Genomic DNA, 142,704 nt, shown 5'->3' on the forward strand with positions numbered 1-142,704 from the left:
CACATACACTCACAGTGCTGACAGTACAATTGAGGAGTGATGAGATTAAGCGTGTGGGACAGTTGATTTGCACATTGTACTAGCAAAGATGTAACAGACTGTGACTGAGTGATGTAATATAAACATGACTCATAACCGCTAGGACCGCTCCTATGCACTGCCTTCATCACCTGATGATCTGAGGTCCAGACTCAGTGAAGCCTTGGCTAAGGTGGAGAGTCTGGAAAGAGAGAGGAGGAATGCAATGGATAGAGAAAGGAGGGCAAAGAATGCTGTGTGTGGTCCTCTGGAGGATCTAAGAGTGAAGAAACTCACAAATGAAGAGCTGAAAGAGAGGCTCGATTTATACTCGGGTACAGCACAGGATGGCAGCACAGGATGAGACCGTGTCCCTGTCTGCAGAAGAAACTGAAGAGCTTTCATCCCCTTTTGCCAACATTCCTGCGATTGTGTGTGACCATAGCTATCTACCAAATCGAGGGCTGATGATTCCTTCTGAGGGTACAGTGAAGGTGGTCAGATCAGCTGAGCCTTTTATTGGCCGGTCAGATGTCCTGGATCAGTGAGTTTGTCCGGGCTGAGATTGGTTCAGAGGATGTGTTTTTTCTCAGGAAACACAGTTTGGAATTGACAACCACTTGTTGTGTCTGAGACTGAGACTGCACCACATTGTCTAACTGAACACTCTTATCCATATTCACATATAGTATCTACAAAAAACATGCCTCATTAGCAGTATTGGTGCAGAAATAGTGTGTTCATGATGTTGGGCATTGTTTATTTATAATAACATTACAATGCACTTCATGTTGCTTTCATAAATAGTTAAAAACACATGCTATTTACATTATTTACAGCAGTGGTACTCAAACCTTTTATATTGTGTACCACATGAGAAAATACTGCGTTCTCTAAGTACCATTATTATGACCAATGTTAAAATCAAAGCACATTCATCTACGTAGGCATAACACATTTACCCACAGGTCCAAATTCATCCAAATTTGAATTAACTCAAGTCATTTCAATCTTCACTTCAAAGTATACTTTCATTAACTGAAAAGTGAAGATAGAAATATTTAATTAGTATCCTTAAGTGTACTTACAGTATAGTTGCAGTACAAAGTAAAAGTTAGATGTGAACTATTTTTGTACTTAAAGTCTACTACTCCTATATTTACAGTATAGTATACTTCAAAGGTTTCTATTATGTGCTGAAAAGTGGGCCAATTTAGTCCATATAGGTATATCACTATTACACTGATATTAGTTTACTTACTTTATAAAGTAAACTTGGGAATTATACTTCAATTGTCCATAACTTGATGAAATTAACTTAAAGTATGCTTTTTTGTTAAGGGTTATTTAGATAATATTACATGTGTTCACTCAATCCATTTATTTCATTTTAAAAGAAATATTTCTGACAGTAACACTAGAGCAAAGTGGTGTACCACTGGTGCTATCTGTACCACAGTTTAAGAATGATGGATTACAGTATTGACAGTGACACATGTTGTGTATGTCTCTTTATGTCTGCTTCACAGAGACAAATAAAGTAATCCTCTTTCTTTCTACTGCAAGTTAACTTTTTTTTTTTTTTTTAGTACACAATAAAACAAGGGTCTATAATATTATGTCATGGAGTATATCATTTCACTGCCAAAAGAAAATGAAGCAGATCATTGCCAATTTCAGTGTCTCATTTTGATTTGCAGACTTGGTTCATTTTTTTGTCTCAATGGTAAATTAATATAAATCACTGAATATAAAACGATTCATTAAAATCTGTTAAATGTAAATGTTAGTGCCTTTTATTCAGAAAACCCACAGATGTCACATCTACATGTCAGGATCTGGTTATTATAGACACACATTCAATATTTAACTGTCATTTATCATCACAGTAATGTTACATACATTCGTAGCTATAAACACTCAAAACATGAACAAAACATGTATTTTGGTTTGATGCCTACCTGTATCCTAAACATATAAGAAGTAGTTAACATTTATAATTATTATGAGTGATGTAGTATGCAGTATTACAGTTAAAGTACTGCAATATTATGAGTGATGTAGTATGCAGTATTACAGTAAAAGTACTGCAATATTATGAGTGATGTAGTATGCAGTATTACAGTAAAAGTACTGCAGTATTATGAGTGATGTAGTATGCAGTATTACAGTAAAAGTACTGCAGTATTATGAGCGATGTAGTATGCAGTATTACAGTAAAAGTACTGCAGTATTATGAGTGATGTAGTATGCAGTATTACAGTAAAAGTACTGCAGTATTATGAGTGATGTAGTATGCAGTATTACAGTAAAAGTACTGCAGTATTATAGTGATGTAGTATGCAGTATTACAGTAAAAGTACTGCAGTATTATGAGTGATGTAGTATGCAGTATTACAGTAAAAGTACTGCAGTATTATAGTGATGTAGTATGCAGTATTACAGTAAAAGTACATAAGTATTATGAGTGATGTAGTATGCAGTATTACAGTAAAAGTACATAAGTATTATGAGTGATGTAGTATGCAGTATTACAGTAAAAGTACATAAGTATTACAGTAAAAGTACTGCAGTATTATGAGTGATGTAGTATGCAGTATTACGGTAAAAGTACATAAGTATTACAGTAAAAGTACTGCAGTATTATGAGCGATGTAGTATGCAGTATTACAGTAAAAGTACTGCAGTATTATGAGCGATGTAGTATGCAGTATTACAGTAAAAGTACATAAGTATTATGAGTGATGTAGTATGCAGTATTACAGTAAAAGTACATAAGTATTACAGTAAAAGTACTGCAGTATTATGAGTGATGTAGTATGCAGTATTACAGTAAAAGTACTGCAGTATTATGAGTGATGTAGTATGCAGTAATACAGTAATAGTTATGGGCATTGATCCATTGGATGTTTACATTTTGCAAAACAGGACCAAATTTTCTACCTTTCTATTTTTTTCTTCAGTACTGAAAACTACTACTACCTTTATATGTTAATAATAACATAGTTAACAGTCCTATTTTAGGATTATACATTGATATTTCAAACTGTTGTGCTATGAAAATGCTGTTTATGAAACACTACAGAGTGGAGTGATGTGGTCAAATTGTGCTCAAGGCCCAAAAAGGCTTGGCCTGGCCCTGATGTTGTGATTTGTTCTTCTGACAGTGAGGCATGGGATTACATGCCGCTTGTAAGCAGTGTAATCCCAGCTAATCTGGGATTCAGATTCATTCTGCACTGTGGACACAGCCTCACACTGAACAGGACCAGAAATATGGAGATACTAAGGGTCTGTGTGAGTACGGGACTGGTCTGAAGGATGTATCTTCTGCTCCTTCTTCACATCTTGCAGTCCTCTCTGTGGGCGGTCCACTCCTGTCCAGCTTTATGTGCCTGTGCCTATGGGAACAATGGAATAGCAGAACCCAGGTTGAGTGAGACTGACTTCATACACTTTGGCTCCCCCTCTTTCTCTCAGTCTCTCTCTCTCTGTCTGTCTCTCTCTCTCTCTCACTCTCTCTCTCTCTCTCTCTCTCTCTCTCTCTCTCTCTCTCTCTCTCTCTCTCTCTCTCTCTCTCTCTCTCTCTCTCTCTCTCAGTCTCTCTCTCTCTCTGTCTCTCTCTCTCTCTCTCTCTCTGTTTGTCTATCTCTCTCTCTCTCTCTCTCTCTCTCTCTCTCTCTCTCTCTCTCTCTCCCTGTGTGTGTGTGTGTGTGTGTGTGTGCAAGCAATTCATTTTTATGCTTGAACAAAACTCATATTTTAAGAATGATCAAATCATATAAGCAACACAACACAGTAGTGCTAATGCAATGGATGTTGTAATCAAATCTAAATATATTCTGTCAGTAGAAAAGCACATGTTGTAAATTAAAGGTGTAATAGACACACTATATACTGTGGAGGAGGAGATGTAAGAATCTAGAATCAGTAACATTCTATGAATGATTGCACATTTTAGTTTACATATTGTAGAGAATCTTCCTCTGTGTAGCTTACAGGGGTGCTGTCAAAAAAAAAGAGAAATCATCTTTAGTAAAATGTATTTGATGTGTACTTTGATTTTTGGTTTGGTTCATGTCCTATCTGCTAACATGAATGGGGCAGGATTTATGACCTATATCGCAGCCAGCCACAAGGGGGTGATCCAGATGATTTGGCTTCACTTTTGGAGATCTGTCATGACTTCCATCTTTATAAACAGTCAGTGGTATTTATCTGTCCAGACTTTAGCCCTTACAGGTTTGTGTTTAACATGTCAGGTTGGTGCAGTGCAGTGATCCTGGAATCTCAGCTGTTCCCATTAATGTCCCAGCTGACACGGTCAAGCTTCGTCTGGAGAAGACCCTGATCTCCAGGGTGCCCCGAGCAGCCTTCTACAACCTGTCAGAGCTGCGCTTCTTGTGGCTGACCTACAACTCCATTACATCCATCCACCCCAGCAGCTTTGTGAACCTGAAGGCCCTGCGAGAGCTGCGTCTGGATGGAAACCTCCTGACGGCCTTCCCCTGGGAGGGGCTGAGAGACATGCCCCGCCTGCAGACTCTGGGCCTCCACAACAACCGTTTGTCCAGCCTTCCTGCTCACGCTGCACTATTTCTCCCCAATATCACCTACCTGGACCTATCCAGCAACAGGTGTGTCCATCTGCTGAAGAACCGTGTAACCTCAGTGCTATTCAACACACATGTTCAGCCTATCTCCTTTCCTCTTTTAATGTCTCCTCACCACCCCTCTCTTCTTGTCTCCCCTCCCCCTCTCTCCTCTCTTCAGACTGACTATACTACCTGCTGAGCTGTTGGACCTTTGGTTTCCTTTCCCAAGTCAACAGGGAGGACCAGTACGAAGAAGAATTTTGGGTACAGTGTGTTTTTGGATAAAAAGAGACATTTCATGTTACTCCTAAAAATCTCTCTCTACTAATCATATACATATTCATCATTTTCATTAGATCATGAATGTTTAGATAGCATTCATGATGTTAAGGAGTTGTCACACAATTAGCTGGTTTATAGTAATGTTTATAATTTTACAGCATATACAGATCACTAAATGAAACTTGTGAGTCTGACTGTCTGGGAGGTATTAACACAACTTCCTTTCCTCCATTTCAATGTCATTTCATTTTGAGGAAAAAAAAAAGAATGACCTCACACAACAGAGTTACCTCTGTGTTGCATTCTTTCCTCACTCCTCTGGATTGTTCTGAAATGAAATGCAGAATAAGTTCAATCATTTACAGTTTTTGAAATGACAACGTTAGGTGTATATACAGTATTTGTCATCACCTGTGTGGAGAAGGTGCTGTCAGCAGTGTTAAATGGGACTTTCATATGAGAAAAACACTCACATAACTTCTGTTTGAAAGCAGACATAAGAACATTTTAAGGAGTGGGACTTTCATATTTTCCTTTAAGCTCTCATATATCCATATTGGTGTTAAATACTCAGTGATCAACAGACATTACTCACTGTTACCATCACTGTTATTTTACACTGTGAAAATAGACCTATTTTCCTGGTTACCCAGGTCTCCATGACAACCCCTGGTTGTGTGACTGCCAGATCTCCATGCTGGTGTCACTCTCCATGTTCTTGGGGAGTCCTGTGGTTCTCATGGACGAGCTGGTGATGTGCAGCAGGTCTCTGGGTCATTCAGGGATGCTGCTGACCGAGGCCCAGCTGTCCCGTTGTATGAGGCCGTCTGTCCAGCCTGCAGCCACCAGAGTCATCTCTCCACTGGGCAGCAACGTCATCCTCCGCTGTGACGCCACTGGTTACCCAACACCAACTCTGACCTGGATCAAAACCTCAGCCAGTGCTGGTGAGGATTCCAGGGTCCCTCTCAGGTAATTAATTGACGTTACGAACATTTTGAGTCTCAGTTGAGTCATATTGTTGTGATCTGGTCCTTTGTACAGATTGCTGCCAACAGAACATCATTGACAACACTGAACAGCTACCCAGGAATTTGGAAAGTTGTAAGTTGTACTTCTTTGTCTTATTTATATATTACAGAAAGTGTATGACCAACCCATGACCAAAGTAGTCATACATTCTGTCATTGTTTTATGTACGGATGGAGTTATAGTGAAAATAAATGAATCCCCTTTTTGCCGGGGACTCCCTGAAACACCCCCACAGACCCCCCTATTTTGAGAACCACTGTTTTAAGCAGAACAGTACAGTCAGTCAGTCAACGTAATGTGCCAAGAGAAAACAAAACGAGTACAAAAGACAAGGTAAGAGTCAGTCAGTGCAAAAAACATTGTAAACGATTAACTGCATCAATAAGCATTGACTATTGAGGTATCGTGGTTGTGGCAAAGTATGTGTGTGTATTAGGAATGGGGTAAGTGGGTAGTGTAGGGGTTGGGGTAGGGGTGGGTAATATTGGGGAGCAGTGGCAGTCCTGATGTTCTGCTACCTTCTGATGAAGGATGAACTATCCATGAGAGGGTTGGGAGGAGTCAAGCAAGCAGAATGGTGGTGCTGTATTTGTTGAAGATGTCCATAATTGATGGGAGAGAGCCCCCTATTATCTTCTTGGCTGTCGTCAGCAGTGTTGGGGCACGTTATTTTAAAAAGTAACTAATTACATTACAAAATTACTTCCATTAAAAAGTAACTAGTTACATTACAGCATTACCCTCTGAGAACAGTAAGTGGTTAGAGTACTTTAGTGTTACTTTGTGATTCCTCATGTAGTTTTAGTCCAGACCTCCTTTAAATATAATGACTGTACCATCATCACACAGCCAAGTCTGGATCATCATCTGTAAATCTTTACACTAATAGCAGGAATGACACACACAATGTTCCATTTTACAGTCTTTATTGTACATAAGAAAACTGTAAAAGTGTCTAGGCTTAAACTACACATAGGCTTTTCAAATCACATACCTGAATACAAGTTATAAACTACATACAGGCTTTTCAAACACATCCCTACATCATTTGCAAGAGGGCAACAGGCTCTTGTGACCCAGGCACAACTTGCATTTTACTGAAATGTTCTTGCTCTTATTTCTTCCCACAAATTCAGAATAGTGTGAATATTTCCACAAAGTAAACGCTGTCCCTTCTGCCATCTTGCCTGCCAAGCTGCCGTACACGTGCACAGTGATATAACCGTGGCACGTAGACAGGTGCCTGCCCCAAAACGGTGCAAATTAATTGTGGATTTCATTTTCTTGTGGTAAAAAGGTAGCTACAGGAATAGTTGGTTAATAAATAATAACAGATTACCTTTTTGAAAATGTAACTAAACAACTAAGTACATAAATTGCGGACCTAACGCGTTAGGTTACTCGTTACATCAAAAAAGTCAACCAAGTACTCTAAAGCGTTACTTAGTAATGCGTTACCCCCAACACTGGTCGTCAGTATCCACTGCATGGACCTAAAGTCAGTGACGCAACTGCAGAGGATGCAGCATATAATGTCCTTTCTATCCAGACGGGATAACTCTGATGACATACATGATACCATGAAGGTTATTTTTATTGACTTCAGGAGACACAGCATTTTCACAGGCTGAGTAGCACGAACTATGAAAAGTAAACTGAACTTGTGAACAAGTGTCACTACTCAATCATTTTTGCGAGGAAAGGGGGTCCTAACAGCCGACCATGTAGTTGTCTGATTTTATTGCTTATTTATAAATATCTGACGGTGTTGACAAAAAATTGGGACACATTTTTGGCAACCACAAAATTTAAGTAAATATTGTTGAAAATTAACTGATTTTAGTTTTTAATGCTTTTTTCAATTAGCTATTTCATCTGATATACAGTACCACTTATAAGTTTGGACACACTTTCCCATTCACATCAATGAGAAAGTGTGTCCAAACTTTTGACTGGTACTGTATATATTTTACATTTAAAATATTTTTTTCACAGTTTCATATTAAATTGAAGTGATAAGATCTTGTCTGAGGACACATGCTTCTGTGGGTACTGGCTTTGCATATAATCAAATCATTTATAAAATTAAAAACAAACATGAAAAAAGTTACATTTGTGCAAAACATCCTCAGATGATCAACCCTGATGATTTTAAATAAGAAAATATGATTAATTTTCAAAGAAATTGGCACTATTCTTAGTGGGACATGTTTTTGCCAAAGTCTCAAGAATCAGTGAGTTGTAAGTTACAAATGCTTGTGTGCCCAGGTGCCTGTGGTGATTTTATTGCAGGTCACTGTGCTGGAACACATGAGGGGAAACACTGTGTGTTCAGAGCTGACATTGTGCAACGTCTTCTGTTCTAGTCATGCAGGAATCTCCTCGAGTCGGAGTTCGCTGGTCAGTAATCAGCCTGAACGGGTTATCCTACAAGGACGCTGGTGAATATCGCTGCCAGGCACGCAACATGGCAGGAATAGCTGAAGCTCCAATTAAGCTGAAAGTGGTGGGAATCACAAGAATATCCCGACTCCCAAAGAAGAAGTCCAAAAAGACTTCACCCAAGTCATCATCAAAATACAGCAAGCCAAATCAGACTCTAGCTGCCACCCCCACCCTCTCAATAAAGGAGAGCCAGATACTCCAAAACAACACTCAGACAGTTTTCCCCATTGACAAGTACACTAAAAGAAGCAAAATGAACCAGACAGATCAAAACACATCAAGACTCACCTGAGTAGTCAGAAATGATGATGTCAGAAACCCAGTGAAGCTGGTCAGTGTCAGTGACTTCAACAAGGAAAAATGACTGTTCTAGTTTGAATCTTTGTTGGGTTCATTCTGCACCTCAAAATAACACAGTATGTTGACGAGACATTCACCTTGTTTGTAAAAATAAAAATGTGTGACACATAGAAAAGTGGATGTGTCATGTGTCTGTGGTGTGACCTGAAAGTTCTCTAAAAGGGTTTTTTGGAAACTTGGGGTTGACAACCGGAGTCACAAATCCAGCCTGAAGCACAATTTCATAATGTTTCACATGTTTAGTACTTAGTTATACATGTGAGCTGCAAATGTTTTCTTCTATTTGAGGGGAGAACGTGGTTGGTAGTTACACTTTTTACTTTTCTGTGAATTCCTCATAAACTGTGTCCTGTATAGATTCCCTTTAAATGTGTAATTGAAGCCTAAAGTGTCAGATAGGAATGTACAAGTCTTCAGATGATTCTGTTGAAAAGATATGGACCGTCAAATATGTCTTGTACACTTGTGACAACCATATCCATCATGGAGTTGGTAGTCACATACTATGGGGTTGGTTGTCCCTGTGTTATTTTAATGGGGGGGGGGGGAATCAAAAATGTAGGCAATTGTAGAAATGAATTTAAATTGTTTACTTTCAGTGAAATACAACAACCTAACCTAACCTAACCTAACCTGACCTAACCTAACCTAACCTAACCTAACCTCACCTAACCTAACCTAACCTAACCTCACCTAACCTAACCTGACCTAACCTAACCTCACCTCACCTCACCTCACCTAACCTAACCTGACCTGACCTAACCTAACCTAACCTAACCTAACCTCACCTAACCTAACCTAACCTAACCTAACCTAACCTAACCTGACCTAACCTAACCTAACCTAACCTAACCTAACCTAACCTAACCTAATCTAACCTGACCTGACCTAACCTAACCTAACCTAACCTAACCTAACCTAACCTAACCTAACCTAACCTAACCTAACCTAACCTAACACTCTTGTATCAAGAGAACATAAACAGGAAAAAATGATCTTTTATCCATAACAATATAGTGCAGTTTACCCTATCTGACTGCCCTGAGCTTTACATCTGTAGGAGTCTGGCTCTTGTTTGTTCCTCCTTACAAACTTCCTGCTCATTTTACTCTCTAAAAAGAAAGAAAGGACAAGATATATCACACCATGTATATATACCAACATGACAATCAACCCTGAAGAGAATGTGACAAAGATCCCCAACTGGGATTTTTTGCTGCCAGCAAAGCTAACAACCACATGTTGTAGCGTAGTTAACCCTTACATACTGTTCGGGTCAAATTTGACCCATTTTGACATTTTAAAGGCCGTCAAAACATCCCAAATGTCTTTTACTCTGAAATTTGATTTCCTAAAGTGGCCGAAAATGAACAAATATGAAAACATTTTAAAATATTATACTTCTGGGTCAAATTTGACCCGTATCTATTGCCATGTGTTTTAGTGAAATGAATAGTTCATAGTTTTAATAAGATAGTAGTTATGAGGATTTCTTTTTATGATGTAGCAGTGACGACTGATGGCTCTAATGGTTATACAATAAACCCCACACTTCCATAAAGTTCTGCTCATTTTCACTTTGCATAAAATACATTTACATCATTATTGCTAGATAGATAGATAGATAGATAGATAGATAGATAGATAGATAGATGGATGGATGGATGGATGGATGGATGGATGGATGGATGGATGGATGGATGGATGGATGGATGGATGGATGGATGGATGGATGGATGGATGGATGGATAGATAGATAGATAGATAGATAGATAGATAGATAGATAGATAGATAGATAGATAGATAGATAGGTAGGTAGGTAGGTAGGTAGGTAGATAGATAGATAGATAGATAGATAGGGTATAGGGATAGAACATGCTCCTCTGTCCAGTTAAAGTGCTGTGTAGTGGGTGGCGGTCACAGTCCCTTACTGACAGCAGCTTACTCAGGGTCCTCTTTTCCGCCACTGATGTCAGGGACTCCAGCTCAATGCCAACAACAGAGCCAGCCGTCCTCACCAGCGTCCCTCTTCCTAGTGCTGCCTCCCCAGCACACCACAACATACAAGAGGACACAGGCCCTGACAGACTGGTAGAACATCAGGAGGAGTTTGCTGCAGATGTTAAAGGACCACCGCCTCCTGAGGAAATAGAACCGTTTCGGCCCTTTCCTGTAGAAATATGGTCATGTTTTTGGTAAAATAGGACATGATTCAAACTCATTGTGTAAAAACCTAGAAGAGAAACATCAGAGAACTGGATATTTACATTTTCACATGACAATCACTGAACATGGTCTCACCTCAATGTCAGGTGGTTTACTCCGAATGACCTCGAAAATAACATCTCACCCAAATTCTGAAAATGTCAGTACCATCACTTTTTAACAGCACTCTCTAGAGACTGACATCTATATGACAACCAACCTCGTTCTCAGCCTCCTTCTCACTTCATTTTCTTTCAAATGTGCTCATTGCTCCACATTTAATATTGAAAGAATAAACATAAACACAATAAAAAATAACACTTTTGTGCACCAAGAGTGTGCAGAACAGAGAGGTGCAACAACAGATATACAACTCAAACAGATTATAAGAGATGAAGAGCAAAAGATGAAGACACAGCCCGTTACGATAAACACTGGAAATCCTCTTTGACAGTGTGACATGCCCAGTAGATGGCACCAGTCGATACTCTCTAGGGTTTGAAAGAACAGCCCTTCCGTCACATGAGATGATTTGCCTTTACCATCATGTGTATCAGTGGCCATCAGCTGGCTGTTGTCTAGTGGTTCTATTTTATTTACTAGTTGTACTGTTGACTAGTTTTGGCAGTTCATTAAAGCATCAAAATACAAACACCACATAACAACAACACTCCAAATGATAAAATACAATACGCACAATTTAAGAAAAGCACCGTGAGAAAAAAAAAACACTGATCAGTCTAACATCTGTATTTCGGAGACCACAAATACAGATGTTAGTCCTGCGTGTTCACAAGCTCCATGTATATATGTTTTTCACATAATGCTTGTGTTCCTCTTTTCAAGACTAAAAATACATTATGTATGAGGGAAACTAGTTCCAGCTGTTCAGGATCTGTCCTACATACCCTCATACTTACACAATGGAAAACTATGTGGTTGGAATCTTTTTTGTGGATCACACAGGCCCATCTCTCCAAAAGTGCAAAGTAGGACTGAGGTCAAATACGACTAGTGATATCACTTACACATACAGGTGCCAGTTATCCATAACACAGTAGCAGAAATAACTGGAGAAATAAAGTGTTGGGCTGCATTAAACAGAGAACTATATGTTTTCTGAAATGAACACATGACAAATGAATCAATGAATGAATAGTCTTTATTGTAATTAAACGACGTATAACACATTTTTCAAAGGCATCATTGCAGTACACTCGATAAAATAAAGTTGTAAGCTGTGAAGGAGGCCACAGCGCAGATAAAGAAACTGTTCCTCAGTCTGTTGCTGTGGGATTTTAAACATCTTGACATGGACATGAACCTAACCTGGATATGGAGGGGACAATTAGCTGAGTTCCATGGCCTCAGACTATTTACTTCTTGCTTAGCTACAAAAGTTTCCACATATTGAAGCCAGCAGAGGTCTGTCAAGAAAATCCAGAGGTGCAAACCTGTCCATCAAACTGCTAAACTTAGTGCAGAGACTGCAGTCATGGCTATCAAGAACCAGGTGGTTTGGTGCAATGTCCTCAGAACCTCATTAATCTGCTTTACACCTGGACACCTACAGGGACAATAATAAACCATTTCCCTTATTCAATTTGTAAATTTAAAGCACAGATGTAACATCACGGCCTTCCTCAGTCAGACCATTTTCAGAGAAAAGCCGGACGTCTGTCTGCTGCCGCTGAACCTCTGAGGGGAGTTCACCCTTTAAAGAAATAGATCATCAATTTTTGAAATTGCTTATTCACTTTCTTTCTGAGAGATATCAATTTCATATCAGTGTGTTAAGCAGAGAACAGGCTGGGATTAGCCTAGCTTAGCCTGGCTCTGCCTGAAGTTAAAAAATAGACCTACCAACACCTTTAAATCAATGAATCAATATATTGTATCTCATTGTTTAATCCAAATGAAAGACAGAGATGTAACAATGTCAGTGTGTGGTTGTGACATGCTGGAACTACCTCTTGATGGACAGCAGTATATCTATTCGACCGACAGTAATCAACAGACAAGAAGTTGAAGTTATGTTGTTGGATTTAGGTTGAATATTATTATTAAAGGATAGCTACGCAATTTTTGTAGTCCATCTTACAACAACAGTCAGGAGCCTAAATGAACATATAAACTTGTAATGATTCCTCCTGTTCATACTGACCATTAGAACATCTCTTCATAATGTTTACTGTAATGATTCCTCCTGTTCATACTGACCATTAGAAGATCTCTTCATAATACACTTACAATGGAAGTGATGGAGGACTAAACCCACAGTCCTCCTTCTGTGTAAACATGTATTTAAAAGTTGATCTGAAGCTAATATGAAGCTTCAGTCATCCAAATGAGTCAAATCTTCATCTTCTATGTTTCAACGTTACAGTGTTTTTAGTACCAAAGTCTTTGTGTTACTATACTTCCACCACAGCTCAACAGGGAAACACTAAGAGGGAATCTGATGCTAAAAAGACTGTAAATGTGTCAGATATCACTTGATATGACTAACTCACACTGATGAAGCTCAATAGAAGCTGATCATCTACTTTTAAATGACTGTGTGGACACACTGTGGATTTTATCCTCCATCACTTTACATTGAAAGCACATTTCAAGGAGATCTTTAAATAGTCAGTATGAACAGGAGGAATGATTCCAGAGAGGAAAACTTCTGTCACTGTTCATATGGACACCTGACTGACGGTTTAAGAATTGTCAGAATTGTATCCTTTAATATCCACATAGAACAAAGAATAGTACAAATGATTCATTATATAATACTGTTTTTCTTCTTGATGGGGCTGATAAAAGTAATCTTGCATAGTAAACACTGTCATGATCAATATTAAATATCATATCCATGATCAAAGATGTTGATAAATATGTTCCATTCTAATAAAATCTTATCAGACAGAAACCTTTCAAAAATAATATTTTGTTATGTCTCTTTTATGTTCGGTGAGTCTATCTAACTCTATTTAATTGTTTTATCCTTTCACCTGAACTGACTGTAATACTGTAGTGGTTGATCCACTCCTGATTCAATAAATCAACTGAGTTCGACTGTTCCATTTACTGTACAGTGTTTGTATTTGTGATGAGATAAATAAAATGTTCTATAGCTTCACTAACAGACAGAGGCTGTACCTCTGTGCCTTTCTGTGCCTTTGAAAGATACATGAATATTTATTTGAACCTTCTTGGATATATGGGTCAATGACGTATAAGGATTTAGAACAACTCAATTGTAGAATAATAAAAAACAAGCATATCTAATGCAGTAGTTCAAACATTCAGAATGTTGTGTACCTGAAGATTCATATTATACATTTGAAATTAAGTGATTTTAGTGGGTTTTTCAAGATTAATTGGCACTGGCCTTTAAAAAGAGTCATGTGGTGCGACCACGATTCATCTTGAAATAAATTAATTTAGTTAACATGCTTCACATCTTTTTTTACAAGTTTTCAGTAATATAAAGTGTTTGGAAACAAAGTATTTGCATTTTTTTTTTTTAAATCTTTGTAAATGATGATCTTTTATTTATATAAGATATTTCAAGATGAATCATGGTCGCACCACATGACTTTTTTTTCAGGCCAGTGCCAATTAATCTTGAAAAACCCACTAAAATCACTTTCAAATTGTAATATGAATTTTCAGGTACACAACATTCTGAATGTTTGAACTACTGCATTAGATATGCTTGTTTTTATTATTTAAAATTGAGTTGTTGAAAATCCTTATACGTCATTGACCCATATACTGACAAAATATACATGATGTAAGGAAATACTTCAGCCTGCCATCACGTGGTTGTGGAACAATGAGCACCGATAGCAGGTGTACTGACAAGACCATCACTGTGTACTGAGACATGAGAACAGATTCATCTGGTTTTATATGTGTTTTACACAGTCAACAGTCCTGAGAAGATCCAAGTAACAATTTTAAATATTACATGATGTTACATTTAGATCCTCTCCAAACCTACCAGGAACTTGTACATGTTTATTGTTGGTTATCAATGTTTTGGAAGTTACTGATAATGTGCTGATCTTTATGACTCCTGATAAATTAAGGATAATAAAACATCAAACTACACAATACCGCCACTGATTCAACCCCGTCAAGGGCTGAATCACGCCCCTTGTACTTCTCCTCATGATGCCTTTTGTGACAAATTTAAGCAAACTGCTTTGTTTCACCATATAAAGCAGTTCCATTAAACTACTATATGAAGCAGCTAGCTGGTGGAGAGCAGGCTTCTCTGTGTGTAATGTGCAGGCTGTACAAAGTGAAAGAGATGGAGCTGCTTGTTGCTTTCAATCTGGCATTTAAATACCGCCCGTCCAAACATCATTCCATCATAATATAGTAAACATGAAGAAAGAAACAAGACTTGCTTTATTTTTGTTGGTCATGTAGTCACATGAGAAATTGAAACAGGATTCATTGACTGCTATTCACTGGATGATCCAGCAAAAAAAGGAAGCCTTCTGGTTGGGTACGCCCAGGTTTCACTCAGCTAGGTGCCAGACGGTCACATGAGGGAGAGTCAATGAGTTTATGAATAACATTTCTCTCTGAAGGAACTTTGATAACATAGCCACGGTTTATTCTTGATGATTAAATTAATAAGTTACCCTCTTTTGGATTCTTTGAAACAAGTGTCATAAATTATTGATGAATAAATAAATTAGTCATTACGCCATTAATCATTTCAGCTAGTCAGCATTTGAAATATTACTATTTATATTTCTGCCACCATACCTGTTCATGACTCATATGACTCATAAGTTCTGTTTGTACCTGGTTAAAAATGCATGTACCAGAAAATTGGTGAATGCCACACATTTCCTGAAATGACTAATATTAGTTACATAAAAAGCTGTCAATATGATGCCCATTGAAGTTGAAGACCCTTTTATTTCCTCTCTCAAGCAGTCCTGAGAGAAAAGTGAAAAAAAGTTCTGGTGAACTATTTAGATCAAGTCTGATCCAGACGGTTTTCTCTCCTGTGTTTATGACTTAAGAACAGGGGAAAAAGGTTTTGCCAGGAAACATTTTTTCTGGTACTGTGTGTGTGTGTGTGCGTGCGTGTGTGTGTATTTGTTGTTATAATACTTACTTCATCACTACCCCATGTTTTAATAGAACTAAAAGCATTTATGTTTTCTTTCAGTTGAGTTTTAATTTCTACATGCACTCACAACACAAGTTGTGTGTTAGCAAGTTATGTAACATGACTGTCATGTCTTTTTTTGGTTAGAAATGCATGTTAAGTGGCATTTATCTGATCTGGATATCAATAGAATCAAACCATTGCAGATATTCAATCTGCTTGAAAAGATTCATGCATAATCTATTCAGATTACCCTGATTGGTCCGTCATCTATTCATCACCTGCTTGCACAGATTGGCCAATGTTAATCTGCCATAGAAACTGATCACACTGGTCCCATGAATTTGTGTACATTTGAGGGCTTCATGTATTACAATCATAGACTGTATATAAAATGGACGTAACATCCGTGACGTCACCCATTGGTTTGTGGACTGCTGCTTGGAAGCGAATAGTTTCGGATCTGAGCAGCGCCATCTTGAAAATTTCCGGTGCATGCCGGGTAAAAAATAAAACACGGATTCTACTTATATGGGCATCAGGAGGAGCAAGAGGCGTCCTCCTGAACCTGTGAACCAATCAACCTGTCAATCACGACATAACCACGCCCTAATGCATACCCTGCTTTATCGTCAAATATAAAATCAGGGAACCGGGAATAAGGGGGACCGGAGGGTCTGTTCCAACTATAGGGGGATCACACTCCTCAGCCTCCCTGGTAAGGTCTATTCGGGGGTACTGGAGAGGAGGGTCCGTCGGATAGTCAAACCTTGGATTCAGGAGGAGCAATGTGGTTTTCGCCCGGGCCGTGGAACTGTGGACCAGTTCTACACCCTCTGCGGGATCCTTGAGGGTGCATGGGAGTTTGCCCAACCAGTCCACATGTGCTTTGTGGACTTGGAAAAGGCATTCGACCGTGTCCCTCGGGGGGTCCTGTGGGGGGTTCTCCGGGAGTACGGGGTATCGGACCCGCTGATACGGGCCGCCTGTTCCCTGTACGACCGGTGTCAGAGCTTGGTCCGCATAGCTGGTAGTAAGTCGGACTCGTTTCCGGTGGGGGTTGGACTCCGCCAGGGCTGCCCTTTGTCACCGATCCTGTTCCTAATTTTTATGGACAGGATTTCTAGGCGCAGCCAGGGCGTTGAGGGGTTCCGGTTTGGTGACCTCAGGATTGGGTCACTGCTTTTTGCAGATGATGTGGTCCTGTTGGCTTCATCAGACCGTGACCTCCAACTCTCACTGGATCGGTTCGCCGCCGAGTGTGAAGCGGCCGGGATGAGAATCAGCACCTCCAAATCCGAGTCCATGGTCCTCAGCCGGAAAAGGGTGGAGTGCACTCTCCGGGTCAGGGATGAGATCCTGCCCCAAGTGGAGGAGTTTAAAGTACCTCGGGATCTTGTTCACGAGTGAGGGAAGGATGGAGCGGGAGATCGACAGGCGGATCGGTGCGGCATCTGCAGTAATGTGGACTCTGCACGGATCCGTCGTGGTGAAGAGGGAGCAGAGCCAAAAGGCAAAGCTCTCAATTTACCAGTCGATCTTCGTTCCTACCCTCACCTATGGTCATGAGCTTTGGGTAGTGACCGAAAGAACGAGATCGCTGGTACAAGCGGCCGAAATGAGCTTCCTCCGTAGGGTGGCTGGGCTCTCCCTTAGAGATAGGGTGAGAAGCTCGGTCATCTGGGAGGAGCTCGGAGTAGACCCGCTGCTCCTCCGCGTTGAGAGGAGCCAGTTGAGGCATCTAGTAAGGATGCCTCCCGGACGCCTCCCGGGTGAGGTGTTCAGGGCACGTCCCACCGGTAGGAGACCCCAGGGAAGACCCAGGACACGCTGGAGAGACTATGTCTCTCGGCTGGCCTGGGAACGCCTCGGGATCCCCCGGGAAGAGCTGGACGAAGTGGCTGGGGAGAGGGAAGTCTGGGTTTCCCTGCTTAGGCTGCTGCCCCCGCGACCCCGGATAAGCGGAAGAAGATGGATGATGGAAAATCAGGGAGGACTGCATTGAAGAAGGCTTTAAACTAGCGATTGAGACCATAAACACATTTTGAAAAAATGTTTATGAAAAGAACAAACATTAGAGAACACACTCTCAAACTCACACACACTCACAAACACTCACTCACTCACAAACAAACTCACTCACAAACACACTCACACACATTCACTCACTAACTCACAAACACACTCACTCACTCACTCACACACACTCACTCACTCACTAACTCACAAACACACTCACTCACACACCAACACACACACACTCTCAAACTCCCTCACACACACACTCTCAAACTCACCCACTCTCAAACTCACTCACACACTCTCAAACTCACTCACACACTCTCAAACTCACTCACACACACACACTCTCAAACTCACTCACACACTCTCAAACTCACAAACACACTCACACATACACTCACCCACAAACACACTCACTCACACAATCACTCACAATACACTTACTCACACAATCACTCACTCACAAACACACTCATACACACATACTGTAAACTCACTCACTCACTCACATATACAACTCAGTATTTACACACAGTCCCCAGGTTTCAAGGGAGTGAGACATAAATGCTGATTAGACTCCAATTGGTACATTTTATGTTCCTATGCCAGTTTTTCTGTGTATAGTTAACTTTAATCATCCACCTGTAAATATTACAATAATATACAATGATATTGTAATTTTGTACTAAGAGTATTCACTAATATATTTAATCCAATTGGTACATTGTATGTTCCTTTGACACCGTTTTTCTTTGTATATAGTTATTTTTAATAACCTCAAGAACTTGAATTTTGTATTAAGATTATTCACTAATATAAATCTCATATCATTGTCATTATCTAAAGGGCAATTAAATAATTATTGTTTATCCCTAAAACAATGGTATCTTTTGGTTTGGGTTCTTTTATTGGGATAGTTAACGAAAGCTTCTGGCACTTACAGCCCCACATAGAATATTTTTCACCAGCCGCCACTGATACTGAGAGATAGCTGTGCTCAGAGAGGGTGCACTCTTACATTTATAACATTTATATATATATATATATATATCTAAAGCACAAATCTGTGGTGCATGTGAATGTTTCAGGCAGAAATCTGGGATTCATTCATATATTCTTACCTGAATTTGTATTAACTCTGTGAACATTAATAGCAAATACATTGTAATCCATAAATCATAAATGTAATAAAGCTGTTAATATATTAAACTGTCCTGTTATCACTCGATGACATCAGCTTGGGAATTTCATATTGGAATGTGACAGCAATTAGTTTCCCCCCCATCAGATTTGGCCGTGATATATGCAGGTCAGTAGTGTCACAGGGAGGAGCTCTGCTTTCAATACATCACAGCCTGTCGTGGACAGTGATGAAACACGATGCACACTTGCAACAGCAGACATTTATTTAAATCAATTTCACAGATTTACACATTTAACAACTTTTTATTTTGTTACAGACACACTGTGAGGTATTAGTGTAACAGGTATGCAGGCTGTATACAACATTTACAGCTGCGCTCCAGTCGAATCTGACTTTTCCATCTTCTACTTCTGAAACTATTGTTTGTGTTTTAATAGTATTAAAGTCCTACATTTTGGTGGTAGTGTGCTACTTCGTGATTCAATTCAATTCAGTTTTATTCATATAACACCAAATCTCAATAAAAGTTATCTGAAGGCACTTTTCACACAGAGCAGATATAGACCGTTCTCTTTAATTTAGTGGACACTTGCTTTTCAACTTTCCGACTCATGACAGTAATTTTGTGTGCACACTTATTTAACATTTTTAAGTACATATTAGTGAATAAGGCCCATTGTTTTTTCATGTATTAGCATTCGAAGCATGTCCCATTTCAGCTAAATTGTGACACTTATTGAAGTGTTAATATTTGCTTGTTATTATTATGTTGACCTTTTGACATGTTGACACATTTTGCCTCACACAAATACACAAAATGCTACATTAATGTACATTAGCCTAAGCTGAATTTATTTGTTCATGCTAGCTCTCTTCACTTGTTAGCTCGGAACATTTTAGTAGCCTAAATCAAGAAGAGTTTGTAGAACTATTTATTAGAAACATAGCAGAGACACAGGGAGGAAAAGACAGGGAGTTAATGTCAAAGTAAAATACAATCAGTGGAGGGAGGACAGGGCAGAGGGTGCCATTAGGAGGCGGTGGAGGTAGGGCAGAATCCCAAACTAAGATTCTTGGCAAGGGCATGGAAAGTCTACTTTGGAAAGAAGGATCAATAGGAAGATAAGTGACTTCAAATATGCCTCTGGCAGGAAATCCTTCTTGTCAGAGGCAGTGGAAAAGGAACTCCCTGGTGTAGTGAAAATGCTATCTCAGCGTGGTTTCCACTTAAGCATGAAAGATATTCAACAGCTTGCCTTTAGCTTTGCCAAAGCTTATGATGTTAATTATTTTTGTATTCATACAACACCTGATTCCCTATTTTACTCTGTTCAGTCATTCTATTACTATGTTCAATTGTTGTGTTATATGTCCGAATAAAAAATAAATTGAACAAAAAATGAATATCCAAATGTACCTTACCAGCTGTCCCATTTTACCTGAACATGCCATCAAAGTGACAGAAGGGGTCTTGGTGTGTTTGATGCGTGTTGTCTCCTCTTGTATAACATGAACATACATCAGCCACTCTTTTTACACCCAGAATGAAATGCAATATTTGTTGTTCGGATAGTTTGTCATATTTCTTTCTTTTTTTATATTCCTCTTCTTTACACCAGTTTGATTGTGAATTTCATGTCCAATCAAATTTGCCACTCTGATTGATCGAGTTCCTTGTTTGTAGAATAATGAACCAATAGGCTAATTCCATTTCAATCAGGAGAGACCAGAGATGATGCAATATCTGTGAGAGCTTGCAGACTATCCACAGAGGACAGTGGTGGCATCATGTATCAGACATGTGTATTAATAATACTTTGGTTCTCCCTGGCCAAGCTTCAATAAACACTTTCAACGTGACATCCAAGGCTTCTGAGCACTTTCTCCACTGTTGAGTTAACCATTGACAAACATATTCTCCATAACAACCAGTCACTTAATAAATTCACCAGCATTTGGTCAGTGTGGATGAAATATATATGGAGAAATAAAAACTCACTTGGAAGAAAACATGAATGCTTTTAGTCCTGTTTAGAACATGGTCAGTGGTTCATCTTAGCCTCCTTTGACTGAAATGAGTTTTATGACAACAAACACTGACCAAAAACAAAAAAAAAGAAAATAAAAAGTCACCTGGTAAAACTTTTTTCTCCACCTGTTTCACATGAGAGTTTGAGTGTTGTTCCTTTACTGCGGATGTTCTAGTTCAGGTCAAGGAAGAGCATGTCATAACATTTATCAGTGCCTTATCTTTCTTGCTAACCTGCTATAATAAAGACAATAAAGATACAATATGAGAAGATAGCTCAGGGTCAGACTAGTTGTATAAGTCTATCTGCTGCTTTGTCCCTTTAGCTTCTTTAGAAACAAAACTAAATATCTAAAGCGATGGTATGACCCTGTATAGAGGCTACAATGGTCACGTTTTGCACATACCCAACAACATTTTGACACATATGTTATTATAAAAGCCTTAACATCATGGTTGGGTTCAAATGTAAAGTTTGTCATGGAAAAAAAGATCATAGGCTCATTAAAGTCAGAAGGGATTATCTTCTTGACAGTAAATTCATGACCATGGTCTTATTAGACTATGAAATATGGATGGGTAAAAACTTTGAATAAATGAGTCAAATACAAATGCTTCTAGACAGGTCACAGGACTCACTCAATGGTTTGTAAAGGATGGAAATCATGTGAGTCATGCTCTATGGTCTTCACTATGACCAGATCTCAACCCAGCTGAACATATGTGGGTGATTTTTGTTGGACAGTGCATCTTCATCATTGAAGCACTAAATGAGGGAATATGTTTTGGTAGAGTGGTGTTCATCCTTCCAGCAGAGTTCCACACACTTGGAGAATCTATGACAAGAAGAACACAAGCTGCTCTTGAAGCTCATTGTAGAACAACACTATAAACCTGGTTTAGTCTGATATTAGAGTTCCATGAAAACATCAGCTCTGTATCCTGAGAATTAAGTCCATATCCATAAAATACCACATCTCACATTTGACATCAAGTTCTTTACTTTTGCAACAGTGACCAAGATCTTTCCCTGAACAAAGCCAAATACAACATTACTTTAAGCTTAGTTTGTATGTGCTATAACCATGATCTTGTCTTACTGTAAGTTTTCTATTCATAGGTTTTGCAGAAAACTTTGGCACTGGTCAGAAATGATTGCCTTGTCATTGAACTTAATCCAGCATTTTGCAGGCTATTTACTTTCTTACCTGGCAATAGGGTTAGAAGAAAGGTATTCCCATCATGAATTCCAATGAGTTTGGATGTCCACTGTGTCAATGTGGGCTCTGTAAAATACATGCAAGTATATATTCCTGGTAAATTACATTGGTTTTTGACACTTTGAAGCAATTGACCTATTACTAACTGGAAATATTCATTTAGATGATGATATATATCTATATCTATATCTATATCTATATCTATATCTATTTATATATATATGTGTGTGTGTGTGTGTGTGTGTGTGTGTGTGTGTGTGTGTGTGTGTGTGTGTGTGTGTGTGTGTGTGTGTGTGGATGGATGGATGTCTCATCATCATGCAAATGTCCGGTTTCTATTGCGAGTTACCAGTTATGTCTAACTACAAACTAATTAAGTGTTTTAGGGACCTCATCAAGTTGTAAGTTGGGGGGACCTGCTTGTTCAACAATAGTTTCCCCTCATTTTGTATTCCCATTTCATTTTTATTTCTTGTAATGATACCCACAATATCACATGGAGTGTATAATTAATACAGTCCAATAGGTAAGTCTCAATTATTTCAACTTTGTGTGTCAATCAGTTTCTCATGGTGGATGACTCTAAATACTAATACCCACCCTTACATTTAAAGAAGCCAATCAGGAGGAGTGAATTTAAAATATCTCTCGGACCCAGATTTTGAAAATGATAATATATAAACTGAAGTTTTCTCAGTGCAATCTTCGATATTTATTGCTGAAACGGATGATGAAATGGGTGTTGTAGTTAATGTAACTTAATGTAAAGTTTGACTATTTAAAAAAAAAATCCAATATCCAGACATTTTCTAGTATTTTTTGCTTATCTTTAAGACAGATTTTTACTGGTTTTAACCAATAAACTGTATATAAAGATTAGGTGTGAGGTGAGATGTGAGGTGTGGGGTGTGATGTCAGCTGTTGGTTTTATTGGAGCGCGTCTGAATCCCAAAGTTGCAGTTTCTAGTCGGCACCATATTTTCTGTTTGGAGCAAAGGAGCTTCCAAATAAGGAGTGTTGGGTGTTTCCTTTCATGTTCAAGCTAACGGTAACATACTGGGAACACAGAGTGCTGCACACTTGTGCTGACATCAGCTACTTTAACTAAATGATGATAACAGGGCAGGTGTCATAATCAAGTAAGATTAAACTTGTTGAAATATTGGAACAATAGTCCAACTCAGTGTGAGTCCCAGAACCCTTTAGAGGAGCAGGTGAGAAAACTGTCAATCACAGCTGTCAATCAACACCCACACAACAATGTGTCCTGCACTCACATTACCTCAAACCCAAGTGTACTCAAGCACGGTTACCTCCCACACATTGCGCAAAAAACATATAGACAGTTTACTCTCATAAAACATGCACAGGTGTGTGTTGGCGTGCTGTGCGCCGGTAAAACACAACACAGCCGATCAATTAACACAACACACTATGATTAAAAAGTGCCAGCTTGTTCTTCTGAGTCATGCCTGTGTAGTATGCAGTACTACATACTTGTATAAAAAGACTCTAGTAAAAGCAGACGTCCTGATTCAACTCTTTACTCCAGTAAAAGTAAGACTGAGTTTAATGACTTAGAAGTCGCCAAATGACTTTAATGAATTTCGTTAGTTTATATAATGATTAGTAAAATATTACTTTTATGAAGGTCACAGTCACAGACAATAAACTTAGCATTTCATAATTGTGGTAGCAGCGGTGCAGCAGATGTAATGAAGTCCACGCAGCACGCTGGATGCAAACTAATATTAAGCCTTTAGCCTATTCATTATAATGTCGATGGACATAAATTGAGTTCTTTTGCCTTATTAATGATAAAATAATACACAAAAAATGGTTGGATTGGGAACCCATACATACATAATGTATCCGCGTTGCATTGAGTGTTGCTTGAAATGACCAGGGCTCAGCTAGTGTTGCCTTTTAAAAATCGTCGATTTCCCAGGATTCCCTGGAAAATTGGCTTCTTTTCCAGGGATTTAAAATGTTTTATTTTCGGGAAAAATATGAATCCCTAGTGCGCATGCGTGACCAAGTGTACCGTGCCTAAGCACACCTCTTCCAAGCATACTGGGCCAGGGAAGTGTACCGTACTCAAGCACGGTACACTTGCACTCACACTAGCCAAATAATCCGGATTTTAGGGGGCAAACGTGCTTGGGCACGGTACGATTGCCTAGTGTGAGTACGCCTTTAGTCTGCAAATCTTATTAATGGAGCAATAACTTCCAAAATGATAACCAGCACACTTATAAGAGGGCCTGAATTTAGAGATTGAGACTACAGTGACCATAAATCATTTTTCACACAGTATTTCTAGAGAGAAGTTTACCCTTTTATGAATGGGAGTCAATTACTACCAGGGAGTCTTTGGAGCTAACATTTAGTGGCTGTCAATGGAACTGCACTTCAACGTATTTCTGCATTAGCTTCAGCGTCTGTGGTAGTTCCTGCTTGTTTTAATGAGGACAGTTTACTGTCCTCATTAAAATTTTATATTTTATATTTTATATTTTTGTCAAAGTTCAGTGGGTCAGCAAAGTCTGGGATCCTCCTCTGTGGATCACAAATATCCACAACAAGTTTCATGGTAATCTTGCCAATAGGTGTTGAATTATCTTGCTCTGGACTGATGTGTTGGACAAACAATCGACCACCTGAGTAGATGACCAACATCATCATCCCTCTGCTACTGGAACAGGAAGGAAAAAAGAATATTTCTGAATAGTTAATCCAGCTACTGTGGCGCAACACAGTACAACCATTGTTTTATTTTTTCTTCACACAACTCTGTTGCAATCACTGTTATGTTGACCAAAGAGCAAATGCAATAGCAGGCAAAGTCATGTCCAAACAATAGACCTTTCCCCCTGTGTATCTACTGTCAGCAGGACAGATTCCACAGGATCCAACTGACTTTGTTTCAAATTCAAATGGCCGTGACAGAGACTCAAACCAAATACACACACACATGTGCGCACACAGTGTTGCACTTATTTCAATGTTTTATGTACTTTGTATTTTTGCAACACAACGCATAAAGTTGAGCTGTTGATTGACAGGCAGATTGTAGATGTTTAACAGGAGGAGGCGTGTTAGCAGCATTTAGGACAGAATAAATCTCTCGCTCAATGTGAGATTCTCTCCACTGTCTGACAGATTCTCACTCCTCACCTCCTCCTCTTTCTTCTCTCCACCCCTCAGCCCCACAGAGGCAAGCTTTGGATCAGCTCGCACAGCTAATCTAAATACTGCAGGAGCCAAAGCCTGCAGCTCTGACTTCAGGTCAACATTAGAGGCTTTTACCTGGAGACAGCCATAATTTAGTCCAGAGAAGTGTGTAGACATAGAAGTCGCCATGGTTGACAGCATGGACTATGAGAAGCAGCAGAAGCGCTACTGCATCCGCGGCAAACATGTAATCATCATCTGTGTGACGGTGGTGGTGTGCTCTTTGGCAGTGGGCCTTGGGGTGGGCCTCTCTGGGTCTGACACCACCACCCCTACCTCCCCTACTACAGCTCCCACAGCAGAGCCTACACAGCCCCCTCCATCTGGCAGAGGCCCCTGTAAGCCTTCCTCTGACTCCAGCGGGGACTGGAAGAATTTCCGTCTGCCCAACTACGTGATCCCGACCCACTATGACCTGCACCTGGAGCCGGATCTGGTCGATGACACCTACACGGGCACTGTGGACATCCATCTTAAGGTCACCAAGCCCACTCGCCATCTGTGGCTCCACATCAGGGAGACGTTTGTCAGTGCCATGCCCAGGCTGAAGAGCCAAGGGGGACAGGAGCTATCTGTAAAAAGCTGCTTTGAGTACAAACCTCAGGAGTATGTGGTGGTGGAGGCCACAGAGGTGCTGCCTGTCACCAGCCCAGAAGAGGTGTACATTCTTAGTCTGGATTTCCAGGGGTGGCTCAATGGCTCTGTGGTGGGATTCTACAGGGTCATCTACACTGAGGGTGGAGTCACCAAGTAAGTTGTTTAATGGGATTTGAATCTGTCATAACCAACATGCAAATAACTCATATGCTTGTTATTAAAAGAAAGCAAAGTGGTATGTAGACAGAACACAGCTTTAGTCTAAGACTTTATTACACCTCAGAATATTTGAACTCACTCTAAGCAGCATATGAAAATGAATTGGTTTTGAAACAAAGGATATATTTAATTGTTCATGAATGTATCTGTCGATCTATAATTAGTATATAAACACACACAGTGGATGAAGACATAATCATATTCATATACATTACAATAATGTAACTAGTGTAGACAATCTAAACTTAAAAGGGAGAAAATAACAAACAGAAAGAAAACAAAAATGACTCTAATTTGACAAAAAGTTTCTTTTACTGTCTACCTGCAAGTTGCAGAGATGTGGTTGAAAGCTCTGGAGAAGCTTGAGTCGAGATTTTTTTTTTTTGTCAAACTGTTGTTTCTGCTCAACTAAAATAATATTTTATTTCTAGAGCAATCTACTGATGCACTGGGTGAATATATATTGATTGGATAATCACTTAGCATCTTCTGGCTACGTCATGAAATAATGATATGATTTCAGATTCAGTTTTTTGTCCCAAAATTCAGCCATCAGATTTATTGGCATCTTCACCAGCATTTGAAATAATGTTTTGGGGGATCAAACTATGCTTGACTGTACATCGCTGAGAGAGATTGTCCTATGAAAACCACATTCAAGAACAATTTAAAAAAAAAAAAATGACAATGCACTTTTACAAATAATTGAATGTGTTTTGATTTTGTTTATCATTTTCCTTATATCCTAAGTATGAATTTCATCTTATACAGGTGTAAATGATTAGTGAAAGGTATCCCGTGATTGTCACCTGACAGTCACAATCGTGGATCAGCTGGTGGGGACATTAAAATACCAGCCACCATTCAGGGTTCAGTATGCCTCAATTAAAACAGTTTGTATAAAGTGTGTACCCCAACACACACCTGCTTTTACCTCCACATATCACAGTCATATCCAGCTTTAATGTAAGTAACAAACAATGCAAATAGCCTACTGTGGTTTACTGGAGGTCATGCCTATGTTTTCTATAGTCCTATGTTCCCTCATTTCTAAGAAATGTTCCTCCTATAAAAATAAGGCCCTATGTTCCCACAGCCTTATGTTCCCTCAATGGTTTTCCACCATATTAGGCCCTATGTTTCCTCTGGCCTACATTCCCACAGCACAGGTATGGCCATTCCCTAATGCACATAATGTGTTGTTGCCCCCCCTTAACCCCTTAATCTTGAGATATCACGCTAACAAGAATGGGCGGGATGGACATAGTGTACAGTACATACATAGGGACAACCTGAAAACTGCCATGACTATCGCTGGCAGAGAAGGATCATTTCTCTACGCTATTTTTTTTTTCCATCTATGAAAATGCTTGAAAGACAGGTGAAATTCTTTATTTTATTATTAAACTGAGGGAATATAGTCTGATCATGTAAATGACAGGATGCAGCTCTGAAGATTGAAAAAACAGCAGCACAGTTTTTCATTATCATAATATAAAAGTCATGAGAATTTGTTCTTGGCCTTTTCGAGAAAACAATCCTGATCCATGACAACTGAACAAGAATCATCTACTGATGAAGTGTGAAACATTTGGAAGCTCCAGGAAGAGTTAGTGTTGGGACTGTTTTGTCAAACTATAAAATTCTACTTTCATCAAGAACAAATAGCTTCTGGTCCTGTTTCATTAAATCTTTGCTCACTTCCTTTGAGTTAATAAGTTATAGCCTATTGTTTAAAGTGATGCACTGTCCAGAATTAAGTAGGAGTAACAAACACTCATCTGCTCTGTACTTGTTGTGTGCGCCTTCACTGAGAGCAGCTGTGTCCTGTCAATTACAATGGATTCCAATGGTGACACATGTTTAAACTGCAAGAAATAAATGATCACAACATACTTAGAAACCTCTCAAACCACTCCAGAGACACAATCCACTTCTGTCCTGCTGTGCTGGGCTCTATGTACGTATTCAAACATTCATTGGCTAAATACATAACCTCATATACACTCAGCATGGGAACGGTCAGCAGAGATTACTTTGCAGGAGTGGGTTGAGAAGTTTTTGGCATCATCTTGCGGACATTAAAACTTAAAGTCTCCCCCGACTCAAAAATGTGTTTTTCTTGTACCTTCACTCGGATGTTGTTTTCTCCTCTCCTCCTCTCTCCTATGTATCTACTGAAAGAGGAATATTTCTCAGAGTTGATCTTAAATATTACTTTAATGCAAGCATGATTGTGACATCTCTAAAATGTATGGCCCAGAATGTAATTTACAATTGTGATGTGGAAGCTTGAAGTGTCCAGCGCACATAAAGTGAGAATGGACTTTTCCATGAAGCTGCCGTGGTTGAGTCCACTGGCTCCACAGAGTTTGGAACCTGACTCAAAGATGCTTTAATTTAAAGTAGGTAAGACGTTCCTCTGGGAAAAGGCTCAGTCAGGAGACCTAACTGTGATGGCAAACTGATACGATTTTCTTTTGTACGTTTTTAAAATGAAGTTTCTGGTTTCATACTCTATCTGCAATAATCTGTCTTTTATTTAATCACCAGAAAGATTGCTGCGACTGATCATGAGCCAACAGATGCCCGCAAGTCATTTCCCTGCTTCGATGAACCCAACAAGAAGGCTACTTACAAAGTCTCCATCACCCATGATGATCTTTACGGCGCTCTGTCTAACATGCCTGTTGAGGTAGGAATCAAGTCAGAAACACAAGTTCATCCACTCCTTTTTCTCCCAAATACTTTCTCTTGTAAAAGTGAAGGGTACTGTTTGAAAGGACAAACAATAAAGCATAAATCTAACCTATGTGTTGCTTGACCAAACATGTTTTTCAAATATTGTTATGTTAACATTTGAATTACATATTAGGCTATTTATTACACTATTTATTACAATAGCTAACAGCTAACACTACACTGACATACAAGACACTACATAGGTTATCTCCTTTCTTCTACATGGATCAGCTGGTGAGTTTTCTCACTTTTGCCCCGAGACATGTAGCTTTAGCCAAAGTCTTTTAGAATTATACAATCATGCGGAGCCTACATTTAAGGCCATTTGACAGGCTTCTATTAATCAGGTGGAAATATTAAAAAGTCAGTTAGATAAAGAGTTTCCAACCAAGTTTCCAGTGAGTTTGTGTAAATCAGATAGCTACCTACAGCAGTGGCAGTTGTCATTATTGCTACTTAAAAAAAAAAAGATCTATCAGAGCTCAATAACTGTGTGTTTTTAGTTCAGTTTTCTGCCCTTTTAAATCCTATTTTTATTAAGTTTATTCTGGTTTCTGAATTTTTCATTTTTTTGCCCCTATACTACATTTACAATAGAAGTGTTTTTTTTTGTTTCACAGCTATCACAATTACTGCTATGAATTCCTTATATGTACTGATATTTTGCCAATAAAACTGTTTATAATCCTATTGGACTCAGTATAGTTGCTGTAAGTGGAAAAAGCATAATTTCTCAAACTTTCCCATGGTTGAAGGAAAAAAGCAAAACAAAGAGAGGGGAACTGGGTTGGAGTGAACGCTCTGAATACTAAAAGCAGAGGAATCAATCTTGTGCCTCTGTTTTTGGGCCAGGGGATCCACCCAACTCTACAGACAGAGTGACATCCACATTAACCCATTATCCTTTTCCTCTCTCTAGGGAACACCTCAACAACTAGTTGGCAATAAAATGAGGACCTCCTTCGAGAAGTCGGTTCCAATGAGTACCTATTTGGTATGTTTTGCTGTGCACCAGTTCAGCTTTGTGGAAAGAACATCCGCCCGAGGAGTTCCTGTGAGTTTACCATCATGTGTAACTAGCAATACTATAACTTTACAATGAGAACTGTTGAAAAGATTTAAAATAGACGTAAGATTTATACTGTCAGACGAACACACACACACACACACACACACACACACACACACACATACACACACACACACACACACACACACACACACACACACACACACACACACACTTTTGAATTGACTTCCTTTGTCTTTGTAGTTGAGAATCTACACCCAGCCAAGTCAAAATAAAACAGCAGAGTATGCAGCTAACACGACCAAGGTCATCTTTGACTACTTTGAGGAGTACTTCAACATGACATACTCCATCACCAAACTGGGTATGTTCAGACAAACTCTTCAGTAATCTTTATCGACATCTTATCACTCTATGTTTATCAGGGAAGTGATTGAATCCCTCACCAAACTCTGTGATTTACATACTGCTATACTATTACTATACTATATTAATCCTTTCTGGTTACAGTACATATAATTGATCTTTTTTATTTGTTCCACCTTTGTGATCACGGTGAGACCTACTTTGTTTTTGGGATCACACTTAGAAGAACCATTCTAAAAGTTCCTGCTAGAGTATGTATGTTCTCAAATACACTCCCAGGATTTCCACACTGTTGCCTCAAGGTGCAACTGCCAACACAGCCACAGATCAGAATACTACCCCAGAAACAGTATCACTCATCCTTGGACTCAGCTGTCTAATGGTATTTACAGTAACACTTAACCCTGACATACTGTTCATATTATTACTCATAATTACTCTTTACACCGTCATCAGTCATTAATAAATGTTTGATTAATCCTTCTGTGAAGAAATACATTTACAATCACTGTTTTATGGTCCAGGAGAACTTTTATAGAATAGGATGAATACAACAACATGTTTCGATGCAAATTTATTATACAGGTCCAAATTTGTACATTTTCGTATATAAAAATGTGTATCAGCTGCACAAAAACTAAAAATGATAGCAACAACAATATAGGTATCCTAATATATATTTGGATATATATTTGTATATATCAATATTTGAGATTGACATATCAACAAATCCCTCCAAAAGTTGACAGAAGTTGATCATTCACATGTATTAAACACAGTTTAAATCACTGTATCACTGCTGCACAGTTAAAATATAAACCAGTGCATTCCTGCTGTTGTAGATTAACACGTCTAGATGGATGTTTTTCAGTGTAACTGGCAGAGTTTCATTGAGTCAATTACCTTTTGAAAAACAACACACATGCTTGTCTCTGGCTGATGGTCCTTATCACTGTGTGTGTTGTGTGTGTTCAACATGTAGCTACTACTCAAAGAGTTATAATAGAAATACAGAATACTTGGTGTTTAATCATTGTTACAAAACAAGCGTGTACACAGGCTTTATGCCAGGTGTATCTGCATTTCAATCAATCAATGTTTATTTGTATAGCGCCAAATCTCAACAAAGTTATCTCAAGGCACTTTACACATAGAGGAGGTCTAAACTGAACTCTTCAGGTTTTAATTTTAAAGAGACCCAACATTCCCACATGAGCAGCACTTAGCGACAATGGCAAGAAAAAACTCCCTTTTAACAGGAAGAAACCTCAGAACCAGGCTCAAAGTGGGAGAACATCTGCCTCGACCGGTTGGGGTAGAGAGGAGAGAGAGGAGGAATAGGAGAGAGAGAGAAGCACATAGAAAATAAACATTGAAGCTAGAAGGTCCAGGACTGGAATCTGTCATCCGGACGTCTACAGGCCCAGATTACTTGTGAGACGAGAAAGCACAGACAACTCCGGGGAAGAAGATTTAGATACATATAGGAGGCTGATTGACTGGTGAGGTAACAGGTTACTAACAGATTGTGTCAGGTTGTCTACATAAGGAGCAGAGCCACTTGCTCATGCCAGTTCAGCCTCATGTCCCAGATCAGTAACACTGACCCTTTAATTTGCTGACAACAGTTTCAGATTTCACTCTCGTCTTGTAATGTGCAGGGACTGAAATCTTATATCTATATGTAATGAATCACATGTACCTGTATGTGGACCAAAATAGATATTAAACAAGTTAAAATTGGGGGAAACAGTGAGCAAATTCACAATAAATTAGAGACACGGGTACACAACAAAATTTATTTAAAAGGAAATACATTCTGGAATCCTTGGGGAACATAGATTTTTTTTTATTTTAAAAATAAAAGTAGATCTATAAAGTAGAGAGCTTACAGTAAAATTGATTTTTTTCAGGCATTGACTCCTTTATTTGATAGTTGCCAGACAGGAAATAATGGGAGAGGGGGGGGGGGGGGGGGGGGGGGGGGGGGGGGTGACATGCAGCACAGGCTCTCTGGCCGGGACTCGAACCAGGGTTCACTGCGTACGCGGCATGCGCTCCAACCACTCGACCACCTGCGCGCGCAAAAAAAAAAAAAAGCTAATTTATCCTTCCAAATAAATCCATACATGGACAGTGTTGCAACTGGGACAATTAGATTCTATGGAGAGAGATTAGAATGAACAGTAGAGTTATCTACAAGGTCATTAGAGTTAATAGGGAAGTTATTCAATCCCTGCTTACTTACATGAAATCTGTGAGGAAGCAGACAGCCTAACGTATCAAGTTGCTGAGACTGCTACAGCAGTGTCATGTAAGTGCTCATCGTGTCTTTCCCAGAACAACCTCCCAAACAGATAAACATACACTAAAGTGCTACGTAAAAATTGTGGTTATCTGTCTTGTAAATTTTCGAATTCCTTCTAATTAGAATAAATTGTATCATCTTACAAAAATTGAAGTATGTTAGGGTGAATTTAGGGTGTGGAGTATTTGATCTTATTTATAATTAAAAACCAACAGGTTAAAAAGATTATAATAAAAATACAGGCCTCAATGTACAAGCTCAGTGCAACAAAATAGAGTACACCTGTGACTAATTTGAACCAATTTGAAGAACATGTGAACGCCCCAAATCACAGCAAAAGTATTTTCAAGGCACTTTACACATAGAGCAGGTCTAGACTGTGCTCTTTAATTTAATTTAAAGAGACCCAACATTTCCACATGACTGCCTGAACAATGAAGAAATCAGATTGAGAGACTTCATAGCTGTCAATAGACTGCTGAACAGAGACCATAACACAGTTGCAGCAGTGGTTAAGAGGTAAGGTACAGGAGGACCTATCCTGCCAATAAAGAAGGTGCAGTGGCCGTCGTTGAAAAGTGGCAGCATGCACAATTCACTATTTACGCATCCTTGTATTGACATCCTTGGCAGGCAAGTGGTCCTGATTTCTCACAAGGATTATCTGTGGAAATTTGGTGTTTCAGTGACAGTGTGAAGCTCAGATGGTGTGAAAGATAATGCATGAACGCAGCATCTATGGACAATGTTCAAGAAGTAAACCATCACTCACAAAATGGCACAAAACTGCAAGATTAAACTTTACCAAAGAATACGAAAATCATATTTGGAGTGGGTTTGGCCAGGACTACAACAGTGACTGCATAGTGCTGATTTTGAAACATGGAGGTGGGATGGTGCTGATATGAAGCTGCTGTAGTGGAGATGACATTTATAGATGTGAACACTGTGAATGCAAGTTCAAATACCCAAATACTAGAATGAAATGATGATCCCAGTCTCACGATGGTTGAAAAGAGAGGAATTTTCCCAACACATTGCATAAATCACATAAGAGTTTTTAGAGAAGAAAAAAGTTAAAACTATGACCTGGCCAAGTATTTCCCCTGACCTGAATCCAATAGAACACCTTTAGTCTATTTTAAAGAGGAAGGTAGTGGAACACAATCAGTCCAGCAAAGAGCAGCTGAATATAATAATCTGTTAGGAAGATTTGAGCAAGACTGGTCTCCATGCCCAGGAGAATAAATCAACAGAGACAGAGGTAGACATACCTAATATTGAAAAAATAAAACAACAGAGTTTCATTAATGAAGGGTGTGCAGTCCCTGGTTTTGTTATATATTTAACACATTTTCAAGGAACCATAAATATTCCTTTCATGGTCAGTATTCTGTATGATACAATCTAACAGTTCGTCACTATCTCCCGGTCTAAATGAGTAAAGTCATGCAATAAAACATATGATAAGCTGTTACTTAAAAGCACTCTCTGTTATGTTTTGATCCAGATAAGATAGCCATCCCTGACTTTGGTACTGGTGCAATGGAAAACTGGGGCCTCATCACCTACAGGGAGACCAACCTGCTATACGATGAGAACCAGTCATCCTCTTACAACAAGCAGCGAGTGGCCAGTGTTATCGCCCACGAGCTGGTTCACCAGGTACCACACAACCCACAAAAAAGTTTTATGTATATCAAATGAGCTTCATAAATATGCTGTATATATGTTAGTAATAAGTAAGAGATGAAGATCTGAAGAAGGGGCAGTCAACAGTCAGTAGCAAACATACATTACATTGTCATCAGCATACAGAGACACCTGATAATCAGTACTGTAGTAGTAACTGAAGGATCCAGCTCAGATAAAGTGATTGCCTGGGCCAGTTTTCATCTTCAAACAATGAAGATCTTCAAACAATGAAGATGAAAACTGCGTAAACTGTGGTAAACAGTCACATTTAGGATCACTAGGGGTAGTGAAAACATGAACAGTAAAAACGACCATGGCATTGGGATTAGAGTAAAGACAAGTTATATATAGGGCGGTAGTGGTGGCAACAGTGGAGCCCATGATGATCAAGAGTCAAGCATCCATTCTTCATCTTTGAGCTAGTACAGGAAGGATAATCTAAGATTTTCAAAGTCAGGCAGCTGTTGTAACCAGATGTTGAGGTGAGTGGAGGCATGACTTATAGGGTCCAGCGGAAGTCGCTGTGGAAATAGAAACAGCTGTGGCCAGTGAAAGGAGTCATTGTCTTTGGTATAGTAATGTCAGAGCAAGAAAGTAGACTTGTACACAGGAGGTTCTACTGGGAAACAAGACTTAACAGCACAGGCCAGCTGTGATAGATCAGCCTGAGGTAAACAGGTTAGAAAGCTGTGGTTTCTGATATTGGTGGCAGCAGCTTAAAACAGTTAAAATATTTTAATATGTTAAAACATATAGATTAAACATAAAGATAAAATAACCAGGGTCTAAAAGTATATCAATTAAAAATGTGGCAGATCAGAAAGTGCTTTCATGTTACATTCTGGAATGTGTCAACTTTATGTATCTTGTTGTTTAATTTGGAGGACAGCCATTTATATAAGGATAGCTTACTGGGTTTTTTTTGGCAATGGTATGATGCTTATCTTTATTTCACACAGGGATGGAATGACGTGTTATAGACAATTAAATGTTAACAGAAAGAGTACAGAGTTCACTATTGTAAATCCCCTCTGTGCTATTATTCAAGCTTTAATGATGCATGATCCAGAATCTGGGAACATTTCTCTGCAGGATATCAGCTGTTTTATTGTGATGGGAGATAAGAGACCTTGAGGCAGTCAATAAAGTTTTATGAACTTTTCAAAGTTACGGGAATGAGGCATCATTGAATATGATGTATGAACAACTGCAAGCTTCTCACAACAACTGAACATTAACTTTTATAGGATGAATGAAATATTGTATGCATGTATAGTATGCTAGATAGGATTACCAAAGAGGGCCCCTGCTGAGTCAGGGCCTGACTCAAACTTAAAGGCCCTGATGCAGGCCCCAAGTTTATTGTCTAGTTGTGGTAATGATTAATTTCAGTATTTTACTGTAGTAGATCACATAATGATTGTAACTGAATGTCCATTTCCACAGCATTAATTCCATCAGTACGACTACAGTTATGTCATACTCACCACTCTACTGCTTTCGCTCACTCCTTTTTCCCCCCAAAATGCTGTTTTCATTCACTAATTCATTTATATAATTTCTCGTCTCATGTTTGAGTGCTATGAAGTTGCCATCAATGAAATTCATCAATCATCACATGAATGTAGTTGCTAGTCCTTTACAACTTGTCTGTGTACTCCTTTTCCTTTGTTTGGGTCCTAGAAACTCATAGTAAATGTCTCTTCACAGTGGTTTGGGAACATTGTGACTATGGATTGGTGGGATGACCTCTGGCTTAATGAGGGTTTTGCCAGTTTCTTTGAGTACATTGGTGTGGAGAAAGCTGAGCCCAGTTGGGGCATGGTGAGTTCCCAAATCTGCATTACACTATCACAATGAAGACGTGTCACTTTGAGGACTATTCTGAAACTCTGTATTGCCTCTTCGGTGTACAGCGAGACATCATGATCATTAGTGATGTGCTTCCTGTCATGGTGGATGACGCTCTGCTCTCCTCTCACCCGATCATTGTGAATGTGTCGACCCCAGCAGAGATCACCTCCGTGTTTGATGCCATATCATATAGCAAGGTATGACCACCAATTGTATCATTGCTAATGAATACATGCTACATTTTTGCTTCCATGGAGACAATAACATATACATTTCATTACCCACATAAAACAGACCAAATGTATCAAGTATCATGCAGCAGAAAAACAATAAACATACTTCTACATTTTCCAGGGAGCGTCTATCCTCAGAATGCTGGAGAGCTGGATGGGTAAAGACATGTTCAGAGATGGCTGTAGAGTAAGTCAGAGTCAGTCCTCTCTTATCCAACATAGTAAGCGATCTAAGTGAAGTATGAATTGTTTTAGGATTTTGGGTCAGAAAGTGAATCATGTTCCTCAATGTTCTATCAATAAAGCTTCAATGTTTCCAGCAACTAATTAATAAAAGCCTGTCTTTCTTTTTCCAACAGAAATATTTAAAAGACTACTACTTTCAGAATGCCAAAACAGCCAACTTCTGGGCATCTATGGCCGAGGTATGTTTCAGCTTACATCCTTTCAAAGCCAGAAAACCATTTTATTGATTAGATGAACTGTTGTGTTCATGTTCTCCTCTCTCTGCTCAGGTGAGTGGGTTGCCTGTTGAGCAGGTAATGGACACATGGACCAAACAGATGGGTTATCCTGTGCTAGACCTATCTGTCTCAGACACGAATGCCAAACTCATCCAAAAGCGTTTCCTCCTGGATCCCAACGCTGATGCCACCCAACCTCCTACACCTCTTGGGTCAGGGATACAAAGAATATTAAAACTCTTATTTTACTGGATAAATTCTCAGAGCTGGTTGAAGTGGATAAAGATGGTATTTCCATAGTTTGGCTTAGTCAAACAATCTATAAAACCCAATAACTGCCGAATACACAGCAGCATTAGAGGTAGTTGCTCATTAATTTGATCTAATAATTACAAATATGTTATTAGGGCCCTTATCAAACCAAGAACCAACTGAGAATAAAAGATTATCTGAGTGTGAGCAATGAGACTCATTTATTAAGTCACTCAATCCTACTAACAGCAAAATGTAGAAGTAATTTTAAAGAGCAACTCTCAAGTGACATGATTGATCACATGAGGGAATTGCCAGTTAGAGATATGAATATGATGATATAACTATGATATTTAGGCCAATCAGATGGAGAACAGAGTTTGTACTCTGAACCAACTTAATACACCTCTGCAGCTCTCTGACATTTAACAGCACTTTGCACTTAGAAGTATCTTGATAATAATTTTTATACTGATGTTTAAATAAGTGAAAAAGATTTTCAGTTGGATTGTTTATACTTATATTTAATAGTGCATTAACAACATCAATGTGTTTTTGTTACAGCTACAAGTGGACCATTCCAGTCACATGGCACTCTGTGAAGAGTGACAAGGATGCTGTGACTATGTTTGACAAGAGCAGCACAGGTAGTATTCTCAACTTCAGAAGTGTGTAGTCATCTTCAAAACATTCAAAATAATCAAAAATATGTACTCAACACTCTGCTGTTAAACCAGCTATTATTATTTATCATCTTTCTCTCATCATCATAGTGATGTAATGAAAGATTATAGAAGTAAGAATGAAGTTGAATGAAGTAGTTGAAATGAAGAAGTATATAAAGAAGTGAGAATAAAATTGTTAATGTATAATTGTATTATTCAACACTTTATTTTCCTGTTATTTTTACATTTTTATTTTATTATTTTCCAGGTCAGACACTTTAAATGTGATAGTACAAACAAATAGATTTTCTCTGTCACTCACACTGATCTGTGCTGTTTTTCAGAGCATGTTATCAGTGGCTACTCGCCTGCTGTGGACGGCCTGCTGAAGGTCAACAATGATCACGTTGGATTCTACAGAGTCAACCATGATGACTCCATGTGGAACATTATCAGCCAACAGCTTCAAAGCAACCACACGGTAAGGCTGTGTGATATGACCATATAATGTATATCATGTGATGATAGAAAAATGGATATCATTTCATATTTTGCTTTATCATTTCTTTCAGAATGTGGCAAATCACACTCTTTATGACAATATTTTGTATCATTTGGAGTCTGTCTATCTTTTGCACAGATTACATCAATGAAATCTTGGCTTTTTACTCGCAAAGCTTTCAGAAACAATAAAGTGTAATTCTTAGAAGGTCTTTTAGTACAAACAAATGCTGAGCAAGACTTTTTTAGATGACCAAATCACATAACAGGAGTATGATGTATTTTCAGAGTTAAATTGATGTACACGGTCGCCCATAAAGTAGGAATAATTTAGTTGTCAGACACATTCCTCTTTTTATTTTCTATTTATACACATCAGTAATCACCTTTGACCAGGTATAATGAGATTGATCAATACCATTTTGAGAATATATACACTTTATCTATTAAGAATAAATCACATGGAAAGAGGTCAAAAATATTTTATTCCAACTTTATTGGATTATTGGATTTATTGTATTTTGAGAAAAAAGTTGTTTTAAGACTGAAGTAATTAAAAAAGGTCATAAATTTAGTTTGAAAAAAAAGAAGCATAAAATACATGTTGTTATTGTATATAATATATTTTCATATTTTTTTCTCAAGTTATGACTTTTTATCATGACTTTTTTTTTAGGTTATGATTACTCTTGAAGTATCGCTTTTTAAATTAGAATTTTTAAAATTTGAAAACTTTGCTTTAATTGAATAATTGATCATTAAGTACTGTCTACCTACATTTAACAAATCTCAGATTCAAAACTGCCAGATGTACACATTATGTACAATAAGTCCAAAGCGCTGTAGCTTAGTCTTCTACCTACAATACTAATGTCATAGCACTGTAGATAGATATAAAGATAGATAGATATATATATAGATAGGTAGATATATATATAAAGATAGATAGATATATAGATAGATAGGTAGATATATATATAAAGATAGATAGATATATAGATAGATAGGTAGATATATATATATATATATATATATATATATATATATATATATATATATAGATATATAGATAGGTAGATATATAGATAGATAGATATATAGATAGATAGATAGATAGATAGATAGATAGATAGATAGGTAGGTAGGTAGATAGATAGATAGATATAGATAGATAGATAGATGGATGGATGGATGGATGGATGGATGGATGGATAGATAGATAGATAGGTAGGTAGGTAGATAGATAGATAGATAGATAGATAGATAGATAGATAGATAGATAGATAGATAGATAGATAGATAGATAGATAGATAGATAGATAGATAGATAGATAGATAGATAGGGCCAATCTTCAGAGAACTGACTGTTGTGTTCATCTGCAGTTTGACATCCTTTTCTTTTTGAACAGGAGTTTGATGCAGCTGATCGTACGAGCTACATTGATGATGTTTTTGCTCTCTCGAGGTAACATTTCAATCAAAACGGCACTGTACAAACATTCACATCAAAAATCATATACACTGACTTTAAATGCTGTTTCATGTCACTGTTCAGGGCAAATATCATTGATTACGGTAATGCCTTCAACCTCACCAAGTATCTAACAGATGAGACTGAATACATAGTGTGGGACCGTGTGGCCTCTTCTATCTCCTATGTTCGGGACATGCTGTCAAACAATGATAATCTCTACCCAAAGTTTCAGGTGAGAGAGCTGTTCATTCTTCTATGTGCTGATGTATCACATTTCAAATAGAAAAAAAACCCAGTTTGTTGCAAATGTATTAGAATTGTTGATAGAAAAATTGAATACAAGACTGAAGAAAAGACCAAGTTTAAAAGTCAAGTTACTTTTTAATTCTTGCAAGAAGGAGCAAATCAAAAATACACAACCATTAAACGATGGGCAAAATAGAAATGCTCACCAGGGCAGTCCTGACGAGCCGGTTTTATACTTAACACAAGTAACAAATCATTCTTGTAAACAATGTTATCAGGGCACCAGGTGCTGGGCTGTTTCCTCTCTGGAACCCTCCCCGTTCTTTCTCTCCGCAACCTTCACATTCTCTTAGTTAAAACAGTTCACAAACACAGGCTTGGAAATCTACTGCTTCTTTAACCCTTTAGCTTCGTGGCCTCTGCTCCACACTTGTGGAATGCAAAGTATAATCCATACACTTTTAATCATTTACTATAGTCATAAAAATAGTCACGCTAACCATTCTAATACACATTCTAATATAAAAGTACAATCAATGAATATAAGACATTAGTATTACTGGTTATAGGAACATAAAATGAATAAGACATTTGTATTTTCCCAACGATTGTCAACCAATCATGTCAGCAAAGTCAACAAAACCAAATGTCGGGGTTTTTTTGGTGTCATCAATTTATCCCCAAAGCATAAATGATCTTCAAATGGATTCAATCTGAACAGCATATGACACAGTCTATCTTTAGACCATAAATACATCTATAACAAGTCAATGATTTAATGATGTAGTGTGTTGTCCAAAGTCACACATTGTACTACAGGAGGCACTGGTGTTGGATATTAGGTGGGGTAGGATATTTATTTTAATAATAGCAACACAAACTACAGTAATAATAATAAAACACACTAAATGTATCAGTGATCTTGATAAGAGCTAGTACATAGTTGGATAAATAGAAGTAAGTCATCTCTGTATGTTTTCTGGTAATTGTTTAAATGCTTCTAACCAGGAACTTGATTCATAAAACAGTGTTTATGATCCATACCACCAGTGTATGTGTGCACAAATGCTGAAAATGACATGCACCAACAGTGTGCATGAATCAATGTATACATTCCCTTTATAAATCGGTCAACTTGAAAATGTGTGCATGTGGATGAAACCTCTTACGCTCCCACAATGAACCATAAACGATCAATACAAAAGTCTTCATGAATATTGATGTACATGTTGTTCCTGTGGAGAAGGACAAGTGACAAGTTGACAACCCAGTGTTGTACCTCCACCTTGTGGAAATATTATAATTTATAGTATTACTGAAATAAAATGTATTGAATATTCTGAATAAGGACTATTTTTTCGGTATGTATTCCTTTATATCCAACATCATTTATGACCCATAACAATATGTAGATATGTGAACTAGCTTGGTGATTTTGAACAAATCCAGTATCACTAACCACAGACTTGCTTCATCTGTTATATACGGTAGTAACATCTGCCTCCAGGGTTAAGAAACAAGAAACTGTCAGAAAAATGTTGATCCAAAAGCACATGAACTGTAAATGCATATAGCACACTGTAGACTGTGTCATTGGAGAATACAAACTGTTTTCATTATTAAGAATGTTGCTTTTTGTGTCTCTAGAAACTGTTCCGTGACCACGTTAAAGCAATTTCAACTCAGCTTGGATGGAATGATGTTGGAGGACAGACACAGAGGTACAGCAGGGACTAACACAACTTATTGTCACCTATTCATCACATTTTCATATTTAAGAAAACACATCAAATCTTTCCTTTGTCTACAATTCGAACAATTTGACTCAAACACAGTCCTCTGCAGTCTTTTATGTTAACCCATGTACAAACTGATTCTGTCATGTGACTATTGTTTGTTTTGCTTTGTCAGGTTACTGAGGGAGACTGTGCTCGGCATTGCTTGTCAGATGGGAGATCAAGACACTCTGACTGAAGCCTCTCGCATTTTTGACCAGTGGCTCAGTGGAAGGTACACAACATAAAACTCAACTCAGTCTAAACAATGAATTCTTTGAACCAGTATATAAAACCATTGTGCAGGTTTATAATGTGAAGTGAGCTTTAAAGTGATAAATATTAGCTTATAAAAATACATGAATCCTTATTCATCACATACTTCATTTCTTATTTAATTTCATACATACGGTTACTGTTAAAGGTATCTAATTTCTAATTTCATAAATAATCCTCCCAAACGACATGTTCATTACATGAAGTCAAATTTAAAAAATGTACAAGAAACCTTCATGAAGGTTTTATTGTGGGGATGTTAGATTAGTTGGTTTTAGAAATGATGTTTCAACAAAGAAGAATCAGTCAGAGACATTTGAAGATAGTGCTGTGAACCATGAAGGTCTGGTTGTATTGTCTTTTTATTATGAAACAGTGCTTAGAGTAGGTCCAGGAACTGTACACGTAATGTAACCAGTAGCTTCACATTAAAATGTCTTTATCGTTTGCAACGTAGCAGCGACGTAGCAGTGAATCTAAGGCTGCTGGTGTATCGATACGGCATGAAGAACTCAGGCACCGAGGCAAAGTGGAACGTAATGTTCGACAGGTACAAAACCACCTCTCTGGCTCAAGAGAAGGACAAGCTGCTGTATGGACTGGCATCTGTGGAGAATGTGGGACTTCTGCACAGGTAATCCAAACACCTTATCTTTACAGAATGGTTAAGATAATAACCAAACATATTTTTTATTACATCATTTTGGTTGTGATGAGATCCCACATGTGGTTTTTGTGGTGTACTGCTACAATGTGCGTCTTTGCCCATTAACCACACCTCAGACACACATCTGGGTATTATTGGGCTTCACTTAGCTTAGTTACCCAGACTTCCTGTAGGGAGAGGTCTACTAATGAATGTCTTCTTAGTTTAGGCTCAGTGTTGGACAGACTGCTACTATGTTGCTACTTAGAAGACACTTTTGGACTCTTCACTCTTAAAGGAACAGTCTCATATTTTGGGAAATACGCTTTCAATCTCAGCCAGAACCAGACATCAAATCAAACCAGAGTCACAGATTAACTTGAATTTAAAAAAAAGAATCTTATTTCGTGAAGGATAAAAATCATTAAGAGGAGTTGAGATGTTGAGAGAGTAAATATTCTGTCCAACAGGCTACTAGAGGCAACTAAAGATGAGGGAGTGGTGAGGAGTCAGGACCTGTTCACCGTGGTGAGATATGTATCCCTCAACCCACTGGGCCAGAGTATGGCCTGGGACTGGACCACACTCAACTGGGACTACTTGGTCAACAGGTGAGTGCATCAAGGTCTTTGAGCTGACAGTTATCAGTGGTTATATCTCATAGTTATGTGTTAAGTGGCCAGCCTCTATCTATTGTCTTACTGCTATATGATAAATGTGAAATAAATATTACATGAGAAACTACTTTAGGTTTTAGTTGAATTGAGTATGCTACCAGAATAAACTTGCCTTTTGATTTCTAGAGGCTTTTCTTCCAATTACCTACAATATCAAACAAGTAGAAATCCATCATGAGGGTGGTTGAAACATAGTTTGCTTCCACTTTAAAAATGACAGTGATCAGCTGTTTTAGAAATGTACAGAGTCTTAAAACTATGTACATATACTATATATTTGACCTCTTCAGTAGGAAGCAATGGGCATGTTCTTTCTCACTTGGCAAACCAGATGACACCCAACATGTCAAAGGAATGGAGTACTGCACTGTACTGTAGTGAAGTAATGTACCTGATGTAACTGCTGAATATCACATTTGAATCCTTTACCTTTACCCTTTTATTGCAAGCCTTAAAATAACTTTACAGTTCCTCCTTTAGACTTTGGCAGCAAGCTAACAAGTGCCATATGAACATTGTAGGGTGTGTATAGTGCATAACCTTCTGGACACAATATGTTGGGTTAAACAGTAACAGTTAGATTAAAGCTGTTTAGGAGATAAAATGACAACTGCTGTAACATCTGTTTGAAGTTACTGTCGATAAGGACAAAAGGCCGAGCAGCATGCTTCATAAACAGTGTTGTTCAGTAGAGATGGATAAAGATAAAATCCTTGAAAGGTTCAATGGTGAAGCAGGAAGCTCTAACTTCATGTTATTCTGTAGCTGCTGCTTTACACAGAGACCTTATAAAGACCAGAGGCCCATAGACAGAAAGTGTACATGTGCACAAATCTGAAAATGGCATGCACCAAAAAGTAATCCGATTTATAAAGATTCAATAATAATTATTATAATTATAATGATTATAGTTTTATTTATATAGTGCCTTTCACAGACCCAAGGATGCCTAACCCTTACATACAGAAACAAAACAAAACAAATGCAAATATTCATGAAAGTCAAAGTATTCATGAATATTGATGTACATGTGTTTTTTCTGCTGTACCAATTAGTCTCTCTGTCTTTAGACACCTGGCCAATCAGTGTCAAGAGTCAGGGACAGCCATGAGTGGTGGTTTAATGTTTTAGTACCCCATGTTTCAGAAGGTTTCATAAAAGATACGTGTAACCCTGAACAAACATGTGGATCATAAAGTCAGACAACTCTGTTTAGTTCTTCACCCTGCAGTGAGCCACTTCCTGTTTTTAAGTCAATATCTACAATACAATAAACACTGTATTCATTTATATTTACTTAAAGATCCATATATGCATAAATTGTTCATGACATTGTTCATTTGAGCAGCTGCTCGCTCCTCAGCTGAGCCTCTCCTCTGCACTCCGGTGAGATAACGCTGATGAAATACTGACCAGACTCTGATTTAAGATTTGGAGTTTGGCTTATGACTTTTCAAATTAAAAGATGATTATGGAATAGTTTTGGCTCACCACAAGCACAAGTATAGATAACACTGCTGGCTTGAATGTTTCTGATAATGTGGATTTATAATTAACTGGTGAAGTGAAATTAAATGTGTGAGAGGTTATTACACAATCTGGCTGCAATTCACCACCTCACCATCAGAGCCAATTTCCCCTGTCTGCATAATGTGTTTTATATGTTTTCTGGGTTGTTAGTGGTGTAAGCCTCTTTCACACCCAGTGGTTATAAATGACACCCAGAGCATGTTGTAGTGTGAAGAGCTGCTCTCAATTTATTGTAAAGGAACAAAACATATATATATATATATAAATATATATATACCATTTGTATCTTCTCACAGTGCAGAATATGCTGGGTTTGACTGGCAATGACACCTTCAGAAAGATGATAGTGATGCTGTTGTTGTATTTCACTGACCATGGTAATGTATTTTCTTTTCAACAGGTACACCATCAATGACAGGAACCTCGGTCGCCTGCTGACTCGAATCTCAACCACCTACAACACAGAGCTCCAGCTGTGGAAGGTTAGGACTGATCTTTCTTGGAAAAGAGTTTCAGTTGAATTTGTTAACTATTATGAGTTAGGTTAGCCATAGTACACAGTACACAGTAGAGAAATGAAGAGTTTCTATGGACAATTTTCACATTTTGAAACCTTGGCACATGTGTTTTTAGCACAGGTCACCTGTAGGGGGCCATAAGATTGAGGGACACTAGAAAGGAGGAAGATGTTTGTAATGCGTTTAAGACTCCCAGTCTACTTTATGAATGTATGAATGGGATAAAAGTCTCTTCCACTCATCCCTTTGCCAATATTTAACTGTTAAATAAACTACAATATAGACCTAAGTCTGCAGGTTGACTCTAGATGAGGCTTCTCAACCTTTTGTAATTTAAAGTCCACTTCTGATTGTTACAAAAATTCCAAGGACCACCCACCCAAATAAATGAGAAAATAACAAAACTAACAGATAATGACAAAAAAGGAGAACAAATAAAGTGGGCTGTAAACACATTCAGATTCAGATTCCTTTATTTGTCATTTTGATCTCCACATAAACACAAAATTACGTTTCACAAATCCACCAATTAGTAATTCAGTGTAAAACAAGACTGTAAAATGATAAGCTAATAAATTAGAGCACTAAATAAACTAAGATTACGCTAAAATAGAATAAAATAAGTAGTTTTAACAAATTACTAAAATATTTTTAGAAGAACAGTCTCATGTGCAGTTAAAAATTACAAACTTGTTATGCCACTGTCAGTGGTAAGGACCAACATTTGCACTCAGTGAGACACGTGGGCTTGAAGATGGCTAACAGGAATACTGTGCAGGTATGTGTGCAGGTATGACATCATGTAGTTAAGTAGTTAACAAAAGATATAAAGATATAAAGAAGTAGTAGAGACCTTCACGCTGGCACTAAAGGGACTCTAAGGATGTCTCCAGATCAGGTCAGTCCAGGCACATCAGATGAATATAGTGCAGGTATCAGCTGTGAGTATTATCCCATAAAAGTGGCAGCTGTGCCTCTATATATGTGTCCTACTGACATTCCAGAGATTCAGATTGAGACTCGAGCGAACAGTGCCTCACATATAATGATGGTTGTCGGGGTAACCTCCGCCAGCCTCCCATTGCTTTAAAAAAATAAACAGGATTTTTACATGAATGGCTTCAACACGATGCTAATGAACACTTTAAGTCTAGGTGTAGTAGTACTTATACAGCTGGGACTACTGAGTCTGGCAACAGCAGGTCTCACTGCAGTAAAACGTTTCCTCTTCTCTCTTCAGGAGAGCAGTGACTGCAGGAACACCAGCAGTCAGTGTCCTTACAGTTCTGCTGCATGTCTGTCTCCATCCATTGTTTTTCTTCTTCCAGCTGTTTTATTTCCTCTCTGTGTACTCTGGCTCAAATACACACACTTGGTCATTCAAAATGAAATAACTCCCAGTTTTCCTCATAATCCATCATTGCACATAGTTCTTGTCTTTGAAGTCAGTGCCAGTCAGCTTCATACATGTAAGCAAGCAGAGCAGATGAATATGTGGGTGGCTGTTTTATGCAGTTAGCCATAATGCTGCTACAGGCGGCTAGTTCCTGTGTTTACTTTTATTCAGACTCATAAACAAACTTTTGAAGCAATTCATGTAAAAAAAAAAAAAATCATGTTTATTTCAAAAGCAGTGTGAGGCTGCCGGAGGTTGTCCTGATAACCATCATTAAACATGAAAACAGCTGCAGAGAGCAAAGAGTCACAACTGCCACATTTACAGGAAACATATCCGATTGAAATGAACTGGAATGAACCTTTAGGACACTGACCACACAGTGTTGAGAGCGAGTGAACCTCAGCACCATAAAATAACTAAGTTGCAGTCACTAGTTTATATTAAGATCAGACAACAAGTGATGAGAGTTTGAGTTATAAAGAGATGATTTAGCTTTAAAGAGCTGTTCAGTAATGTTGAAGCTGAGAAGAGTTTGTCTAAAATTTCAATATTGTTCCTATAGAATATTTGCAGACTATACATAGACTCACTCATTTCTGCCACCAATGCCATCAATAAATCATGAAACAGTGAGAAACACATGGAGATTGTCATATCAATTGACCAAATAAAATACAGAATCAAATCAATAATTTAAATCTATTAACCCTTACACACTGTTTAGGTCAAATTTGACCAATTAAGACATGCAGACAGCTGTATAAACACCCCAAATGTCTTTTACTCTGAAATTTGATGACTTTTCCTAAAGTGGCCCAAAATGTACAAAAATGAAAATATATTTAATGTTATACTTTTATATAAGTGCTTATTTGTGTCCATTGAAGCTGTTCTGGGTCAAATTATCTCTGTATCTATTGACATGTGTTTTAGTGAAATGAATAGTTAATAGTTTTAATAAGATAGTAGTTATGAGGATTTCTTTTTATGATGTAGCAGTGAAGACTGATGGCTCTAATGGTTATACAATAAACTCCACACTTCCATAAAGTTATAAAATACATTTCCATCATTATTGCTATGTTATATTTTCATGTCTTAGGTAAAATAGGACATGATATTGTGTGATACTGTTTTTGGTGTAAAAGCTAAAAAAATACACTCTCTCTGCTCTCTGAAACATGAATCAAGGTTTAATCACATTTATTGATCAGTCAGATCCACTATTGATGCTTTCTAAACACATCTTTGCTTCAAAATGTGGTATAAACACTTTTTATGAGGGGATTCTTAGACCGGGTCAAAATTGACCCAGAACATACTGTGAGGGTGTAGAATATGAACAGTATGTAAGGGTTAAGAAAGCATTATCCCTAGTACACGGGTTGATATTAAATAAATCAAATGCAATAATATGTGTAACTATAATATACACATTTTGAAGCAGAGTGCATAATGTCACAATCCATGTGTTCTGGAACACAATAAAAGTTAACCTTGGTTAGATAAGTCAAGATACATATAGATTTTCTCATTTCCTGTGACATTGGACCATTTCAGACACTTTGTGCTCCTGCATCCAAACATAGACACTGTTAGAATCTAATATCATATTTATGAAAGAACTCAGCTTCATTCTCCTACACTTATGACATGACAAAAACCAGAAGTTAACTGAACTAATATATCATATCATATTTCAAAATGAAAAGCCAGAAACTGTCTAACTAATTGGTGAAAATGGCACTGATAGTTATACTTTTATTTGAAAACCCACTGTTGGTAACATTTCTTACACCCTCTAATGGCTGAAAAGGGGACAACATGTTTTAAAGTATATTGCGGGTAGAGGTTGACAGTTCATGTTCAGGCTTCTTGTAACATATTTCTACCTGCTGATTCTTATAGATGGAGAATTTCTTCAGTCTGACTCCGAATGCTGGTGCTGGAGAGATGCCCAGGAAACAGGCGCTGGAGACGGTGAAGAACAATATTGCATGGATCAAGAGCAATGAGAATGAGATCAGCGGGTGGCTGAACAGCAATGTTGCTGAGTAGTATGAGCATATAAAAGCCTCTGTAGATACTCCCAGTTTGTATTCTTTTTAAGGGCCAAATGAGGGAGCTGCTGATCTGACTCATTATTGGAAAAGAGAAAAACAATCAAAACAAATCAAAAACAAAACAAATGATGACGTTGATGCTCTTTTCTCTCGCTCTACTAACAATCATTTTCTGTTCATTTCTGCACTCATGCTGATGACCACAAGGATATATTTATATATTATTCAGCCCCTACTACTCCATGTACTTTATACATTTTATTTCTATTTCTTCAATATATTTTTGTAAAAGTTTAACTTATAAAGGAAATCTGAATTATTTGTTTTGTCACAAATGCAAATGTTTGTGTGATACACTCTTTTTTTTTATTGAATGAAATAGCTGTGGACTGCATGTGGGTGAAGCTGCATTATGTACTTTGGAGGTGACATGATCACAAAATGAGAGCCCTGTATTTTTATTTTTCATTGTAAACAATGTCTCAACAAAATGGAAATGTAGGATTGTAAACTTGTTGGAAATTGAATAAATACATTTTTATTAAAAATGACTTTGTGTTGTCTTTTTATTTTAGTTTTGCCTCATTAGAAGTAAAACCTAATGTAGGACTCACTGGCCTGTAGTTTGACAGCAGCACGGTGTGTTTTCCCATCAGTGTGTTATAAACACTCTGCCTACACTCCCCCAACATCTGGAGAACCTCTGGACAGTATTTACACTGAGGAACAATCCCTACAATATACTGATAATCTGGTTGATGTAAACTCAAACTACAACACAACATATGCTTCTATAATATAAATGAAAGTCCTCCTTCACTCAGATGTGTATTGCTTACTGTTCTCTTCTCTGTTTAGAATGATTTATGTGCACTTTGTTTTTCACATTCATGTACTGAAGGAACTTTCTCTGAGTTCGCCATATTGTGATTTGTGACATCACAGCTAGCTGGGAGCCAATCACAGTCACAGTTGAAAAATAATTTGATTATTATTATATTATCATTCAAAGATCGTCTTATATTGAAACAAATTTACATTTTAGAAAACTAATTTACAAGTGGCGAAACACTTTTTTTTATAGACATATACTTATGTATATATACCTATATATGTATGTATATGTGTGTACAACACTGAACAGAGTTTATTTCTTCTCTCTGCGCTTTCACAACTCATTTCTTACTGACTCTACAGACTAGGAGACAGAGCTGCAGTCTTACACACTTCTCTGCACTTCCACTAGAGCAGTTACCCACCCAATTACATATAGAGACTGTGTCTGTCCCCCAAACACCTAAACCAATTACATCAGCTGTAAATAGAAGAGGAGTTATTCACAAAAATCAACAAAATAAGAGAGTTAAATGTGGACTCTTAAACACTAGATCTCTCTCCTCTAAAGGTGTATTAATCAATGACCTAATCAGATTATCATATTGACTTATTCTGTCTTATTGAAACTTGGCTGCGTCAGGATGAATATGTCAGTGTAAATGAATCCACTCCTCCCAGTCATATTAATACTCACATCCCTCGAGACACTGGCCAAGGAGATGGAGTTTCAGCCATTTTTAACTCAGACCTAATAATCAATCCCAGACCTAAACTTACTTATAAATCATTTTAAAAGTCTTGTTCTAAAAGTAAAGAATTAATATGTGATTAACTGTGCTGTCTTGCAGAATGTGTTTATTACTATTGTTAAGAAGTTTATTGCGGTTACCTTGCCTTTGTCCATGTTAAGTAAGATGCAAGTTCTGGGTGAATATGTGACCGCTGCTTTGATCCTATAGGCCTGTGTGTCCTAAGGAATGCTCATGTTAACCACATTAAGGGGTCTGGTGGTCATCAGGTTCTTAACCTGTGTTAAGATAAGGTAAAGGTTTGGGGTCGGGCAAGACATGGTTAAGTGTTAGTTGATCATTTGATCACTAACTGACTCCACTTTCTTGTGTCCAGGGGGATGAGTGACCCTTGTGTGACATGACTTTGGGTAATAAGTATGCATGTATGCAAATGAATTTGTTTGTGGCTATTTGCCATTGGCTGTACTCATGTAGGTTGATATGTTCGACCAATCATAGATGATTTCATTGTTACTTCAGAGACTATACTAGTTTAGGTATGCCCTTAGCTTGCTGAGATGAGCTGATGTCACTTTGTATGCTAACTCCTTATTGTACAATAATATTTGTTTAATCCTCAACCCAGCAGTGTTTTGTGTATTATTTCATCTTTGTGTTAAGTGTTGTGACAATTTCCACAACACTTGTTCTTAGCCTTTTGCACCCAACCTGGAAAACTTTACAGCCAGTTTTATTTGTTATAGTGTACCGTCCTCCAGGCCCGTACGCCCAATTCTTATCTGACTTCTCAGAATTCTTATCAAATTTAGTCCTTATTACTGATAAAGTAATTATAGTCGGTGACTTTAACATTCATGTGGATGTTGATAATGATAGCCTTAACACTGCATTTATTGCATTATTAGATTCAATTGGCTTCTCTCAAAATGTGAATGAACCCACTCCCTGTTATAACCACACCCTCACTGTCCAAGGTTTCTTTTCAGCACTTTGGCTAAACTGACGAAGAGTCATAACACTACTGATCCATGTATTCCTTTAATTCTCAGTAGTGATGACTTCATGAGTTTCTTTAATGATAACATCTTAACTATTAGGGACAAAATTAATCACCTCCTGCCCTCAATAAGCACTGATTCATCCTTTAACACAGGAAACTTAGAAACTGCTGTTAAACCTGATATTTATTTAGACTGTTTTTCTTCAGTCGACCTTACAGAATTAACTTCAATGATTACTTGTTCCAAACCATCAACCTGTCTCTTAGACCCGATTCCAACTAGGCTGTTAAGGAAGTCTTTCCCTCAGTTAGCACTTCCTTATTAGATATGATCAATCTGTCTTTAGTGACAGAATATGTACCACTGTCCTTTAAACTGGCTGTAATTAAACCACTTCTTAAGAAGCCTACTCTTGATTCAGAGGTTTTAGCCAACTATAGGCCCATATCGAACCTCCCCTTTCTCTCTAAGATCCTTGAGAAAGCAGTTGCCAATCAGCTGTGTAACTTTCTAAATAATAACAGCTTATTTGAGGATTTTCAATCTGGATTCAGAGCTCATCATAGTACAGAAACTGCACTGGTAAAAGTTACAAATGACCTCTTAACTTCATCAGACAATGGACTTCTCTCTGTCCTCGTCCTGTTAGATCTTAGTGCTGCCTTCGACACTATTGATCGTCAAATCCTGTTAAAGAGACTTGCACATTTAATTGGCATTAAAGGAACAGCATTAAACTGGTTTAAATCATATTTATCTGATAGATTTCAGTTTGTAAATGTTAATGATAAATCCTCCATGCAAACAAAAGTTAGACATGGTGTTCCTCAGGGTTCAGTGCTTGGACCAATACTATTCTCCTTATATATGCTTCCTTTAGGAAACATTATTCGGAAACACTCAATAAATTGTTCATTGTTATGCAGACGACACTCAATTATATCTATCAATAAAGCCTAATGCAATCAACCAGTTAACTAAACTACAAACATGTATTAAGCACATAAAGACCTGGATGACCTGTAACTTCCTGTTATTAAACTCAGACAAAACTGAAGTTATTGTGCTTGGCTCTAAACACCTCAGAAACACATTATCTAATGATATAACTACTCTGGATGGGATTACTTTGGCCTCCAGTACTACTGTAAGGAACCTAGGAGTTATATTTGACCAGGATCTGTCCTTTAATTCCCATATAAAACACATTTAGAGGACTGCCTTTTTTCATCTGCGTAATATTGCAAAAATCAGACACATCCTGTCTCAAAACGATGCTGAAAAACTAATCCATGCATTTGTTACTTCTAGGCTGGATTATTGTAATTCATTATTATCAGGCTGTCCTAACAAGTCTCTAAAGACTCTCCAGCTGGTCCAGAATGCAGCTGCACGCGTTCTGACACAAACTAGAAAGAGAGATCATACTACTCCAATTTTAGCTTCACTGCATTGACTTCCTGTAAAATCTAGAATAGAATTCAAAATCCTTCTCCTCACTTTTTAAGCTCTTACTGGTCAGGCTCCATCATATCTTAAAGAGCTTATAGTACCTTATGTACCTACTAGAACACTGCGCTCCCAGCATGCAGGCCTACTTGTGGTTCCTAGTATCTCTAAAAGTAGAATGGGAGGCAGAGCCTTCAGTTATCAGGCTCCTCTCCTGTGGAACCATCTCCCAGATTGGGTCCGGGGGGCAGAAACCCTCTCTACGTTTAAGAGTAGGCTTAAAACTTTCCTTTTCCTTTCCTTTTTCCTTTTCTGTGCTTTCTCGTCTCACAGGTAACCTGGGATTGTAGATGTCTGGATGACAGATTCATGCCCTGGACCTGCTATTCTCCTGTTCGGGACCTACTATCCTCAATGTTGATTTTTTTTTCGTTGTGCTTCTCTCTCCTATTCCCCCCCACCCCCCACCCCCCACCCCAACTGGTCGAGGCAGATGTTCGCCCACTTTGAGCCTGGTTCTGAGGTTTCTTCCCATTTAAAGGGAGTTTTTTCTTGCCACTGTCGCCAAGTGCTTGCTCATGTTGGAATGTTGGGTCTCTGTAAATTAGATTAAAGAGTACGGTTTAGACCTCCTCTATGTGTAAAGTGCCTTGAGATAACTTTTGTTGTGATTTGGCGCTATATTAATAAAGCTTGATTGATTGATCTACAGCACCACCTGGGGGCCAAATGTATACATTACTTAACTCAGGAATGAACGAACTGCAATGTAAAAAAGTGTGTCGCCAGTACTTGTAAATTTCTCTCAGTTGTAATGTAAATGTGTTTTGTCCTTGGTAAAAGTGTTTTGCTCATGACATTTTGTTTTATAATATGTAAAAATGTTTTTTTTGCACTTCCCGACCAGCGTAATAAAAACAATAATGATAGAAACATTTTAAAGTTTAGTGTGACTATTATAGTAATATTATACAGAGCCTGATTTTTTTTCTTTAAGTACATGTTTGATGATTTTCCTCATCATATTGAGACCAATTTAAAAAAAAAAAAATTCTGGGCTAAATATGAACATTCAGAATCACCAACCAGGTACTAGTTTATCACAAACACAACATTTCAGTCTCTTAGATTGTTAGTTATTTTTATTTATTGTCCTTTGGGAAATTCCTTTTTTGTGTGTGTTTGTGTGGCAGACAAATAAAACAATAACACAGGACGAGACAGACATCCAACAGCAAAGTGCTCCATAGAGTCAGAGTGCTCCATAGTGTAAGGCCCCACTAACAATCACAAATCAAGTAGAACAACTATCATATTAGAATGATTTGTTCAACAGCTGTACTGAAAGATAAAGTGAACTACTGTTACAATGTTCACATAGTAGCCTGTAGGTTGTTGCAAAATATATTGTTAATTAGAACAGATCATGATAGGTAAAACATTTTGAATGCAGATTTTTACCCTGTAGTACATATACTTTGACTCAAGAGAAAGGATCTTCTTTCCTTTCTATTCATGCCTGGCCTCCCCCAGGATCAGGATGACTCTGTACAGCAGTGTTTAGCATGCAGACCACACACACAACGTTTTTCATGGTCACTTTGTTATTGACGTAACTGGGGCACAAAGAATGGCTACAGCAAGTGGAATTTACACAGTAAACACCACAGTGCATTAGTTTAATCAAGAAACTGAGCTACAATAGAAAGAAAAACGGACATTGATTCATGTTGTGCTTTTAATGCAGGGTAGGTTCATACAGTCTGGTGCTGAAGCTGTTTCATTTCAGTTGGTCAGAGCTTGTTGAGAGGTTGTCATGGGAACCTGGGTATTGATGGTGATCCGCTGCCTTGTTTGACATCGAATCATCCCTATGATGGCCCTTCTGAACCTGCAGCAAAAGATCAATCAGGTTACTGAACTGCTCGCAGCAGACTGCAGCATGGTATTAAAACGTTACAATAACAGAGCCAGATAGACAAAAGAGAAAAGTAAACTGACTTTTTGTTGGCAATGACATAAATGCAGGGGTTGTAAAAAGTGGAGGACTTGGCAAAGAGCGGACCGATGATAGCCATGGAGGCAGGGATCGTCTTGGGGTCACCGAACGATGCCCAGAGACACACAATGGAGTACGGAGACCAGGCAACCAGGAACATGATGATCATCACTATGGACATCTGCCGACCCCAAACACAGCAACACAGCGTTCATATGATACAAGAACAATTCCTTATCTGATATACAGCAGAATGTGTCCTTTAAAGGAATGACACAGCCTCAGAGGTGAAGGTGAATCAAACAAATACACATTAAGGGCCTGTCTGAACTGTTAGAAACCATGGGGAAAGGTTTAGTCATCTCTCTGCTTTGTTTTTTTCTGGTCAACCCACAGCAGGTTTATTAGACTTGAATAATCAGCAGCTAGATTTTGTGGTATTTCTCTCATTCTTGCATGTGCCCTTTAGTAACTTTTTCTTTCTCTCTCTCAGCTGGGGATGCCAAACATGTTTCCTCATGGTGAAAGTTCACCTCATCAGCAGAGGTCTGGTAATCAAAAAAAAAAGGTTGAGTGCCACTGGTCTCACTAAATATCACATACAATGATATTTAAAAGGCCAACAATACAGCACAAGCTTGAGAGAAAGAGAGAAAACACTAATACATGGACGGATAAAAGCAGTCACAGAACTAACTTGTTCATGTTTTCCACATCCAATCAAGCAGTTGGACAGTTTTGTCTTATCACAAAAATTGTGTGGCACTCTAACTCAGCGACAGCCTGAAAATGGTTCTGTTTGGCTCAGTTGTCACCTTAGTTACATCCATCTGGTCCGACCAGTCCACGTTGATGCTGTCCAGGCAGTTGCTGGCTTTATATCTCCTCACAGTGGCTGACACGTTGTAATAGCAGTAAAACATGACCGTCAGGGGCATCACAAAGTTTATAGCAATCACTGCCATTGTGTAAGAAATGAAGGAACTGTGGACGGAAAGCAAAGTTAGTTAATATACTGGCCAATGTCTTCTGATATGGCTGGCCAACAGGTATTATCATTAGTATTAGCACAAATATTAAGATTAGTATTATATTTGGCATTTGCTCTAACCCAGAACAATACTCATATTAAATAAAAATCCATTTTCTGTGCTAAAACAATGCTGTAAATCCTAATTATTCCAGCTGTGGTATCAGTAGAAAGTAGTAGTAGTAAGTTATACTAACATGAATATTACTTGCTATTGGAAGATAATTTTGGTTTATTGTTTCCCATAAATGTGGTCATTGTGTCTCTGTGTGCCATGCTAACTCTTCTCTTGTCAGGTCTGTTGGAGAGATTTCAGTGAGTAACAAAAAGATGTTTATCATACAAAATGATCATTGTTGGGGCAAGCTGCTGAGAGTCTGACAGCTGTCCATATAAACAGAAAGGAAGAAGGAAAGAAAACACAGCAACTAGCTGCCTGCAGCATTAGCCATTATGGCTAACTGTATAAAGATCTATAACTGTACAGAAATCTGTATTGGGAGCAGTTTGCCGGCTAACTGGTTAACATTTATAAGGCTAGACAGTTAAACTAAAAAAACTAGTATGATGGATGATTCTGTGGACTATGAGGAGTCATTTCACTTTAACAACTGTATTTATTTGGGCCAGAGTAAACAATAAGGGGATAATGAGACAACTGGAAGAAGAAAAAAGAATAGATAGGCAACAGGACTGTGAGGAGAGACAACGCACAGGAACATTATCTGAGATAAACTGCTGCTGTTCCTGCAGTCACTGCTGGAGACTGAACAGGAAAACTTTCTACTGTTTCTGCCAGATTAATCTTCATGTGTCCACAGATGAGAGTCATCCCAGCTATCTAACTACTACACATAGATTTACAGCATTTATCAACACTGGCAAAACATGAGGTAAATTCCTGTCTCACCTCCACAAAACCAACTAAATAAAAAGATCGAGGCCAGCTGAACTAAACATTCAGCTCCACATAGTTAGAAATATGCGACTTCAACACCTAACTATCATCCAGTGGTACAGGACATGAAAACTGCTCAGTGTGGATCATATCATTTTTTTACCATTAATATTAATCATGTTAATAATAATAATAATAATAATAATAATAATAATAATAATACTTGGAAACTTGCAGACATGAACCATTTTATAGAACTTATCCACTTAGTTACTACTTCTGCATCATCTATCTACATCCTCACATGTTACAAATTGGCACACGTGGTGGAAAATGTAGGGTTGTTTGGTTAGCTGGCAAGCTGCCCCAGGTATAGATCTCTATACAGATAGATAGCCATAATGGCTGCTAAATATATGTATGATATAATTCCTGTGTTTAGAGCTGGAGAGAAGAAAGTTAGCAGGACACATAGAGCCACAGCCAGAAAATACATCAGTTTGGAATAAAAATTGAACTCATTTTTTCTTTAACAGTAGGTGTTTCTAATGTAATCCTTAGTACATGACCAGACTATCTCAAGTCAAGCTTGTTCAACTAGATGGTTTAGAGAAACATTACCTATCTATTATAGATAGATAGATAGATAGATAGATAGATAGATAGATAGATAGATAGATAGATAGATAGATAGATAGATAGATAGATAGATAGATAGATAGATAGATAGATAGATAGATAGGTAGGTAGGTAGGTAGGTAGGTAGGTAGGTAGGTAGGTAGGTAGGTAGATAGATAGATAGATAGATAGATAGATAGATAGATAGATAGATAGATAGATAGATAGATAGATAGATAGATAGATAGATAGATAGATAGATAGATAGATAGATAGATAGGTAGGTAGGTAGGTAGGTAGGTAGGTAGGTAGGTAGGTAGGTAGGTAGGTAGGTAGGTAGGTAGGTAGGTAGGTAGGTAGGTAGGTAGGTAGGTAGGTAGGTAGGTAGGTAGGTAGGTAGGTAGGTAGGTAGATAGATAGATAGATAGATAGATAGATAGATAGATAGATAGATAGATAGATAGATAGATAGATAGATAGATAGATAGATAGATAGATAGATAGATAGATAGATAGATAGATAGATAGATAGATAGATAGATAGATAGATAGATAGATAGATAGATAGATAGATAGATAGATAGATAGATAGATAGATAGATAGATGGATAGATAGATAGATAGATAGTAAGTAACTTTTAACTAACTTTTGGTTACTAAAAAGATAGTGACTAAGCGGTTAACAGATATTAATAAACAGGAATAAGCTACAATCATGTTAGCATCAGTGTTAAGTAATGGCAGTAATCACACTGTTACTGTCAAGCATTAAACAACCTGAAACACAGTGTAACACAATGACATACGCAGTCCATCCATTACATAACTCACGCATCATTCTGCCTCCAGTTGATGGTGCATGTAGCTCCGGTGGGGTCAGGGGCATATCCAGCCCAGCCCACTATCGGCATGGAGGACCAGAACACAGCATTAAGCCATGCTGCCAGAATAAGAAGGTTGTATGATCGCACTGTCATTTTCTGTCCTGTAGAGATCATTGAAATATACAGAACATGAACGGTGATAATCAGTCAATAGATACATTGATAGATACTGCTGTTACACAGATTTTGAACATGTTATCATTATTTTTCTAGTTGTTCTAACAACATCCACACAGGATTGTATTTTTTGCTGCTGCTGCGAACACTTTAAAATACACTGCTTAAAAGAATATCAATATATTTGTGCAGTTTCTGCATAAATCAACAAAGGACTTTTTAATGAAAGTGTTGGATGAACAACATACTGTATTCATAATTGTACTATTTTTACAGCCATTTGGAGCTGAAATGAACATGTCCTGAGGGTAGTGTTAGAGTTGATATTATATTGTATCTGTTCACCATAATTTAGGACTTGCCACCAAGGAGATAAAAGCAGAACAAAGAGCAGATAGAATATCAGAGGAGCAGTAAGTAGATACCTATGTCTGGTCTGCATATGGTGAGGTAGCGGTCAATGGCCACCACAGTGAGCAGGCCGATACTGGCCATGCCAAAGAAGATGTTGAGAGCTGCATAGATCTGGAGACAAAACCACAAACGTCAAAACTTCAAGCTTAATTAAAGGACCAGTCCAATGATTTTGCAGGAGGTAGCCTAATAAAATACATTTAACATGACTGTGAATCATTTTCTAAAGCAGTGGTCCAAATCTTTGCAGCAGAAGCAGATATTCAGACTTACAGTATACAGCCTGTGGTACATTACTGTGTGTTGAAATGTTCAAAACCTGGGCGGTTTGTATTCCATCGACATCATAGTGTAAGAAGAAGAAAGTGCTAAGTTTACACTTCATTACACCACCACAATATGGCAACTATCACTGCAGACACAATGTTGGATTACATACAGTGCTTTTTCCACTGCAGAAATCTAACAATCCATAACCTGATCTTTTAAGAAAGTTGTAAAGGGTTACTAAGATGTAGTCTGAACATTGTATTTAACCCTTACATACTGTTCATATTCTGACTCATAATCAGCCCCTACACAAATTCACATTCATAAATATGCCATTAATAAATGTTTGATTCATCTTATGGGGGGGAAAAATACATCCACAATCATCATCCTTATGGTCCAGGAGAACATTTTATAGAATATGATTAATATAAAATGTTTGAATGTTAATTTTAGAATTTTTTGAATTATTTTTTTTTTTTTGTGATTAACAGTTTTTATTGATTTCTTTTAAAACATTACAGAGCAATATACTTATCACAAATACTTAACCCCCCCTCCCCTAACCCGGCAAACCTGTTGTCACTACCCACACAGTCACCCTCGGTTGTTAACACAAATACATTGTATGCAATAGGCAGAGAAAACAAGGGGAAAGCAAAAAAAACAAACAAATAAATAAATACGTTGGTAGACTCTATCAAGCTCCCTCTGCAGCAGCAGTCCAGACATGAACACAGTTCAAATATGCGTATTCTCCCCACATAGATTTATACAGCCACCACCTCGCTCAACACTCCCGCATGGTACCTCCCAGGTCAGTAGTCCTCCAGAGAGGACAGGTATTTGCCCCACTTTTTAGTATACACATTCATTCTTCCCGACCTTTTGTATGAAATTTTTTCGAAAGCTGCAACTCTTGCCATCTCTGCAGTCCATTCTCGGAAAGGCGGCACCCCCTCTGTTTTCCAATTCCTGAGAAGAATCTGTCTGCCTATCATAAGACTAGTTTGAACCCAATTTTTTATGTATTTATCTCCCTTTGGTAGGATCGAACCCTCACCTATAACAAACACTCTTGGGCTAAGTGGAATTTGAGTCCCTGAGACCTCACAGATATGCTCACATATCCTTTCCCAAAATTCTTGTACCTTATCACAGGACCATAAAACATGAATTAAATCGCCTTGCTCCGACTTGCATCGCCAACAATTTGGTGTTTGACTTAACCCAAGTCTATACAACCTATAGGGAGTCCAATAAAAGCGGTGCATAATCTTAAACTGCATTAAACGAATTTTGGCATCCCTCGACATTAATTTAATATTTTTAAAGATATTCTCCCACTCTTCAGCCTCCCATGACAGGTTCAGATCCTTTTCCCATATCCGTTTTAGAGCTGATATAGCTCCATTACTCTGGTTGTTAATCAACATGGAGTAATATTTAGATGCCTCATGACCCCTACCATAGTTCTTTATCACATCATTTAATAAATCTGCAGCTTTAGGAGCTGATGTGTTATTTCCAAAAATCCCTGATAGCAGATGGCGAAGCTGTAAATATCTAAAAAACTGAGACCTTGGAATCCCAAAATGCTGTACAATGTCCTCAAAAGATTTTAATATACCATTGTGATATATATCGCCCAGCTTGACAATGCCTTTCCCCAGCCAGTCCTTCCAGAGAAAAGGAGATTTGTTAATACAAAGTTTTGGGTTCATCCAAATACTCGAACAGGCGTTCAGATATGGATCCAGATTAAACAGCCGGGCAACTTTAATCCACATTAATTTTAAATGACCAATTATTGGGTGTGTTATTACTTTCCTATCCAACTTAATAGACAGACAATCAAGTAGTGATATCGGAGCGAGAGCGGATTGCTCAATACTGTACCAGGGCGGGGCCCTTTCGGGAGGTAATGTCCAGTGTGCAAGGTGTCTTAAATTGAATGCATAATAGTAAAACAACATCTTGGGTAATCCCAGACCTCCTTTGTCCATAGGTCTCTGTAGTTTATTGATATGCAGTCGAGGTCGTTTACCGTTCCAAATAAATATCTTTGTTATTCTGTCAAACCATTTGAAATACGACAGGGGAATCTCCAGCGGAAGAGAATGTATAAGATAGTTAAGTTTTGGCACACAGTTCATTTTTATCGCATTGACCTTCCCAACCATTGACAGTTTAAGAACCGCCCATCTGTCAAGGTCGCAGGAGATTTTGTGCAACAAAGGGTCAAAATTAAGTTTTACCAAATCTTTCAGCTGAGGAGGGAATAGAATGCCAAGGTACCTGATACCTTGTTTTGGCCACTGAAATGCACCTGGTCGGAAGGCTGCAGAGGGGCAATAAGCTGTCAGTGAGAGTGCCTCTGACTTGGACCAGTTTACCCTGTAACCTGAAAATTTTGAGAAAGTGTCAATGATGTTCAGGAGGCAAGGAACTGATCTAGCTGGGTCGGACACCACTAATAATATATCATCCGCGTAAAGCATAAGTTTATGCACCACCCCACCAGCTAAGACCCCTGGGAAGTCAGGTGCTGCCCTAATGGCTGCCGCCAGGGGCTCTATGGCTAAACAAAATAACAATGGAGAAAGGGGCGAACCCTGCCGTGTCCCCCTTCCCAGAGCAAAATATTCAGAAATGAACCCATTTGTTTGCACTGCTGCTTCTGGGCACTTATATAATAACCGAATCCATTTTATAAAAGTGTCCCCAAACCCGTATACCTCCAAGATCTTGAATAAGTAGCCCCATTCCACCATGTCAAAAGCCTTTTCGGCATCAAGTGAAATGGCGGCTACTGGAGATTGAACCTCAGCCACCGACCACATTATATTAATGAGACGTCTGACATTATCCGAGGAGCTGCGGCCGCAAATAAATCCCACCTGATCAGTATGGATTATAGACGTTATTACCTTATTTAACCGATTTGCTAAGATCTTAGAAATCAACTTGGCATCTAACTGCATTAAAGAAATTGGACGATAATTTTTGCAGTCACCTGGGTCTTTGCCTTTTTTGGGGACTAAACTAATCAGTGCCTGCCTCAAGGTTGGTGGCAGTATGTCCCTCTCCAGTGCCTCTTTATACATCTCTAACAGGGCTGGAGCAAGTTCTGATGCAAAACTCTTAAAAAACTCTGCGGTATAGCCATCCGGCCCAGGTGCCTTTCCTGTAGGCAGGTCATTGATTACCTGTCTAAGTTCTTCCATAGTTATGTCCGAATCCAGAAGTTGTCTTTGTTCCTCTGTCAGCTTGGGAAGCCCCAGTGGCTGTAGAAAAGATTCTATGTCCTTGTTGTCAGTAGAAGTGGATGTTGAGCTATACAGGTTGATATAAAATTCTTTAAAAATCTTATTGATTTCCACCGTTGCTGTAACTATGTCACCAGCCTGCGACCTAATCGCAGGAATGGTGGAAGCTGATTCTCTCTGTTTTATGTACCTAGCTAGTAGCTTCCCAGCTTTGTCTCCTGACTCAAAGTAAGTTTGTCTTGCCCTAAATAAATTAAATTCAACCTTCTGGGACAAGATATTGTTGTATTGGTATTTCAATCTGGTCATTTCTCTCAAACCATCACATGTTATTCGTTGCTTCTGCTTAGTTTCAGCATCTTTAATTTTGCTTTCTAAGTCTAACAGTTGTTGTGCATTAACTTTCTTACGATGTGAGGTGTGTTGGATAATGCGTCCTCTAATCACAGCCTTAAGGGCCTCCCACACGACACTGGCAGAGTTTACCGAGGTGGAATTAATCTCTAAATAATTTTTTATCTCCGACCTTAACCAATCTACAGTTGCTGGTTCCTGTAAAATAGACGAGTTAAGGCGCCATCTATAAGAACTTCTTCTTACACTCTGAGGTATCAGATTTAAACACACCCAAGCATGATCAGAGATTACAATACTCCCTATTGAACATCCTGTAACAGAGGAAACTAACGATTTGGATACTAAGAAAAAATCTATTCTAGAAAAAGTCTTATGCATTGATGAAAAAAAAGTGTAATCTCTCCCAGCAGGGTTCAACATTCTCCATATATCCATCAATCCCCATGTTTTACAAATCCTCTGTAGTGTCAGGGAAGCCCTAGGAGTCCTACACACTGTTGTCCCACTATGGTCAAGGACCGGGTCCATCAGTAAATTAAAGTCCCCCCCTAGGACTACCTCATGATTTCCCGCTGCTTGTAACTTCCCCTCCAGGTCTGTAAAAAATGTCCGATCATCCCCATTGGGTGCATAAATATTAGCCAAAATTAGTTTTAACCCCTGTATTTCAGCCAGTACAATAACAATTCTTCCTAATGTATCTTTAATTTGTTTAAGACACTTAAATTGTAAATTTCTGTTAATCAGTATGATAACCCCCTTACTCTTACTGGAACCTGCACTATAAAACACATGCCCCACCCATCCTACACAGAGCTTATCAGACTCCTGTGGAGACATATGTGTTTCTTGTAAAAACACCACATCATATTTGTTGCTTTTAAGACTGTTCATGACCTTTTTCCTCTTAATAGGGTTCCCCAGCCCATTAACATTCCATGTGGAGATACGCATACAACTTAAATTATCTGACATACTGTAACTGTCCATACAGAGTTGCAGTACAACCAATCCTTAGGCACATTTTAAATAAACGGTAGTGACAACTTAACACCCGAACCCCCACATACTCACAGAACCCAGTTCGTGCATCTGAACTTGAACTGTGCACAGCCCCCCACCCCCTCTTGTCCATCCTACGGAAATCCGTCGGTCCGTGAATCGTCCACGAGGCTCCGCCAGTCTGGCCTCGCAGGCTCTGCTACTAGAAGTTAGTTCAAACCAATGTCTCTTTATAATGCAGGTCAACCACATCCATGGCGGGAAGAGGGGAAAAAAAGGGGAAAAAGGGGCAAACGAAACGGGCTTTACTGCCACCTACTCACACCCTAGTCGCCGCACAGGCTCCGCTGCTGTGAGTTATTTCTTATCAGTGTCTTTACATTTCTGATCAAAAGCATCCATGGCGAGGTAAATAAAAAAATAATAAAAATAAATAAAAATGTGGGCTTTACCGCCATACACTCACATCGTAGCAGCCTCACAGGCTCTGCCACTGTGAGCTAGTTCACACCAGTATCTTTAAATAAATGTTCACAGCATCCATGGCAAACTAGAGACATAAAAAATAAAGAGATAAACAAAGGGCCTCATCGTCATCTACTCACACCATAGCGTCTATGAAGGCCATCGCCTTCTTCGGGCATTCAAAAGTCTTAGGTCCATCTTTGGTGTCAATCTTCAGTTTAGCAGGATACAGCATCCTGAAGCCCAGCTCCCGTTCATGCAGCTTTTTCTTACTCTCCTTAAACTTGTCGCGCTTCATCTGCGTGGCCTTGGAATAATCTGGGAAAAGCATGATGTTGATGTTTCCCCAACTCAGTTTGCCTTTAATCCTCGCCGCTCGTAGCACCAAATCCCTGTCCGATGACCTCAGAAATTTGGCCAGTATGGGCCGGGGTCTGTCACCCGGACGCGGCTGCTGGCCGGCTCTGTGTGCCCGTTCAATCTCGTGTTTCCCCTCTATATCCAGCATGTCCGGGAGCAGCTCCTCCAGAAATTTAACCGCATCTCTTCCTTCTTTACCCTCTGGAATCCCAATAAAGCGAACGTTATTGCGTCTCGAGCGGTTCTCCATATCTTCAATTTTTTCCCAGAGCAGGTGGATGTCCGTCTTGGTAGCTAACGGGTTAGCCTCCCTCTCAGTCTCGGCCGCTTCAAGATACTCCACTCGCTTCTCTACTTCATCTATCCTCGTAATTAGCGTGGACAGCTTAGACTCCACTGACGCTGTGGTACGGCGTATCTCTGCCAATCCCTCCAGCTCACTGGAAATCTTCGTTAACGCTGTGTAGATATTCCCAATATCCTGGCCGATGTCGCGGGCCTGCGGATCACCTGTGGCCCCGGTGTCCTCACCGCCATCTTGATCCAGTGTAGCATCATGTCCTTGCGAGCGTAAATGCCTTTTAATATCTCCACAGGCCGATGACTTCGAGACTTTTGACATGTTACCGTTCTCACCTTCTTTATTAAGCGTACCCAGTGCTATTTTGCTGGTAATATATGGTAAAAAAGAATAAAAGTAGCAGAGCGATGCGGAGTTCCCTAACTAGCAGCCGTCTCCCGCATTGCGTCACGTGACCCTCCGAATTTTTTGAATTATTGTACATTTGCATGTATAAAATGTGTATCAGCTGCACAAAAATTAAAAAATGATGCTTTTTATTTTAATTTTTTACACAGCTCCTAAATGGAAAAATGGGTCAAATTTGACCCTGAACAGCAGGTACAGGTTAACAGAATAGGATGTTTATGCTAAGGTAGGTAGTGGTGAGGTAGTGGGATTGACCAGCGTTTTATATGCAATCAATCAATCAATCAATCAATCAATCAATCAATCAATCAATCAATCAATCAATCAATCAATCAATCAATCAATCAATCAATCAATCAATCAATCAATCACTCACTGTTATAGGTGAGTGAGGTCAGTGGCTATGGGACATATATTTTTAATTCCTTAACATTAGTTATCTGGATAGATATTTTCTAGTGGTGAGTTAGTAGAAGCATTTAAGTCATTCCCCACAGGTAAATGTCCTGGACCAGATGAGTTCTACCAAGCATTTCATGACATTTTAACACATATTTTATGTATCAATTGAAATTCACCTGATTGTGGTCAGACAGGAGTTTGCTGCCTGACAGTGAATGCATTGAAGGAGGAGGGGTCCATGTCAGAGATTGTGTAATCAACTACACTACTACCAAGAAATGAACAACACGTGAACCTCCCTAAAGAGTCTGCTTTTATCCTGCCATGAAGTATGATGAAGTATGTACAAGCTTAAGACTTGACAGAGGTGCATTAACTCTCTACCACTTTTGTTTACAACACAATCCAGGTCTCTCTCTCTCTCTCTCTCTCTCTCTCTCTCTCTCTCTCTCTCTCTCTAGTAAATGAACACGTTTAAAGGATTGTCCTGTTAAGGTTCTTCTGGATTAGATCAAGTATTGAAAACTCAAAAAGTCAAGAAAAATCTAAAACCTTTGTTCAAATAAAACACAGACTTGATGCTGGAGGACTTTGCCCTTATCTGTGATTGACAAAAAAAATGTCATGAAGACATTTTTATACATCTTTAAATATTTGACAATATTGATCTCAGCTGACTTTTTTTTAAGAAGTTAGAGACAATTATTTTATAATTCACTTGGGGATATAAAAGACAGATTAAAAAAAAACATCTGTGTCGGCCCACTTTAAATAGAGGTCTGGGTCTTCCCATATTTAAGAGAACTATTGGGCAGCTGATGCCAGGACATTGGCATACTGACTGTGTAGTTCTATAGATCACAAATCACTCAATTCTGCCCCCCAGTGGATACAATTGGAGCTCATGTGGTTAATCAGACCAAACCTCACTGCCCTCCTTACTTTTTACAAACCTAAGATTCTTTCTGCCATATGCACATTTTGCATTTTGTGATGGAAAACATCCCCAATCTGGAGTCCATTAGTGACAGATACATTGGTTTAGGTATTTCTTTCTCTTTCCATCTCTTCTCTAATTATTGTATATCTGTCAACTGTATCAATAGTTAGTAATAGTTTAGTTCCAGAAATTCATCCCAAAGGACGACTGACAACAGTGGAAACACAGACAAGGACACATGATACTTCCCATGTCTTTGTTGTGGGAGGATCTCTGGGGACTTACCCACAATTCAATATTTGAAAATGAACTCCTACATTGGAAAAGGGACATATGCAGACGACCATGCAACCAGGCCACTGCATACATGGCAATACATGGTCAATGTTTGAGTATAGAGTAAATGGTGTTAAATATACAGAAAAGTTCCAATTGTTCTTCAAGTTATTATTTGCTAAGGATGACATTAATCTATAATACACATGGCATTTTAAAAAGAGATCAGTGTGAATGAAAAGATAATGACAAACTTCCCCTAAAGACAAACTTACGAAGGACACAAAATGCACATTTCCAGGTGTATATTTATATTCTGGTGCTCTTTGCATGATGCAGTTAAAAACTCCTTATTTATCTGTTACTGACCCTAAATGCAGCCTCTCAGTTCAGTTTCTGGAACAGGCTGTTTAGCTCCTGTCTCTTTAAAGAACCCCCCCCCCCCCCCCATAATGAGCCCACTCTCTTGTGATTGGTTAGCTTTAGGAAGCTGACCCTGGCCAGCTCTGAAGGTTATGTAATTAAAGTACTCAGATTTCACTTTCTTCTTGATCTTTATGTGAAATATAAAATTCTCAAATACATCCGTACATGTTTGACCCCCAAATCAGATCTGAAGCTGAAGCCCTGGCTTGTGATTTGAAGGCAGCATTTGAAGGCAGCATTTTTACAAATACCTCATGTATTGAAACTTTGACCACGTTTATTATAGACACAAATCACAAAAACCATAATATGTCCCCTCTAAGATGCCATACTGCATGAACAATGTCACTGACAACACAAAGTGGAGAGTATATGTATGCATATGCTCCGGGTTTCCAGGCTCTGCTTTACACTCTAGATTAGTGTCACATGGCCCGGTATTACTGTGCAATAACAAGAACTGAGGAAAAAACTCATAATCGGCCAAAAGATTCCAAACACGCGGACGACTGCACTGCAGCAGCTGAATGTGAACGTGTTTAGTCTCATGAGCAGCTCAGGTTAGTCACGTTAGTTAGTTAGGTTGACATGTTTTGGTAGGTTTTAGTGAACATGATGACGGTAAAAGGCTGCTGACCATTAAGAGGGTCTTGTGAATAATTAGCATATATTTACATACAATTGGGAGGAATTATATTAATAAAACAAAAGGCAGCAGCAACCTTTTTACTACTGGTGAGCAAAGGAGTGGGATTAATCACCACCTCATAGGTTTATATGACACCCAACAAGTTCACACCTCTCACCTTGTAGCACTGTACATTTTCAGATTAAAACAACCTTACTATTTGGATTTGACTGATTTTACTTAATGATGAAGGTATTTCAAATAATGTATGTTCTGTCAACTGCTTATTACTGTATAGTATTTGAAGTAAAAAGAATAAAGAGTATGTGCCTGAGTGCTGCCTGAGATCCTCAAGCAAGAGTCTTCTAGTTGTTCCTTCTACCCGTCTTCTAACCAGCTATGGAACATGCTGAGTACCTCAGTTAAGCAGAATTTCATCTTTTAAATCACTTCTTAAAACATACTTTTAGTTGTACTGACTGTATTTCACATCCTGTTTCATTATCAGTTAATAGAATATTAAAAATGCCCTGATATTCAATGTTGAACACTGCTAAAGCAGCTCATATAGGAGGCTTCCATAGAACACAGTAACTCAGTCTGCAAATGTCAGCTATGCATTGTGCAAAGCAAAGTTCAGAGGAAAGACATTGTTGCATTCTGCTGATTTTTCAAACTAATTTGGTGTGGTTCATGATAAAATCACACATACACATACACAAAAAAAGTCCAAACTTGGCATTAAATTTGGGGCCTTTTACATGTGTTTCCAATGTAGATGTACAGTAGGTTGTTCTATGAATGAAATGTACATAGGAAGGTGCTCACATCCCACCCACCTGACAACCAATGTAGCCAAATTTCCAGCTGCCGTGGATGTCCGAGGCGGCTGACATGGGATAACCGATACCGGCCACCCCGATGTCAGTGAAAGCCAGGTTGATTATAATGAAGTTGGTGGCAGTACGGAGCTCCTTAAACTTCACAAACATCAGCAGAACCACAATGTTGCTCATTAAACTGACGACACCTATAGAAAGGAAAAGCACAGTTTAAACGATCATATACCCCACAGTGACTCAGTGGTGAAGCTGCACATTCTCTGATAGCTCCAAGAAATGACTGTATTGGATTTAAATGTAAAGTTAAATCAAATCAATGTGATTTGTGAAAAAGGTTGAAAAATGTGATTCATCTTAGAAAGAATAAACAAGAGTACTGTGATGGTAACAAGCCAGTCCAGGTTCAGGTTAGCTATAAAGTGACATGGTGTAGAACAAGGACTACACAACAAGATGGACAGATGTTCATCCAGCAAGTCTACAGCACTGTATAAAGACCTTCCTCTCCTCTCTGACTATTTCTGTGAATTCAGGGGTCATGAAAATATTTGGTAACCATTTTAAGACTCAATGGCAACACATAGCTACTGATAGCTCAACACAATTCCAAGTGCCTTGTCGGAAGTTTCAACTAGAACACCCCCTGATCTCCGACTCAGAGAGTCAGACATACCCCATGAGCCCCCAACTCAAAATCAAAGATGGCAGCCCCGTGCATCAACAGGGTGAAAGTTGTAGTAACTTCCTGTTTATTAGCACTTTTGTTTTAATTGTGTCTCATTGAATCAGTGCTACACACAACACTGTCCAACTTCTATCTGTGGACATGTTGCTGCAGTATTTGTATGAACAAAATACAACGAAATGCATTTTTATCAACTAGTATTTTTATAAATAGCTAATCTGGCTAAAACTGGTTTTCTTACTTTAAACTGGAACACTTCAAACTCAGGTGTGATGTCATTCCCAGCTCTGAGTTTCGACTTCCAAGGTAAATGGAACGCAGTATAAGTTGTTACATTTTTTAGCTTGTCTGAGACTGCTCATGTAGTCTTCAGAAAAGCAGCAATTTATTAGATTTGGCACATCCGAGCCTCTATACCAAGGGTGTCAAACATGTGGCCCACCAAGGGGTTCAATCTGGAACACTGGATAACTTTGCAAAATATGACAATTGCAGAAAAGTTTTTTATAAATAGATGGTTTATTACAGTAAAGCTATATTATAAATATTATTTATAGATTATTATGAGGTGGATTTTACTGGTCCATCAAACTGGGCTGTATGTGGCCCTTGAACTAAAATGAGTTTGACACCCTTGCTCTATACATGTAGTTGTTCAGCAGGGTCAGTGTGTGTGTTGCCCTTAAGACTCACTCAGATGAACAAACCAAGTTTAAACCCAGGATTATGCTTTGTTTTAGTGATACAAATACAAGCTCTGTTACCACTATCTTCATAAAAATCGACAGATCAGAAATGAAAACTAGGCATCCAGAAAGCCATTATAAAGACATTTGGTATAACTGTGGATAACTAGATCTTTATATTTAACATGCCTTCATGTGAGCCAATCCTATTAACATTCCAACATCGGAAACCGTGCCAAGATTGGGATAAGTTACATAATGCTATCAGAATAGCTTTTCACAGGATAATAATAAACCCGTTTTGCTTTCACCATTTATTCAAAACATCTCAAAACAACATACATAAACATACTGCACATATGCAGTACAGATTAACATAATACACCTATACCCACTGTAATATCTGTAAAGTGAGGCAGCCGCCCGACCAGCCAATCAGAGGAGAGAACAGTTTCTCTTCAGTCTAACCTGAAACCTGTCACATTTTTTGGACGCAAATAAGCTAATTGTCAGCAGAGCGTGGAGTAGTCTACATTAAAGGACAAAAACACATAAAAACATATGGAATATAAAATCTGTGACGCTTAACTTTAAACAGAAGATATTAAGGATATGCTGGTATACTGTACTGTACTGTACTGTACACCACCATACATACTCTGATGGTCACCTTTTTCAGTTCACAGTATGAAACCATAGCACCGCTCCTGCCTTCATTATTAGTTTCATTCTGTATAGTCATAAAGAAGGCGCTTTGTACTGGTCAAACAGAGGCAGAATAACCACCACATAGAGAACCAGGCTCCTGTCTGTCATGACCTACAACGTTCTTGCACCCCAGAAGTTCGATCAGTTTCATCAGGACAAATCATACATTGTCAAAATATGAATATGTGTGTAATGTAGGATCTAGAGAAACTGAGCTGCATTTAGAGTCATTTCCAGTCAACTATCTTAACCTTTAAACAGCCTGCTTTTGTTCACTGTGTTTAAACACTTTTTGATGTTATGTCTCACACAGAGTCCAACAAAGCTGTAACATACAGGCCGCTGTTCACACACTGAAATACAAGGTGTGAACACATCATTTAACTATAATTCAGCAGTGAAGGCAGGATTTAAGCAACATTTTTTGTTTATCTTGACACTATTGTGCATTTACATGTTAACCTATGATAATCATAGCAAGAAAATGTGATACCAGGTCATCCCTAGTAGGTATTTACTTTTAAAGGTTCACCCAAATTACAAATTACCCAAATTTTTCTCCTTCCTTTTTTGGTATCTCTTTAGTTAGTAGTTTTTGTCATCCTGTAGTCATCATCATCATCATCATCATCATCATCATCATCATCATCATCATCATCATCATCATCATCATCATCATCATCATCATCTCATGTTTGCAAATTACTGTATAAAATCAATGTTAATGGGTTGGTTCGCCCAAATTACAATAATAATGATAATAATACTTTTAAAAATCCAGTCTGCTTTTAGCTCTGGTTTGGTCTTCACCAGCTCCTGAGGGAAGAATCTGTCTTTTTTATCTTCTACATGCTCCTCTGTGTTCACCAGCGCGTCACTAACTCTGTCTGTCTGCTGTTGGGTTGTAAAACCAAAACAATGATTAAAAAGAGACTTAAAAGCTCTGTAGAGCTGAGGGGAACTGCAGAATCGGATGATAATACTTTATGGGATCTTCACTACGAGTGAGCCCATCTACACTACACTACAGCTACTTAACCCATTGTTAATATACAAATATTGATCAAAGCAGCTTTAAAAATGCCTCAATGCCAGCTCTTTAGAAAGGCTGTTGTTCTCTGAGTAACAGTGTAGAGGAGAACCTAAAGTCCAGAAATCACATTTAACCAACACAACACTCTAATCAATCCATTTCAATCTGTCATCTGTATTACCTGCAGTGATTAGATATCCAGCCACTATGTTGTGCTCCAGTTGGGTAAAGGCACTTTCACCCCCGTACGGTGAAACATCATCTGTGACATTAACTCCAGAGTCAATCCCCATCTTCTGAGGTGTTCAAAAAGACAAGAAGAATTCCACCTGAGTGAAGTAAACAGCCTTCACATGGACTAAGTTGGAGGGTAAATGACACAGATGCTGCAGGATGGAGCACTGTGAAAAATATGTACAAAAGAGATTAAATGAATCAGTATTGCAATATGCTGCTTCAACCTAAAATGTGTAAGGTATTGTTGTGGAGAAGTGGGGAGGTATGGGCTGAAGAGGATTATTACATACCACTGTTCCCCTGTTGCCAGTTAGCAGGAGGCCGTCTGTGTGTAACATGGGCAGCAGGGCTACACAAGAGAGGATTATCACTCACGTGAAACTGCTTGCAGACTGGGCTCTGGTCAACAAGCTTTGACATTACAAAAGTTGAGCCTGAAGTAACTCACACTGTGGACAATTCACTTCACAGACGGCAAATAATGTAGGTATAATTAAATCTGGATTACCAGCAGGCAAAGAGGGCACCTGCTCCACAGCCCCAGACCATCAGGGTCCACAAAGGTACCAAGTTCACTGTGTGGCATTCGTTTGGTTAATTGATTAATACTAACGTTAAGGCAAAGTGCTTTTAGGTGACTGCATTGTTACCTAATCTAGAGGCCCTGTCTTACAGATGGCCTCTCTAAGGTACTAAAGTATGTTGACGACAACAACAACAACTACTACTCCCACTACTACTACTGCTACTACAACTGCAACTGCTGCTACTAGTACTAATTAAATCATACCCACCACACACAGAATAAACCAATGTCAATAGTTGAGCAGATAGTACCCTGTCAAAATCTTGAAAAGCCAGCAGAAGTAAGTTCTTTATGACACATTATCAGATGTTTTATAAAGAACCCCCGCCCCCCCACCCCCCCACCCCCCCACACACACATACGTAAGCGTACTTAATCTTGAATACTTGGAATATTTCACTGGATATCAAGTTCAATGCTGCCTTTTCTAAGATACATGTGCATTTAATTAGCTTGTAAGAAAACATTTGTAACCACAGGGAGTTGACTAGGGTTAATACATACAAGGATACAACAGTGATTTGGCTGCAATGACAGTTTAGATTAGGGGCTGTGAAGCTATACAATATATATTTATATCCAAGTGTCTGAGTTCCGACAGAATGTAAGATGTTAAAGTCTCCCTACTGTCAGAAATTCATCTTGTTCCTTCAGTTGAATATTTAAGATTCATTGTTCAGATCTTGATGCTAAGAAACTGTTTTCACAATCATCTTGCTGAAGTTTCAAAGTTTTTCTGTTGCTCATCTTAAATCTCAGTTTAAAATGTGTATTTATTTGTGATGTGACTAGTGTGGAACCAGTTGTGATGATTGTCACATTGAGATTAAAACCTCTTTTGCAAGCGAGACCTGACCAAGACAGGGTCAGTTAGCAGCATCAACAACAGAATAACAAAATATGAAGTGTGAAAATGTAAAGCACAAAATACAAATCATAACAACATAATAAATAGGCACATCTCAATTGTTCAATTAAAACCACTGTCTGTGACAACGTCTTGTATCCTACTATTTTAGAGTTTAAAAGAAACAGCTAGGATCAGAATAAACTTTATAAGCCAAGTATGTTCACACAAACAAGGAGTGACGTTGATGAAATGTTTATATTTATTTATTTTTTATTTTTTATTTAAGTTAATTTATATCAGGGACCAACTTGTGAAAACCAGAACCACAAATCATTGGTCTCGTGTAATTGTCACGGTTGCCTCAGGAGGAGTTGTATACGTCACCACCACACCAGCAGGTGGCACTGTGCGCCTCTGCACTGAAGGCGCACTTCCGTTTCCTGCCCATAGCAGAGTGAGATCTTCAGAGAGCAGACATCTCTTCACTACTACACACCAACATGTCGGGGCTTCTGAGGACCATCGCTAGCCGCGCTGCCCCTGTCCTGCGGGGACAGAGCGTCATCCAGCGGGCTCATCTCACCACTGGTCCCGCTAAAGACCCCGTCGGGCCTGCTGTAAGTCCAGCTCGTTATCACGTTCATGCTAAGTGAAAGGCTAGCTAGCAGCTGAGCCGTCCTTGGCTGACGAGGTCAAACCTGCGCCTGTTAAATAATGTTAAACACTCATGTGGAGTTATACGAGCTAACTTATTTAGTTACATAAATGTGTTTACATCAACTTATATCTGTGTAAATCTCACACAGCTGATGTAACGTTATATTTTCATAGTAGTTGTAAAGCACACATTACTTAACCACGGTGGGCCGAAGCTAATTGTAGCTAGCTGTATATCTTACCGCTTTTTGTTCTGTATGTTCAACGATCAAACGACACTGTGTCATGATGTCATTTTAAAACACTGGCGCGTTAACATTGTTAGGATGTGACCTTAGTCATGTTCTTATGTCATGATGTCCACCTCACTGCAGTAGGACGTGTGTTAAACAAGGTTATGTTACCCAGTACACACACTTCTGAGCCTTTTCTAATAGAAGTGAACTGAGTACATTATAATGGCTGATTCTCCTTTGCTGATATGTACGTCAACAGTCAATAATTGGTTAATCATTAGTTATTGACACAAAACATGTTTTCTCAGATAAAGTTTTACTTAAACAGTTAGAATCATGTAAAGCATTAATTAATGCAACATAAATCATTTAAACAGGGATGCTAATAATGCAACAAGGCTGTCTCTCAAAACTGGTCTTTTTAACCACTCAAAGCAGTTTGACACTACATGTCACATTCACCCATTCACACACATTCACACACATTCATACACTGATGACAGGAGCTACCACACAGGGTGCCAATCAGTACAGAGCTAACATTCACTCACACATTCATACACCATAGGCGCAGCCACCGGGAGTAATTTGGGGTTAAGTATCTTGCCCAAGGACACATGGACATGTGGACTGGAGGAGTCGGGAATCAGACCACCGATCTTTCAATTGGTGGACGACCTGCTCTACCTCCTGAGCCCGCGGCCACCAATGTAAAATAGTTTTTTGTAGACCAACAAAGCAGATCATACCTCAATTTCCAAATTTTTCAATGAGACATCTTTTGGTTGGAGATCCATCTGGTTTTGTTGGAATGTATCAGCTGGTGAGCTGTGACAGTCTGTCTGCAGTGCACCACCAGCTTCAGGCTGTAGAAATGACCTTGTGCATAAAGCTAGGTATTTATCATTAATGGCCAAATATAGAGTGTGAGCTAAGCATGGAACATGATGTCAGTTAGCAGGAGTGGGATTGTTAGCTGCCATGATATTTGGTGCATTGTCATATCAGTTATTAACATGTTACTAATTATTCATGACAATACATTCAGTGCAGCATTTTTACCTTCAAGTCTCAAGCGGAGTTGAGTCAGCGCACACACAGATTTAGGATTCACGACTATAATTTGTGATTAAAGAATGTCCCAAATAGGGCTGCAGCTATTGATTATTTCTGTAATCGATTATTTCATCCAGTAATCGAATAAATTATTTTGCCTTATTAAATAGAAATAGTAAAAATGAGAAAAAGGACAAAAAAGACTCGGAAAATGAACAATCCATTGGGTTTTATTCCTGGACATTCCTTTTTAAAATCAAGACTAAACCTATTTATAGCATGTAGTGCATTTAACTTCAGTACCAGCTGAAACAAATACATGAACTTATTTACTTTTAGTGTGACTGCTTTACATTTTTGCATCATTAGGCTACCATACAAATGAAGTGCACTAGATTCCCTCTCTCCTCCTACCTCAGGCTTTCAGTGTAGAGACCTGAGGTCAACCTGCTCCTCTCCTACATCTGACTGTGAGATCTCAGCAGGTAGAAGCTGTTAGTTCACTAACTAGAACAACAAGGTTAATGATCCGCATGGTGACGTTAGAAAAATAAGACTAGATGCCGCACACGCTTTCTAGTTAGTAACCTGCTCCGCCACTTATCGAGTGACGTGATGTGCACCATACACCATAATGATGAATTATACGAAGCATCGATTCGAAAAATTGCCTAAATAATTTTAAGTAATCGAGTTATTCGAGTAATCGTTTCAGCCCTAGTCCCAAATGTTTTAGGACTTGTGGTCACCCTGGTCTAACACTCAGTTCTGGTCAGCTGACAGTAACTGCTCTTTCTTTTTGTAACATGTTCAGTGTGGTTAGTAATTGTACCTGTTGTTGAGTTGATGCTGTAGCCTGTTTCACTGTAGCTCCACCATCAACCTTAAAGCAGAGCTTGTGATTATTCCCTCTGCACACACATCACACAGCCTCTCAGAACTAACACACACCTCATAGTTTTCTACTGTGGAATGTATCCCCACACTGGACTGTGTTCTGTCCTCTTCATCCTGCCTCACCATCTCTGTCTGTCCCACTCCTCCACCCGAGTCACACAGGTGAATGACGCCCTCTTGTGGTATAACAATAAATATAGACATTGTCAGTTAATCCATTTTTTATTTAGTAAAATTCTGAACAGCAATTAATGGATGAATCATTAATATCCTTAACAAGTATTCTATGCTGCAGTACAGAGCATGTTCAAAGTGAATATAGTTAAAGATAATGAGTTATTAGTGTATTATCTGCTATAGGTCAGTGGATTTATAGATAATGTAGATGTCACAGGAAACAAGATGTAACAGAGGTTCCTGATCAGATTTGTGGACATTTTAGTCAACATTTCTTCAATAATGAATCAATACATCAGTTTCATATGTGTTGGTATGGCAGCAGTATCTTACATGGTTCACAGTAGTTCTGTACTCACAGCAGGTCACATGATGACCCCTGAGTCAGCTGACTCAGCACATCATCTCCTGGCTTTCTTCCAGTCCGGCTCCAAAGAAGGCTGTGATATACTGTCACACATACTTAACCACCACCCCACCCCCACCCCCAATATCTATGTTCTTTACCTGAGTGTAGCTTCACTCAGCACGTGTCTTCTCGTCAGCTGTCTCCATTTGCTGCAGATAGACTGTAGACCTTTGAGCTCAGGTCAGACATGAACTTCCATGTTCAGACTGGGGGATAGTTTCACCTATAGGACTGGATGATATGGACAGAATCATGTATCATGATATTTTTCACCAAATACCTCCATATTGATATTTTGACAATATTGTAGGGATGACTGTTTACACAATGAGATTTGTGATAAATAATCATCAGTAATGTGGATATAATGACTAAGTGGATAAAGGCAGATAATAGAACAGTGTGTTAAACTCAGAAAATACATTTTTAAAAGCAGGAAAAGACTTATTACATATTCAAAATCTAAGACAATATCTATAAAATATCATGATATCAATATAATAATGATTTATTGCCACGCCTTAGTTTGAGAAACAGTAAGAAGAACAATGAGTTTAGTTTACATTCAGGTCTCTGTAAATGTGCTTATTTAAGAACTGTGGTGAAGATGTGCACAGGAGCAGAGTTAGGCTCACCCATTGTGAAAAAAAGCTAATTGAGATCATTTTGACTCATATTGCATTTGTGATATTAGAATGTGAATGATCATTTTGACATAACATTTCCATTCACATTGAAAAACATATTAAAATGATTACAATAATGATGTCAGATGTTTTTCTTCAGTCTCTAGATCATCTCTGCAGCACCACAATACTTATTTAAAATGGTATAGTGACACATTTCACCTTTAACAAATATTCCACCTCCTGTGATTTGATCATTGCAGTCTGCTATGCTGTGATTTAGATAACATGTTGAACTCTAGAACAGAGCGTAACAAGCACGTGTTTTACTGGATAGACATTCACAACTGTAGATGTATCAGTGTGGGGAGAGGAGGCAGAGTTCAACTTTTTGACAAACTGCAATAAAAAGATGTGTGATCTCCTGATATAAGCATATATTTGACATTTGGAGCAGCAGTGTAAACACATGTAAACCTGAAGCTCACTGTGTGGATGCTGATTGGCTGTCAGGTGTCAGCTGACTGACTGCTCTGTCTCTCTCTGTGTTATCCAGGTGAATTGCATCGGATTGGCCATGTTCTCTCTGGCAATCCTGGGACCATCTGGATGGATCCTGGCCCACCTGGAGGACTACAAGAAGAAAGCATAAAGTGGACATTTTAACAGTCTAAAACCTGGTGAATCCAGCCCCCCCCCGTCTCCAGAGATAACCTGGGACCATCATCGTCATGTTCCACGCCTGACAAGAAGGAGGAACAAGTTTTACAATTCACTCTTCTACCTCTCCGTTATTTCCACTCCAGATTCCAGCAAGCAACGTTTCCAACACTTTGACTCTTAAGAATACAGTGAAAATTGAATTGTGCATCTTCCCCCATACGGAGTATGTTACAAGATTAAATTTTAAAACAACTATGTTGCTCGTCACGTGTGTTTTGTCTCCCTATAAAATCATTTTTAATGGAGAACCTAATTCAGAAGCTGCAGGTAAACCACACACTCTGAATAAAGACAGCAGCAGTGAAGATGATTCTTAAGAAATCACAATATGAAGGTATTCCATTATCTAAGTCCACAGTACAGACCAACAGCAACATTTACTGATGGATATCAAAATAAAAGAACAATGCAGAACTGCTTTAAACATACATACATATTAATAGATGTTTTAACCCTTACATACTGTTCATATTCTGACTGATAATTCGTCTCAAATTCACATTCATCAGTCATTCATCATTTAATTTTCCTCTGAAATGTAGCATAGTTAAGTTGAAATAAAATTCAAAAATAAAATAAATTTGGAAATACTTATGTATAGCTACATGATTACTTACAAATTGTACTTTATTTTTCACTGCTTCTCATCAGAACAAGATATAACACTTAGGTAAAGGTGCTAAGAGCTCTATTATATTTTAGTAATGGTTGTAGTTGAGGTGTTTTCAGATTCAGTCATGTTGAGCTGTACTCTGATGATAGAAATGAATCAGGTCTGACATGAAGGTATATCTCTCATTAATGCCTCTAAGGTGGCTATTGTGGACAATTTAGCCAATCAGTGAGCAGAACTGTTATAATGAAATATTACATTCTCATCACTCCTGTTGATGTCCTGCTCCCCTCACCTACACTTATAATATTAATATTAAAGATATTTTATTCATCCTGAAGGAAATGCAGGCATCCAGTAGCTTATATGAGGCACACACACACACATACAAATGCAAAAAAACACTCACAGAAGACAATTGTGGGATGCTTACAGATTAAAGGAAGTATACATAGTGGAAGCGGTGTAGTAGGATGCTGTGGTAGGAGACAATGTGTAACATGGTTGTAGTACAACAAGTGATTAGTGTATCTGATACAGAATACAAATACACAACATAACAACGCAAGCATGTTAACAGCAATAGAAAAATACCAACTCCTTATTACCTTGTAAACCAATACTAGAATTAAGAGATTAAAAAAAACAGGTCAAAAATTAGGACAATACAGTCAGTCAAGGTCCAAAAATAAGAAGTTCAGTGTGTGCGTATGGGGCTAATATAGCCAGTAAAAGAAAAAAAGGGTGTGTAGAGGCTGGCATGATGTGGTGATGTGGGGGCAGAGTAAGACAGACTTGTCATCCCCAAAACCCAAAGAAAGTACAAAAAGGAGTAAAAAACAAAACAAAACATGCTAGTGAGACAGAGCTAGTAAAAAGACATTGGCACTGGGAGTTGGGAGAATCAGCCTAAATGAGTAAAAACCATTGACCGTAAATAAAGATGGTTGATGCGTCTTCATTTACTGCTGCTGTGCAAAAGTATACAAAATATACAAGCTTCATGAATATCATTCAAAAAGCCAATCAGTGATCTGCAGCTACTCAGAAATATAAATATAAAGTGATTTGTGTATGTTTGAAAGTCCTTAGGCTCTAGGATTGCAGTTTCGTGCTGAGGAGGTGTTCAGTCTCCAACGTTCAGTGTTGTGATGTGTCCAACAACAGCAGAGGGAAGGCTGTCCCATGTTGTTACAGCACAGTGAAGAAAGCTTCTGTCAATACATTTACCCTGGAGACAGATCAGGCATCATATCAATTAGTGTATGTCTGTATTTATACTATTATACTAACATTTATATTCATTTCTTCAAGTGTGTCAGAGTCTATCTGTGAAAGTGTTTGGGCCGTCCTCTCTTGGTTATCCAGGACTGTATATGAGATCAGATGTGGGGCAGTAGAACAGGACCTGGGTGCATGCATGGAGGTAAAGGCTGCAGGAAGGTGCCAGGTTCTGTCTCAGAGGGTTGTAACTTCAGCAGGAGATCATCTGCTAACTAAATGATGAAAATCAAACCATTGTAGTGACTTTTCATTTTGGCGGGTTTCAATTATGTCATTTTGGTCTATCCTGGAAAAGCAAATGTTTCAGTTTTGAAACCAAACTAAGCACTTAGGTAACACTTTTGAAACATATGTTTAAGAAATGAACATTTATTCACAAAAAGAATCACCTGCCTTTAGGTTTTACATGTTCCATGGTTTAACAGTTACAGCTTTTAGATCAAATGTGCCATAGGATCATATTACTTCTGAAAATCCAGTTTATCTTCTGATTCTGATGTAGAACACAGGGCCCAGGTCTATGTCCAAATGCTCAGCTGATGGCACAACTGAGATAGCCGTCTCTCTAATATTGGCCTCTATGCACTGATCCAGCTAAGATAACTCTGCAGTGTTCAGCATCTCTGTTTTGTGCTTGGCAATATATTTTTTTGCCTCAGATTTGAGATTAAACCTTGTTTTTCATCATTCACTGAATGAATTACAGCATCCCATACATCATGTTCCTGTTACTATATGACAGCTCATTTAGTGTTTCAACCCATTAGGACAATGGGATTCATCATAATAAGAACAGTGAACAACAGTTCTGTGGTTTAACATCACATCATGGAGTGTAAAATATCACACGCCTGGACACTCTTTGGAGGCCAAAATAACATATGTTGCAAATATAAATTGTGAATTGAATATGAATTGTATTCAAGCAAACAGCTTTACTTTTTTGTATAGGCTGAACATAAATCAGTGTGTATGGATATGCACACATGAACATATACTTAAAACATCTGAACAATGCACTATGGGAAATATTGGAACTTACCTGCCAACATCCCTGTTTTGTTTTATAATTAGTTTTTCAAAAAACCTTAATACTTATAAAAAAGAACCCCTCATGAATCTGATGTACTTTTCTTTGAACCTTTCCTAATTTAGAAACAACATAAGATATTTGTGAATGAGGTTCAGTGACAGTCATAAAAAGTGACATTAGTTTTTTTTCTCTCTACAAATATCATTGTCAGGATGTTATTATTCATTTTATGAAATGTACAAATTAAAATGTTATGATCGTTATTTTAGTTTACTTTGGCTTACACGAACTTCCATATGATTCCATCCTGAGTCAGCTGACTGGTGGTGGATCATGTGACAGACCTGAATTCTTGCTACATCTCTTCTGACAAATAGCGAAATTTAAACAGGTGAAAACACGTTATTATTATTACACTACGATGTTCATGTTAAATACTAACTGTTAGTTTCAGATTAACGGAGGGAGATTAATCGACTAGTCAGCAGTTCATCGACACTGAACTAAACTTGTATTCATCGTTGCTAACGTTAGCCGCTGCTCACCAAACTCTATAGAAAAATCAGACAATCGAGCAGCTTTTCTTACCAACACTGGGCTGAAACAATTACCAACAGATGTATGATGAAAACGCTCGTATGAGTCATTTAAGAACATTAGTGGTGTTCATACATTTAGTTGTACGTCATCGTTCCTCTTATGAACCAAATGTCCTAGAGGTGCAGATGTGTTTAACGTGTCATGAATAATGACATCATGTAACACTCATTTAACTTACAATTAAAATACCCTCATCTGAATGAATGTACTGTTTAAATATGAAACCAAAGTTAACATCATGGCTGTCGGTTGATTTGTAAAGTTTTTATATTTCATTTTTCTATGGATGTTTTGTTTTGACGCAGCAGTGTGTGTGTGTGTGTGTGTGTGTGTGTGTGTGTGTGTGTGTGTGTGTGTGTGTGTGTGTGTGTGTGTGTGTGTGTGTGTGCAGCTATATTTATTATCTGTATCATCACTACCATCATCTCTAATAGCTGTGTGATTGTCACGTGACCGCCTCACTTCACCCAGTCCTTTGCTTTAGAAATATACTGTTCAGGTCACATTTCACCCCTTTTGACATGTGACAACAGTAAAAAAAAAAAAATAAATAAATAAAAAAAAAAGGACATTTGATGACTTTTTCTAAAGTGGCCCAGAATGCACAAAAATGAAAATATGTTTAGAATGTTATACCTTTGTATAAGTGCCCAAGTCATGTCTGATTTATTCTAGGTATATTTTTGGTAGAAGAATTAAGAATTGATTCACTCAACTTTTTCTAAGATCCTCTTTTATCTTTGAGCTAGTGAAGTGAGAGTCCAGGTGAAATCACAAGATGTACAATATGGTGTTAAAGTCAAGTCTAAAGTCAACAGATTCTTAACTGGAGTCTGTGTTTCTAGTTTTGTGACTCATGTCCACAACTCTGCTCTCCAGGACTCTTAATCATCACATGACAAATTACAGTTTTACTGGATGAAATATTTGCAGGTTTGTGACCAAACAGAATGCTACATCTATGGTAACTTACTATTAAAGAACGTAGTGGATGAGGAGTAAAATGTTATAATTTTATATAGGTGCTACTTATTATTGTCCATTGAGGCTGTTCTGGGTCAAATTTGAGCCGTATCTATTGACATGTGTTTTAATGAAATGAATAGTTAATAGTTTTAATAAGATAGTAGTTATGAGGATTTCTTTTTATGATGTATATTTTCATGTCTTAGGTAAAATAGGACATGATATTGTGTGATACTGTTTTTGGTGTAAAAGCTAAAAAATACACTCTCTCTGCTCTCTGAAACATGAATCAAGGTTTAATCACATTTATTGATCAGTCAGATCAACTATTGATGCTTTCTAAACACATCTGTGCTTCAAAATGTGGTATAAACACTTTTTATGAGTGTATATACTGTTAGGGTGTAGAATATGAACAGTATATAAGGGTTAAAAATGTATTTTTACATAAGGTTCTCTGAAACTTATCTATTATCTAATAAAATGACACATGTTGTTGCTGTTTTCTTATTGCAGTATGGTGCAGTATGGTACTTATGGTGCAGTATGGTACTTATGATGCAGTATTTTTCTCACACTTCTATTCAGTGAAATCTGCCGCTCACAGTCTTTGTGTTTCTGTAGTGAAGCTGACACAATGAGGCTGGTGATTCTGGACGACTATGAGCTGGCCAGTGAGTGGGCAGCCAAATACATCCGCAACAGAATCATCCAGTTCCAGCCGTCTGCTGACAGATACTTCACTCTGGGGCTTCCTACAGGTGAGCACCAACACTGCTCTGACAATGGATCAACAACTCATGTCACTTTTTTTCAACACTGACTTTAATGTAATGTTAATGTGTCTCATCTATTTTAGGGAGTACTCCATATGGCTGTTACCAGAAGTTAATTGAATACTACAGAAATGGAGACATTTCATTTAAGTATGTGAAAACCTTCAACATGGATGAATATGTAGGTGAGTTAAAGGCTGACCAACTAAACTCAACTTTTCTAAATAGACTGATCCCTATGCGGTGATGGTGCATTAGTTATAGATTTATTCTTGCCTATTATAAAAACCTTTTTATATTTAATTTAAACTTGAGAATTAAACACAGTAATCAGCATTGGAGTGTCTTTAAAGAGTTGGCATTAAAGATGTCACCTTACATCCTCTTACAGTGTTAGATATTGCCAGTCTTATGTTGTGCAATGCATTCTAAGTCTTTGGATAACTGCAGTCATGTACTGTTTGGGAAAAGTAATGGAAGACAAAGAAACTGCATCTGACTTCGGTCACGCTGCATGAGATGGTCTAATAAAACTGCTATACTGTAAATCAGTTCTGAGGCATGTCAGATTGGTGTGAATGACGGGTGAATCATAGTATCACATACACAAGCAGATCAATGTGACATCATTAACTTGTATCATCATCTGTGCCACTGCCATGTTCTGAAAATGCAGCAAAATGCTTTGGCCAAAAAAGCTATACTGTTTTTATTTCAGTATATACAGTACATACAGGAGGACTCACACTACCAATAACAGGCAGGCAAGTACTCCTGACTTGGCACATGAATTATCTGTGGAAACTGGTGAAGGAAAAATGATTATGCTAATTATGACCAGGCCAAGTATGTCCCAGAACTTGAATCCGACAGAACACCTTTTTTAAATATTTTTAACAAGAAAGCTAGAGCAACAAAACCCATCCATGTGTGAAAGACAGAACATCTCTCCACAGATAAAGACTGGTCTCATCCTTACCCAGGAGGATCACATCTGTCATCACAGATAGTTGGACACAATGAATATTGTTCTTAAATATGAACGTTTCCTTACAGACTTTTCAGTCTGAGAATAAGTCAGGACACAATACATCGGTCCTCTCAGCACTTTGGAGTTTGGATTCATTGACACCTCAGCTAACTGTGTGGGTCTGCAGGTCTACCTCGTGCCCACCCAGAGAGCTACCACTCCTACATGTGGAACAACTTCTTCAAGCACATCGACATCGATCCGGCCAACGCTCACATCCTGGATGGAAATGCAGAGGACCTGGAAGCGGAGTGTCAGGCCTACGAGCAGAAGATCACGGAGGCTGGAGGGATCCAGCTGTTCGTAGGAGGTCAGGAACAAGAGTCGGGATGTCCTCATCAGTCACACAGTCTGGTGCAGATGTCTCAGGTGTGATATAAAGCTTTTTGTTTAGCTCACTCTCTGTCCTGTCCTCGTTGTCTGCCTGCAGGTATCGGTCCCGATGGTCACATAGCCTTCAACGAGCCAGGTTCCAGCCTTGTTTCTAGGACCAGAGTGAAGACCCTGGCTAAAGACACCATCGTGGCCAACGCTCGATTCTTCGGCAACAACCTGTCCAAGGTTCCTACCATGGCTCTGACTGTGGGAGTAGGAACTGTCATGGATGCCAAAGAGGTCAGAAGAGTGGAAATTCATTTATCCTCCATCATCCTGCTATAAAATGATCTTAATTCAAGTATTTAAAGATATGGGTATGGACAGTAGGGACATGTCCCCCATAAAAATATTAAGAGACTTGATTGTCCCGCCAATATTTTTACCAAATCTCAAATAATCTAGCAGCTTTAAATCCATTTCATGTTAACAGTAAGCTATGCAGGGCTGCCAGCTTTGTGTGTTTACTGCAAACATGAAGAAACAGAGAGCAGGATGTGGGTGATGCTCCACCTGATAACCTAGCAACCCTCAACTTTGCTGTTTATAGGCAGCTCAGCAGTAGTTGAGTCAATGAGGTGGAGAATATGAAGCAGTTCTAGTTTAAACATCCCAAAAGTCATAGAAGTGAAAATGACTTCACCGAACAAGACTCAGATCATTTGACTTTACATTTATTTTCAGGCATTACGTGGTGTTAGATATTTGATTGTTTAGACATGCTGTCTAATGAATCAACTTCATACTGTTGATGCAAATTCCTCCCAAAAGCAAATGAAGACATCTGCCCCTTTTCAAAGAAGAACATAAAGTGTCAATAACAGTTCATAAGAATGTTCTGTAATCAGTCTAAGCATTCATCTTTAAATGAGTGGGGGACATATTTACCATTAAATTGAATCTCTCCCCTTTTAACATGTTTGGATCCAGAGCAGTATTTATCTGTGTCACTGACACACATGTCTGGGTTCATTGTATTACATATATCCAGTCAGCAGCACAGAACACAGACAGGTGAGCTCTGATGTCACAGTGAAAGATTTAGTCATTTGTTTTGGAGTACAATGAAAAATATTTTTATTTATTTAGTTTTTGAGTTGATTTTAAAGTCATGTGAAACTCTGTCATTGTGTCACTCAAGTCTACAAAGTGAAAAAAAGACAGAATCTTTAAACCTGGCAGATTATCTATTTGAAGAATAGAAGTTCTTTTCCTTCTTTCCTGGATAAACCCTAACCCTAACCCTGTCTCATACTCCTCCTTTCCCTCAGGTGATGATCCTCATCACTGGAGCACACAAAGCCTTTGCTCTATATAAAGCCATAGAGGATGGAGTGAACCACATGTGGACAGTGTCAGCCTTCCAGCAGCACCCACGCACCATCTTTGTCTGTGATGAGGATGCTACCCTGGAGCTACGAGTCAAAACTGTCAAATACTTTAAAGGTACCAAGAACAGCAGCACAGTGGCTGGTTTATGGGGATACTGCTCAGCCACACTGTCAACAAGTTCAAACCTGGTCCAATTACAACATTTCTAAATTCAGGTTTAATGATAATTCTGTATCATCACATGTAGAACAATCATTTTGTGCAGCTCCAGAATGGGATTGATTGATTGATTGAGATTTTTTATTATGGTGTCATGCATATGAATGTGGCCAGCCTACATGGGCTTACAAGAAACCACAAATCCATACATATCAGGGTTAAAGTACAGTGTACGCCTTTTCAAATAACAAAGACCAACAAGATTAAAGTATTAAATAAGGTAATGGAAGCTTCCTTCATAATCAGATCATCATTAAACAGCATAAATAATCAATGGAGATACGAAAAGCAGAACAATTCATATTTTCCTCATCAGTTATTAATAAAAGTGTGATTCATCCTTAATGAAGCTGTCAGAGAGTGTATTCCAACCACTAGTTAATGGTCCAGGAGAACAATTTCTAGAATATGAGAAAATACAATATGTGTTTTTTGATTTTTTGGACATTTGCATATACAAAAATATTTATCAGCTGCATTAAAACTTTAAAAACATGATGCATTTTATTTCCATTTGTGTATACTGTGGGTCACATTAGGAAAAGTATAGATAATAGAAAATATATTTTACGGCTTTCAAATGGGAAAAAAAGGGTCAAATTTGACCCTGAACAGTATGTAAGAGTTAACAGACGTTCCATTTTTTGCTCGTCAGAATGTCAAAATATTTCAGGATTCAATGGAGCCATTTGTTGGAACATTAACTCTCTTAAATAATCAGAATGTGGACAGTACAAAAGAAAGTGGCTCTCACTTTCCACTTCACCAAGATCACATAGCTCACACTATCTGTTTTCCTCCTGGATTAGTTAGTTAGTTAGATGATTCATCGTAAATTAATTACAAGATTAAATGTGCATCAAAAAATAAGACCTGCTTCTAAACAATACACATTTTAAAATATTCAACAACTGGTTTTGTATGTTTTATGAGGGAAGGAAAGTGTACATGCTGTTTTACTCTCTTCTCTATCATCGTAGGTTTAATGCATGTCCATAATAAACTGGTGGACCCAGTGCTCAGCATCAAGGACCAGTAACACAGAGAGGACCACCATGGAAGACAGACTATGACACAGTTCATGACCTCCAGTCTCACTTCTCTGGTCTCTGAGCAGCAGGACCACAGACTGCCTGCAGGCTCTGTGGAATCAGACTGTTACAGTTCATTAATGAGTGCAAAATGATCAGGCGTTGTGCATTTTAGATGTAATCATGGAACAGATGCACTGTGGAGGTCGGGGTCTTTGTTTAGCAATTTAAAGGGATAGTACCTGTTTACTTTTTATAATCACAGCTGGTGTTCTCTTCATTTGTGTTCAGTATGAGAACTTTGAGGATTTAAAGTCATGACGGTAAAGCTTTCATGGTTTGTTCAGAGTGAAACCAGAATGACTGTTCTGTGAATCAAACAGCACGATATGTACTTAATGACTTTTCTTTATATTCTTAATGTTTGCGTTGTTCTTTCACTAATGATTCAGTGACTGGTAGAGGAAACATACATGTCATCCTGCAACTGTTAAATAGTGTAAAGATCAGATTCATTTCCATCTTTTGTTTTTTGATGACAACATTCCTTCCTCTGTTTTGATGTATTCTAACATGACTCCTCTTTGTTATCAGGTTGTTACAGTTCTAACTTCTAAGTCAGTGGTTTTGCACATGTACTGTAGTTTGTAACTCTGTGTTTTCTAAAGACAGTAAAACATTTGCTAAGAATGATTTTCTCCATTCTTGTCTTTAATGAATCACATATTTGAAGGTAAAGGGGATATTAACAATAACGCTGCGTTGTAATGCAGTTCCATTGTTCTCCACAGTGTGGCAGTCATTCATTAGCTCTGGAACCAAGAATAACAGTCATGGGATGGAATGTAAAAAGAAATACTGCACATGGGACAAACATTGGACCACAGAAGCATGTTGGTCAGTGAATCTTTATCTTTAGTGCAAACACAACATCATCTACAGCTGATTAGAGTTTAATAAAGAGATTTTATAACCGCACACATGAACTCAGAACAGTTCCACTGTCACCACAGCTCTGCCTGTTGGATTTTGGAGGAGTAGAGGCAGTCATGTGACGTAGCATTCAACCAAACTTAAATGTGTGGCCATAGTTAACATGTTTATTCATTTTATTCTTCCAGACATTTGTCAGTGACATGAGGTAGCCTAGTATTTAGTAATATTCAGGGTTGGGTAATATAATGAATATATTAGCTATCTGTGACTGCCTCACTATGACCAATTAACTCATTTTTGTCTGAATAAAATCTCTTTACATTGCTGGCTCATCAGCATCATGAGTGCCAAAGATAATTAACCTCTAACAGCTCAATTTGTTCACCATCAATAGTTGCAATCAGTAATACATGGCTGGATTAATTGATAGCCTGAGCCTGCACAATGTCCTACACAGTATGAAACAGCTCACCTGCAGCTCCACTGTGACTCTGATCTGATGTGTGATCTATTTAAAAGCTGTAATGCAGCGTTTTAGAGCTGGATTGTAGACGTGACACCACGCTGCTCCTGTGTAAGATTCATCTCTTAAACTAGCATCTTACCACAAAGTGTTCCTGAAGCCAGTGATGGCATACTCTCACCTCTGCAGTGCCTTTCAAAATATAACATCTAAAGAGTTCAAAGTCAGAAGATATTTTAAGCATGGATACTTATTAAGGAAGCTGCAGATAAAAACAACAGCTCACCTGCAGCTCCACTCAGGAACAATTCATTTCTTGAGAAAAAAATAGTTCCTGTCATAAACATCTTTAGGCTTCTGTCTGTTAATCAAGCCCAGTCTGCAGTCTGCCCAGTACTGTGTGCTTAACAGTGTCAGAGTCACACATCTCACTTGAGTCAGATTCAAAACCTTAAAGGGTAAATTCACAATTTCTTTTTTTAAAACATCAGTCAGGAGCTCAAATGAACATTAAAGCAGTTTTTCTTGCTGTAATGATTCCTCCTGTTCATACTGACCTTTAGAAGATCTCTTCATAATGTTTACTGTAATGATTCCTCCTGTTCATACTGACCATTAGAAGATCTCTTCATAATGTTTACTGTAATGATTCCTCCTGTTCATACTGACCATTAGAAGATATCTTCATAATGTTTACTGTAATGATTCCTCCTGTTCATACTGACCATTAGTAGATCTCTTCATAATGTTTACTGTAATGATTCCTCCTGTTCATACTGACCATTAGAAGATCTCTTCATAATGTTTACTGTAATGATTCCTCCTGTTCATACTGACCATTAGAAGATCCCTTCATAATGTTTACTGTAATGATTCCTCCTGTTCATACTGACCATTAGAAGATCTCTTCATAATGTTTACAATGGAAGTGATGGAGGACTAAATCCACAGTCCTCCTTCTGTGTAAACATGTATTTAAAAGTTGATCTGAAGCTAATATGAAGCTTCAGCATCCAAATGAGTCAAATCTTCATCTTCTATGTTTCAACGTTACAGTGTTTTTAGTAGCAAAGTCTTTTTGTTACTATACTTCCACCACAGCTCAACAGGAAAACACTAAGAGGGAATCTGATGCTAAAAATACTGTAAATGTGTCAGATATCACTTGATATGACTAACTCACACTGATGAAGCTGAATAGAAGCTGATCATCTACTTTTAAATGACTGTGTGGACACACTGTGGATACAGTCCTCCATCACTTTACATTGAAAGCACATTTGAAGGAAAACCTGTTTAAATTGTTTATTTAGGTACACAATTATTGTTCTAAGTCAGAATTGAGAAAATGTAAACCTTATCCTGTTAAATTAGAGTGTAAGTACTGTGGTGGGGCCAAAGTGTAGACTATAAGTCATTCAGACATTACAAACTCAGTAGGTTAGAAGGACATTTTTTTTTTCAGGTATGAAACAGGCTTATGCCAGGGTTTAGCCTACTCCTCACTTCCCATACCCCCCCCCCCCCCCCCTCCCAATGTTCCTGTGTCTGTTTGTCTCTTGTGGTGTGGGCGTGGCCTCCTACTCTCCAGATCATCTACACACCTGAAGTCCATTCCATGAATCAACTCCCAGCAGTATATCTACCAGGCTCAGCCCTCTGTGGAAACAGTGCTATGGCCAAACCTCATCAACTCTGTTTATTCCTAGTGTTGTTCTAGAATTCTCATTCCTTGTCTGTCGTTGCCTCAGGTTCACCTCAGGCAAAGACAGACAGCTTCACTTTCAACTCCTGCAATAAGCATCTTGAATATTCACTGTGTAGTCCTTTGTCTTTGTTCTGCTTTCTGGGGTCAACTTAACACATTGAAACAGCTTAATGATCTGAGGATATAAACAGTCCTAAAATACCACTAGAAATGCTTCTTTTGGTAGCTTTGATATGCGCTGGGGAAAAATCTGCATCCACACACCACAGTGAAGTTTCATTTACTGTTACAATTACCACACACAATTGTTGCAATTCTACCCAGAAGATGGTATGAATGTGACATCATACTTTTGGTTTAATTGTATGCAACGACATGGATGAAATAAAAGCAGGTGATCACATGTCAAACTGTTTGAGATCAAACCAACTGATGTGATGCTTAAAATGAACAAAGTCCAAAACTGTTACATTCACAGTGTCCTGAGTCTTATCTTTGAGCCTTTAGACATTACACACACTTCACTTCATATTTAGCTGACTGTGCTTTCAGTGTGGACTGCTATCTGCATTCACACAGCACAGTACACTGAGCTGCTGCTGCCTGCTTCAATCAGGTTAAAGTTCATTGTAGCTCTCAGTAGCTGTTTGACACAGTGAACAGCGATGCGCCTGCATTTCACCTCCTCCTCTCATGCTGGTGATTAAATATGACATTTATAAGAATTGAGTAATTACTTTATTATAATGCAGCGAGTCCTGATTAAACAGCCAGCAGGATGAGAGCAGCACACCAGCCTCTGTGTTCTATTTTCTCTGATGAAACAATCAGACGGTTGCTTATTGGTTCTCTGATTTGAATGTACAGAATGCAGGTACTGCTGCAGGTGATGTTGTGGCAAATTACATTTTTTGGATGTACAACAATGGCCTGACTAAAAACTAGATGATTTAATGAGTAGGAGCAGTATTGGAGCAGTGAAAGATTTCATCAAAAACAATCTTTGATTGAAATAGTCACAGAGCAACTGACAAAACACAACTGAATCTAACTAATCATGTTTACTGATACCATCGAAAGAGCACTCCAACAATGTGGTGTTGCACTCATAGAGTTGTGGGCAAAAGTTCTCATAATGCAATGCAATAAAGTTGTTTTGTTAGAGTATCCATGCAAATGTGCAATAATGGGACAACTTGGGGCAACACTGCAATATATATTTATTGATTTGGGATGATTGTGTATGTCTATTTCCTATCTTCTATATTCAGGAACGGTGCAGTTGCATCACTGGCAAAATGTACATCACAAGTCCAACAGTAAGTGAATGTGTGACCTGACAATCAGGGCTGATTCTAAACATCTCCAGTTCCGTAGTACATTCAGTCTGTTCTAGTCCGAGTTGTCATGTTCAGTTCAGTACGAAAGCAGCCTATACAAGCCCTGCACAGGAATGTAATACAACACACTTCTCACATTTTGGTTGTTTCTGTAGCTTTCAAGCTTTAATGAGAAGGTAATGTACTGTGAATCACGGCTGAGCTGACAGTTCGGTCGGTTCACTGATAATGATGTGTTCGTACATCTACAACACACATCTATCAAAAAAGCAACAAACAAAACAAAAAAAAAATGTAAGAAGCTTGTGAGTTCCAAAAACACATCTGTTCACCGTAGCCTTTTGTATTTCTCATACAGGAAGAAATAATGCATTTGCTGGGGGCTATTTTGCTGGGGATTATTATATACATTTGGCTTCTGGACTTTTGCAAAGCGCATACATTTAGAAAACATGTCATGTGCTGTGGTGATTATTCAGTCCTCATATATAGCCATAATTAACATGTCAGGGATTGTCTCCAAAGGGTATGACAGAGGACTGAGATGGAATAATATCCAGTGTGTTTTTCAGGCTCATGTAGTATCTAGGGATGTTTGATACAATGAATATGGCTGATATATTCATTGTATCAAACATCCCTAGATGACTTGTGAAAAGCTCTAAAATAAGTGTTTTTACATCTCTGGCTCATCAGCATTGATAATTAACCTCTTACATTACACAATGTGTTCACCATCAGTAGTTGCAGCCAGTAATATATGTCTTAATTCACTGATAGCCTGAGTCAAGCTCTGTACAATGTCCTACACAGCAGGAGACAGCTCACCTACAGCTCCACTGTGACTCTTCAGATAGATCACATGGGCGTATGTTCTATTTAAAGACTGTGAAATCCCTCGGTAATAGCAGGTCTGTAGATGTGAGACACAGTCAAGAGCACATATTCACCTCACCCCTTACATCTTATGACTGTAGACATGATGGACAGAGTCAAACATGAAACGTCCCTGATTATAGACCAGATCTTGATGAAGACCCTTTGAAGAGCAGGAGAATAAACCAAAGGTTTACAAATGAATAAATAGTGGAACTTTACATCACAGCTCAGTACTAGCATAGGTTTAATAAGTTTCATAGCATCAGCCATCAGACTGTATACACTCCCACTAATGTATTGTATATTTATTGTTTATTATATATAGTATTTGTAGATTGTTTTATTGTATATTTTATTTTATTTTATGTTATTTTATTTTATAAATCACGTTTAACCCTTACATACTGTTCATATTCTGACCCATAATTAGTCTCTACATTAATTCACATAAATTCCCCATCAGTCATTAATACATGTTTGATTCATCTTATGGAAAAAAAGACATTCACAATCATTATTAATTATTTTATAATCCAGGAGAACATTTTATAGAACATGAATAATACAACAACATGTTGAATGCTAATTAAAAAAATAAACACAGGTCGAATTTGTACATTTGAATATATACAAATGTGTATCAGCTGCACAAAAATGATAAAATGATGCATTTACTTACTTTGGTTCACATTAGGAAAAGTCTAGCTAAAATAAATGTGTATAAGATGTTTTTACAGCTCTCACATGTAAAACAGATTCATATCTGTAATAGTGTAACTATTGTATATCTGTCTAGTGTAACTTCATTATAATGTAATAGGAGTGCATGTCCTGTGGTAAAAGACTTCTGTGAAGGCTGCTGTCATGTTTCTTCACTCATAGTTCCTCAGAGATTCCTCCTCGGGGCCCTCGAGCAGAAAGGGGCCCTCAATGATGAGAGAAACCTAGTATGTCCAAAATAAAATATGGAGTTACGAGGTTTCAACCATACAGCAACGTTACCCAATTGAAATAAAATAATAGTTGTTTCCAACAAAATGTAGCCTCATAATTGACTGTTTTATTTAATCATCACTTGCCCAGCTGTTATGATTGGTTAGCAGGCCACATTGCACGGTGTGTAGCTTCTATATAGTCAACTATAAAATGATCATCTAGCATTAACATGAACAGCACTATTGGTAACCAAAAGCCCAGCAAAGAAGAAGAACGTTGGAACATAAATTAATTGTTGGGGGCGGGGGTTGTTAGCATGAGCTTCAATGCCTAGGGGCCCCTGGGCATTGAAGCCCTGCCCTAGTCCTGACCTAGTCCACCCTTGACCACACCGACATCCAATTCAAGCGAGGATCAAACAATGAGAAATAAGAGAGAAGAATAAATGTTAATGCTCAGGACACAGCACACATCTCTCCAATCACAGCTGTTAATTTCCTGATACACTATTTTATAGTCATCATTGGGTCAGTTCAACAACCAATAACAACTGATGGGATGAGTCAGAGAGACAGCCAACATCTCACTCAGAAGAGTAAAGAGTTGTTTGTATAACTAATATTAGATACAGTAAATAAGTAAAAACACAAACAAACATACATTTCATTATGACTATCTTCCAAAGTACACCATCTGCTTTTTACCTTACAGAAGAGTATTTCTATTTTGGACTTCCTCATCAGTTGCTAAAAGTCATGCACTAGTATTCAAATGAAACCCAAAAGGCAATCACTAAGCAGTGTTCAGAATTACAAACTGGAGAAATGTCATACCTCATACATTTTGTTATGCCCGACCTGAAAGCTTTCATCATGCTCTCTGCTCATTACCGGTTCAAAATAGCATACTTCAGAGGAGCTAAACTGTTTGAATATGATAGTAACTGACAGTGATAGTAACTGGGTTATATAATTGCCATCAAGCCCATATCAAACTATATATAAAATATATTTCACACATACCCAGAGGGATAAAGAGGGATCAGCACTCGTATCACACGCTGCCACCAACAGGGACATGATTTACATGATGAGGATATTGATTAGCACATAGATTTATAAAGCCTCGTTCATTAGTATGTAAAACACAATCAGAGGGATATTCTTGTGTCTTCTCTCTGATGTCTCATCTGTATCACTCTCTCTTGGAAATCATCCACAGTGTTTGAAAAAAAAAAAAAGGCTTGAAAGAGTTCAGAGATCAAACCCTGCTCTTTCTCACCTCCACCAGCCTGCTCCACCACTGTGTGGATGTCAGATTGACGGTTGTGGAAACGTAGAAAGTATTGACACAGCTCCTTCAATTCTGACATCAGAAAGGTGTGTGAGGCTTTCAAAAGTGATCGGACCATTCGACCAGCAGTTGTGAAGTATACAGACACCTGGAGGTCACACAGGCATGCTGGGTTCACACCTCCCCCATACACAACTGAACAACGTTTCAAAGTTCTTTACAAGGCAGCAGAAAGTTCTACAGTACAGTATAAAACCATAGAACAGACATAAAAACATAAACATAAAAACAGGAGATAAAAGAAAAATAGGTAAAAAGATAAAAACTCAAATAAAATCAATAAAGGTTCTCCAGATAAAAGTCTTAAGAAGAGATTTAAAAGACATTACTGACTCAGCCGTGGTCGAGTCAGAACACACAAACATTCAACACAATGTTCAGTCTCTACTGTTCAATAACTAGGTCAAATCTAACGTAATAAGAATGTATTTAAAATGTTCTTATTTCCAGTTACAGAGGATCCTCCAGCAGTGGCGTCTCTCCATTTTAAGTCCTGTGTCAAGTCATGTCTGATTTATTCTAGGTATATTTTTTGGTAGAAGAATTAAGAAATGATTCACTCAACTTTTTCTAAGATCCTCTAAAGTCAACAGATTGTTAACTGGAGTCTGTGTTTCTAGTTTTGTGACTCATGTCCACAACTCTGCTCTCCAGGACTCTTAATCATCACATGACAAATTACAGTTTTACTGGATGAAATATTTGCAGGTTTGTGACCAAACAGAATGCTACATCTATGGTAACTTACTATTAAAGAACGTAGTGGATGAGGAGTAAAATGTTAGACTTTTATATAGGTGCTACTTATTATTGTCCATTGAGGCTGTTCTGGGTCAAATTTGACCCGTATCTATTGACATGTGTTTTAGTGAAATGAATAGTTAATAGTTTTAATAAGATAGTAGTTATGAGGATTTCTTTTTATGATGTATATTTTCATGTCTTAGGTAAAATAGGACATGATATTGTGTGATACTGTTTTTGGTGTAAAAGCTAAAAAATACACTCTCTCTGCTCTCTGAAACATGAATCAAGGTTTAATCACATTTATTGATCAGTCAGATCAACTATTGATGCTTTCTAAACTCATCTGTGCTTCAAAATGTGGTATAAACACTTTTTATGAGGGGATTCTTAGACTGGGTTAAAATTGACCTGGAATATACTGCGAGGGATGTAGAATATGAACAGTATGTAATTAACTATGTAGCCTTCCTACTACACATAGCAGAAGAACCAAAAACAAGGAAAAATGATCAAATCAACAAAATCAGAGCAAAGGGGCACCTTAATTGCATTGCTACTGCAGTAATTACAGTAGCTCAAAGGCACTCATTTGACTTTGACTACTGCTGTAATTACTGTAGTAGCAGTGGAACTGAAGTTAAAAGGTAGATGACTTCACCGCGGTAAAAAAAGCTCCTGGTGGCTGACACATTCTCACTCCTTTCAGCAAAAGACTCATGACACACATACCTAAACAAATCATGTCATTTTCATCCAATCTGTGAGTGGAAACAGAAATAATGCCTACACTGCTGGACTGGAGACCACTCATCTTCTTGCTGCTCGCTTCCTTTTATAAACTCCTGTTTTCCTTTTCATTGCAAAACTTTCTTGCAGAATGAAATAAAAGCATCGTACTGTATGAACAAGATGTACTCTAGTATCTCTGCTGCACTTTTTTCTTGATATGTGTCATTGAAATCAGTCTGATTATCTATTGTTCAGTGAGAGCCTGGTTTTCCTTTCGTTCCTTCCGTTCTTTCGAGATGATTGAGTGTCTCCTCTGTGCCCTCTGTGTGTGTGTACACTGAGTATGAACACACTACCTGTTTTCAGCTGGACTGTGATGGAGCAGTGTCTTCCTGCACCAGTGATCAGGGTGGATGCTGACAGTATCTGACATGCCGATAAAAGTCCTGCCATGATGGTATTCACCTGCTGCTTCCACTGCTGCTACAAATCAATTTCTGGGACAAAGCAGACCTTTGAGACTCCACATGGTGAGTAAATATTCACTTTTCTAGATTCAGACAAGTGAGCAGCTTCTTGGAAGTGAACTGAGGCTTTTTCCTCAAATGAACTACAGAGATCTGTTTTAAAAGTCAGCTTCTTTGACTGTGACTTCACATCAATAGGAGTAAACTTACAAAAGTTCTTCATGGTCTGCTGGCAAATATTAAAAAGTAATTTACAGCAGCTGAACATCTTGGTTTTACTGTTAAAGTTTTGAAGTGTTGCAGTGATATGGAAGTGTATGCAGACGATTGGGAGGGGTTAAACGTATATCTGAGCACACTCCTGACAACACCCATCACTGAGTGTGTTTACATCAGCATGTCTAGTTTTCAAACTCCAGTTGTCATCACATGATCACAAGGAAAGAGGCAGAAGTTAACATCTCTCCCTGTAGACCTCTTATGATGCAAGTTCCACATGCAGGTCATGTGATTACTGAACTCCTTCTGCCAATGAAGGCCATGAGATGTGGTTGAAAGATCTGGTACACAGGTAATGGATGGACCTCAATTCAAGAACTATTTTATTCATATTTTTCTGATGTTTTAACAGTTGTGTACATCAGTAATTATCTAAACATAAATTGTGTTTTTTTAATTGATTGGATCTATGATGATGTGACACCATAATAAGAAAGTCAGCTGGCAACAAGCTCTTCTGTTTGATAAAGAGATTTCCTCTCTACATTTAGCCTGAGACTTACAGTTCTACCAGCTGTATCTGGGATCTCCTCCACACTTCACCATTAAACTAGCTGAACCCCAAGCTAGAGCAGGATTTCCTCCAGCTCCTCAAAATGATCCCCAAGCAGAATGCATTGGCAGCCAAGTGGTTACCGTGCATGCCACATAATGGCAGCATCACTAATTCAATTCCAGCATGGGACCTTTGCTGTAGGTCGTTCTCCTCTTTCTGTTTCCTGTTTCCTTCTCTGCTACTTACTGTCAAAATAAAGGCATAAAAGAAAATCCCCAAGCAAAGGGCTAATCTCACTTGTGGGAATCAGAGTTCAGAGTAAGCAACTGTAAGAATCTACTGACATAGCAAAACGCAAAAATATTATTAATTATGCATATAAACATATTATTATAATTTTCAGGAAGTTATGGTTAAATTAGCATATTGTGTAATATGAAAAAGTAGGGTTGGTGACAGAGCACATGACAAAATCTGTGTCTGCTACATCTGTGTCCATCTCCTTCAAAATAAAGGACTGACTAGGGTCCCCTGAGATCCCTGTACAATGGTATTTTTATAAAGCACTATGAGCATGAGTCACAACCAGTTTAGAGTCAATTGTGGTCCAGTATGCAACTTATATAAGTGTGATATGGAAACTTGAGGACTCTAAGGCTCTTGAGAATGGACTTTACAGTGAAGTCTGAGACATCTTGTGTCTAGCAGGAAGACTTCTAAATCAAATCATTTGCATATTCATAGATTCAGGATTGTTCTGGAGTATATGTCATTTTAAGAATGTCTGACTAAGCAATGCAATCTTTTCTTGTGGGAAGTTCGTATACAACAATTATTATTCCAAACAGACTTTATATAAAATAAGTTGATTGAGCCGGAACATGCAGCGGGGGTGTTGAATATGAACAGTATGTAAGTCTTAAAACATGTCTGGAGGGGATCTTTAAAACTAAAGTTGGAATGTTTTTGTTGGTGACTGCTGTAACATTTCTTAAGATCTTAACACTGGCATGTGAATGAAAATCCTTCACTCTGGACTTTCTGTAAGCCTGAGTGATTAATCACTGTAGCTACACATGTGAAACTGAATAGACTGCATCGATTCAAATAGAAGCAAATTCCGTTCTGGCAGATGATAACAAAAACACCCTCTAGTGCTTTTCTGTGACAGCTGAAAACCAAACCTCCATCTCCATGGCTGTAACAATGGAGTGTAGCTGAATTTGGCACCAGACACATGAAAAAATGAGAAATCTGATCTTGAGTAGGCGTCACTATTGTGTGACTGAAGCTTCTGATCATGATAATTCCTTTGGCTCATGTTGATTTTCTGTCAAATTTCATAAATGTGCAAAACCTCAGAGAAACAATGGATATATTGTTTAAACTGTTTGGCAAATATTTTAATTAGCATTACCAGCAGAACCTGGAACCTGTATCTGTTTGGTACTTCTTTTTTTTTAGTCAAAAAACTGAAACCAAATTAAACCTGGTACCAAAAGTTTTATTATTACGATGATAAATGCTTGTTGGTTCATTCTAATCCCTCAGAAAAAATTGTGGTTCATCTTTGGTAGTGCTGCAGCATTAAACGTGATCAGATTGATATTAAATGAACAGAGAGACTTCATCCTTCATCTTCATCCTCCCTCACGCCTCACTCCGCATCTCACTAAATGATTAGGGATGATTAGGATTCCCTTAAGATGGGGGGTTGGGCACCCCCCTTTGGCAGAGTGTGGGCACAGTCGCCATGGCAACTGCCAGCCTTTCTGATCCTGTAAGCCTCTGCCAACCAGTGGTTTCTCATGATGCTCTTCAGTGTGAAACAGCTCCAGGGTCTGTGGAATTCCTTTGTACAGCAGCAGAACAGTTCATATGTGTTGGAGGACTGGGGATGGGGGGTTTGGGGGGGTGGGGGGTGTTACTGAGCAAAACATGTTACTGTTTTTAAAGTGTTACCGTGATATATGGTGTGAGGCATACACTGATTACTTAATACGTGACTTGCCCACCTTCTTTTAAAAAAAAACAAAAAAAAACAAAAAAAACCCCCAAATAAACCCCATTTAGTTCATTGTTACATATTGTGTATCACTGCGTACGACCATGAATGCTACAATTATAAACTGTTTGCTCCTTGAGCGTCTGCAGCATCAGCAAAGAGTAGAGATGATCTCCTGATGTCTGTCCTCCCTTCATGAAGTTTTATAACAAAGTTCAGGACCACGCCTCATACCCTCTCAATTTCCGCTCAAGCAGTACTTAAGTCACACCCTATCCGCTCTATCCCCGTTCGTCTCATTACGAAAACGATCTGTGAGAGAAGCACATCATCTTACCTCGATTAACATGGATTTCAGAGATCTATCTGAACGCCTCAGACAACGACTTATTCGCTGATCAGCCGACTCTCCCAGTCCGGATCCCCTCACCTGTAGTCCAGTCACTTCGGCAACGCTTAGCCGTCAAACGTCCCCGGGGCTCAAGTCCTTCTTCCGCAGACACCGCTTCTGTCATCTGGGATACGCCTAGCAGCGACTCCAGGAGAAGATCCCGCCGACGGGGTTCGAGGGAAGCCGCTCATCCCCGGGCGCCCCTCTCCGTCCCGCTTGAGGTCCCGGAGCCCGGGCCACCGGAGAAGTCACTGCGGCCAGCCACCACTCCGCTGCCAACTACCCGACCGTCTCCCGACTCCAAACGCTTCAGCCTGGACCGCCGTCCGCTTGAAGCAGGAGCTCAAACGCTTGAACATCCGTTTCAGCAACTCGGACAGAAAGTCAACACTTTACAAACTTTACACCGACTTGCAGTAACACACCGGGCTCAACCACTGCAATCCTCAGCCACTTCCAGTTCCCGGCCAACCACACGTATTTCCTACTTCTTCTTCTTTTCCCCATCCCTACCATCCCCTTCCACAATATTATCTGTTCAGCCTTCCCAGACCGAAGGTCTGAGTTAGACGACTATTTATCTATCATCCTTGATCTTTCTTTACGGTTTGGAAGTAACGGTTTTTATTCACATCACATACTTTTCGCATCCCAAGCAGCAGGCAGACTGAGCCAATTCAACCAGGGGACATACTGGGGCTCATTGGACAACAAATGATCCTGCCATGTCTTCGCGGCCCGCTCTTCCCTCTACTGTGACATATGCAGCGCCCCATCCCACCCAGCCACGGCATGCACACTCGCCACACCTTTGCCTAAGACCTCCGACCGTACAAAAACAAAAAAAACAAAACACAACCCGCCGTCTTCAGCTTGCCTTCCGCAGCCCCTCCTCTTTCGATCCCTCCTAAACCGGCTGATATCCACTCAGCCACCCTCGGCCCTCTTTCCAAAGGCATGGACAGAAGAGGGCGACCCATGCTATTCCAGGGCGGTCTGATGGTTTGCAATACTTTTAACGACCTTGGCTGCAATGCTTCAAGCTGTCGTTACCTCCATACCTGCTCCTTCTGGGGTGGTGCCCACGCCAGAGTGACATGCCCCCAGCTGGATCCTGCTTAACAACTGTAAACTCCCGTATTTCATTCATTTACTTGATGACTTCCTCACTGTCACACCTCCATCATCTCCCCCCGCCCACGGCCTCACTACTCTGACTTCAGCATTTTGCGACCTTGGGGTCCCACTCGCTCCGGAAAAAACACAGGGTCCGAGCACTTCACTCGGAAGTAGCCCCGTTCATCGGCTTTGGTGACTATTTCATCACCCGCTTACCTAACATACATCCGCCACAGCACAACAGACATTAAAAATGCCTGCTCTTGTCCTCTGGAAGTCTTTTTTGGGGGTCTGCATCACGGACCAGACGCCGAGACAGCTCCCCCACCCAGAGTCTCATCCTGCCTCGGTTCCTTTCCCACACTCACCTAGGAGACGGGTACAGCATCCTCCGACTCCTCATCAACCTGGCACCCGGCTTGAACTTTCACCCACACTACATCCTAAACCTCTCTTTTCTTTTCTCCTCCCCCTCTCCTACATCCCATCCCTTCCCCCATCCCCACGACCCTCACTTATTCCTCCCTACCCTACGACCCCTCAACCCTAACCCTACATCCCAACGACCCTAACCCCTACATCCAATCGACCCTCACCCCTCATCCCACCTCTTCGACTTTTCGACCTTCATCCCTTTCGACCCTCATCCTCTCATCCCTACCCATCTACCCTCAACCCCCATCCCATCCCTACCCTTCAACCCTCACCCCTCATCACTACCCCTCAACCCTCACCCCCCATCCCTCCTTCCCTATCCCTCAACCCTTTTTTCTAATTCACACAATAAATACATAAACTCATATCTCAGTTGGCGTGGTCTTTGTTAGTGAATGCTCTTTGCTACCAACACACAAAGCTGCTAGAGATCAGCTGCTCTCATGTCTCCCTGCTTCTCTCTGTATGTTCAGCCTGCTCTCAGATGGTAGCTGCAGCCATAACCATCACATACCCGCCCTCTCTCTCTCTCTCCCTCTCTCTCTCTCTCTCTCTCTCTCTCTCTCTCTCTCTCTCTCTCTCTCTCTCTCTCTTAGTCTTTTCTATAGTGAGAAGCAAATGGAGATTTCAGACACTCACTAATCATCCTCATGTTGTTGAGTCATGAGTCATGCAACAGTCATTTTTGCATCTATAAAATGCAGTGCAATGCATTGTGGGATTGTTAGTAGAGTAAAAATGGACACTGAGGATTTTTACATATTGTGGATATATTTACACACTCTGAATTTAGACCCTCTTATAAAATGATGGAGGATAAATGTAATGGACTATATGGAATAGGGAGTAATTGCAGATACAGTCAGATCACTTCCACCTACTGACGATGTTCACCCTTACACTTGATGATTAAGGACTGTGTTCATATAATAGGAGACATTTTGCCATTTCAACCATGTTTGAGGGAGCTGTTATTTTTGCCCTCTTATATTTGCTTTTCAGTAATGGATTTTTTTCCCATTACCCAAATCAAACCAAAGCTTTAGATTCACTGCACATTTACACTAACAGACACACCCCAGTGTCTCAGGTGGATCGTTGGTCAAACCTATTTGGTGCTGAGTGTGAGGCATTAATCCCAGCATCCCAGCAAATATTTTCTCACCTTGCGTCACCCTGCTCATGATTCATCTCTACCACTGCTATACCTCCCCTCATGGTGCATGTGTGCAGGCTCTGACCTGATGCTCAACACACTAGTATGCTATTCATGGTCATGTCTCGTCTGCTTCCATGGAAACTGAGCTACTGTGATGAAGAATGGGGAATGAATGTGACAATAAGTAATCCAGCACATCCAGCTACACAACACAATAACACACAGACACAAATGCAACACGACAACACACAGACACAAACGCAAACAACAAACAACAAACAGAGCAGACAAGCATCACCTGACCCTGTTGCTTGCTTTTACATGAGCTATATCAGAACTCTCTCATTTACAAACCTTTGCAAAACAGGGAAAACAAACAAGGAAACACACTTCTACAATCAGTTGATGAGATCACTGTCTGTGCCTCCTTTCATTCTATAAAGCTTCCTAACAGTTGAACAATGTAGCTTTAACATCATCTGGACATACAGTAAGTGTATTTAATTACATCTAGCATAATGCTTCCATGCTGCAAACTAGTGGATGGAGTTCTCTACCCTTTTAGGAAAACCACTTTTTAAGAGTAAGATGAAAGGATCAGTCTCACATGTGTGCATTAAGAGCTGGAGTCAGGACATGGTTAACCTTGTTTAGCATAAAGACTTGAAGCAGGGGGAGTAACATGCTGGAACTAATGTCCTGATAAACAACAGTGTATCCATCCTCTCGTACCTCTGTGTGGCTGCCAGATGGTGAGTAAGCATAGGCTTTGGACTCTTCAAGCATAATGATAGTAAACCTGGCAAACTCAAGAAAAGAGACAAACAAATTAGATACAATGTATCTTGTATATGTGAGATTAGTATTAATGTTTTCATCTCACAAAATCAAAATAGTGTATTACCCAAACTGGACTATGCTTTAAAAAAATAGAATAAACCAGCTGTCATCTTGATCACCTCATTTTTGAACCACATCGACACTATCCTATTCAAATGGATTCAAGATCAATGGCTTTAGTAGAAATCTTGGCCAGGTGATAACATTTAGTCTTGACTCAGTTCACTTCCTGTTTTCTGAAATGATGTAAATGTAGCAGCATGCAGTCATTTGACCATGTTGCATTCACTTAAGAAGGCTCTATACCAGGGGTGTCAAATATATGGCCTGTGGGCCCAGACTGGCCCACCAAGAGGCCCAATTTGGCCAACTGGATAACTTTGTAAAGTATGAAAATTACAGAAAAGTAATTGCTTCAGAGGGTTTTTTTTCCCCACCCTGACTAGAATACAATTGTCTGAAAAAACATGAAAACATATCGTGGTCATATTCAAAACATTCATATACTGATCATTATGCAAAATGCTGTCAATCAGCAGTTTCTGTGCAAATAACCTATAAAAAACTGAGATATGATATTGTTGAAATTGCTTATTTTTCTGAAGACATCTCTGTTCATCTGTTTTATAACTAGATGGTTTAGTAAAGTTATTAAATATTATAGGGGTGTAAGAAATAACAAATTTGAGTCAGAAAATGGTTTTTTGATGTGTAAGATGTGAGTGCATCGGTACACAGACTCCTGGATCAGTCTAAATGTAGCATGAACTGGCCAATGGCCCGATTACAAAGTTATTAATCGATGTAACGTTGTTGCTGAAGGCTAACACCAGACCATGTCTCCATCTCATGTGAGATTGAGGTAGGGTCTGGCGAGGAGCCGTTCATTTTCTCATATTTGAGGCGGGATCAACGGATGTCGATCAAATGCTTCTGTACGCTACTGGACAAACTTACAGCCAATCATATCAACGATACACGATGACATATTCAGAGCTTGTAGGGAGCAACACATGAAGGAAATCATGTAGCGCAAGTTTTTGTTTTATTTTCAGTGAACTTGTCTTCCAATTTATTTAGCACACAATCTACTGCTGCTTCCAACGGTTGCTGCACCTCCGTGGCCGCCATGCTGGATGTAGACAGAGTCGCTCTACGGTCGTCATCGTCTTGAGCCCGCCTCCCCGTTCTCTGATTGGTTCCCTATCTCAGGCAAAGATATTGTCTTGGTGGCCATGCTAACTTTCAGAGCGAAGTAGAATTTCGCTCGAATGAGAGCATGGGTATACCCAGGCTAGAAAGCTCCGGTTTCCACTTTCTCATTCTCCCATAAAACTATCGCAAGACTTGTCACAGCAACATTAAAATAGCGCTCTGTTGCAAAGGAAAGACATGATGCAGTTTCAAGTCTGAAATCCAAAGTTTGGAAGAGATTTGATTTTACAAGAAGAACAGAATATATAAGGAGTGTAAAACACCACTAACTATAATAATGATGTGAGCATCCACAATATGAACTACGTCCTGTAAACAGTGATGTCAAGCAGGCTCTGTGCGCTCCAGGTCTATTTATGGCTGAATGAGATTGATTATTGATGTTACTGCTGTAGTATGTTGTATGGAGTAATAAAAAGAAAAGCAGATGAGTTCAGAGGTGTGTGCTGATTCAGTGTGTTGATCAGAAGTATGTCAGACACTAGTTGCTGTGATGTTTCAGTATTTACAGACCAAACTGACCTGCAGCACATGTTGAAGCGCAGTGTGTAAAAGTGCACCGCTGCACACAGTGACATACATTATGAGCACAGATCCACTTACAAAGATCTGCTAACTTTGTTTTTTTACATTCTAATAGAGAACAAAGTTCAGCATCTTTGTAATAATAAAGACCTCTCTAAATAAAGCACCTCTGGGTGTCATCCTGCTCCAGTTTACAGCGCGTCAGTCCGTGGTGAGAGAGGAGCAAAGCTGCATTCAAATAAATAGTCATCTGTCTGTTTCCAAAATTAAATGATATTTGCAGGTTTTGAAGTTTTACTGGAAATGTCAGGCTGAATACAGATGTTGCCTTAACTCTCTTGTGTTGGCTCAGCACTTGGGATGTCTTTTTACATTGTGTTATTATTTTCTACCTCAGCAGCTCATTCTCTGATCTGAGCCTAAACAGATCTCTCTCTAAATGTTTTATTTCCTTCACCTCCTTCTCTAGGTTATTTGTCTCTAATTTGTGCCAATAGTGAAAATTGAATATTAAGTTTATTTTCATTGTCAGAGGGGCTTTGCAAAATTCTCAACGTGCAATGTATTACAGTAATTAACACAATGACATGGTTCTCAACTGATACATATCAAAAGTAACAAAAACTCTTGTTCCCTGGTCTTTTAGATAATATATCTATTTGAAGGCAAGCAATGCCACATGTTATAGGATTGACTTATGTTGATTTATATGTAAAATGAATGTCTACTTTAACCCTCCTGTTGTCCTCAAGTCAAGGAAGAAAAGATGGGAGGGAAGAAGAAGGAAGGAAAGGAGGGAGGAAGAAGGAAGGAAGGAAAGGAGGGAGGAAGGGAGGAAAGAAAAGAAGGAAGGGAGGAAGACGGAAAGAAAGGAGGGAGGAAGGAAGGAAGGAAGGAGGGAGGGAAAAAGGAAAAGACGAAGGAAAGAAGGACAGAGGAAAGAAGGAAGGGAGGAAGGTAGGGGGCAGGAAACAATGAGAGGAGGAGGGAGGAGGAAGGAGGGAAGTAAGGAAGGTAGGGAGGAAAGAAAGAAAGAAGGAAGGACAGACGGAAGGAAGGAAGGAAGGAAGGAAGGAAAGAAGGATCAGTCAAAACAGACGGGGTCAATTTGACCCGGGAGGACGACACGAAGGTTAAACAAAGAACTGTATCAGATGACATCATTGCATTTTCTTTACCTCCGTGTTTTTACCATGCAACAATAAACTTCCTGAATCACTTCAGATGAAGATGGCAAACAAGTCTGTTGTATTCACCAAGTCAGCTCCTTTAATACAGTTACTTTGAAAGAAAGCTACAACCAACACACAACACACACACACACACAACACACACACACACACACACACACACACACACACACACACACACACACACACACACACACACACACACACACACACACACACACACACACACACACACGCACACACACACACACACACACACAGTTGTATTATAACTTTTATTAGCAGTAGTTTCAGTGGAAGCTTTGTGTAAAGACTTCCATGAGTATACAATGTGACATCTGTCCTCACATGATCCTGACTATCAGTGACACTTTGAGTGGAGTGCACGCAGAGACTTCAGAGAAAAGGAGTCTGACAAATGAGGGGTGAGAGTGGCACTGAGGAGACAAACCAACAGGGACTAACATAATCATGCATTGAGAAGAATAAGGCAGGGAGGCACAGCTGAGCTCCTCCAGAACACAGTGTGCCTGACCCACTGAGGCCTGTTTATGTCCCCTGACATCTGGACAGCACTAACACCAACACACAATGGTGAGAAGCCACATTCACACTGTCAGGAGGACATTATATTACTGAACATGGAGATTGTTTTAATGACTGTGTAAAAGTTTTAGATTCTCACCTAAATACTATCAGGGAGGCATCTGATCGGTACTAAATTAATTCTTCTGTTTTACAATGAGCCTAAATATGCAGCCAGAGTCATTCAAAACTATCTTCCACAAGGAGAACAAGGAGTCCTGCAGCAGAGTCCTGGTCTTAACATCATGGAGTCAGTCTGTGATTAACATGAAGAGACAGAAGCAGCTGAGATGCTGAAATCCACAGAAAAAAGAGCTGTGATAACTTTTCCAACCTGCAGAATACCTGAAACACTGTGTGCAGCTGGACCGAAGAGAGCTACAGAAAGTGCAGACTTTCATCAACAGTGGCTTAATAGCAACTGAAAAAAAACAGGAAAGAGATGTGATTGGAATTTATGTGGTTTTTACTTTCACATTATTATTCTATGATGAATATTATTAGCAACTGATCTCAGCACTTAACACCTGAACTCATTACAGAAGAGACCGTTCCACTCCCTCTATATTCTCTTTTCCTCAGCTTTTTATTTCCTTATGTTCTGCTATTACTTAATATTTGAGTAACAGCTTTCATTTGAGAATGTACAGTAGCTAAATCATCAATATGCTCATTCTTTTTTTCAAATGCTTTATTTATAGTCATCATTTAATTTTATGCATTCATGCGCCTATACATTCTGCCACACAGAAATGACAGCAAACAAAAAAAAAAACATACAGGGCCTTTTTGACTTTCGACATTTCTGTCAGTTGCTTAACTTGAGCTTGTTTATCTTATCAACTTCTTTTAGTAACTGATTGTTACCAACGTGAGAGTTCAAACTAAATGTGACATTATCACCAAGTCCTCCAAACTGAAGGATGAAATACATTATCTGTAACTCTGTAACTTAAGAACGACACTTTGTCAACTTGTCCCCACAGCAGTCTATATGATCCTTGAAATCACTTATTATAACTAACCAGTACTGTCCTTTTAACTGCATACTGAATCTGAGTCCAGTAAATATTTTTCATGTTCATATAACAGATAAATGACTTATTTTACAGTTTGTGTTTATCTTTATTTTATTAAAGAAAACGATGTTCTCAGTGTGGCAGTGATGATGTTCTGTATACTTACATTCATTCTTTGAAGGATTTAATATTGCTGCCTGCAGAATGACACTCTGCAAACCCCTGGAGGGTTTTTCAGCAATTCTCCCTCATTTTCCTCTCTACTTATTATCAGTGTTGGGCACGTTACTTTGAAAAAGTAATTAATTATAGTTACTCATTAATTCTCCCAAAAAGTAACTGAGTTATATCAATGTCAAAGTAATTAATTACCAGGAAAAGTAACTATTACGTTACCTTTTTTTTTTTTTTAATTGTTCAAATATGTCAAATGACTTGGCTGCCCCAATCAACAACAGCTGGCCCAAAAAACGTTCAAAATTACATTATGCTTAAGAAATGTACTAAAAAGAACTAAATAATAAAAATTGTACATGTAGCAGATTCAGCAATGATTGAATTTTATTCCTCAAAAAGCAATAACAATATAAACTTTTCTTAATATAACTATGAAACATTGTACTGGAAATGAATAAATAAATAAAAAGGTCCGGGGGGACAAACTGCTATTTTCCTGGGAAACACTGAAGTTATTTGGTGAGTCATTGTGCATCACAGTGGGAGGAGAGATGCAGTAGAGGGTGTGGTGATGCTCATCCAGTATCTTCATACCAAGAATGAATGTGTTGTGCACTGTCTGCCTGAAAGTGTCCCATGATATGTTGTCACTTTATTTGTGAAGGCACACCTATCAGACACAGTCATCATGGTTCTGGAAAGTCTGATGGTTTATTGCATTTGTACAGATGAATGCTTTTTATATCACTGTGTACTTTGTCACATGTCTAGCATGTCTGTACTGGTGGAGGCTTTATGAACAACAGGCAAACATTAGGTTTGTCTGTCCAAAATAGTGATATGTGAGCATTTCTTGCGGTTTCATCACTCGGGCTGACCTCCTTCCTCCACCCACATCCTCTACAGCAGGGGTGTCAAACTCTGGATTAGAGAGAGACAGAGAGACAGAGTGAGAGAGAGAGAGAGACAGAGAGAGAGAGAGAGTCAGAGAGAGAGAGAGAGAGAGAGAGAGAGAGACAGAGTGAGAGAGAGAGAAAGAGTGAGAGAGAGAGAGAGAGAGAGAGAGAGAGAGAGAGAGAGAGAGAGAGAGAGAGAGAGAGAGAGAGAGAGAGGCACCACCCTTCAAATGGAGAAAAATGTATAACCAATTAATTAATTTGGTCTAATCAAAAATACTAAAAAATATCATTTGGAAACCTTGATTACTAAATAAATTAATATCTACGACCAAAATGACCAATAACTAGTAAAAGCTGAATGGTTTTAGAGTTCTGAACAGGAGAGATTGGCAGCATTCACTCTTGTAAAACATTAAATAGAACAGCAGGTATATTTAAAAGATAACCAGGGTAAAACCATCTACCTAAAGAACAAAAAGGAGTGTGTATGTGTATGTATCTGAGATACATTCACATGGTTGTCATGGCTGCTGTGGTTGTCCTTTTCACACCATTAATATGTCTTCTTTTACCATTCTGTGCTCATTTCTGTCATTATCTTCAGTTGATGGAGCTATTATTTTTTTTGGATTGCTTCTTTGACACATCACCAGGAGCCAGATGCATTATGAACCTTCACAATGACTGAATTATGCACTTGTGTCACATTTATGAAGTTGTACATACTCATAGTTCTTTTTTTTATAAAGTGTGTGCATGTGCATGAGCCTTTCCAGTCCTACAGTGAAATATAATTTGATGCAGACAATGCATTAATAATCTATGCCTATCAATACTTCTCTGCAAATAAGAAGTGAAGTTTCACAGATACTGCCACATGGGAATTCTACAACAGAGCAGCTGTAATTAGATGTGACTAATATGCATGACTGTGACTGTTAATAGTGCTGTAAACCATCATCAGTATGACAGTTTGGGTTCTAATTGCTCATCAGATCTGCAGATGTGGGCCCACAAATTCAGGATATAACTATATAATAGTTTATTTGAGAATTTTCAGTGCCTTGAGATGACTTTTGTTATGATTTGGTGCTATATAAATAAAGATTGATTGATTAATATTATGTCACTTCAGTTCAAAACATTATACACCCACAACCAAATGTGTATATGATTTTCCATATTATTCTATATACTTGATGTGCTTCACTTGTATTCTTACTATGTGGTATTATTATTATTCTCATGTGTGAATTTTCCTTCTCAGGGATCAATAAAGTCTCAACTTATGGTGGGCCTCTGTGTTCCCAGCAACACTCATTGGACACCAATTAAACTGTCAACCTTTCAGCATCACTGGATGGAATGGGAGGCAGAAAGTGCAGATTTAAAACTACAAGCGGCAACATAGCAGTGCCCCCTGGAACTGCTTCTGGATGCTGTTAACTCCCTGCTGCTGCAGTGTCAGCTATCACAAACATGTACTTTCCTGAAACAGTCAAGTTAGACCAAGCATTGACTGGGTAAGTAAGAAATTGCCTCGTCCACCCTTTCAACAAGAAATATACAGTACACGCACACACACACACACACACACACACACACACACACACACACACACACACACACACACACACACACACACACACACACACACACACACACACACACACACACACACACACACACACTTTACTTAAGTCACTTTTGGGGTAATTACATTTCCTTTCCTATACCCTCTATGAACTGGCCCCAGTCAACTGGTCAATTACTTACACACATCATGCATGTCTTTGTTGTGTTGTGTTTTGTGCACTTGCATTTTACACCGCAATTCTTCCCCTATCAACTGTAGCTAGCACTAAGTTAGCTCGCGATATGGCGACCTACTTATCAAAAGACATCTAAATGGGTGTTGCTAAGCAACTGGACTTGGCTTGACTGCTGACCATACAGTGGTTTCTGTAATGGGTAGAAATGATCCATCAGTGGTTCGAATTATAAATGATCATCATTTTTTTCTTTTTATCCAATGCCCCCATAATTCATTCGATGATAAATAAACCCATTTTAGGAAAACAGAGTCATGGGGTTTTTATTTTAATATGTATTTGAAAATACCGAGGGGTGGGAAGGTGGGGTAATAATGTCCCTTTGGCAGTTCTAGTGTTATGAGCCATTAAATGTTGACTGTCAGCAATTACGACTCACTGGGAGAAATTCTTTAAAATCAGAGGCTTTTGTTAGGTGTATATGTGTCTCCCTGAAGACACATCAATCCTCCATCCCTCTCATGATCCAATGTGACATCATTCCTAAAGGTTATTTATGATGCCAGGGCCCATCAGCCTCAGCTTCCATTATATGGGGACTGAAGGAGGGAGCACTTTCACATTGTGTTCTTTAAATAATGAACCCATATGCCTTGTTGCATTAATAAGTCATGAACCAGCTGCCTGTGAAAGTGGGAGAGTACGAATTTATATGCCATTTGTGCAGCTGCAAGATGATGTGTTAATTGATCATTGTAATCATATATCAGCTGTTCTTTAACCTAAATAAAGAGATCCAAGAGCATCTCTGGAGCCTCTGTATTCTGATGAGAATGGCTACAATAATGAAGCCATGTCTTCATTAACTTGTACATGCACAGGCACCTATGCAGACCATAATCCACATTCATTCTTGACGGTATGCACAAAAATAATCTCAATTAACTTTTTCTCCACCTGACTGAACTGGTAGTAAAGTGTCTGTATGGTAAATATGAAGCTAGTGCCATTAGCCATTAGCTCAGCCTCACATAAAGGATGGAGAAGGGAGGAAACTGCTAGCCTGGCTCTGTCCGAAGGCTAGGGAGTGGCTTTTTTTTTCTCAATTCTTTTTTTACTTTTTACATTTTTTTTATGTAAATCTATTGGCGCCACTTGTTTTGAACATTGACTTCAACCAACTGCTGACTGAATGAGTTACTGAGTGAAATGTTAATTCAAAATGAATGTCCTTTTCTTTGTTTTCCTTTTCATCTAATGCATTATTAATTATTTTATTTATTTACAAAATCCTACTTCTCACCTTCAGAGCCCTCCATAACCTGGCTCCAACATACCTCAGCGAACTCCTGTCACCCTACTCTCCCCCCCCCGGTCTCTCAGATCCTCCACCTCCAACCTCCTCACAGTCCCACGCACCAAACTGTCCACCTTGCAGGCCGGTCCTTCAGCACCATGGCCCCCAATAATAATAATAGGTGAGATTTATATAGCGCCTTTCACAAACCCAAAGACACTTTACAATGGATGAGACAACAAACAAGTCAACAAAAACAAAACAAATAAATCACATCACGTTCTTGTTTATTTATTGTACTGATGCACTTTATAGTCACATTCATATTTATTTCTTTATCTTTGCACTAAATGTTACCTGATTTTATATTGTTTGATGTACTGTTGTTGTTTTATGTGCTTTGTAAGGTGTCCTTGAGTGCTTTGAAAGGCGCCTTTAAATAAAATGCATTATTATTATTATTATTATTATTATTATTATTATGACTGCTGAAGGTCAGATCTGAGTCTATCAGCACGTCAAGGTTTCGGACTTGGTCGCTAGTTTTTAGAGAGAGTGACTCGAGATGTTTACTGACAGCAATCCTCTTCTCTTTATTGCTAAAAACAATGACCTCAGTTTTGTCCTGATTTAATTGAATCCATCCATCCATCCATACTTGCTCTAAACAGTGACACAATGACTGTATTGGACTGTAGTCATCTGGGGACAGTGCTAGGTATATCCGTGTGTCATCTGCATAACTATGATAGTCTACATTAGAGTTCTGCAGAATTTGACCCAGAGGCAGCATATATAGACTGAACAGAAGGGGTCTAAGAACTGACCCGTGAGGAACTCCACATGTCATAGCCACTCGGATCGGATTCATAACTTCCAATGGTCACAAAATAACTCCTCCAAATAGGACCTGAAACATTCTAGGACTGTTCCGCTGAGTCCTGCCCAAGTTTCCAACCTGTTCAACAGTATACTGTGATCCACAGTGTCAAACGCAGCACTGAGATCCAACAGGACCAGAACTGACACCTTGCCTGAGTCAGTGTTTAACCTTATGTCATTCAACACTCTGATAAGAGCTGTTTCTGTACTGTGGTGAGATCGGATGCCTGATTGAAATTTTTCAAAAAGGCCACTGGAGTTCAAGAAATTGCTGAGTTGATTAAAAACCACTTTCTCAATGAAAGGTAGATTTGAGATAGGTCTGTAGTTGGTTAACATGGAATCATCCAGCGTTCTCTTTTTTAAGAGTGGCTTAATGGCAGCTACTTTAAAGCCCAATTTCCACTGGTTCCGTCAGCGGCACGTTACAGCTGCGCCGCGGTCACCGGAGCTGATAGGTACCACTATAATCAATGAGAGTATTTCCACAGGGAGCGTGTCAGCAACGTCTCAGCAACGTCCCAGCAGTGGCTCTCCGCGCCGCAGCGCTATCAATCCGCAGCATTTCTATTTTTCACGGACACGTTTCTAACTCGCGACAAGCTCAACAGAGCAGATTGCACCAGGCAGGAAGTCAGACACAGAATCGGCATAATAAAACTTCCGTCCCCTTTCAAAATAAAACACAATGCGCAGATCACAACCTCACATCCACAATACGTCATAACTGGTGGCCCCAGGTCAGCAGTCAATCGATCAAAGGGTCTCGTTTCACGTCCGAGAAGCAAAGAAACCAGTTGTTTCTTGTTGTTGACTTTATACACCCAGTTCGTGGGATCTCGCGGTCTCGCGATTATCGCGTGATTTCGCGGGAATACTGCTGGCTCCCAAGGCACCGCTCCGCTGCTGTAACGCTCCCGGTGTGAGTTGACGCTGGGCAGAGGACGGAGCTAAACTGTGGCGCAGCTGTAAGGTGCCGCTGACGGACCCGGTGGAAATCCCGGGTTAGGGGTTTAGGAAACGTGTCTGATTGAAGTGAGCTATTTATTATTTGTTTTCACAATAGTTTTAAAAAAGTCTGATGGCATTGTGTCAAGACAGCATGTTGATGGTTTTAGATGCTGAACTGTTTCCTTTATGGTTTTTTGGTCAACTGTTTTAAATTCTGACATCGCAGTTGAGTTATTCCTGGGAGGTCTTAGGGATTGCATCATTTTATTGTTTTGTTGATTTGTGTTGATATTTAACCTTATGGTCTGGATTTTTTTTGTCTGTTTAGGGGGGTTTGTAAGCTTATCAACCATAGCAAACAGAGTGCGAGTGTTGTTCATGTTCTTATTAATAATTTCAGAAAAGTGTTGCTGTCTAGCTTTGAGTAACTCATAGTTAAAATTACAAACACTTTGTTTGTAGAGGTCAAGGTGAATTTGAAGTTTAGTTTTTCTCCACTTACGCTCTGCTTTCCTACATTCTGTTTTCAAAGCCTTTACCATCATAGTGTTCCTCCACGGTGTTTTCTGTCTGATCAAGGTTGTCTTAGTTTTAGTTTTAATAGGTGCAACAGCATCCATGATATTTGAGATTTTCCAGTTAAAATTATCCAGGAGTTCATCTACTGATTCTGCACTCACAGTTGGTGACATAGCTATAGCCTCCATAAACTTTGCACTGGTATTCTCATTTATGTACCTTCTCCTAACAGACACAGAGGTTAACTGAATTAAAAATAAATGGATTATCAACTAAATGTATTAATTTATTATTCAATGAAATGTTGTTGGAATAATTATGGTAAAGATTTAATGTAACATTAGTATAATATAGTGAGAATGTGAATGTTTTTTCTTCATACACAAAGTAAAACCTAAAGAATAGTTATTTCTATTATTATATATCAACCATTTATTATGACTGATGAGGTATTTACGAAAACAAAATAGATTTATAGTTCAAAACTTGGTGTAGAGACCAAATATTATTATTAGAGTATACATGGACCAGGTCAAAATTGACTGTGAGAGGTCACAATATGAAGAGTAAGTAAGAGTTAGTATCAAAAGAAAAGGTCATCATTCATGGATTATTATAACATTATTAGATTGTTAATATTGATGAATCAATGCATAAGCAGCAGTTCACCATTGTAGCTGATCAAGGTGAGTTTGAACTACTTCATATACTGTTCAATATCAGTGTTCCCAACCTAGAGTCACATGCTTATTCTGAGTCATGAAATTATTGATGAGAGAGGAAAGAATATTCTCCAACCTTTTCTTTTTGTAGTTACATATCATTTCATCATTTTGGGATTTGAATTGTTATTTAAATGAAAACAACAGTTTTTTTGGAAAAGCTGACAACTTATAGACAAAATGTGATGAGGAGCCCCAACTACTGCCACAAGCCAAAAAAATGGGAACAACTAGATTAATCTAGCATTGCATTGTTTAAGCTTATGTGTTATTTATGTAAAATCTTGCTCTGAAAAGTAACCAGTAACTACAGCTGTCAGATTGTTTTTCCCTGACCATTTCACTTGTATGATACCATTATTTCACTTTGAAGATTTTGTCTAATCGAAGCAACATTCATTCAGTTTGTCCCTGATCTGTACTGTATGTATGAAAAACATGTTTGTAATATTTCTCAACCATTACATATGACCTCCCTACTTCAATATAATCTATTTCCTGCACAGTGCTGGGTCTGAATGCAGACAGCTTTTGGCAGAAGATTAGATAAATGGGACATTTCTCTGTCATGCTTTAAAATAGGAAAGGGCATCTCAGAGAGCACTTCCACTGACATATATGTGTCATACATTGTTTATGAGGCATTGCACTAAAAGAAAGGCTTGCCATACTTTTCCTCTGAGCTGCACATGGATTGGGACTGGAAGAGTGAGATTTCTGTTGAAATCTTCAGATGGCTGCTAAGATTAGCTTTATTATTTATTAAAGCTGATAGATTCTAAATGTCTTCATGAAAATGCGCAGAATCTATCTTTATCTGCATGTGTGTGTGTGTGTGTGTGTGTGTGCGCGCGTGTGTGTGTGTGCATATATGATCATGTACTGCTGGCCTTGTGAGAAACAGATTGAGATTTAGACCTTGTTTGCAAAGAAAATGCCTTTCTACAGTGGCCCTGAGGTCCAAAGCACACTGGACAAAACAAATAATTATATATGCTACAAGTGTTGCTAAAGCTTTGATCTTTTTAGGCTACTTTTGCTTCTCAGTGCACCTTGAAAGTATATGAAGTTGTTCAAGAAACCTCTATCCTGGTTCTCACTAGCTAAACAGGGACAAGGCTGCTACAGACACTATTTAACTCATGGTAAAATAGTTCAGCTTTTGCAGAGTTTAACAATTGTTTCAGCTCAATATTGACAACAAATTGATTAGTGTGAAAACAGCTATGGTAATACTATTATGTTTGAAAGTAAGAAAATGAACAGGAAACCACATTTTATATGACAATACAAGAAACTCAATATTTTCAGCATTTTATGGTAATAGATCAATTATTATTATTATTATTATTTTGTAAATTTGATCTTTCTACATTTGGCATTCTTGTACAGAATATTTAAAAAAGGTATTTATTGTTACTAAAAGTGTCAAATTTAGTCTTAACATGACCCTTAGAAACCCATTATATGTATTATATGCATACAGTCAAGTTCTATCAATCAATCCATTAATCTTTATTTAGAAAGCACCAAATCACAACAAACGTCATCTCTAAGCACTTTACACATAGAGCAGGTCTAGACCGTACTCTTTAATTTAATTTAAAGAGACCCAACATTCCCACAACATTACAAGTTGTAAAGCATAAAGTCCTTTTCATGTCAATCATCTCCTTTCGGGCGTTGAGGAGTTGCCACAGCAGATCTTCCATTTCCATCTCTTCCTGTCCTATGCATCTTCCTCTGTCACACCAACCACCTGCATGTCTCTGCTAAATATATCCATAAACTTCCTCTTTGGCCCTTCCTCTTTTCCCCTCCTCAGACGTGTATCATGACAGGGAGGAAAACATCAAGAGATGGGATGAGATTGCTGATGCCATTCAACTACCCAGTGAGTTCCAACATTTTCAAGCTTGCTGTTACTGTAGCTACCAAACAGTAGTAACAGTAAATAAGTTTGTTTAAGACTCTATTTCACCTGCCCCGCTGTCATCAGCATGAAGCCTCTCTTTATCATTCATTTTGGAGCTGTCCAAGTCTTGGACCATTCTGGTTGGCCATTTTTGAAACTTGCTCTGCTATTTGTGGTAGGGAAATGTCCAGATCCAGTTATTTGAAGTAGTGCCTAGAGAAATGGTACTTACAGGTACACATTGTCATGCCCTAACCTTTCTGTCATTACTGACCCGACAGTTAGTGTTGATTCACTGGAAATCTACCAAACCAACATCACACAGTAAGTGGGTGGAAGGAGTTATGGCACATATAAAAAACTCCACTAGGGGATCAGTACAGGTATTCTTTAAAGTCTGGAAGCCTTTCAAGTTCAAATTCATGATGTCTTTATTGTCCCCGAGGGGCAATTTGTGGTGCAGCCAGCAGCAAAACAATAGAAATGACAATTGCAATTACAGTTACAATTAAAAATAACGATTAGATGTGAGCCTAACCTGGCTTAACCTTAACCCTTTGTCTCCAAACCGTCCAAACTCAGCTGTCCCTCTAATACACTTATTCCTAATACTTCACTCCCAATGACGATCTTAGAATCTTCAACTTCCACCACCGTCAGCTTCACTTCCTGTCTTTTCATCAGTGCCAGTACCTCCAAACCATATAACACAGCTGGTTTCATTGCCCTCTTCCTGTAACCTTCCCTTTCACTCTAGCTGGTACCCATTTGTCACAAATCACTCGTGACACTCTTCTCCATCCAACTCCACACACTTCTGCCAACCACTCCACAATCCAACATTCTCCCCTGCTCCACTTTGCAGTCTCCAATCTCTTGCACCTTATGGACCTCCTGCATAAGACATCCATCTGTGTGCACCTTCCTCCACTCTTATACATCACCATGCTCCTCCTTCTTCTTGAAATACTTATTCACCACAACCATTTGCATTATTTTCACAAAATCCACCATCATAATCTGTCCCTGACACCATACTGTACCACACCAGTCGTCTCCTCATCACCTCTGTTCCCTTCACCAACATGCCTATTGAAATCTGCTCAAATCACCACTCCCTACTCCTTGGGTACACTCTGCACCACTTTATCCAACTCATCCCAGAGCTCCTTGTTTCCTTTCCATCTCACACCCGACTTGCAGGTCATATGCACTGGCAACATTCATCATCACACCTTCAATTTCCAGCTTCATACTCATCACTCTGTCTGACACTCTATTCACCTCCAACACATTCTTCCTTCAGTATTACCCCTACCCCATTTCTCCTCCCATTCACACCACGGTAGAACAGTATATCTACCTTCCCTCTCGCCATCATATCAGCCAGCTCTCACCCTTTACCAGTCATTTCAGACTCTCACCTCAACACTCCTACCCTTCCTCCTCTCCTGCTGCCTGTGTACACGCCTTCACCCTCTCCTCCTCCTTCACCTAACAGTAGCATAGTTTCCACCTGCATCCTCGACCATGACTGATCTGGTATGAAAATATGAAATATGATCCACATATTTGAAATTGTCGTACGTTCTACACTGGATACTCTCCCCATTTATCTGGTATTGGGACCGGCACTAAGAATTCACTGGTGGGTCCATTGGTCCATTGGCGGGGATAAAGTCCCTCATGTCAGTATAACACCAGAATTTGCAGAACACTTTCCAGATACTCGAAACATGCTTGAGTTATAATCCATCACAGTGATGTCTCATCTCATCTCAACTCATCTTCTTGCTGCTTTATCCGGGGTCGGGTCGCGGGGGCAGCAGCCTAAGCAGGGAAGCCCAGACCTCCCTCTCCCCAGCCACTTCGTCCAGCTCTTCCCGGGGGATCCCGAGGCGTTCCCAGGCCAGCCGAGAGACATAGTCTCTCCAGCGTGTCCTGGGTCTTCCCCGGGGTCTCCTACCGGTGGGACGTGCCCTGAACACCTCACCAGGGAGGCGTCCGGGAGGCATCCTTACTAGATGCCCGAGCCACCTCATCTGGCTCCTCTCAACGCGGAGGAGCAGCGGGTCTACTCCGAGCTCCTCCCGGATGACCGAGCTTCTCACCCTATCTCTAAGGGAGAGCCCAGCCACCCTACGGAGGAAGCTCATTTCGGCCGCTTGTACCAGCGATCTCGTTCTTTCGGTCACTACCCAAAGCTCATGACCATAGGTGAGGGTAGGAACGAAGATCGACTGGTAAATCGAGAGCTTCGCCTTTTCGGCTCAGCTCCCTCTTCACTACGACGGATCTGTGCAGAGTCCGCATTACTGTGGACGCCGCACCGATCCGCCTGTCGATCTCTCGCTCCATCCTTCCCTCACTCGTGAACAAAACCACAAGGTACTTAAACTCCTCCACTTGGGGCAGGATCTCATCCCCGACCCGGAGAGTGCACTCCACCCTTTTCCGGCTGAGGACCATGGACTCATATTTAGAGGTGCTGATTCTTATCCCGGCCACTTGAAGCCAACAGGATCACATCATCTGCAAAAAGCAGTGACCCAATCCTGAGGTCACCAAACCGGACCCCCTCAATGCCCTGGCTGCGCCTAGAAATCCTGTCCATAAAAATTATGAACAGAATCGGTGACAAAAGGCAGCCCTGGCGGAGTCCAACCCCCACTGGAAACGAGTCAGACTAACTGCCGGCAATGCGGACCAAGCTCTGACACCGGTCGTACAGGGAACGGACGGCCCGTATCAGGGGGTCCAATACCCCATAATCCCGGAGAACCCCCCACAGGACTCCCCGAGGGACACGGTCGAATTCCTTCTCTAAGTCCACAAAACACATGCACCCTCAAGGATCCTGCAGAGGGAGTAGAGCTGGTCCACAGTTCCACGACCCAGACGAAAACCTCCTGAATCCGAGGTTCGACTATCCGACGGACCCTCCTCTCCAGTACCCCCGAATAGACCTTACCAGGGAGGTTGAGGAGTGTGATCCCCCTATAGTTGGAACACACCCTCCGGTCCCCCTTCTTAAAAAGAGGGACCACCACCCCAGTCTAGCAATCCAGAGGCACTGCCCCCGTTGTCCACACGATGTTGCAGAGTTGTGAGAAACCATGACAGCCCCACAACATCCAGGGCATTGAGGAACGTTGCCTCTTCGGGCTGTGCCCGGCAAGGCCCCATGGGCGCAGGCCCGGCCACCAGGCGCTCGCCATCGAGCCCCACCCCCAGGCCTGGCCCCCCACTAACAAACATACACAGTAGTGGAAGGCTCATTCTCATTTAATCTGTTATTTTATTTTTATTTTTATTTTTGGTCAGTAGTGCAATCACTTTCCACTTCCTCAAAATAACAACGTGCCACCAATGAACCTGACCACACCTCATTTTGAGACCAACACACCTATGGGCGAACAGACCAGTGCAAGTGCTTTTGTTATTTAGACAACGTGGCGCATGGTGAGAAAATGACAACTGCATCAGGGGAAACTAACAAAGACACATGCGTTGCGCCCGCCATCCGCTGTGCGCCGACCGCAAGATGGGGCCCTATAAGTTTACATAGTTTTAATAGGGAAATAGGGAAATTGTAAAGCGTCTTTGAGCACAGCATAAAGCGCTATATAAATGTGATTTATTATTATTATTATTATTATTAAGTACTTCCGCTCAGGTTCTCACTTCTTTTTTCTAAAGATGGACACTTTTCCCTTCCTGTGTATGATGCTCCTTGCGTTAATGACTGATGTAACACCTAATTGTGCAAAATTACTGGACCGTTTTATGATCTTTTCCCTGCAGGATCTCCATGACAAAGCGTCTCCTATAAGACTGTTCTGGTGTATATGCTGATACACTGTATCATCAAATAATTTGGTTTATTCACAATCAGAGTTGCCACATGACACTCATGATAGCACATCCATTGTCAAGTGAGCTTGTGTCTCATTGAATAAGTCTCTGGAGCTTCTTTTACTTAGATGGATATGAAAGTTTGTCCTTCTATGTCTAGATGTCTTGCTCTCCTGAATAAATCAGGCTGATGCTGCAGTTTGTGTTTCAGTGAGCTGTTGCTGAAAAGCTGATGTGGTGTCGGATAAGTGACACATCAGTATAAATAAATGCACATTCAGGGTTAGAGGATAGCTTGATTAGAAGAACAGTTGGATAGTTTTAGGGGAAATGCTTGTTTGCTAACTGTCTTCCTGAGAGTCAGTCTTTCAGACAAGACTCCGTTGTGATTTCACACATGACTGTTCATAGCCCTGTTAAATATGTAACACCATATTAATATGATCATTTTCACTGGCTTTAACCAAGGACACAGCTGACAATAACACAAATTACTGAGCTGTAGGAATCACCCCGCCGTGCTTAGCTTTATAATTAAGGGCCATCATGGCATTATGGCTGCAGTGTATTTTGGTCTATTGAGGCTACTGTTAGTGAAAACAATTTTGAAAGCTGACAATTTTTATTTTTTGCTGTTGGATTCTGTTGTAGCTGTTATGCAACACTGCCTGATAAAAAACAGCCAACATCATGGCAGTTCCTGAAGTTTTGTTCATCTGTCTGAAACTGGAGGAGAACACGGCAGGACAATCCTCTGCAGACTGGAATTGCGCAGTAATTACTAAAAGCTAACCCCACGGTTCTGGATGAGTACTGCTGCTATATGCTGCAACTATATGCTGAAGGCAGCATGACAGGCACCACTGGGTAACAATGTTCTTTTCTGAAACTACATGAAGAAAAAAAAAAAACATCCAAATCTTGTCATCCCAATACTGTTGACTCAGTGTGGCAGATGGTGAACAAGTTTTGTCGGCTCTGCAAAATCAGATTGAGTTATTTTGCTGTGTTGCAGGGGCACTTTGCCCTTAAGTTGATGAAAATATGCTGCTTTCTACTGAGCAGCATATTAACTCCAACTGTACATCTGTCTTCCACACAGGGCCTGTGAACAGAATGATGCCTTAGCTGAGCTTAAAGTAGCACACATGTGTTTCTAAATCAGGATGTATATTTATAGTAAGCTCAATCCATACTTACATTAACTGCCATCCACTCTGAGACTTATATCCACTGGTGACTGGTCATTAGGGGCAGGTTGGGCTGCTTCAGACTGCATTTTCCTGATTTGTGTCTGCAGTATGACTACGGTGACCAGTGTGAATGAGGGCTAGTCCCTCTCTCACCATGCAATGTGTATTGTACATGTGAAAATATGAATATTCATGACTGGATTGTTACTGTATTCATTGAAGATCACATGCAATTGATGACAAGTGGAGCAGACAGCTTGTAGCCCCACTACAGCATCATTTGAACTATTTCACAGTTGACTGGTTATCTGTCTGACAGATAGCCAATCAGATAGCCAATCAACTGTGACATATTGGCTATCTGTCTAACAGTGATGTTAGAGTGTTCTCATATTTCAGCAGTGAACTTGATAAGTACAATATTATTGTAACTGAACATAGAAGTCACTAAAATACATAAAATACCCTTGCAGTAATAAAACAGAATATGATATATACTGTAAATGAGATATAAATATATATCACTGCAAAAGTCTGTCAAAGCTTTTGCTATTATTGTTTTCTATTGTGGTAAGTGTTGGTGGCACAATACACTTAAGTGACTTGATTCAGCTAAGCTAGTACTGTGCTCCTGCTGGTGTCGTGACGCCAGAGTCATCTCAACATCATGCTCTCAAAATGTTGAATCTACCGCGAGAGCTGACAACTGTCATTATTGTTGCAGTCTATGTCCCCCCAAGTGCTAATACAAGCGAAGCGATGGGTGAACTTTACAAAAACATTAGCCAGTCTATTTTACCACAGTTTTATCAGCATGTGAAATGCGCAACAAGAGGGAAGAATACACTGGATATGGTGTGTACAAACCTCAAAAATTCATACAGAGCAGCTCCCTTACCCCACATCGGCACCTCTGATCACCTGACTGTTATGTTGACACCAGCATACAGGCCCAGAGTCAAACAGGAGCCATCAGCAGTGAAGGAGATCAGAGCTTGGCCACAGGAAGCAATTGCATCACTACAGGACTGCTTTGAATGCACACAGTGGCACGTTTTTAAGGATGCGGCTACACATGAGGACTCACTAGATCTACAGGAATACACCTGTAGCTGTGTTAGGATTTATAACAAAATGCATAGATGATGTGACGACTAGTAAAACCATTAAGACTCGGGGCCAATAACAAGCAATGGCTGACAAGGGAGGTCCGCTCACTGCTAAAGCTTTGAGACACTGCTTACAGATCTGGTGACACGGCAGCATACAGTGACGCGAGGAAAAACCTGAAGAGAGGCATCAGAGAGGCAAAGTGAACGTATGGGGAAAAGCTGACAAGTCATTTTAACAACAACAAGGACTCATGGCGCCTGTGGCAGGGTTTCCAGGAGATAACAGGCTACAAATCGACTGCACTGGCAGGCCCCAACAACGACCCCTCCCTACCAGAGCATCTTAACATCTTCTACTCACGGTTTGAGGCTACCAACAACACGCCAGCACAGAGCCTGCCATCATCACCAAACGACCAGGTGCTGCAACTGTCTGCCGACAGCGTCAGGAGGGTTTTCTCCAAGATTAACCCGCCGGTCCAGACAATATACCAGGTCAGGTACTTAAAAACTGTGCAGAGGAACTGAAGGATGTCTTCACAGACATATTTAACACCTCCCTCAGAGTGCCCACCTGCTTTAAGACCGCCACTATAATACCTGTGCCAAAAAAATCCAACCCATCCTGCCTGAATGACTATCGCCCCGTAGCCCTCACCCCAATAGCAATGAAATGCTTTGAGCGGCTCATTATGCAGCACATCAAGTCACACCTCCCTGCCAACCTAGATCCCTTGCAGTTCGCATATAGATCAAACCGGTCCACAGAAGATGCCATATCTACCTTGCTCCACCTCACTTTGACCCATCTGGAGAATAAAAACCCCTATGCCAGGATCCTGCTGATCGACTTCAGTTCAGCATGCAACATGATCCTGCTGCAGCAGTTGATCAAGAAGCTGAGGCTGCTGGACTTGGACACTAGCATATGCAACTGGATCTTAGACTTCCTAACACAGAGACGGCAGACAGTCAGAGTCGGCAGCAATACATCTGGATACACCTGGGTGTGAACACAGGTTCGCCTCAGGGTTGCGTCCTGAGCGCCTTGTTGTTCATCCTGTTGACCTTTGACCTGTCTGCCAGATTTGACAACAACCACATCATAAAAGTTGCTGACGAAACCACTGTCATTGGTCTCATCAACAACGAAGACGAGTCTGCCTACAGAAGGGAGGTGGAGCAGCTGTTAGCCTGGTCCCTCAACACCGACAAAAGAAATGATCGTCGACTTCAGGAACCCAACCATCATCCTCCACTAACCATCAACGGCTCTTCAGTAGAGAGGGTTAATAACACCAAGTTCCTGGGGGTGCATCTGTCTGACGACATGACCTCAAGCTGTAACACCAAAGCTGTCATCAAGAAGGCACAACAGCGCCGCAGACTGAAGAGAGCAGATCTCCCCACTCCAGTCATCACCATCTTCTACAGAGGCACAATCGAAAGCATTCTGACCTACTGCTTCACTTCCTGGTTCGGTAACTGCACAGCAGAGCTTTCCTCTCCTATTCAGCACAGACCGAATAGGATAGTGAGAACGGCAGAAAAGATCATTGGTGCCTCGCTGCCATCCCTGCTGGACATTTACAACCAACGCTGCATTAGCAGAGCCTGCAGTATCACTAAGACTCCTCTCATCCCTCCCACAGCCTTTTCTCCCTTATGAAATCGGGGGAAAGGTACAGAAGCATCTGCTCCAGAACAACAAGACTGCATAACAGTTTCTTCCCCCAAGCAGTCAGGCTCCTGAACCTGAAAATAAATGAACTGCCACTGAAATGACTGAAGTGAAGCACTTGCACTTTAGAGAAGTCACCTTAATTTGATTCTTAGCTTATTGATTTATAATACTTATTTTAGAAAATCTTGCAATGTCTTGCCTTGTATCCTCTTTTTATTTATTCTCTCGGTTTTATTTTAAGCGAAACATTATTTCGTTTTTATGTATGCAAATACATGAGAATGGTCATTAAAGTGAATCTGAATCTGGTACATCAAAGTACTGGCTTCTTTAAGATTTAAGCTCATATGGATAAAATGTTAAACAGTTGCCCATGTGTTCACCTGATTAATAGTACAATCTTCACTCTTGTTTTAGCTCTGGTTTAGTCTCCACTTATTCTTCAGAAAAACATCAGTCTCTTTAGTCATTCACTTTTGTCTGCTGTTTGGTAGCTAGTGTACAGTAGGTTTATCAGATAGAACCAAAACAGTAAAGCCACAACAATGAGCTAAAAGATGAGAGGAATCCAAGAAGTGAGTGGGGATGGGAGAGGAATCATCCGCAGCTCCACTGAAACTGAGCTGAAGCTGAGCAGCTTTAATTGCCATGGTTCCACTTAAGTTGCCTCCTAGGGGTAAAATGTAACAGCTAGTATGAGATACAGCCCTCAGTGCAGAGTGCAGTGAGGCAGGTACTAATACACATCTCTCTTCCTGTCAGTCAGGATCATCTGAGCTCCACAGAGAAAGTGCTCTTTAAAGAGAAAGAAACTGACTCACTGAGTGACCCTGTCTCCTATAAACTACATTTACTGTAAATCGTACTGATTTTGAAAAAAAAAGAAAAATACCTTTTGGGTGTAGCGTGGTTGCTGCTTGGATTATACTCAATGGCAACAATTTGTTCAGTCCAGGGCTGTAGCGGTCCCTGATATGAGCGAATTGGGCAAGCGCCCAGGGCGGCACTTTGTCATGACTCATGGGGGGGCGGCACGAGCTCTTCAAAAAAAAAAAAAATCCTTTGCACCGCGAAGCAGTTTTCTATTATTTGCACGTCAAGTTAATCTATCACTCTGTTGTGCACACGCCCCTGCTTGCTGAGATAGTGCCACACGTACAGAAGGGGAGGGGGGGACAGTTCACCTCTGGGTCTCCCTACTAGAACGGGCAGGGGGGAACGGGGGATCCACTCAATAGAGCAATACTCTAATGGAATTAGTGGGCTAAAGTCAGTCTCACCTCGACTTTCTTCCAAATAAGGCACATTTCGCTTGAGGGGGGGTCTCGCCCAGGGCATCATTCAAGCTAGAACCACCACTGGTCCAGGGAGTGTGATGTTTAATATCTGACCAGTTTTCCAAAATAAGATACAACATGAAGGACTGCTAATGCAAAGCAAGAAGGGAATGAAAGACATCCTGCACAGCACTGAGATCAGCTGGTCATGTTGTTAATGAGGTCATCATGGTGATACAGTACGTTTTAGGCACTTTGGATGTTTAGATTCTTAAAGTCATAAAGAAGTATATTCAGCAACAAGAAGAACAAGAAGTCCTGCAGCAGATGGTTGAAGAAGAATAACTGTGGGAACTTCTCCAAGAAGCAGCAGCAACCGACCTGCAGAGTACCTGAAAAACTGTGTGCAGGTGTACCGAGGACATGGACATCAACACATGGTGGAGTACATCGCCTTTTATTCATTTTCTTTCTCAGGTGAAATTTTTTTTTTGCTTTCTTGCAGGACACATTCTGTTAAAGTATCAACCATTCATACAAATTCAAGACCGAAGTTACATTTTTTCACAATTTATGGAATCAGTATTCAGTTTTTAGTTATATATCGGATTACCCTATCATAATCCTAATATATGTGATATATGACAAGTACAGTACAGTAAGTGCTTTGCTGTAGAGACTGTGAAGTAGGCTTTCATACAAAGCATCTGTTGAGACCATCTGAGTGCAAATACAATTCAATCTAAAGAGACTAGTTCATAGATTCAATGCCCCACAGACTCCATTTAGGGTTAATGAGCCCTTCATCACACAGCAACAGATTCCTGCCAGCTATCATCATTTGGTTTCTAGAGAGCCCTGATGCTGGTGCTGCTGGCAAGGGGGGAGTAGATGAACACAATAATCTGTAGGCCAGAGAGCGGTGATTGGATGATTTACTGTAAGAGAGAGTTAGCTGTAGAATTTCAATTGAAAGTGGGGAGAAGGTGAGGTGCATAAGAGGGGTGCTGATTAGAAGAACAGAGGGATAACTGTGAGTGAAGTAAACTTATGTTGAGCTTCATTTGTTTTTTGTAATCATACAAGTCATCACATAACACTAACATCCTAATAGGTTCAATAAGTGTTTCATTTTTTCACACACAAGAGAAAACAGAGTCTATAAAACCCTGCAAGCTGTGCATTATCTTACACTGACTACTATGTTAGTGTGGACTATTACAGTGAATGTACAGCTTTATTAATTACCTGTTGTAGTAAAGAAAGAAACACATTACAGACGTATCGTGAACAATAAATTAAACCATCTAAAACAATCAGAGTGGCCATTAAACATTCTACATTTTCATGTCCTGTCTCTTGCAGCTGTGCACATAATGACTGTAATCTCTAAGTAGCACTAGTGGAAGTAACATGACACTATCATGCTGTAAAAGCTCAGGGCTGCCACACTTTGAAGGAGATCATTGTTTCTGTTGCACGTGATCTTTTCCTGACCATAACTAAGTTGCTCTAATCTTCTGATCTCGACAAAAACCCTAAATATGAGTGAACGTTGGATTCTGATTGCCGGTCAGTTCCATTTTGGATCTTGAGCCTTTAGGCAAAAAATCTGTGAGTTCAAATCCTCTGTGAAACCTCATTATCTCTTCTTGTTATGTTTGATTAGTAAAGAGCAATGTACTGTAGAAAACCTTCAGGTAGCAATGTTCTCAGCAGCAGCTGACAGCAGCTGACAATGACACCAGCATAAAACTATATAATCTCTAATTAACATAAATTCTTTAGCAGCTATAATGAAACTTGGCTGTTTTCTGGTTAATATGCTCACTGCAATCTATGTACAGCTATAGAGCAATTGTAAGTGATCACCACTGTACCCCTCAGTGCTGTACTGTGCTTTACTTCAGCAAGATCAACAGAGAAATGATGAACTGATGACATCATGTAACTTTAAGAAAAACGCTCAGAGTTCATGCACATCATCAGTATTTTAAGCACAAAAAGAATCATCTAGATGTCATTTAGCGCTTCCTCAGTATTCCACATATTCTGTTGTTCATCTGTTATTCAGGTTGTAGCCACACACAGTCAACATCATTTATTTTGACTTGATACGTACATTTGATCAAATGCTCTCAAATCCCAACACTAGTCATTGGAAGCTATAAATACGTGCACGTGTTTGAAATCTGTTATGTAAAGGTTATTTGGAAAACTTTAGGAGTCTTGTATTACTTGCCCAGATGTGTGTTGATAATACTACTGACCTTTGTTACAAATAAACCTGTTCTCCCTTTATCTAAAAGCAGCTACATCAACTGAGCTTGGAGGCACCAACATGACTAGACTTTGATAAGAAGAGACTTAATGAATACAGAGAAGTGGAGAAATTAAATGAATTTATTAGACATGCACAACAGATTGGATAGATGTGTGAGTAGTCTGTTGATTAAAGCCCATCATGATGTTAGATTTTCTTTTAATTGGGGCAGTCATGCTATGAGCAGTACAGGAATGTCTCCCAATGAAGTGTAAACACTGTTGGTGGTGAAGAGCAACTGAAGGTCTGGAAGATGTGATGTGGATCAGGACTGAGGAGCTCAGTTGAAGGGCTTGTGGAAAATGTGTTCTGATGACTGGTAACACTGGGAACCAGGTCCTGGTGAAAAGACAGAGATAAGTGTACTCCAGGTTGTGTCTATGCACACCTCCAACAGCAGTGTTGTTACATGTAGTGAAGCTATGGAACTAATCCCAATAGCAGACAGGTAAGTGAGGTGGAACTGCCACCCAGTCTTGCTGCCAATATGTCCCTATGGCCACTCACAGTGGCTCACAAACCACATTTTCCCCATAGACCTCCATCATAAAAGAGACATCTGTAAATCTGGTTACAGGACACATCTAATCATGAAGTTTTTTATATTTGTAAAACTTTCCCAGAGCCTTAAAAAGAGAACTAATGAGCCAGTGCAGTGGGAACACAGTGAATAACACAGAAGCAATGAAGCAACACAGTAAACAGGCTTCGTTTTCAACTCTGGAATTCAGTTCTTATAATACATCCATGGTGCAGGAAAGAAGTATAGTCAAAGTATAGAAGTATGCCCGATGCTCGATATTGACTTTTCTGCTGATATCCGATATTCCCCAACTCTTAATTTCCGATACCGATATCACCCGATACCGATATTTGCAGGCTTTTTACACCAAAACTATTACATAACAACATAACATATCTCCTATTGTTGAATTAACACATTATGCCTAATTTTATTGTGATGCCCCACTGGATGCAGACATAAATGCAACTGTCTGTCTGCAACACTGTCTGTGCAAAATAAGAGAACAACTTCAATTTAAGTTACGGAAAAAAGTGCCAATATGGCACTGCCATATTTATTATGCTGCTTTGCAGTCATTGCAAATTATAAATGTACTATCCGTAGGGAACACTTGGAAATAGTTCCAAACCACAGACATAAGCCCCGTTTCTGGAGGCGGGACCTTTTATAGGAACGTCCTCTCACTCGGTCCTCTCAGCTGTTGTGTCTCTAGCAGAGTAGGACCCAGATAGGACCCAGATAGGACCCAGATAGGACCCACCGGACTTCAGGGGTGGAAGTAACGACTTACAAATACTCATGTTACTGTAATTAAGTACATTTTTTGGGTACTTTTTCAGTATTGGTTTATGTTGCCCGATATGAATTTTTTTTAACAGAACATAATGTGGATTGTTTATTTGTTAGCTCTATGGACAGCATTTTTTGTGTATTTGATCCCCTTTCTTAATTTAGTTTTGGTATATACATATATTTTGCTCTCTTTGTTTTTTTAGGACCTAACTGATACTGGATATTGTAGGCTGATGCTGATAAAAAAAGGGAGTTAAAACATTTAGATACTGATACATTGGTCGATACTCTTTTTACAGATAGTGTACAGATTACAGAATTTATAATGTATACAGAAATGGATTTTTTTGCAATGATCCTTCAAAATTGGTTTACACTTGTGAATAAATACAGCAATATATCTGCAAAGTTTAACCACATTTACCACTCTTTTATACTATGCTAAACAATCAAAGATTAGCTCAAATTGTTACTCTGGTTGAATGATTTTTTCACAGTGATGTGATGAAGTAATGTTTGAACCTGATGTGTGATAATATTTATCTCCACAGAGGAAACTTCCATCGAAGATTGAGCATGACCATGACATCACTGTGGCAGCAACATCTCGTCAACGATTGACCACAGCCACACCAAACAAGCTCTCAGCAAATAAACAAGCCAAGTTACCAGACATGATGTTGAGAGCTGCAAACAAACGTGTTCCACAAGCAACTGTTGACAACCTTGTCATCAATTTCATATGTGAGGGTCTACAGCCATTTGTAGTGGTAGAACAGCCAGCTTTCAAAGAATTGGTTACCACATTACAACCTCAAGCTAAAGTCATCTCCAGACCCACTGTCTGACATACATCAAACAACATCTTGAAACGACGGAGCATGAGAGTGAGGATGAGCAAAGAGAGTCATCTGATGAAGATGATTTCTTCTCCAGACCAATCTACAGAAAGGCTGCAAAGTCCAGTTGAGCTTGATGGTTATCTTGCTTGTGCCACAGACACCATGGAGCTGCTGCACTCCTTCTCAGCCATTAAGAAGCTCTCTCTCAAGCTGAACACATCTCTGCCTGCCTCTGCTGCATGTGAAGGACTTTTTAGCTGAGCTGGTCTACTCCTCACAGCCAAACGAAGCCGGATAGACTCTGTTAACTTAGAAAACCAGATTCAGAAAGTGAAGTGTGACAGAAATGCTATTATGTCTAAGAGTTTAAGACACTTACCTGCCTGTTGTTCACAGTGTATTGGGAAAAGTTTAAACTGTTCTATGCAGGTTCAAAAACATTTTTGTCATTCTTTTAACAAACAAAATTCCTGCTTTATATCTAGCCGTAGTGTAATTTTTCTATACATTGTTCGTCTGAGAAATGTGCTTTGAACGTAGATATTTTATACAGGTGAATCGAATTGAATGCCTGCTATTGATGACGCAAGAAAACATCCATCGGTTAAAAAGTAATTAATACTCTGAGTAGTTTTTGAGGAGAGTACTTTGTACTTTTACTTAAGTATTTTTTTAACACCAGTACTTTTACTTGTAATTGAGTACAAATTTTCAGTACTCTTACCTCTGCCAGACTCGCCGAAAGCATAACAGAGAAAACAACGAGGAGGAAAACCTCGTTTCTGTTTGTGTGTTTGTGTACATGGCGGTGGACGCTATGAACTTGTTAGCCACGGTTAGCGACCTACGAGTCTAGCGTGTTGTTGTTGTTATACGTCATCAAGCGCGTGCCGGTAAACGTCCCATGCTGCGTTCATGCAGGCTTGGAAATGCTGAAGCCTACAGAACAAACATCGGTTATAAAAACCTGATACCGATACTTCCTGATATTACATTTTTAAGTAAATATCAGCCGATAATGTCGGAGGGCCGTTATTAGGTGCAAAAGACTTCAACCAGAGGGTGTGCTGTAAATACACTCAGTATTGGTCACGATAGTGGAGATTTACTTAATTAAAGATTCAGTGTGTATGCATGTTTGTTTAATCAATTAAATAATTGATTTACGTTCAGAAAATCTCTCTCATCCTGATATGTACTTGATATGTATCTGCTCCTCCGCTTTACACAACAACATTATAGTGTTATTAAAGATGAATCAGTTATTAATATGGAGTCAATATCAGAAATGACAGAGGAAATACTTTTTGGGCTGGAATTAGAAAAAACAGAGCTGTAGTATACTGAATATTTGTACAGATACTGAGAATTGGTAACTCGAATGTTTTAATAGGTAATAGGTTCATCCGTGCAGTCAGGAATGGTTAAAATCACCTGAGGTTCTCAGATGTCCCTCAGCCAAATACTTAACACTAACAGTTGAAGTGTTTTCATGCAGCTCACTCCCCTTCAGTCAAATTGGAATCAGACGTGACTAATCTACAGAGGGTCAGAGGTGGCCACGACTCTGCCTGCCTCTAGAAGGTTTTCTCTTCACACCTGGCTGAATGAGGTCAGTTTGTGTAGGGGGGTGGGGGGTGGGTGGGGTGGTGCTATTCTATGTCCATCTGTCATTTTGAGGTCACACACTATGAGAGTGGGTGGAGAAATGAAACATGAAAAAAAGACATGCCACTAAAACCAGGATAGCTTTCCTGTTGTTCACTGCACCGTGAATGCTCTCCTCAATTCAAACACAATTTAGCCTTTTTATGCATTGTTTTTAACTGTGTGTAACAGTTAAAATGTGAATGTTTCAACCATGAGATTAAGTTTGTCCTCAAATCCACTTATGAGCTGCAGTGCATGGTTGATTAACTGAGTAGGACATAACTTGATGTTAGATCATGTAATGTCTTCATTCCTCCTCATTCCTTCCTTCTCTTCTCTGATGCGTACCAAAACACAGCCTGTCACATACTGAAGAAACCCACTGAAGCCTGCAGGCTGCACAGTGTGACTGTCTCATTGATCTTTTGCCTGGATGGTTTGGTCTCTCATGACTGGTCCTGGTGTTTCATTGTGGATTATGCATGTTTGTGGCTTTTCTCCTGCCTGACATGGGATGAGATTGAATATGACCTGTGATCGACTGGTGGCCTGTGTGATCCAGTGCTTGGTAAGATATACTTAAGAGCCAAGACAACAAACAAGCAATAAGAATACAAATAGAAAGAAACAGTCCGACCAGTACAAAGCCCTTCAGTGCCAAGAGTTGAACAAAGATAAGAGTGTCCTCAGCCAGCTGCTACTGAAGCTCTGCCCCTTGCCTGCTTTCTCTAAATTTCTTTTTTCTACAGCATTGAATGGGAAGATGAAGACAAGACCTGGAATCCAGAAATGAGCACACAGTCTGTGTCATCATTCGAAGAAGACGTAACCAAGGAAGTGGACTCTTATGATGATGACAGTGATGATTTAGATTTAAGGCCTCGTATTTGTATTAGGTAAGTTCAATACTCTCTAGCTACACTTACAGTGAAGTTATAGTGTTTGTTTTTTTTATTTCTCATAGCTGTTCTTGTTACAACAGGACTGGTGGTGCTCTGAAGACTCCATTTTCATTGGAATCGCTTAAAGAAATCAGCATTGAGGACACTGTGCATGATGTTCCAGACAATGCCCCAGATCCAACTATGGCAGATATGCCAACATTCTCTGAAGCAGCAAAAGTTGTGGTTGAGGATGACATAATGGGTCATCCTGCATCAATTTGCCTACCATGACAGCCTGAAGCAGCTTGCTGAGTATCTCCTCCTTCCGGTCAGCGTGTGTCCTGCCAAGGACCTAAACAGCAATGTTGATTGCCAGGCATTTGGACCATTTGAAATCAATATCAGGTCCAGGGGAACAGCTGCTCTCATTGAATGGGTGAGTTTTTATATAAGTTATCAAAGACTATTAATGTTTTTGGGACTGGTATTTTCTTTTGCTGTTACACCAGCCATATTTTCAGAATCAACTTCAACACACACAAATGGGAAAAGCACATAACATAAAATATCATCTACATAAATTCTCTTTTCATAAACTAATTTGACATTCCTAAAATGTAATTGTGCTGCAATGTCAAGGCAGGACAACAAAAGGGGTGCGCCATCCTTCAGATGTGGACTAAAGATATCTGCAATCACTTCTGGTATTGCTGCAAGACTGCAGATACATATACAGAGTTCTTTGTAAGTATTATAGAAATCAAAATATCTAGGCCAGATTCTATTTTGTAATAGTTATTTTGGAAAAAATGGCTTCTATTCTTATTGATATGTTACTTAGGACATGTGGACTGGCCTGCTTCACCATGTGTCAGGAACACATGCGTGGGCCTTAGGTGCCTGTCACCATGGTCCCTTGGTGGAGGACAGAGAGAAGAACTGGATGGAGAAGAGTTCTGTAGCACACCAGAGACTAAGAGAAGTTGTCCTTGATGCACGCTGGCTAAAAAATGTACACAAATATCTACATTTCAGGTATGTCAGTATAGTTCTATGTTCAACTTACTGTTTTCACAATGCAAATATTTCTCTGCACTTCTGTATTTGTTCTCCTTTGTCTTCTTTTTTATTATCAGATTATAAAGTCATTTTAAGTGCTCTCTGTGCTCTCAGGTCAAATGCAGAGTTGGAGTCTTTCCACAACCACATTTTAATGTATGCGAGCAAACGCTTCTCCTTTTCACCGCATGTGTACGCCGCTCGAGTCATGCTGGCTATCCTGGACTACAACCACCATGTTGACAGACCAGTCACGAGAAGGACTGATGGCTCGATTCAGTATGTTAATTTTTATCTTATAAAAATAAAATACTTATTTTTTAAATTCCAGCATGCACAGTTCACAGATATATTTTCTCTTATTACAGATACGGCAAGGTGTACAATAAAAAGTCAAAGAAGTGGAGCCTTTACACAGAAAAGGTGGAGAAGGACTACGGTTACATTGCAGATCTTCAAAGTGCAATTCTGCGGCGCAGGCTCTCTGCTACTGGGGGTTTGTCACGGACTGCAAGAAAGAGGCCAGATGATCCCTGTCAACATGGGGTTCTGTCAGGTGGCCCAACCCCATCGACACTGGAGCTTTTGCAGACCAACTCAGCAGAGGCCTAGGTGAGTTTTATTACAATATTGTAGTTTGATGAAGAAGTTCTAACATAATTATGTGCAAAAGAAATGGAAAATAAATTATTCTTATTCTTGGATTGTGTCAAAAATGTATTAATTATTGTCAGATGTGTAATTGTGATATGCTTCCTAAAGGTAAATCACTGCCAAAGGAGTAGACCACAGCTGACCAATACTCCCCTCACACAGCCTGACCTGTCTGCCTTCCCTGGAAACACCTTTTCCAATGTGTAGATATACTCATGTTGAAAATGTACAGATTATTTATGTAACAATAAAAAGGATTATACCAATTTTGTTATTCTGTAATCACTTATTTTTAATGTGGTGGTGAAATAGTCAAATGAAAGGCATTCATCATTTTCACATTTTTATTCAAAACTAAGAAAATATAAATAACGAAAGACCAAATTTAAATAAAACTCAAAATATAAACAACTTTGGTATGTGCATAATGTAAACCTCAGTTCAAATTTTACACTCTGTTTCAACAGCTGTTTCCTCATCAAGATGTGTTTCCCGTAGTCCGGCCCCCGGCCCCCGGCCCCAGCCCAAAATGGCCGTGTTTTAAATGGTCAAATTGAATGGACGGGGGTGGGACTAGGGGAAACACATCTCGACGAGGAAACAGCTGTTGAAATAGAGCTCGATACAAAGTAAAAAGTAGAGGAACTGGCGTCACTCTGAATAAAAAGCACTATAACGTTTCTATACAGTACCTCAACTAATGTCACTCACTCACCGTTATACAGCCTTTTCTGACAGGAAAGCTAAATTAAATCCCTCTTTCCTCTCCAAAACCTTGCTTTACTTTACTTATAACTCATAACACAACAAAATGTAACTCACAGACAATATATGTATGTAATAAATACTTTAAATACTTAAATTTAATTAGTTCTTCATTTTCTTCTTCTTTTTATTCTTCTTCTTCTTCTTCTTTTTCTCTCCGTTTTCGCGCCGTTTGCTACCTACACGTAAGGCTGTCAATCAAAAACTAATTAGCCTCTGCTGAAAAAGCCCGCCCACCTGAGAGGTTTGTGCCAAAACTGCAAACAAAAAATCAGGGAGCTCAAACGAGAGTGAGCTGCAGAGAGACCGCAAAGCCAAGAGTAAACAAAATAATGGCCAATATTTTACACTATTTGACAAATTATTTGATTGCAAGTTAAAAGTTTTATTTTTGAAATTAGCTTTATGTTCTCTCAAATTCTTATTTTTGTTTGTTTCATTTGGCACAAATCTAATTTCATACATTGCCTAAACACTCCGGACAGTGGGTGTATGGATAGGGACTACACAGTAGTGGCTGGATATCCTACGTCCCTGCAATAACTCCATTTCCAGTTGTTTAGGCTTTAAAATCTATTCAGATTGGCTATTTGATTTCATTATCTATCCCAGCTGTGCTAAGCAGGACATCATTGATAAGAAGTTACCAATCAAATGTAAGACCTGAATCAAAAAGTAACTATTTATGAGCCATGCTAACAGCATAGCTCAAGGGAGTCCACCACTTTGGTCCAGACTGAAGTATCTCTTAATAACTATTGGATGGATTATTTGATTATTATTAAAAATGTATTATTATTTTCTTAGAGCACTTTTTCAACTGACTCAAAGACATTTTACACAAGTTAATAGGATCCAAATACAAAAACACACTAAAAGCACAAAGTGGTACACAACACATTTAAAGCAGCTCTAAAAGGGGAGTTTTAGGACAGATGGACAGATCGGTGCAGTCACAGATGTGTTTGGGGAGAGTTCCAGAGATAGGGGGGCAGCTATGGAGAATCTGTCATCTCAGGTCTGGTGCTTGGTCTTGAATGGAGGAGACAGGAGGTTAGCATCAGAGAATCGGATGCTGCTGGAAGGAGTGTGGCAGTGGAGCAGTTCAGTGATGTAGGAGGGGGGGGGGGGGGGGGGGGGGGGGGGGGGGCTGGTTATGGATGGCTTTGTGAGTGAAGAGAAGACTTTGTGGTGAAAGCCTGAGTTTAAGCAGCAGAGAAGGAGAGTGATGGGAAAGGCAGCTCTGGTGATTAGACTGACATGGTTTTAAAAGATATGGTGTTGAAACTGACTCTGAAGTTGTGGATATGTGGGGAGACAGAGTGGAGTGGTGTGGAGTGGATTTGGGACTGACGATTATCATGTTTGATTTATCACAGTTTAGTTTAAGAAAGTTGGCTTGTATCCATGATTTCATTTCAGTCAGCCAGTTAGTGAGAGTGAAGTGAGTTACAGTGGTGATGGATTCAGTGGAGACCTTTTTGTAGTGCCAGTATGAGGTCCACAATTGTGTTTTTAGTGATATATTTAAAAATACTGGATGGATTGCCATGGAATATTCTCCATCAAGATGAACTATAATAACTTTGATGATACCTTCATTTCATGTCATTTTTCAAAAAGGAAACATACATCAACATTTTTTGTAAATGCGCCAGTGTTAGCCAGCCAGATGTCCCTTAACGTTTCATCTAATGCCATCATCAGGTCTTTTCTAATACTGGTTGATGACCAAAAACCTGATTTACATGAACTGGAGAACATTTTTTGACTGAGAATCCAGGTCCCTGCTGGTGGAAAATGAACTAAAACAGCATCCAATGGTCAAATCACTTTGTAGTTTTTTCAGTTCTGCTGAACAAATGTGGTCCTATATTTTTTCTTTATTCTTGTTTAATATTTTCTAGTTGTATCCAGCACTGTTTGTATGTACTAATGAAGTTGGTTTATCAGCGGTCATTCTTGACTGTTCTTTTTTAAATGATTGATTGTCTCCATAGAGATGTAGTAGTAAAATGGTGGTTATTAATGTTGTGTTTGTTGTGGTCAGTCTTGTTGTGATGTGGTGCAACAGCCCTGCCACCATCCCTTAAGCCCTTCTCCTCCTGAGCAGTGACCAAACCTAGTTCCATTCTTACTGTCTTTAAGGTCAGTGATAAAAAATGAAATGATCCACAACCTGAGCCACAGAGGTAGAGTGGGTCGTCTATCAATCGGAAGATCAGCGGTTCGATTCCTGGCTTTGAATGGTCAAAAATACTAGAAAAGAGCTATATAAGTACAGTCCATTTACCATTTATTACCATGATTATTTGCAGTCTCTTTAATTGTATGTTAAATGTTTATACATGCTGGGGTACTGGGGTAAGACATTCAGACACCAGGGGAGATCCACTACTCCTTCACATCAAAAGGAGGCAGCTGAGGTGGTTTGGGCACCTGGTCAGGACGCCTCCCTTTAGAGGTGTTCCAGGCACATTCAACTGGTAGGAGACCCCAGAGCAGACCCAGAACACGTTGGAGGGATTACATACCTCTCCTGGTCTTGGAACACTTTGGGATCCCCCAGGAGGAGCTGGGGTTGCTGGGGAGAGGAATGTCTGAGTGTCATTGCTCAGCCAAATGCCACCATGACCTAGCCCCAGATATGCAGCAGAAAATGGAATGGATGGATGAACACACACACACACACACACACACACACACAATTACCAATGAAAAAACACAGTATTTTTAGCAAACACACCGAGTGCTTCCACTTTTGTTTGAGAGTGAATGGTTGAATGGTTGAGTGTGCTGACACTTCATGCTTACATGAACACAGAATAAGAAATTCAAAGGCGTAAGACTCACTCAGTCTTTATTTGAAGAGTGAAATCAGTTGAAAAGCCACAATTCATGTGTATAAAAGATAAAAGACCATTTAGCTCTCATGTAATATCATAACTTAAAAAGGAGCTCATGCACATCATCATACTGGAAGTGAAAGGAAAGAGGCTGACTGTAACTGACACCTGAGCTTTAGTTTCCTCACAGTGGTGCCTTTAACTCCCTGTGCTCCTGTAACCATTGTAAATAACGGTAATCTTAGTTATTGTACAAATTATATGTGTTATTTAGTAATATATATAAATATATCCCGCCGTTGTGGATGGTGCTTTATTTCCTGAGGGTTAATAAATATAACTCTGGACAGCAGATACACACATTAATTTTTTCAAGTAAAACATTCTGGCAATTAGATATTTTTATTTTTGATCTCCATAGAGGAAATTCAGCAGTTGGGCAGTCACAACATTTATGACCATAAGAGACCAGCTCTGTCACATGGGTCAGCTCTTCAATATGAGTCATGTTTTAACAGAGGGCACTAAAGTCGTCAAGGTATGTGCACATTTTAAGCAATTTCCATAACTGATATCAGTCATGGTTACAATCAATAGTTAGTTAATCATTCACAAATCACAATTTCTGAAACACTGTGAAATACATTTTTCCATAATAAAACTGTTTAAACCACTGATGTATATAGATATAGACTATAGATTTTGTGTGCTAACTTGCTTTTGGCTTTAAAGAGAGCCACAAGGGTGAAGGAAAAACTGTATGATGCTATCTATTGTGGAAGACAGAACCTTTATTCTGTCTTGCCGGCATGAATGCCATAATCTGAATAACTACATTTTTTCTGTGTGATCACTTCAGCTAGAGGAAAGGTTGAGCAGAGCATGAATAAAGGGGTTTGTGGAGTTTTAGAGAGGAGTGTTCCTTCACAAAATAAAGTGGAAGATTATTATGGAACATAAGTGTACAGATCTTTAGACCATGTGAGACACTTATATTTGGCACCAAGATTGCAGTACGCTACTGCACATGCATCACCACACCCTCTACTACACCTCACACTATGGCACACAGTGGGTCACCAAGATGCCAAAGCAGCACCACCAATACACAGCCTTTAATCTTGTTTCTATAACACAGGGAACTGTGATGAATAAAAAATAGAGTAAAATATATACCCTTTGAAAAAAAGCTGATAAAAGGTTGGGATATTTTTCATTATGAATTTACCCTTAAACAACCCTTACATTTAACATTAAATTACTTTACAGTGTAGAACAAACCTTCATCACCTCAATTCATCAACTCCATAAAACAGCCATTTTCTTACCTGTCACAGTTGAGACATCAGGAGAAACCATTTTCTAGTGTTTGAACAGAGATGAAGCAGCATTGTTTCAGTTTGTGTTTCACACTGCATCCGCATATGCCAGCCAGTAGGTGGGAGCTTTTCAACTTCACATATCATTATACCCCATAATCACGTCTCACCAGGAGACGACAGTTGGCTTTATTTTCATCCCCTCGTCAGCGCCTTATTCAGGCATCGCTGCCATCTCCCATTCAGCCTACATGCTAATTGGTACCTTCCACCAAGAGAGAAAAAGGCAAGACTTGAGTCATATGGGACCTAAACAACAAAAGAAGCTGCAAAGTGTCTTTGGATAACTCACAGCTTCAAAATAGCTTTTTGTATTATTGTACCCAGCAGCTGAGATTTCCAGCATGTAGAACAGTTTTCATAATATCTTTAAATTTTAATTACTGTAAAAAAAAAAAAAAAAAAAAATCTAGGACAAAGTGAACAGATATGAAATCTGGAATAATTTGGTAACACAATGTTTATGCAGGCTGCCACAGTAATAGTTGTGTTAAAATGAGTGGTAACAGACTGTTCAAATATGATACAAATGCCTAACTTATTTCTTTAACAGGTTGCTAGTTTAATGGTTAATGACCATTATCAAAAAACAATAAATGGTGAAAAAACAGCACACTTAGACACCAGTGTTTTAGTGTTTTAGCAGTGTGGACACTAGGTGTAAATGTTGCAAAATGTATTAGTGTGGATGTAGCCATATTGGTTCTATGTATGACATCATCAGGGGTACAGTACTCTGTATATACCATAGACTGTATATAAGAAATGGACGTAACATCCGTGACGTCACCCATTGGTTTGTGGACTGCTGCTCGGAGGCCAATAGTATCGGATCTGAGCAGCTCCATCTTGAAAATTTCCGTTGCATGCCGGGAAAAATAAAAACATGGATTCTACTTATATGGGCATCAGGAGGAACATGAGGCGCCCTCCTGAACCTGTGAACCAATCAACCTGTCAATCACGATGTAGCCACGCCCTAATGCATACCCTGCTTTATCGTGAAATATAAAATAAGGGAGGCCAAAATGTCCCAAATGAACATCATACTGCATTGAAGAAGGCTTTAAACTAGCGATTGAGACCATAAACACATTTTGAAAATGTTTACTGAGGTTAGAAATCAAGTGAGAAGTTGGTGAATTCTCCATTGACTTGTATAGAGACGGAAGTCCTTTTGACACCAAAACGGTCGCTTCCTGGTGGCCTTTTGATAGAATGCAGTTTTAAGTCACTCCCGCGTTAGCATCATTTCAGAGGACCAGAACTCCCCGTCTGGTATATACTCACATATTTCATGTTGTCCCACTTGAAGACAAAACAAAACATTTGATATCTAATAAAGCTTTTTGGTTTCACCAGGATATCTTGTTTGTCCTTCTCTTTCCAGAATTGTACAAGTGAAGTTGAGTGAAATCTTTCATTTAACAGATGTGGAAGTTATCTTACCCACATCTCCAGGTGAGAGCGGGTCAGTCTAGTAAAATAAAAAACAACTAGAAATGACCATTTACAGTATGTAGATGCATTGTAAGGTAAGTACTATTTCAGCACCAGACACAGTGGCCCTTCACGCTCATGTTTATTCAGTGGTCATTCAGTAGTGCTGTGGTTGGGGTTATACAATTTTACATTTATATTTGATCACTTTGGACTTTTAACCCCAGTTTCTAATTTAGTATTGTCAGACACTAATGTGTTGTTTTAAAAGTGCTGCTGTATACAGTGCTCAGAACAAGAAGTTGTTATTCATGAGTCATTTTGCTGAGTTGATTTTTCAGTGTCAGGCATCACAACCTGAGCACATCTTGTCAGCAGCTTTTAACTCAGTGTTATGTAAGTGTTGAGATTAAAGCAAGGCCAGACAAGGAACAAAATTCACCTGTGGAATGTTTTTGTCT

At 39.2% G+C, this 142,704-nt stretch overlaps 5 protein-coding genes across 7 annotated transcripts; 4 read left to right on the top strand and 1 right to left on the bottom strand.

The window, feature by feature from the left end:
- The first annotated feature begins 365 nt into the window (after nt 1–365).
- Nucleotides 366–11,063, top strand: lrit3b (leucine-rich repeat, immunoglobulin-like and transmembrane domains 3b). The gene is made up of 8 exons (XM_062439818.1): nt 366–562; nt 4,281–4,655; nt 4,792–4,877; nt 5,549–5,842; nt 5,940–5,999; nt 8,294–8,606; nt 10,710–10,905; nt 11,046–11,063. The coding sequence occupies exons 1-8, from the start codon at nt 366–368 to the stop codon at nt 11,061–11,063; spliced, it is 1,539 nt and encodes a 512-aa protein (XP_062295802.1).
- A 14,587-nt stretch (nt 11,064–25,650) lies between these two features.
- enpep (glutamyl aminopeptidase) lies at nt 25,651–49,728 on the top strand. Of its 2 annotated transcripts, none has more exons than XM_062439995.1 (20): nt 25,651–26,462; nt 29,082–29,223; nt 30,190–30,324; nt 30,544–30,664; nt 34,485–34,639; nt 36,380–36,493; nt 36,586–36,720; nt 36,878–36,943; nt 37,116–37,181; nt 37,272–37,432; nt 38,037–38,119; nt 38,482–38,618; nt 40,048–40,103; nt 40,194–40,344; nt 42,006–42,079; nt 42,270–42,368; nt 42,867–43,043; nt 43,526–43,666; nt 45,663–45,744; nt 49,088–49,728. In XM_062439995.1, the coding sequence occupies exons 1-20, from the start codon at nt 25,840–25,842 to the stop codon at nt 49,235–49,237; spliced, it is 2,868 nt and encodes a 955-aa protein (XP_062295979.1). In that variant the 5' UTR covers nt 25,651–25,839; the 3' UTR covers nt 49,238–49,728. The 2 variants fall into 2 exon arrangements, with proteins under 2 accessions (XP_062295979.1, XP_062295980.1); XM_062439996.1 differs by having other exon boundaries at nt 42,870–43,043.
- Nucleotides 49,729–55,066: 5,338 nt separating this feature from the next.
- rrh (retinal pigment epithelium-derived rhodopsin homolog) lies at nt 55,067–72,592 on the bottom strand. The gene is made up of 7 exons (XM_062439819.1): nt 72,481–72,592; nt 69,185–69,375; nt 59,253–59,352; nt 58,658–58,811; nt 56,096–56,264; nt 55,283–55,461; nt 55,067–55,172 (listed from the first exon to the last, which is right to left on the bottom strand). The coding sequence occupies exons 1-7, from the start codon at nt 72,590–72,592 to the stop codon at nt 55,067–55,069; spliced, it is 1,011 nt and encodes a 336-aa protein (XP_062295803.1).
- A 1,835-nt stretch (nt 72,593–74,427) lies between these two features.
- Nucleotides 74,428–78,957, top strand: LOC134000607 (cytochrome c oxidase subunit 8B, mitochondrial-like). Its single transcript, XM_062439999.1, has 2 exons — nt 74,428–74,589; nt 78,587–78,957. Exons 1-2 carry the CDS (start codon nt 74,473–74,475, stop codon nt 78,680–78,682), a joined length of 213 nt encoding a protein of 70 aa, XP_062295983.1. The 5' UTR covers nt 74,428–74,472; the 3' UTR covers nt 78,683–78,957.
- Nucleotides 78,958–82,014: 3,057 nt separating this feature from the next.
- On the top strand, nt 82,015–88,696 carry LOC134000606 (glucosamine-6-phosphate isomerase 2). Of its 2 annotated transcripts, none has more exons than XM_062439997.1 (7): nt 82,015–82,074; nt 83,879–84,010; nt 84,109–84,210; nt 85,183–85,365; nt 85,486–85,670; nt 86,702–86,876; nt 87,962–88,696. In XM_062439997.1, the coding sequence occupies exons 2-7, from the start codon at nt 83,887–83,889 to the stop codon at nt 88,018–88,020; spliced, it is 828 nt and encodes a 275-aa protein (XP_062295981.1). In that variant the 5' UTR covers nt 82,015–82,074; nt 83,879–83,886; the 3' UTR covers nt 88,021–88,696. The 2 variants fall into 2 exon arrangements, with proteins under 2 accessions (XP_062295981.1, XP_062295982.1); XM_062439998.1 differs by having other exon boundaries at nt 82,021–82,074; nt 83,874–84,010.
- Nucleotides 88,697–142,704: the final 54,008 nt, after the last annotated feature.

The sequence above is a fragment of the Scomber scombrus genome, chromosome 19 (genome assembly GCF_963691925.1).
Source record: "Scomber scombrus chromosome 19, fScoSco1.1, whole genome shotgun sequence".
Classification (NCBI taxonomy): Eukaryota; Metazoa; Chordata; class Actinopteri; order Scombriformes; family Scombridae; genus Scomber; species Scomber scombrus.

Excerpts from the sequence above, each read along its gene's own strand:
- lrit3b (XM_062439818.1), top strand. The coding sequence starts at position 366 with ATGGCAGCACAGGATGAGACCGTGTCCCTGTCTGCAGAAGAAACTGAA. Across the intron at positions 5,843-5,939 it reads CAAAACCTCAGCCAGTGCTG|ATTGCTGCCAACAGAACATC; the intron begins GTGAGGATTCCA and ends TCCTTTGTACAG. Across the intron at positions 8,607-10,709 it reads ACAGTTTTCCCCATTGACAA|GGACTCCAGCTCAATGCCAA; the intron begins GTACACTAAAAG and ends CACTGATGTCAG.
- enpep (XM_062439995.1), top strand. The coding sequence starts at position 25,840 with ATGGTTGACAGCATGGACTATGAGAAGCAGCAGAAGCGCTACTGCATC. Across the intron at positions 30,325-30,543 it reads CATCCGCCCGAGGAGTTCCT|TTGAGAATCTACACCCAGCC; the intron begins GTGAGTTTACCA and ends TTGTCTTTGTAG. Across the intron at positions 38,619-40,047 it reads AGCTTCAAAGCAACCACACG|GAGTTTGATGCAGCTGATCG; the intron begins GTAAGGCTGTGT and ends CTTTTTGAACAG.
- rrh (XM_062439819.1), bottom strand. The coding sequence starts at position 72,592 with ATGGGGATTGACTCTGGAGTTAATGTCACAGATGATGTTTCACCGTAC. Across the intron at positions 69,376-72,480 it reads TGGATATCTAATCACTGCAG|GTGTCGTCAGTTTAATGAGC; the intron begins GTAATACAGATG and ends TCCTTTCTATAG. Across the intron at positions 56,265-58,657 it reads AACTGGAGGCAGAATGATGC|TTCCTTCATTTCTTACACAA; the intron begins GTGAGTTATGTA and ends TTCCGTCCACAG.
- LOC134000607 (XM_062439999.1), top strand. The coding sequence starts at position 74,473 with ATGTCGGGGCTTCTGAGGACCATCGCTAGCCGCGCTGCCCCTGTCCTG. Across the intron at positions 74,590-78,586 it reads AAGACCCCGTCGGGCCTGCT|GTGAATTGCATCGGATTGGC; the intron begins GTAAGTCCAGCT and ends TGTGTTATCCAG.
- LOC134000606 (XM_062439997.1), top strand. The coding sequence starts at position 83,887 with ATGAGGCTGGTGATTCTGGACGACTATGAGCTGGCCAGTGAGTGGGCA. Across the intron at positions 85,366-85,485 it reads GATCCAGCTGTTCGTAGGAG|GTATCGGTCCCGATGGTCAC; the intron begins GTCAGGAACAAG and ends GTCTGCCTGCAG. Across the intron at positions 85,671-86,701 it reads CTGTCATGGATGCCAAAGAG|GTGATGATCCTCATCACTGG; the intron begins GTCAGAAGAGTG and ends CCTTTCCCTCAG.